The sequence below is a fragment of the Schistocerca americana genome, chromosome 2 (assembly GCF_021461395.2).
Source record: "Schistocerca americana isolate TAMUIC-IGC-003095 chromosome 2, iqSchAmer2.1, whole genome shotgun sequence".
Lineage (NCBI taxonomy): Eukaryota > Metazoa > Arthropoda > Insecta > Orthoptera > Acrididae > Schistocerca > Schistocerca americana.
In genome coordinates, this window is record NC_060120.1 from 840,515,131 (window position 1) to 840,659,309 (window position 144,179).

At 42.3% G+C, this 144,179-nt stretch overlaps 1 protein-coding gene across 1 annotated transcript; it reads right to left on the bottom strand.

The window, feature by feature from the left end:
- Window positions 1-9,599: 9,599 nt before the first annotated feature.
- Window positions 9,600-113,273, bottom strand: LOC124595017. Its single transcript, XM_047133567.1, has 9 exons — window positions 113,208-113,273; window positions 82,948-83,204; window positions 71,557-71,608; window positions 61,022-61,270; window positions 48,388-48,577; window positions 37,149-37,363; window positions 31,522-31,699; window positions 10,672-10,844; window positions 9,600-9,845 (listed from the first exon to the last, which is right to left on the bottom strand). Exons 2-9 carry the CDS (start codon window positions 83,101-83,103, stop codon window positions 9,811-9,813), a joined length of 1,248 nt encoding a protein of 415 aa, XP_046989523.1. The 5' UTR covers window positions 83,104-83,204; window positions 113,208-113,273; the 3' UTR covers window positions 9,600-9,810.
- Window positions 113,274-144,179: the final 30,906 nt, after the last annotated feature.

The following is a 144,179-nucleotide window of genomic DNA, read 5'->3' on the forward strand; positions in this document are numbered from 1 at the left end:
GCGAGCATGATGATTTAAACAAAGCAGATAAAGTGGTGTAGGAAAAGATGAATCTAGACGTATGTGTCTGATTTGTACGCTGGTGTGAAGCGGTTTCTGATGCTGCACTTAACACTGAATTGCGACTTCAGTGTTCGTTAGCATTGCACCAAAACTTTTCGCCTATGTCGGTTGATACTTTCACTGGCTTCTCATTACAATTAAAGAGGAAATTTGAAAGCAGAATACTAATTACCGATGAGTAACAAACTGCGGAGAGCCTAATATTTATACTGGGTATTTGCAGCTAGAGCCATTTACTTTAAAATTATAATATATTTGAATAGCTGACAGTATCCTGATTGCTGCGGTGACATTTGTGAGGTCCTTCTAGCAGTTTATTAAAGTATATATAGAATAGACAACGTCAATAAAGTATGAATAATGAAATATGAACAAACATACAACCTCTCATATAAGCTACTTGATAACATCTGCTGTAAAGTTCGTTAGAGGGCAGATTGCATGGTCACGAGAAAACGATTGTCATTTATTCGGTTAATACTCCAAAATATTCTAAAATAACAGATATGTCAGCCAAGTAATTACGGCTTCAATGAATGTAAGCAACGTTAATGATCAGGTCTTTCGTATGTTTTTACTTTTAATCGGCATAAATAAATCACTCTTATAACACGAGGGTTGTAACTTAAATAGTGGAACTTAAATAGTGGCAACTATTTATTCACAACCGTTACAAAAGATATACATGTTTGCGCTGTCCTTCAAAGTAGTCACCAGCGTTGTGTAGAACCCGTTGCCAGCGATGTGGAAGGAGTAGTATACCGTTAGCAGAGCCTGTTCTGTTGATGCTGCGAATGGAGCGGTCTACTGCCTGTCGAACCTCTGGAACAGTTCTGAAGCGAATGCTACGAAGTGGTTCCTTCATCTTCGGAATGAAATCAAAGACACAAGGACTTTAGTCCGGGGAGTATGGTGGGTGGTACAGTACTTCCCAGTCCCATCGACCGATCAGAGCAGCCACAGCTTGCACTGTATGCGCCCGCGGATTGTCATGCAAAATGATGAGTGAGTTGCGCAGGAAGTTTCGCCGCTTCTTTCGCAAAGATGGTCGCAGGTGATGCTCCAAAAACGAACAGTGATACTGGGCACTGACGGTCTGCGTGGAGGAACGTAATGCATTCAGATAACACCATCACAGTCGTAAACGAGAATCACCATAACTTACGCCATACTGGGGCTCTGACGCACTTTCGACTTTCGCGGTAATCCATAATGACGCCATTCCTTCTATTGGCGTTTCAGTTTTGGCTCGTACGATGTGGCCCATGTCTCATCCAGTGTTACGGTAAGGCATAAGAGAGCCTCTCCTTCGCGCTCATAGCGCTCCGAGTGCGTCTGAGCAGCGTCGTAACGCATCCATTTCTGCATTTTCGTCAAGTCATGGGGAACCCATCGTGATACAATTTTTCGCGTGCCCAGGCGTTCGTTCAGGATGCCAAGCACAGTCGTACGCGCTAACCCGGTCTCGTGGGCGAACTCATGAATCGTATGGCGTCGATCGCTGTCCACTAACGCGGCAACAGCATGCACGTCTTCTTCAGAGACGCTAGAACGATCTGCCCGATGCATGTCTGCCACAGTTTTCCGACCTTCTTCTACGTAGATACATATTCATACTTGTTTGCTTATAAAGAAATTAACTGCAGTGTCATTTTTTAATAAAAATAAATACAAAGTTTGTGCTTATTCAGTCCAGTACCTCCTGATGACAGCATCTAATGAATTTGCCTTTTTTCTTATATCCTCAATTGTACGTTTACGTGCTTCGAGAATTACCGACCAATCACATTTATTTCTAAAAGACATTTGTGCTTCGAATTTCTTGGTTCCCACGGGTACCTACAAAGTATATATTACACTATAACAAATATTACGTTCACACAACGCCACTCCATCTCTCACGCAATTCATCTCTGATCCATAAAAAGAAAGCGTTCAGCGACGACTCATGTTAAAATACATACTCACACAAGACTCGCACCAGCGACTTCCGCTACGATAATCGCTAACGCCACCCTTACATCACAGACGCCTAGCCAGCAATCTACTTGCGACGTCTGGAGAGAAATCTACCCAACCCCTGAGGCGTCCCCCAGCGGTGTTTACTCGTGTTTGTGCGCCCACACGGAGACTTTCACCGCTGTCCATTACATTTATTCGTTAAACAGCTTCATTAGTTTCATCACAAGTCATCCGCAGAATATTTTACCAACGTCCATTTTCACAATAAGTTTTGAAAGTTAATGAAACATTTCTTTCTGTAGTTCTATTTATTTGTTGTTGCAAATATGTTCCACTATGTTAATACGTATTTCAGTTAAACGTTCTAATGTGTTTAATAAATGAAGACCTCAGCGACAATGCCTGATTTCCTGTAGTAAAAGGCCTACATGCATCAAATGAAAACAGATGTAAACCTGAAAACCGAATACTTTGGTCTCGTTTTGGTCAATGGGAACGAACACACAGCTGAGGACTGACAAGTGAGAAATAAAAAGCGAGAGCAGAGAAGTGACAATCAAGGAAGGTGAACTAAGAAATGAGATGGAAGACCTGAAAACCCAGAACTTAAAAGGGAGAACTAAGAAGCAAAACCTGAAAAGTGAGACCCAGAAACTTAGAACTGCGAAGCGTTTCCCGAGAACCAAAAACTTAGAAGCGAGAACTAAGAAGCAAGAACTAAAAAGCTACACCCGAAGACTGTGAACTTAGAAGCGAGGATTAAGAAGCAAGTACTGAGAAGCGAAACCGGAAAACCGGGGACTTAGAAGCGAGAACTAAGAGGTGAGATCCAAAGTGAGAACTAAAAAGCGAGACCTGGAAAACGAGAACATAGAAGCCAGAACTGAGAACCGAGACCCGAAAACCGAGAATTTAGAAGCGACAGCTTAAAAGGGAGAACTGAGCAGTAAGATACAAAAACTGAGAACAGAGAACTAAAAACCGAGGGCCGAGGTCGGTTCCCGAGAACAACGTGAACTCGCTGGAATCAAGAACTTTGTAGTTATCGACTCTCGGTTTGTCCACCATTAGCGGGAGTCGGTCGGAAGAACTTTTGGCGATCGGTCGTAGTGAATGATTGTTAGGTAAGTCGTGAGACTTCGACTTTGAGATGATACGCCCGTCGATGAAAAGAGAGTTGGTCGCGCGAAGTGGTTCAATGTTTACTAAAATTGCTAATCAAGTGGCTCATTTAACAGCAGTAGCATATAGAATACTAAGGAATGACGAGATACACTTGAAGTTCTCTAATGTTGTAGATACAGCACTAAAGAGTGGTCCCGTAGGCAGTACAGTTGAAGAGGAATGGACGTCTCTAGAAAGAGCAATCATAAAAGCTGAAAAGAAAAAACATAGGAACCACAAAAATTTTCAGGAAAATTCAGGAATACAGAAATACAAGTCATTGAGGAATGAAATACGTATGAGGTGCAGGGAAGCTAAGACTAAATGGCTGCATGAAAAATGTGAAGAAATCGAAAACGAAATGGTAGTCGGAAGGACTGACTCAGCATCTCAGCATATACGGAAGTCAAAAGAACCTTTGGTAAAATTAAAAGCAAGGGTGGCAACATTAAGAGTGCAACTGGAATTCCATTGTTAAATACAGAGGACAGAGCGGAAAGGTGGAAAGAGTTCACTGAAGTCCTCTGTGAGAGGAAAGATTTGTCTGATGAGATAAAAGAAGAAATAGGAGTCGATTTAGAAGGGAATGGGGATCCAGTATTAGAATCAGAATTTAAGAGAGCTTCGGCGGACTTAAGATCAAATAATCCAGAAGGGATCGATAACATTACATCCGGATTTCTAAAATCATTAGGAGAAGTGGCAACAAAACGACTATCCACATTGGCGTGTAGAATGTATGACTCTGGCAATATACCGACTGACTTTCGTAAAAATATCATCCACTCAATTCCGAAGACTGCAAGAGCTGACAAGCGCGCTAATTATCGCATAATCAGCGTAACAGCTCATGCATCCAAGATGCTGACAAGAATAATATACAGAAGAATGGAAAAGAAAATTGAGATGTGTTACATGAGGATCAGTTTGTCTTTAGGAAAGGCAAAATCACCAGAGAGGCAATTCTGACGTTGCGATTGATAATGCAAGCAAGACTAAAGAAAAATCAAGACACGTTCATAGGATTTGTCGACCTAGAAAAAGAGTTCGACAATGTAAAATAGTGCAAGATTTTCTAAATTCTGAGAAAAATAGGGGTTAACTATAGGGAGAGACGGGTAACATATAATATGTACAAGAACCAAGGGGGAACAATAACAGCGGACGACCAAGACGAAATACTCGTATTAAAAAGTGTCAAATACAGTGATGTAGTCTTTCGCCCCTACTGTTCATACATCGAAGAAGCAATGATGGAAATAAAAGAAAGGTTCAGAAGTGAAATTAAAATTCAAGGTGAAAGGATATCAATGAAACGATTCGCTGACGACATTGCTGTCCTGAGTGAAAGTGAAGAAGAATTACATGATCTGCTGAATGGTATGGACAATCCAATGAGTACAGAATAGGGATTGAGAGTAAATCGAAGAAAGACAAAAGTAGTGAGAAGTAGCAGAAATGAGAACAGCGAGAAACTTATCTGGATTGATGGTCACGACGTATATGAAGTAGGCAGCAAAACAACCAAGCAAGGCGGACATCAAAAGCAGACTAGTCCTGGCAAAAAGGGCATTCTAGGCCAAGAGAGGTCTACTAGTATCAAACATTGGCCTTAATTTGAGGAAGAGATTTCTGAGAATATACTTCTGGAGCACAACATTGTATGGCAGTGAAACATGGATTGTGAGAAAACCGGAACAGAAGAGAATCGAAGCTTTTGAGATGTGGTACTACAGACGAATGTTGAAAATTAGATGGACTGACAAGGTAAGGAATGAGGAGGTTCTGTGCAGAATCGGAGAGGAAAGGAATATGTGGAAAACACTGACAAGGAGAAGGGACAGGATGATAGGGCATCTGTTAAGATATCAAGGTCTGACTTCAATGGTACTAGAGGAAGCTGTAGAGGGCAGAAACTGCAGAGCAAGACAGAGATTGGAATACATACAGCAAATAATTGAGGTTAGGTTGCAAGCGCTATTCTGAGAGGAAGAGGTTGCCACTGGAGAGAAGTTCGTGGCGGGCCGCATCAAACCAGTCAGAGGACTGATGATTCATACATATATATATATATATATATATATATATATATATATATATATATAATTCAGCGAAGTCTGTTTATAGGGGAAAAATATTATATCAACTATATGACAATCAAATCCCCGATTTGTACCGTACCCCGCTTTAAGCCAAGATCAGATGGTTCAGATGGTTTTGAGCACTATAAGACATCTGAGGTCATCACTCAGTCCCTTAGAACTTAGAATTACTTGAACCTAACTAACCTAAGGACATCACACACATCCATGCCCGAGGCAGGATTCGAACCTGCGACTGTAGCAGTCGCGCAGTTCCGTACTGTAGCGCCTTTAGGCCAAGAGAGAAGCAACAGATCTACGCCACGATAAGCAGTGAAAGTATAATGAAAGGTCCGTTATAAATACCAGACCCCAGACCGACCCAAAAACTGCTCTAATACTGCGACAGTAACTGTTAAAGTATAAATTCAACAGCGTGATACAATTGAGGCATAGACGTATTGCTTCCCAGTGACGTGCTAATATCCACACACAATACAAAATGTATGTATGTTTGTATATATGTATGATATAAAGGTAAAGTTGTAAATGTGGACCCCCTCTTTGGGTTTTACTTAAAGGTACCTTCTTTTATAAAAATTGTGTATTTTATACCTTCATTAACAACTATAAGAAGTTCAAGGAATGATGTGAGGTGAAATAATGATTAGTATCCATTATTTCTATTCGAAAGCAAAGATTTACAAAAAGTTTGTAAAATGGAACTTAAAAAAAGGAGTTGCAAATAAGGACATCCACAGAAAGGTCAAGAAATCTTTTGAAATATTTTAATGAAATGGGTTAAAACAGTACAAAATGGTAGACTAGTCTAAAAAAAAGCAACTTTCATACATTTATGCATGAAATCTGAAATTATTTATAGTAATCGCAAACGTAGGTAGCTCCTTAAGCACCAGCACAATCTAAGTGTGCCCACATTTGGCACATCATACATTTAATCCACACCTCTCCTCTCTTGTCCTGAGAGAACTTTTCATCACAAAAGATGCAACTTGCATGTCTTGAGTCTGGTGTATCCCCATCGTTCACATCAAGGTCATTACCGCTGCCCACAAGGTGAGTCTAATGATGAATCAGATAGTTTTGTGGAACAAATTTTCTTTTTTTGAAGACCTTTGGATTTTGCACTTCTATCCGCAGGACGGCCTCTAACCCCAGGGAAACTCAACGACCTCTTGTTGACAGCACTTTTGTCAAGCGACATTGTCAACTGATCTTTGTATGACGTTCCAGTAATGTGGCAGGCAGTTGCTGCTTTTTGTCCCCGCCTTGCGGTTCTCTTATTAATGTTGGGGACAGGAGATATGTCGAACAATGAAACTGCATTTGTTTAAGTCCCTGGAGAACTTCCTGGTGTTTCAATGGCTTCATCATCTGGCATAGCTAGAGCCTGATGTGACGGTACATCAGGTTAACTCGAGGAAGAATCAGATGATGTTCGATGGTCCATAGATAGCAAGTAGAGGCTCATATGATTCAGAAGCATTAGGCATCTGTTCCACTGTGGGGCAAGTTTTTCTTGCGACCAAGTCAGCAGCTATGAAATCAGCTTCGCTGAAGAAGTAACGGTTAATAGGGTACAACCCAGTTACTTTGAATCCGTTTATTGCTATCTCAGCTGACTGTGGACGAAGGTTGTCTCGGCCAAAACCCTTCATAACCTCGTAGAGTGTGAGAAGACGCCAATTGTGATGCAACCATACTCCCACTGCATCGCTGTAGTACGTTTTCAGAGGTCCCATGAACGCCTTATCTAGAGGCTGCAGTTTGTGAGTGCAATGTGGAGGAAGTGAGATGATAGTCACGTGGTGTTCTTTCGCCAAGTCAGTCACAGGTGGATTTCGAATGTGGCTATAATTACCATCCAAGACGAGGAGAACAGGCCTTTGTTCAGTCGGACATGTTTCTCAATGAAGTGAACGAACCATCGCACCATGGGGGGGACAGCCTCTCATTAGAGCTTGGAATATGTTGGTTCTACGGAAAATTATCATTGGCGGAACATAATGTCCCGAAGTGCTAAGGCAAGCGATAACTGTGATTGTAGCCCCTCTTTCTGCAGACATTAGAGCTGCAATTTGTTTCTTCCCTTTCATCCCTATCACTTTTGGAATTTTGCTTTGGACAATGGACAGGCCTGTCTCGTCCACGTTATACACTCGGTCTGCTGGATAAGAGTGTTTGTTCAAAGCGTCTGCCAATAAATCAAAGAAAACCATCACATTCTCTTTATTGAAGCCTAAGGCTGTGGCATATGAAGTTCCAAAAGGTTTGAGAATTGACAGCTGATCCTTATGTCTCTCAACAAAGAGGCCAACCCAAGCTCGTCCTGCTTTCCCTCCTTTGAAAGGGGTTGTCAAACTATTTACCTGGGCAAGTAAACATGCCATTTGTCTCAAATCCGTGAAAGTGAACCCAAAGAATTTTTGCTCATCTCAAGGAAATAAGAAACCATCTGTTTTTCGACCTCTACATTTAAAATCGGTTTTCTTCCAAGATTTGTCTCTTGAACCGCTTGCTAAGGGATTTTATCAAGTTTTAGGAAATTTATGCAAAGTGATACTAGGCATTCGTAAAGTTATTGCAGCTCCTTTCACAGAAGCCTCCTTTGCTTTCACAGCTGCTATGCCACGTACGATCTGAGATTTATCCCACTGATGCCTCTGGCTCTTACATCCATAGAGCTTCTTCGTTCTCGACATTCTATGAGGACGAACAAAAGCACTAGGGTCTATTATCGCAATTTGAAAATTTTATTTGTTTGTTTGCTGTGTGTGAGTTGTATATATGAACTTTAAACAAAATTAGATTACCCATATCCCCATAAAATTATTTAAATGTTTTACACTGTTTAATAGAAGAGACTGTGTAATTATGAGCTCTCCTTAAATAGGGGCCCACTTTTACACGAAACCACTGGGCCCATTTTTGCACCAACCATTCTTCAGCAACATGGCCACTATCACGTCTAACCTAAAGGCGTGTGTAACGTAAAACTTGCTTCTAAAAGTAGCTTAAGCTTCCGTTATTCCTGACATCACTGAGAAATTGCTTTAAACTAATCAGAAGGATATAAAAAGAAAACGATTTCACATACCTGCCAAACGTTTGCAGTCCCCAACATTCACCAATTCGCACAATAATCGACGCTGTAACTACGCTACTTGAAACAATGCTTCCAACTGTTCACTGCTAACGTCTATCAACAACAGGCACCGTTTCAGTCCTGGTCGCCAGACTGCAGCACTTCCCATACCCTCTTCCTGAAGGATGTCCATTTTTACACCTTTTCCTCTACTACTCATCTTTTTCAGCTACTATAACTATATATGTCGAAGTAATCAGCGACCAGTTTTCTCAGGCACCTAGTGCCCTTCTTCAGAAGGTTTTTACTGTGGTATTATTTGAGAGTGCCTGGTTCTTATTGTTAACACTTGCAAATAATGCTATAGTTATAACGTTCTGAAGAAGGGCAGTAAGTGCCTCAAACCAGTTAAGAAATTAAATTTCCTTTATCCAATTGGTTGCTGATTATTTCAATATATGTTTATGTATGCATGTTCCACATCTCCTCCCGAATTGCTGCAAAGATTTCAACCAAACTTTGTGCAAATATAGCCTATTGTTTGGAAAGGATCGCTATGTGGCTAAGTACCACCTACTTATTTTAAGGGATAGGGGTAGAGATAACGAAGTGCGATCCACGACGCGGGAATGCCCAGACTTTGTTCATCCAACATGAAGGAAAGAGCACTTACTGACTTTTAAATAACTTTACACATAATTTCAAATCTTTGCAAAAGTTTCTCGCTGACAACCACCATAAAACTATGACAGGAAAAAACATTTATCGCTTAGTACATTTTCGCTGTTCGTGTAGTACAACTGCCATATACAATAAAGCATAATTATTAAAATTAAAACCATAAAACCAAAAAAAAATAGAATGATAAGAACTCAAATAAAGAAAAAAAATTAAACAATTAATTTATCTTACCTTGCAACAACATTATCAAAAAAATTAATCAATGAAGAATAAGTATTAAAACAATAATAATAAAACGATTTATATTCTTTTCTCCTGATATATAATTCCCAATGTTCAGAAATCTGTTGCTTAAACCACAGATTTATTCCAATTTTAATTGAAAGAACTTCAGTAAATTTATTTATAAATCTAATTTCAACCACCAAAATTTATCAAATTAGGACTAATAATTAAAAAACCTATAGAAAGAATAAATATTAAAACAATAATAATAAAACGATTTATGTTCTTGAAATGTTAAAATTTATTTGTAGCTCTTTTTATGATACACTGAAAATCATTCTGTGCAAATCAGGATATCTTTACTAGTAACCGTATTCGTGACACTTTCCAGACAGTACTGACATAGACCACTGAATGTGTCTGCAAAATTGTATCACTATATACATTGAGATGTGTCGGAAACTGCTGCATCATGCCTGATGCTTAAATTTATTATTTCGCTGCTACTGAATATATTTACAACATAGTTCACATACCGTATCCACATATGGCGTTGAATGTACCTGCAAAATCATATCACTGTATGACACACAGTTCAGAAGAGACAACGCCATAAAGATGGAGTTGCCTCAAAACAAAAGGGCGGGGGTGTGTACAAATGTGTATGTGCAACATGTTAAATATATGTGAAATTTGTGTGTGTAGGCAAATCATTGCATAAAAACACTTAATCACCTAAATCGATTTGAACTAAACTGAGGCACACTTATTACTCACTTGCTATCTGCAAAAAATACTGTGGGAGGTAACAAGTCCCTCCCGTTTGGGTGGGTGTTATAAAATGCAGAGACAACAGTGGGAGGAAGAGACAGGCAGAGAGAGGGGGGAGGAGGAGATGCATACAGATATGGAGGAAGAGATGACAGATAGAAGAAGGGGGCAGGGAAACGGACAGAGACGGGGACAGATAGAGAGACGAGGACAGGGTGGTGTGGCAGTGTGGTAGGAGGACATGGACAGAGAGAAGCGGGAGGAGAGGATGGACAGAGAGAGGGGGAAGAAGATATGGGCTGAGAGAAGAGTGTGGAGGAGATAGAGGGGGCAGGAGGAGGTGGTCATTGGGGGGAAAAGTAGATGGACAGAGTGGGGTGAAGTGGATGGACAGAGAGATGCAGAAGTAGCAGATGGGCAGAGAGAGGGGCAGGAGGAGATGGCCAAAGAATGGGGACTGGAGCATGTGAACAGAGAGAGGGGGAGGAAGAGTTGGATGGAGAGGTATCAGAGGAGACAGACACAAAGGCGAAGGGGCAGAATAAAACTGGAATAAATCCATACCCAGGTGCACAGCTGGTTGAAGTATATAACGTTTAATAGTCGCTTTTGACTTACTTTGAAAGCAGACTCCTGAAGGAGTAATTGGGTGGCTGGCACAATTAAAATCGGCATCCCTGGACAGTTGTGATGAAAATCTCCTTGTAATGTAGTTGATAAGAAGCCCATCTGATAGTATGCTGCCACTCGTCTGTTTAATTCCATTACCATTCTTGACTTTGCCAGTGATTCTAGAGAGCATAACAAATTCCTCATTCTTTTCGTAAGAAGATGAACAAATGCAGATTTAAAAAAGACATGCTATTATAGGTACTCAGTTAATTTACAGTCAGTTAAGTCAAAAAACAGGAACACTTTTGAAAAAGAAAATGTTAAATGCAGTAGGGTACAACCATTTAAAATAAATAGTTCCATGTCGAGTATGAATTGTTCCTTTGCTGTCTTCTTTTCTACAGAACCTCAGTCTTTATTTGACCCAGGAATAAGTCGATAGTGGTTATATTAAATCTGACTTGCCAGCTGAGTTGGTAGCCTTTCTAACTGCCCCACAGAAGTCCTTGGTGCAATCCCCAGTGATGTCAAGGGTTTACATTGGGGGAGGTGGGGGGGAGTGAAGACAAAGTTATGACCACAGCTGAAGAGAACCTTTAAGGAGAAATAGTCGCTCCAGTTTAGAAAACCGAAATAATGTCTAAGAGAGGTGTATGCCAAATATAAGCGTTGTTAGACGGTAGAACTTAGCCATGACAACAGGGTTAATTTTTTATGGCATTACTGAAGTATTAGTTCCACGATTTGAGTGACTGACGCAAACAATGCTAAACATAAACTGCATTGGGATTACTGCATTCAGATTGGAAGGTAGCTCCTCCAGAACATGGTCAAGTTTATACTTGCACTTTCAGGCTCAAATCCTACTTGAGAGGTGAGCGTAATACGAGATAATTGTGGAATTTGAGTTTCTCTCGGCCTGTTATTCAAACAACAAGTAGAATGCACCAAGGTGACGTCTTCAACAACTGCTAGTATTTCAGCATGTGCACGCCCACAGCCTGCACACAATGTCAAGGCACCGACAGTGAATATTAACTAACAACAGGTCAACAAGCAGCATTAATTCTGTCCCTATGTTTAAGCAGGGACAGAGCCTGATTCCAAGCAAGAGCTAAACATGTGTAACACAATTGGCTTAGAAGCTCTCTGATTGGCCTGTTGCAAATAAAGGGACATACCTTAATGGGGAGAATGGGTATGGCTTAGGAATATGGAGGGGAGTTTGGTGAAGGCAGTAGAGTGGGAGAGATTAGTGGGGACGAGAAGTGGATAGTCTGGTGGAGCGGAAGTGCAGGCAAGGTCATGCTCAAGGTCAAAGGTCAAATTTGGTTCAGAGTGCCACTACTTTTTTACTTCCGCCCAAAAAATGCATTATGAAGAAACTTTCTGGGTGGGAATACACGTTTATCAAATGTCTTTGTCATCTTCCTAAAAGACAAACAGATCGTTTTGTCCTCCCAAAGAATCCAACAAAGGCAACGAATTATTTTCTGCAACTGGTAAGGCGTTTCAGACGAAATGTATAGAATTACTGTTTCATTTTCTATCAGATTTTATACACTGATTACAAGATTTTTGCAAGTAAACAGCGCTTTTATAATTTTTGGTCCTAATTCGTGTTGAGGTTTCTGAAGACAGGTATACAGATACACGCTCATTTTTGTGCCAACAAAAATATAAAGTGGGGTTTCGTGCAGTTAGTTTTATTTTCCCACGGAACATGACTGGGAGCGTTATACACAGCAGTTGCAGAGATAACACGAGCTACGTATTCACGTGAAACTTTAATTTCCCTATAGTTTTACCGCAAAGTGGCGTACACTCTACATGTTTACTTGCAGAAAATTAGTAATTTTACGACTCTCTATTTCATGATTTCTTGAGTCTGCTAAGCCAGCACGAAAAAGCCTGAGAAATCACCAATGTCGATTTCAATTTTGATTTGATGGACCCAGTGTAATAAATCTCCATTAGTGTGGATATGGTTCAAATGGCTCCGAGCACTATGCAACTTAACTTCTGAGTCATCAGTCGCCTAGAAAAAAATGGCTCTGAGCACTATGGGACTTAACAGCTGTGGTCATCAGTCCCCTAGAACTTAGAACTAATTAAACCTAACTAACCTAAGGACATCACACACATCCATGCCCGAGGCAGGATTCGAAGCTGCGACCGTAGCGGTCACGCGGTTCCAGACTGCAGCGCCTAGAACCGCACGGCCACACCGGCCGGCAGTCGCCTAGAATTTAGAACTAATTAAACCTAACTAACCTAAGGACATCACACACATCCATGCCCGAGGCAGTATTCGAACCTGCGACCGTAGCGGTCGCGCGGCTCCAGACTGTAGCGCCTAGAACTGCACGGCCACTCTGGCCGGTCAATGTGGATACATTGCCTCTAACGTACAGTTCTAAATCTTTCGAGTAGTTTTCCTTTCATATTTCTCCGAGTTTCGTTTTTATGGAGACTTGTTTCTACGAGTAGTTATTTACCCTCACTAGTGCACCTCACGTTCAAATTTTACAAATTGGAATCGATTTTGCTACCACTAGCTTTAAGTGTTTATCTCCTCCTTCAAAGCCTCTTCTTTGTCACTGAAAGTCATTGCGTACACAACTTGCTGTCTTTGGGACTCTCAACTGGTACAACTAGTATCGCTTGACTTACGATTCCAGTATCGTTAGAGATGTTTCTTTTAATGTTTCTGCAATTTATATCGGAATGTCAACGTCCTTCGATTATATTTCCAAGAGAACAGCCAAAAAACCACACCTGTTAGTGTGTCTTAAGTATAACTTGTTGCTTTCTGTTGATATCGCATTCTTCATATATTATCTTTGAAATGTTGAGAGTTAACAGCATACCGGATTACTACCCTTCCGGATAACTATGCGTTTAAGACGCCTCTTCCGGGACGGTGTGGTACGCTGGCCTGAGATGGAGTCGCCCCAACGGACTATCGCTGAGGGTCGGTGTACTGGCCAGCCTCGATGTGATTTTTAGGCGGTTTCTCACATCCCACTAGATGAATACTGGGATGGTACTCAAGCCCCACCTCAGTTACACTACTGACAAACACTTAGAAAATGTTCACATGAATAACACTGCACACAGACTGATGGGATGCACACATTCCGTCCCAGCGGGGGAGGAGGGGGTCACGAAGTAGCGGTAGGAAGGTATCTGGCTACCCCTTGCACCGATTTGGGACAAAGGCACAATAAAAAGAAGAGGAAGAAGAAGAAGAAGAAGAAGAAGAAGAAGAATGGCATTACACATTACTGTGAAACTCTGGAATCTGCACATTGATAGATTCTACTAACAGGTATATACAATACCGCAAAAGGGACTGGTAACTATTGTCGTTTGTGAATACCGAAAGAGCTTCAAATTCGACGGAACCGTTAAGTACTGTGTCACAGGAGCTAATAATGCAAATGAATATTACTTTACAAATTACCGTTGGGTTACGTCGTGTCATATGTTTATCGGTGTGCTGTCAGCCAAAGCTGTGCACCAACCACGTTGCTCATGCACATTCAGCTTAACCATAGCAACACCAACACATTTTCTACAATGTGCGTTACCAAGGGGTCACCTTTAAAAAAAACAGATTTGTTAATTGTTATTGGCTTATATCAACAACATACCTTTCAAAAAGGTGCTGATGTGTCATTAGGGTCCATTGACTGAAAATATTTTAGCATACCGCTAGCAGTATCAATGCACATTCAAAAATGCACACTGCCGATGGAGAGATAACTTATGACCATCGAAAAAAGAATTAAAAAATGCAAATTTCGTTAATTATTGTTGACTTTTACGCACAATATATTATTTGAGGAGGTATTGATATGCAAGTAAGGATACTGAATATAATATTTGGAGATGAAAGCAAAATCTAAGACTGAAACTTTTGGGAAAAATTTTAAACTTTTATTGAATTAGATAGAACAATTCATTAAAACCATAGGTATTTTTTAAATTTTAAAATATAGAGTAACTGGCTAGATTACAATATTTTCAAAAGGTGGGCATAAAGTACTCCCGCCCCCCCTCACCACCACCCTTGATATTGCGAGGGATAAAACCCCACTAGGATGAACATTTCTCCAGTTGCATGGTGGGCAATGGTATAGGAAATTCTCAATAATTTTTCAAAAATACTTGCAGTGCATCTTAGCAGATAAAGTTTGATAGAGTATTTGTTTGTGTGTATTATTCTTGAACAAAAAATTTCAGGATTTGTTTCGACATTCCAGATTTGACCATTCTCTCATTAGTGTACCGGTAGGGAGTTGGTAGTATCGACTTCACAATGGAAACAAATTAACAGATGACTTAGAAGACGGTACTACAGAGAGACTTTTACCGCACGTATGTAAGGATGTGGGACAAAAAATTACTAACCTGCACGAGACATCAAGCTAACACGGCGTAATATCGCCTCTGCCTTGATAACGGCCTCATTTCTGTGAGAAAGAAAGGCCTCAAGATTTTTCAGGCATTCCATACACAGCTGAAATTCACTAACGGTTACATCTTGTGTAACTACAGTTTTCAGGACTGTTTATTGCTACGTTTCACATGCTGTTCAAAATAGTCCTTTATATTTGCTGTGGTGTTAAGATGAGATGACTTAGCCGAGGCGAGGGTGTTTGAGTGATCGTCATACCGGGAATTTATGCGTGCATCCACGTGAACAGGGCTGTTGACATCGCTAGAAGATGAGATTTTCACACAATGCTTCTCATGTGGACCTGGACGGAAGGGCAACACTCGGCGACCGAGAATGTTGAAATGTACAACCTCGTTCATGTTAACTGTAACCTCAGTAGGTGAGCCCAGGTCATGGTTCGAAAAACATCCCTAAAACGTCAAAGCATCATGCTGGTCTGAATTACAGTCTCCACCCACTGCAAGTTAAGGGTCTCACTGAGCTGTCATTGCGCTCCATACCACGCATCATTGGAAAAGTGGCCAATCTGTGACTCGTCGTACTACACTACATGCCTCCAGTCAGGTATTGACAAATTTCTGTGTTGATTGGTCCAATGACGATATGCAAATTAATGTGTCGCTGTGAGCAAAGATATATCGCGATCTATCTCACTTCGAATATCTATTACATGTAGTTTCTTTCGCAATATTCTATCGAAAACTGGAACATTTGTACTTGTATTATTCTTGTCTTCGTATACAGGACGGTAGAGTACAATCACTAAAAATGCAAATACATTGAGATGACAAAAGTCATGGGAGAGCGATATATACACTACTGGCCATTAAAATTGCTACACCAAGAAGAAAGATAACCAGATGATAAACGGGTATTCATTCGACAAATATATTATGCTAGAATTGACATGTGATTACATTTTCACGCAATTTGGGTACATAGATCCTGAGAAATCAGTACCCAGAACAACAACCTCTGGCCCTAATAACGGCCTTGATACGCCTCGGCATTGAGTCAAACAGATCTTGGATGGCGTGTACAGGTACAGCTGCCCATACAGCTTCAACACGATACCACAATTCATCTTGAGTAGTGGCTGGCGTATTGTGACGAGCCAGTTGCTCGGCCACCATTGACCAGATGTTTTCAGTTGGTGAGAGGTATGGAGAATGTGCTGGCCTGGGCAGCAGTCGAACAACTTTTGTATCCAGGAAGGCCCGTACAGGACCTGCAACTTGCGGTCGTGCATTATCCTGCTGAAATGTAGGGTTTCAAAAAATGGTTCAAATGGTTCTGAGCACTATGGGACTCAACATCTGTGGTCATAAGTCCCCTAGAACTTAGAACTACTTAAACCTAACTAACCTAAGGACATCACACATATCCATGCCCGAGGGAGGATTCGAACCTGCGACCGTAGCGGTCGTGCCGTTCCAGACTGAAGCGCCTAGAACCGCTCAGCCACACCGGCCGCCTGTAGGATTTCACAGGGATCGACGTGATGACTGGGTGTTGTGTGCTGTCCTTAGGTTAGTTAGGTTTAAGTAGTTCTAAGTTCTAGGAGACTGATGACCATAGATGTTGAGTCCCATAGAGCTCAGAGCCATCTGAACAGGGATCGAATGAAGGGTAGAGCCACGGGTCGTAACACATCTGAAATGTAACGTCCACTGTTCAAAGTGCCGTCAATGCGAACAAGAGGTCACTGAGACGTACAACCAATGGCACCCCTTACCACCACGCCGGATGATACGACAGTATGGCGATGACGAATACACACTTCCAGTGTGAGTTCATGGTGATGTCGCTAAACACGAATTCGACCATCATGATGAACATCTGACATCTGAAAGACTGAACATTTTGAAGAGAGCGATTTCGAAATTTGGGCTACAGAATGTACGGACAAATGACGGCAGGATAATGGTTAAGACCGAAAACGGAAAGAGAACAATTTGCAGTGTTAATGAACTCGAAAGCCTGTGCTTTAGAAGCTGAATCATGTCTAATCTTGCTGCCACTAACCAGTATGTTTGTATTGTTTACACTGTCAACCATAACTTAACAAATGTATTATCAAATTTTTCGTTTCTCCACACAACTATTTTTATCTCTAATTGTTTTCTAATGTAATTTTTTTATTATTTGTATTATCAACTTTTCGTTTCTCCACACAACTATTTTAATCTATAATTGTTTTCTCATGTAATTTTGTTAATTATTACATAAGGTAGTCTCACTTCCATCTTTAATTAGCAACCCCCTGATCAACTACTGCCCTCTATTACAGATATTTTCAACGACTCGTTAATCACAAGTGTTTTCCCTGAGGCCTGGAAACTGGGACAAATTCTGCCACTGCCTAAAAACGACATCGCCACAGCACCCTCTGACTACCGCCCCATCTACCTTCTTCCTGCACTATCAAAGGCCTTAGAATATACAGTCCATGACCAGCTCACCAACTACCTAACTACTAACAACCTACTAGACGAATACCAATCAGTTTTCCGCAAACATCGAAGCACAACATCCGCACTGATAAAGGTGGCAGATGACCTGAAACTTGCCATGGACAGACAAGAAGCGATTATCATTTGCTTCTTAGATTTCAGCAAAGCATTTGATACTGTCGACTTCGACATCTTACTAGCCAAACTTAGCGGTCTAAATTTCTCACCAAGTGCAGTGCAATGGTTTCGCTCATACATGACGTCTCGTCAGCAACGCGTCCTGTCCGGGAATATAAAATCACAATGGCGGCAGGTAGTGTCAGGCGTTCCCCAAGGCTCAGTACTAGGTCCCATACTCTTCTCTCTGTATGTCAATGATGTGTCATCGGTTCTGACTTATTGCAAATATCATATGTATGCTGATGACCTTCAGTTGTATCTAAGTGCGAAACCAAACAATCTTAAGAAAGCTATTGAAAACTTCAATACTGATCTCGATGCACTATCAAAATTGGCACAGGACATAGGACTAAAACTAAACCCATCTAAAACCCAAGCGGTACTTGTTGGTCACTCTAAGCTCATTAGCCCAAAACATCTGGAATCCGTACCATCTCTTATCCTAAATGGAACAAATATTAACTTCTCTCCCTCAGTAAAGAGTTTGGGAGTAATAATAGATGAAAATCTAAATTGGACAGAGCAAGTAAGTGCAGTGTGCAAAAAAGCATCACCATCCCTTCATGTCCTACAAAAATATAAAAAACTCTTCCCTTTCGATCTGAAAAAGAAATTAGTACAAACGCTTATACTCCCAATCATTGATTACAGCGATATTATCCAACAAGGCCTCTCTCAGGAAAACTCTCGACGTCTGGAACTGGTCATGAATGCCTGCGTCCGATATATCTGTGACGTTCGACTTTTTGATCACATTTCACCAGCATATGCAAAATTGTCCTGGCTGCGCACAGACAAACGCAGAGATTTTCATACACTCTGTCTCATCTACTGCCTTATAAATGTACACTGTCCCTCATATCTCTCCTCGTCCTTAACGCTTATGTCTGAACAACATGACAGAAACACACGTTCCCATCATAATAAAATCCTCTCTGTTTCACTGTATCGCTCAGTCACCTTCTCCAAGTCCTTTACAGTAGCGGGAACCCGACTATGGAATAACCTCCCTCGGTATGTTAGAGAAATTAGAAACATGTCCAGCACCAAAAAACAGTTAATGACGTATCTACTTAAGCAACAGTAATGCTTTCCTTTGTACGCGAATGCACTTCACCTCATCACTTCCCTCTTTCCCCCTCCTTAAGTCTCCCTCCCCCAAAACTCGCTATACTAGTAAACATCTACTTTACACACCAAGATATTAATGTAGATCTGCACAAATCTTCATTACTATTGCCCATTTTTCTCATGTTTATCATTATAATTTAATTTTTTTTACTGTTACTATTATTACTTTTATCAGAATTTGTATGTATAGTACTTGTAAAATACTGCCAGTACTTACTTTATTAGGTCTTAGTCATTATTCTTTATTCATATTGTAACTAGAGTAATCTAATTTTCTTATTTAAATTATTGTCATGATGTAACTCTGATGTGTAAAATGCTGAATGTGTGAAACACTGGTCCGATGTAAGAGAGGGCCTGATGGCCCTAATCTGATCAGGTTAAATAAATAAATAAATAAATAAATAAAAATAAACAGAACTTGGATTCATCCGAAAAAATGACTTTTTGCCATTCGTGCACCCAGGTTCGTCGGTGAGTACACCATAGCAGGTGCTTCTGTCTGTGGTGCAGTGTCAAGGGTAACCGCAACCATGGTCTGCGAGCTGATAGTCCATGCTACAGCAAACGTCGTCGAACTGTTCGTGCAGATGGTTGTTGGCTTGCGAACGTCCCCATCTGTTGACTCAGGGATCGAGACGTGGCTGCACGATCCGTTAAAGCCATGCAGATAAGATGCCTGTCATCTCAACTGCTAGTGATACGGGGCCGTTGGGATCCAGCATGGCGTTCCGTATTACCCTCCTGAACCCACCGATTCCATATTGTGCTAATAGTCATTGGATCTCGACCAACGCGAGAAGCAATGTCGCGATACGATAAACCGCAATTGCCATAGGCTACAATCTGACCTTTATCAAAGTCGGAAACGTGATGGTACGCTTTTCTCCTCCTTACACGAGGCATCACAACAACGTTTCACCAGGCAACGCCGGTCAACTGCTGTTTGTGTATGAGAATTAGGCTGGAAACTTTCTACATGTCAGCACGTTGTAGGTGTTGCCACCGGCGCCAACGTTGTGTGAATGCTCTGAAAAGCTAATCATTTGCATATCACAGCATCTTCTTCCTCTCGGTTAAATTTCGTGTTTGTAGCACGTCATCTTCGTGGTGTAGCAACTTTAATGGCCAGTAGTGTACATATACACTTGGTAGTATAGCGTCCCCAAGTGCAGAAGAGTAGTGTATTTATGGAGCTGTCATTCGTACAAAAATGGTTCATGTGAAAAGATTTCCGATGTGTTTATGGCCTTGCGATGGGAATTAACGAATTTTGAACATGGAACATTCCATCTCGGAAATCGCTAGGGAATTCAGTATCCAGAGATCCACAGCGTCAGGATTGTGCAGACAATACTACATTTCAGGCATTACCGCTCACCACGGACAACGCAGTGGCCGACGGATTTCATTTAACGATCGACGGCAGCGGCGGTTGCATACATTTGTCAGTGCTAACAGGCAAGCAACACTGCGAGAAATCAATGTGGGACGTACAATGAACGTATCCGTTAGGACAGTACGCCAAAACCCGGCTTTAGCAGACGACCGACGGTAGTGCCCTCGCTACCAGCACGACAGTGCCTGCAGCGACTCGCTGGGCTCGCGACCATATCGTTTGGACCATAGATGACCGGAAATCTGAGGACTAGTTAGATGAGTGCCAATATCCGTTGCTAAGATCTGATGTTAGGGTTCGAGTGTGGTGCAGACCCCACAAAGCCATGAACTCAAGTTGTCAACAAGGCACTATGCGAGCTGGTAGTGGTTCCATAATGATGTGGGCTGCGTTTACGTGGAATGGACTGGATCCTCTGGTCCAACTGACCTATCACTGACTCGATTTGGTCATGGTCGTCTACTTGGAGACCATTTGTAGCAGTTCATAGACTTCATGTTGCCAAATACCAATGTCATGTTCTGGGCCACAATTGTTCGTGATTGGTTTGAAGAACATTCTCAACAGTTCGAGCGAATGATTTGGCCCCACAGAACGCCCGACGTGACTCTAATGGAATATTTGTGGAAGTTAATGGAGAGCTCAGTTCGTGAACCAGCAACACTTTTGTGATTATCGACGACTGTAGAGCCAGATGGCTCAACATTTCTTCAGGGGACTTCCAACGCGACTTGTTGCGTCTATACCACGTCGAGTTGCTGCTCTACGCTAGGAGGTACGACACGATGTTAGAAGATGTCCCAAGACTTTTGTCACATCTGCTAAGATTAAGTCATCCAGTGTGCAGGCTTCAGGCAACTTCGGGCAGACTGTGAAGTGTTCAGCATCCTGAAGTCCTCCACACTCACAGGTTGCATCTTCAGTACGTAGTCCTACGGTTTCGAATTTTGTTCGCACGTCTTCACTCTTGTTTGGAGTCTTCCATTTTTGGTAGGGTAGCTGGTAACTGACAGCCGGCTGTTTCTTTTGGTATTGCCTGTTACTTCCATTTGCCTTGTTTCGCGGCAGTTCTGTTCTGCGAGCGGAAGGTGATGATGTAACTGCTTCACTTGTTCGAAGAAAGCTCTTTCTTGAGTTTAGCCTAGGATATAACACGTCACTGCCCAACATGGGGTACCTGAAATCATTTCCCCATTTTTTCTCTCAACCTCTGCCTCTGTTCTCTGTCTGATATCCGGGGTGCTATGCGTATAAGACGGTAGAATTCATCAACAGACGTTTGTCGTAGGAAACTAGTTATAATGCGTGATACTCGTCTCTGATCCGTCTTGGATAAGTTCTTTTTGCGAGTGAAGTTCATTACGTTGTGTTATATGGCTGCTAGTGGTATAGCTCATAAAAAAAATAATGTGACACTAGTGCAGAAATGTATTTTTGATGTGTTGGACAGGCCGCTTGATGCAACGATATATCGGGGAACTTAATTCGCAGTGAGGCATGAGAACATCCGAACACGATAGCTCCTTTCTGCCATTCTGTCACGTTTCCACTTCGCCTCATGTTATCTCATTCGAAAGAATTGACTAGCACATAGGCTCCCCTTGACCGCTATAATTTTCGTCAGTAGTGAAGGGTCACATGACTTCCTAGTACAGTGTGGGGCAAATAAACGTGGCCTGGACGAATAGATAAGGTTGGACGTGAACGTGTGCATATAACCACACCCCGTGACGTGTACGCTCGCCAATTGATCCACACTGGTTCATAGCGTAGTGCAGGCTGTATGAATTGAGTGGAACCGTGCAAAGGGGACGATAGTACTCACAGTGGTGCAGGGGGTGTTTTTTGTGGAAAGTTACGTGACAGCAGAGTTGTTGAAACGGCGTGGTCAGTTGTTTGCTGAGAAGTTTGATTGAGTCAAAGTGTCAGCAAAGAGTGTCAAGCAACGCTCAGTCAGAAAATGGCGTCAGGCAGGATTTATTTTGAACAAGTCGGAAATATTCTGAAACGGTCAGTACACCAGAAAATGTGGCTGCAAATCACCAGAAAATGCTTCAGAGTCCTACCAAATTAACCCGACGCTTGTCGCAAGAACGGCATATCACTTCGATCATGCGGACAGTACTCCACCTGGACCTACACATGCATCCCTACGATTATTTGTTGTTCATGCATCAAAACCAACAGAGACTCCTCAGCGCCTCCAGTTTTATGAGTGGCTGTTCACTGAGGTAACAATGAATGGCTTGTACATGGATCTGTTCTTCATGGCTGTCGGAGCCTGGTTTCACCTGTGTGGTTGCGTCAACTCACAGAATCATAGGTTCTGGGCAGCAGAGAGTCCGCATAACTTCCAAGAAACACCACTCCATGATCGGAAGATTGGGGTTTTGGGTGCAGTGTCTGTACGCCGCATTATTGGTCCCATCTTCTTTTATCAGACACTGATTTCGGGGCGTTGCATTGCCAACATTTTTAAACCATTTCTGGCATCGTTAATGGAGGAGGAAAAGATCTACAGCTACGTCCAACAGGACGAAACAACTGCCTATACAACTGCCCTAACCCCGTGCACATTGAACACAATTTTCACGCCAGACAAAGGTGTTAGCAGAGGCCAGTCTGGTAGCGGCCCTATGTGTTCACCCAGGTCACCCTACCTGTCAGTGAGCGATTATTTTGAGTGGGGAAACGTCGAGCCTAAGGCGTATCGCAACAACCCTTATTGACTTCAAAACTGCAGCAGAACATTTCTAATGAGTCTGCAGCAATTCCAGCTTCGATCCGCCTTCAGGAACTACTGACCAGGACCAAATAGTGCCAAAAGACGAATGGTGGTCACTTTAAACATCTGCTGTAGTCAGGTTAGTACTGTAGTCCCTTTCCTGTGGTGTGTTTCTTTGCGTCCTGGAACTCTATTCTCCGAGCCATCTCTATTTGCTTCACCCTGTACTAGGTCTACTCCGTCTACAGAACTCCAAATGGAGCAGTGTGTATTTCCGTATTTTCATAGGGAGCTGTGTACCTTTATTCATTTAGAGGCGAATATCTCTAATTGAGGCATGCCTGCAAAGGCTACGAACGTTAAAACATTCCACGTTAACGGGACTTACAGAGTAGCTCTATTGAAACGTAAGACTACGAAACCTCAGATGACTTTCAACAATAGCGGCGCTATCGGTGTAACTACACCACTTCCTGCATTTTAACCAAAAATTGGGCAATTTCCGAAACGCTCTTTATGTTATGACGTCACAGGCAATAGCAGAGAGTGTTATTGGAAAGGCAGGTACGAATGATATTGAGAGATGATGGGTAATACTGGAAGTCGCTATGGTGCTGATAGGTTGCAGTTCAGAGGTCAGGCTGAGATTTTCGTTTAGCTTTACCAGGATGCATGGTCAATATGAGGTGAACGATGAGAGTAGCTCCATACAAAATAAGACTCCGAGCGCTTCCACATCCACGTCACGACAGGAACAGTAAGTCTCTAGCCTACTATTGAGCATGTAACAGTATTCTGACCGCAAACCTCGCTGAATGATCGTAAACGATTTGATTTGGCAAAAGTTTTATTACACTGTTTTTAGTAATTAAGGGCTGGAGAGTGATAGTGTAATTCAGAATGTTTTACATACATACGTTGCAGGTTCGAATCCTGCCTCGGGCATGGATGTGATTGATGTCCTTAGGTTAGTAAGGTTTAAGTAGTTCTAAGTTCTAGGGGACTGATAACCTCAGATGTTAAGTCCCAAAGTGCTCAGAGCCATTTGAACCATTTGAACATACATATGTGATATATGGTTCAAATGGCTCTGAGCACTATGTGACTTAACATCTGAGGTCATCAGTCCCCTAGAACTTAGAACTACTTAAACCTAACTAACCTAGCGACATCATACACATCCATGCCCGAGGCAGGATTCGAACCTGCGACCGCGACCAGACTGAAGCGCCTAGAACCGCTCGGCCACACCGACCGGCTACGTGATATACTTTTATCTCTATTCGGATACGTTCAGTACCTGCTTCCTCCTCGGAGTCTACAACGTAGACACAACTGAAGTGCAGGCGCTCTTGGAGCGAAAGCACAACTGTAGCTACAGTGTCACTCCGAAGCCAACAATAGACACGGCTGTCAAAAAACAGTAACGTCGTAAGGAACCACGTAAGGCACCAACAAGAAAGCATTTCCGGCGACTGACATATAATCAGACGTGTCCGCTATGTGATATCGCTTGTTAATAGAGAGCGTATTACAGCGAAATTTTCGCTCGGAAGTTTCATCTGCGAAAGCTGTTACTAACATTATTGTATTATCAGCAATCATCGTAATGGATTGAGCGGTAACATTCGATAACATTTGACAGGTTAAGCAGAAACATTAACTCGTAACAAGGGAACGAGCAAACATGCTGCATTCAAAGATAAATGTATCGTTTGGACTGGAACTGTGCAGGGCTATAGAATAATAAGTTCTTTGTAGTTGAAGCTCGCGAATAAGTATCTCTGCGGCGATAATGGTTTTGACCTGACAATCCGTTTTCAATGGCCAGTGGAATGAATGCAGTCTTCAGTCAGCGTTATAATGGAGAATGTCGACCATTACAAAACACGAAATGCTCCTGCCAATAGACGTACGTAATGTTAAGAGAAACCGATTGCAGCATTTCGCTAATGGTACGAGAAAGTATACATCGGTTTATTTCGTAACAACATCCTCATTTGTTATTCAAATGTTCCTGTATATTCCCTTCACGGACCATTACACATAGCCTTTTCTGAATTAGTTAATAGCCAAGAATATGCAGTGCAACAAATAACATTTAGAATGGAGCAGGTTGTTGTTGAATATTACTCGTAGCATGCGTTTTAGACCTCAAACATGTTCAAAAAAACTTTATGATTGTATATGTAGCGTAAAACTGAAATACATGTACAAATTATTAGAACACGTTGTTCGCATCAAGTCATGTTAGAAATATTACAGAAACTTACACCTTTAAATATCTGGTTTACCAGTTAAAGTACAAATGTGAGACACCAATAATGCTATATATCTTACACTGTATGTGAAAAGTATCAACCAATGGTGTTTCATGTCATTTGAGTTGTTTTTGTCGTGGTCTGCAGTCCGAAGACAGGCTTGATGTAGCTCTCTGTGCTACTCTTCCTGTGCAAACCTCTTCATCTCTGAGTAACTACTGCAACTTATATGTTTCTGAATCTCACTTCTGTGTACATCTCTTGGTCACCGTCTACAATTGGTGATTCCTTGACGTCTCAGAATATGTCCTACCAACCGACCACTTCTTCTAGCCAGGTTGTGTGGCAAATTTCTTTGTTCCCTAATTCTATTCAGTACTTCCTCATTAGTTACGTGATCTACCCATCTAATCTTCAACACTGTTCTGTAGCATCACATTTCAAAAGCTTCTATTGTCTCCTTGTTTAAACTAGTAATCTTCCCTGTTTCACTTCCATACATGGCTGAACTCGATACAAATACTTTCAGAAAAGACTTCCTGACACTTAAATCTGTATTCGAAGTTAATAAATTTCTCTTCTTCAGAAACGCTTTTCTTGCCATTGCCAGTCTACATTTCCATTTCGTATCGTATCAGCTTCGGCCATCATCAGTTATTCTGCTGCAAAGATAGCAAAACTTATCTCCCACTTTAAGTGTCCTGATTTTGACTACGTTTAATTATCCTTATTTTCCTTTTGTTGACGTTCATCTTATGTTCTTCTTTCAAAATCCTGTCCATTCTGTTCAACTGCTCTTCCAAGTCTTTTGTTGTCTCTGACAAATTAACAATGTCATCGGAAAACCTCAAAGTTTTTATTTCTTCTACCTGGATTTTAATTCCTACTCCACATTTTTCTTTTGTTTCCTTCATTGCCCGCTCAATGTACAGATTGAGTAACATCGAGAATAGGCTACAACCTTGTCTCACTCCCTTCTCAACCACTGCTTCGCTTTCATGCCCCTCGACTCTTATAACTGCCGTCTGGTTTCTGTACAAGTTGGAAATAGTCTATCGCTCCCTGTATCTTATCCCTGATACGCTCAGGATTTCAGAGAGAGTATTCCAGTCAACATTGCAAAAAGCTTTCTCTAAACCTGCTATAAACTTAGATTTGCCTTACCTTAACCTATCCTCTCTGAGACGTCGTAGGGTCAATATTGCCGCGAGTATTCCTACATTTCTCCGGAATCCAAACTAATATTCGCCGAGATCAGCTCCTACCAGTTTTTCTATTCTTCTGAAAGAGTTCGTGTTAGTATTTTGCAACAATGACTTATTGAACTAATATTTGGTAATATTCACAACTGTCAGCATCTGCTTTCTTTGGAATTAGAATTACTATATTCTTTTTGCAATCTGAGAGTGTTTGCCTGTTTCATAGATCTTGCTCACAAGATGAAAGAATTTTGTCGTGGCCGCCTTTCCCAAGGCTATCAGTAGTTCTAATAGAATGTCATCTACTCCCGGGGCCTCGTTTTGACTGAGGTCTTTCAGTGCTCTGTCAAATTCCTCTCGCAGTATTACATCTCCCATCTCGTCTTCATCTTCGTCCTCTTCCATTTGTATAATACTGCCCTCAAGTACATCTGCCTTTGTATACCCTCTTTGTACTCCTTCCGCCTTTCAGCTTTCCTTTCTTTGCTTGGGACTGGTTTTCTATCTGACCTCTTGACATTCATAAAGGTGCTTCTCTTTACTCCAAAGGCTTCTTTAATTTTCGTGTAAGGTTACCTTTCTCCTAGCGAAATATGCTTGTAAATCCTTACCTTTGTCCTATAGCCATTCCTGCTTAGCCATTTTGCACTTTCTGTCAATCTCCTTTTTAGACGTTTCGGTCACATTTCGCCTGCTTCATTTACTGCATTTTTTTTTTAAATTTCTCCTTATATAAATTAAATTCAATATCTCCAAGGATTTCTACTAGCCCTCGTCTTCTTACCTGCTTGATCCTCTGCTGCCTAGACTGTGTCATCTCTCAGAGCTACCCATTCTTCTTCTACTCTATTTCTTTCCCCTGTTCATCTGAAACGTTCCCAAATACTCCTTCTGAAACTGTCTGCAACATCTAGTTCTTTCGGTTTATCGAGGTCACATCTCCTTCAATTGATACTTTTTTGCAGTTTCATCAGTTTCAATCTACAGTTCATAACCAATAAATTGTGGTCAGAGTCCACATCTGCCCCTGGAAATGTCTTACAGTTTAAAACTTGGTTCCTAAATCTCTGTAAAACAATTACATAATCTGAAACCTTTCATTGTAATCCAGTTACAACATGCGAACACGTACAAAAAAATCTGTTGCGGAACCAAATATTTAAAAATTAACACTGAAAGTTCCGTAACAGAATAATTCAGTAGACAGTACTTTATTTAGTCTTCCACAAATTTTTCGGGTAATAAGCCAGTTGACAGTGATACTTTGAGGAACAAATGAATGGTGCTCTCATCTTCAGTTAAAGAAAAATCTTCGTGTACCACATTATTTTCGCTTATTTTGTGCCTTTCATGATATACTGACGACACGAAATAAATAAAAAAATGAAATCTTATAAATGGTCTAAAGGAGTTTGAAAGTCGCAGTACGTCCAAGAAATGAGTTAACAAACTGGTTAACGAGCAAGTCCTTTTCAATAAGAACGATTTATAATCCTCGTTCACCGATCTTCTCTAAAACTGTCACTCTTCTATTACATATGTAATGTACGATTAGCTATAGTTTGTTTCTTATTATTCATACCTTACATATTGTCTTTGTCACGTAATCCTTAATTTTTATATACGAGTACAATGAACGTATTTCGACAGCAATAGTTGTTACTTTCTTAACATCTTTAATATGTAGCATAGTCTCGTCGTCCAGGAACATGCGGCAGCCCAGCGTAACTGTGGTCAAGTTGCAGCTGACGTCAACCACGTCGACAAGGAATTTCGTTGCCTTGTGCGCAATACGAAAAGTCGTCGGTTATGACGCCATCACTTAGGAAAGCTATGCCACCCAACCAGCGTACATTTTATGCCAGTTGCAAGCAATAGACGCCAACTACATTTACGAGTACTAAGTACATCGCTGGCTTCTTTATCTGCAGCAAGACAATAGGATATAACAGGAATCATTAAGCTGTTTTACCTTTGAAATTGCAACTGATTCCTTGTCAACACCATAAATCGTTCTATGCTTACTTGTATATTGTTTCTTATTTCTTATAGAGCTGTTGATAATGACTACTCAGTACAAAACCTTTTAGCCATTAACGAATTTACGTGACTGTCAGAAATAAACTTTATTGTTCTTAGATCAAAATGACAGTAGGAACGTTTCTTAGTACTAAACGATGGTAACAAGGTGTTATTGCAAAAAGGTAGCACGTAGCAGAGATATGTAAGTGGCGTAGGAGACAGTTGAAATGGGAAAGTATATTTCTGGTTTTAAAACCAATCAATTTCAATAAATAGCACTTTCAATAGATAAGAAACGTATTTATTGTCATAACCGGTTTCGGTCACTGAGCTATTAGTTAAACTGAATACAAAGACATACAACAAATACCTTAAAAAAAGATAGTAGCAGAAACAAACAGTAAACATAAGAACAATGTTGTATAACAGCTCGTCATAATGATGAAGTACAACGTTTCTACACTCAAGCAAATAAAATTTACGCAACAAGAAGTCATACTGCAAATCTATGACTATTTGGGGCACTCCTCTGGAGTAGAGCAATGATCTTCTTCACCAGCTGTGCATCATACGCAGCAAACTGGGCAGTGTTATGTTGTTGCTACAGTATACAGTTTCTTCTTTTCAAGAATCTTACTCATGGCTGTTCTCGGATGTAGCTCCAGGCTCTTAGTATTGTTTCTTCTCTTGTGCCGACGTAGCGGATTTCTGGTGTGACAGGGCTGATCTTTCCTTTGCACACATTTGATTACCACCACATGCAGACAGGGGCCGGGTAGCAGCTACATTGCTGCTCTGCAGTGTTCTTAAAAATAGTGACGTAGTTTATTTGTAGTTAAAACCAGTAAAATAATGGGGTTAAAATAGAACAAAGAGTGTTCCTTCTGTCTTTTTTTATAAAGAAAATTGATAAAGATTGTGTTGAAGATGCTACACCATAGGTGACTATTTCGCTTTTGGTAATTCCACTTAGGAAGGGAGCAGGAGAAGTTGTTGCAGTTATAAGGATCGAGGTGAGCAAAAGAGAGAACAGCAGATTGCACACTGAACAGTTGTGAAAGGCAAATCAAATCTTTGATTCTAAATTTAAGTGAAAAAAACACCACAAGGTTTTATGACCATGTAAGTAAAATAAATTTGTTTTATTCCTTTGCTTAAATTTAAATGCTCCCTAATATTCTATTTTCATTCATCCAAAATATATAATGTTGCGAAATCCGACGAATCTTTTTGTAACATCGCCCTTAACACTGCGTTGTTATAATTCCAGAGACTGAATCAGGAACTTATTGAGTGTCTTCATGTAGCTATCAGTTATGGAGGAGTTGCGACTGCTTGATTCTGTCTAGCTAGTCACCGAGTGGATATAGAGCCATGTTTAAAATATTTTGATAGGTACTTAAATGCAGAATATTGTACTAGGAACTCCAGTAAAATGTTTGTTTTAGTGATGATGTCATTACCACACGACACAGTGAGGTTGCGTGAATCGGTTTCACTGCATCGTATAATCACGACACCGTCTCTGAGGCAAATATTTTATTGGAGTACATCCTTTCGCACCTTCGGGCAAGGAAAAAAGAGTTGTAGTTTTATGTGACTGATGGTGTAAACAGCCAATGGATAGATAATGACATAGCTAACCAAAAGAATGCAGAAAGTTGCACTTAGTTATTCAACCAATATAGTCTGTGAATGCCATAATTCTTACTGAGAAGAAATCACGTATGATGTTTCCCAAGGCTCAACCTTAGATCCACTATTGTTCTTCATATATGTAAACGATCTTCCGTCTAGTAAGCAACAAGCAGAATTAGTTCTTTTTGCAGGTGACACTAGTGCTGTAACCAAACTAAGCATACATACAGAAGCAGAAGAAATAGTAAGCAAAGTTCTTAAAAGAATCATTGATTGGCGTTCTGGAGAAGATCTCACGCTCTGCTTATAAAATACACAACATACTCAGTTCTTCACATCTAGAGGTACTACACCAACGACAACTGCAACACATGACGAGAAAATAATAAATAGGGTGGAAATTTCAAAATTATGTGATGTCTACTTTGATGAGAATTTAAATTGGAAAAAGCACATTCATGTAATGTCATGTTCTGAGATAACTCATCTTTAAGAATAACATTTTTCATTACACAAAAACGCACTGTAAGAATATTATGTGGTGTTCACCATCGATGGTATTGTAGACATCTGTTTAAATAGTTGGGCATTCTGACAACTGCTTCACAGTATATTTATTCCCTCATGAAGTTTGTTGTAAACAATCCACTTCAGTTCAAAAGGAACAATGATGTGCAGAATTACAGTACGACAAGCAAAAAAGACATTCATTATTCCACATTAAGGTGTCTTAGCATAAGAAGGGGTGCACAATGCTGCAACAAAACTTTTTGATCACTTACCCAGTGATATAAAATGTCTGACAGGCAGCAAAGTAAAATTAGGAAACAAACTGGGAAAGTTTCTCCTTGACAACCCTTTGCATTCCACAGAAGAATTTCTATTACTGTAAGTTGTAAAAAATGGTGGCTCGGTCTTACTAACTCACAAAATCTGTACATTTTTTTGTTTTCGAAACAAAATCTCGGAAATGTTCAGAATGCAACCATATGTAAAAATTAATTTGCGATGCGAATATAATGACTCACTCCATGTCTTTACTATCTATCGTGCAAAAGGATCCATGGAACACGTAACCAACTAACCAACAGAGGAATGAGTCAGTAAAATCAGATTTAAAAAATTTTCAGTTAATGACAAGATAGAAGACAACTTAATGAAATGGAAGGATGGTGTCGATAGAATGATAGGAATTAGATTATTAAAAGAAAATAAGTAAATTATCGGCCGAAAGAAAGAGGAAACTGGAGAGACCTCGTAAGGGGTGGATAGATGACAGAGACGGGAGCAGGTGAGTATAGCACCTAATCCCTAGAAGGAGGTGCTGCTGAACTGTAGAGCATCTGCGGTAGCGTATTGCTCCTGGTGGAGGGGAGCGGCTACCTCATTCTGGAGGGCAACGGTCTCTCGCAGAAGAACGGCAGCGCGATGCCGCAGTTGATGTCGTTGAGCAGGCCAGACGCTTTCAGCTCCACACAGTCCTCGCCCCCCAGGAAGTGCAGGAAGTCATTCGGCTCGTCCGGAGCCCAGTTGTCAAACGCCAACTCACCCAACGATTGGCCTGTGAAACGAGAACTGAAATGAGGAGTGCATTCTCAGATACTACAGTTAACACAGCAGTTAAAAAGACTCCCTTACAAGCTAGGCAAAAACCACCCAAGGAATGTCGAAGGGGTTGCTTAAACCCCAACCCCAAGTTGGAATGGTGTCCAAATTTTACAAGCAACATTTGTAACGTGCCTAACAAGGTTGCGTGGGTGGCACCAAGGGTGTTGCAGAACTGGAACCCTTTGCCGTTTTATTCACGCACATGTTAATGTCGCACTACCACGTCATTACGCCACGAGAGGGCGGAAAACGGGACATTTGAAAAATCAGGAGTATCCTTTGCTGCTTCGGATCACATTCAGATTTCGTCGAATGGTTATGAACAGTCCCTAGTGGTTCCAACCTGTACACGAGAGCAAAAACTGCGTTTGCGCTGCCTTCAAAAGGGGTGGGATCGTGATCCGTGGGGATGCAGCCTCACAATGTGTTAGAGCTGGGCTGAAACGTGCCAGGCTGTCATCTACGTGTTGCTCGTGGCACTGCGAGCTGTCGTTTTCAACCGAGATATGTGTGGGAATCAACGCCCCAGGGAGAGGAGTGGTCTCATTGACGCCTCTTTATGCCACCCCCTGACGCCGGTGTGTCTGAGAAGTTTTCCTCGGCCACACATAACAAAACTGTGTGATTTCAATTCTGGGTGTCCCGGTTCTCACCTCCATCAAATGGTTCAAATGGCTCTAAGCACTACGGGACTTAACATCTGAGGTCATCAGTCCCCCAGACTTAGAACTACGTAAACCTAACCAACCTAAGGACATGACACACATCCATGCCCAAGGCAGGATTCGAACCTGCGACCGTAGCAGCAGCGTGGTTCCAGACTGATGCGCCTAGAACCGTTCGGCCACAGCGGCCGGCTGACCTCCAACATGGGGTGACATGTGGGTAAGACGGGCTCATTGTGTGAAACGTCCGCAGTGGTGTTAGGCAGATGTGGTGAGCTTCAGTGTCAATGTAACATCATTAACCCCCATACAGCTTACATGAATCTCTAAGTTGAGGTCTTTTTTTTTTTTTTTTTTTTTTTTTTGTACGTTGTCTGAAACGTTGCCGAGCCCAAGGGCAACGTCGCAGGGCACTACGCTTTTGCGCCATTACAGAGGAAGGCTCTAGACATCTCTGAGCCAAACTTCAAACTTTTCCTTGCAAAGCAGGCAATTACTAAAACTAAACTCCGTCGTACAGGCCTTAGAAGGCCCAACGGTACCGATGGTACCGACCGGACCCCGTGTCATCCTCAGCCCACACGCGTCACTGGAGGCGGATATAGAGGGACATTTGGTCGGCACACCGCTCTCTCGGCCGTATGTCAGTTTACGAGACCGGAGCCGCTACTTCTCAAACAAGTAGCTCCTAATTTTGCCTCGCAAGGGCTGAGTGCACCGCGCTTGCCAACAGAGCTCGGCAGATCGGATGGTCACCCATCCAAGTGCTAGCCCAGCCCGACAGCGTTTAACTTCGGTGATCTGACGGGAACCCGTGTTACCACTGCGGCAAGGGCGTTGGCAAGGAGGCAATTTCAGTTATTCGAAAATGTGACCCATTACTTTTGTTCCGCAGTGTACATCTGCATGACTAGTCCGCAATTCACACTTACGTGCTTGGAAGAGGGTTCATCGAACCACGTTCATTCTAATTCTCTATCGTTCCACTCTCGAATAGTGTGTGAGAAAAACGAATAACTAAATCGCTATAGGTAACATAACCACTGCGTCAGAACAGCAACTGTATTGGTATTGGTGTCCAGTCTCACTTGCACATTTTTAAATTCATGACGTTTCGGTCTCTCTGGAACATCTTCAGATCCAAGTAGTTGAGTTCAGAGGTTCAAAACAGTTCTCATTTATTCCTCAGTCACAATTCCACGTTTTTAATACATGACGCGTTTCGATCTCCCTGGATCATCTTCTGACGCCACTACATAGGTCTGAAGAAGATCAGGAGAGGTTCAAACATGCTGTGAATTAAAAAATGTGCAAATGAGACTGATAAATAAAAGAGGATCGTTTTGAACACCTACATCTGTCAGTGTTTGCTCTGATTTGTCTTCATTTATTAGGATGGTAATTTCTTTCCATGTTCGGAAGGTGAGGGGCGAGGGAAAGTTAACAAAACATTTTTGCCTCCAGAGGAGAAACGCAGTGCTCGAAATTTCTTGAAAACATCTCGCCACAACGAATCCTAGCCTTTATTTTAATAAATTCCTCCCCATCTCTCTTGTTATATCCGTGACATTCTCTTCCTTATTTCGCATTAATACAAAAACCTCTGCCCTTCTTTGAAATTTTTTGATACCTTCCGTCACTCCTATCTAGCAACGATGTGTTATCGCGCAGCACTATTTCAGAAGAGGACGGAAAAGCCTAATTTAGACAGTCTCTTTAGTAGATTTGTTGTAGCTTCTAAATGTTCTGCCAATAAAATGCTGTCTTCGATTCACCAGCTTCACACCGGTTTCTACTTCATGATTCCAGGCATTTATCTGAATCGACAATCTTTAAACTTGTGTATTTTGTTGTGTAACCGAAATGTTGTGTTGGTTCGGTTAAAGTGCTGACATCGAACCGACGACACATTAGATTCTTCTGAAACACCATATTAAGGGTTTAGGCAACGATAAATTGTGCTAACAGTCTGGCTGTAGCGTCAAATCAAATGGACTCTATGTTTCACCATAGCTGAAACGATAATTAAGTTTACATATCAGAGTGCCTGCAGCAGCCAGCCATACCCAAGGTAGAGCGAACTCGAAGTTGCCAGTCGAAGTTTAAACACTGGATGCTCTTTATGGAGGAGTAGGGTTCAAACGTCCGATTAGCCATCAAGATTTGGATACATGTAACTTTCCTTCAATCTGTTCATGCGCATGAATGCTATAATTTTATTCCAACAGACCGCGCTAGTTGTATTTCAGACTTTTTTACAAATCAGTTACTGTTCTGTGTGTAACAAACTGAATACTGACACCATGATACACTTTCAGTCTACCAGTGTACCTCTCATATTTTACATGCCCCAAGCACGTTTTCCTGAATAACAGCAAATAGCTTCATGCAAGGTAAAAATTTCTTCTGGAGAAATTTTTTTGGGCCTGCTGCTAGACAAGAAAAAAAGGAAAGCAGAGGAATGAGAAAAATTGAAACAAAATTTATATCTACGTCTATACTAAGCAAGCCACCGTGAAGTGGCGATTCTTGACCTTTTCCACTTGTATACTGAATGAGTGAAAAATTACCTCGTGCGTGCACTCTAATCTGTCTTGTCTCATGATCTCTATGGGAATATACGATGGTGCCAGCAGACTGTTTACACAATCTTCATTGAATAAAGAGTTCTCTAAATTTACGTGAGAAGATTTAGTACCAAGTACATCGTCGAAAGATTCACATTTAAGTCCCCTGAGCAGTTGTATTACATTTTCATAAGACTATACTGTTGTATGATGGGGTAGATCACATAACACATTTAGAAAAACTCAAGTTTTATGGAACTTATGGCTTTATGCACGACTTCTTTGGATCATGCTTAAGAAACAGAACGCAAAAAGTAGTGCTGAATAATTCACAGAATGTTGGAACGGAAGAAAATGTTAAAGACTGAGGAGAAATCATAAGGAGAGTTCCACAAGGTTCAATTCTGGGTCCGCTCCTTTACCTTATATATGTGAATGACCACCCAATTAAATTACCTTGGGGGAGTATAATTATTTGCAGACTATGCTAGTGTTAAAATAAATCTCATTAGAGACAAAGCAACAAAAGAAATTGCTAACGATGTTTCTAAAAAAAAGAAAATAATTATGTACTGATTCCTTGCAAATGGGCTCTCCTTAAGTTCTGAGAAAACACGCTATACTTAGTTCTGTACAACAAAATGGCATACCAACAATCGATGTATCACACGAAGAGGAATCTGTAAATAGGATAGAATGCCCCAAACTTTTTGGATGTAAATAGTGATGAAAACTTGAACTGGAAGAAGTATGTACTGAGCTTCTCAAACAATAAAGTCCAGCTTCTTTAGCTCTTTGCATTGTTGCTACTCTTGGAAACAAATGAATCAACCTCTGACATATTTTGCATAGTTCTATTCAACAATGTCTTATGAACAATTTTCTGGGGCCATTCATCGCTTATGAAGAAGTACTGACTACACAAAAGCGAGTAGTAAGTGTAATATGTGGTGTTCACCCACAGTCGTCATATAAATATGTCTTCAAGGAGTTTGGCGTTGTAACTGCACCCTCTCTAATGAAGTTCTCCACAAATGGTCCATCATAATTTGAGAAGAACAGTGATGTCCATACCTACAACACTAGGAGCAATGACCTTCAGTACGCATTATTAAAGCTGTCAGTGGATCAGAATGGAGTTCAATATGGAGCAACAAAAATTTTTGATCATTTGGACAATAACATGAAATGCTTGACAGGTAGCAATTCAAGTTTTAAATCAGACCTAAAATCATTTCTCCTGAACAACTCTTTGTATTCCATGGACAAATTCCTATTTCAAAACTGGTAGCCTGTATAAAAAAGCACCTAGTTTTTAAGTGTAGTTTTATGAGTATGAACTAAAAAATTATGTCTTCGACAAGGATAGAAGCTGAAGCAATGAATCACAGTTTGTGCAACAGACAAGACTTGAACCCGGGTCTACTGCTTACTAGACACATGTGCTAAACACTACACCACTATAACATTCGGGCAACCACAGCTGCAGACACTGCCATAGTCTAGTTCCGTCCTGTATCTGTACCAATACAAACTTCAGTTCATGTCTTTAGTCTATCTTCTTCTTCTTAAACCATCAGGCTCTCCGTGCAGCTGTATTTGCCCTAATGGTACAATGGTGTAGTGGTTAGCACATACAGCTAGTAAATAGGTGACCTGGGCTCAAGTTCCAGCAATAACACAAATTTTAATTCATTACTTCAGCTTCTGTCCTTATCGTAGGTAAAGTTGAGACTCATATGTCTCGATAGAAATATAATTCCATCAGATAAAAGATATTTTGTTTAGTGTTAATACTAATAGTGGGTACATATCCTATACACGACTCGTTCCACATAATCTCGATACAAGAATAGTGCAAATGATGTATGGAACACCTAACTAATTCTGATGGAATTACATTTCCCTGGTAGCTAACTATCACGACCATAGAAATGTGTCTCGATTCATTTGATATCTGTTGTCATGTCTAATTGCTAAGGACTACAAACAGAGCAATAACACTCTTGAAGTCGTTCCATTAGCGACTTATATGCAATTTCCTTTACGTGTGTACTGCACTTCTCTATATCTCAGTCCCTACATCTCTGTCTTCCAGTAAAAACGATTTCGATTTTGTTGACACGACAAGAAGTAAAGTATGGGATGTTCAATATTTGGCGACTCGCACCCGTGACGGTGACGAAGCTTCCTTCTCTCTCGATATCACTGATGCCGACGTAGGAGGAGCGGCCGTCACCAGCCGCCAGCTTGAGCAGCTCCTCGGCCTCCTCAAACGTGTCCGGTACTGCGAGGTGCCCGCCGTCCCCTTCGCAGATACGCTTCGCCTCCTCGTATTTCTCTGGTTTCGTGTATCGCTTGTAGAAGCCCAGGCCTGGTATGTACCTGCAAGAGATGAACATATATATGTTTAGAAACTCCACTTGGCGCTCCGCTTTTTCGGAACATCAGGCACTACTTCTTGCTTAGGACGAAATGGGCCTGTTTCTGACATTTGTTCTTTTGTGCACTGTGGTGACATAAGACATGGGATAGTGATATGTAAATGTACAGATGGTGGTAGTATCGCGTGCACAAAGTATAAAAGGGCTGTGCACTGGCAGAGCTTTCATTTGTATTCAGGTGATATGTGTGAAAAAGTTTCCGATGAGATTATGGCCGCACGACGGGAATTAACGGACTTTGAAAGAGAATGATAGTGGGAGCTAGACGCATGGGACACTCCATTTTGGAAATCGTTAGCGAATTCAATATTTCGAGATCAACGGTATGAAGAGTTTGTCAAGAATACCAGATTTCAGGCATTACCTCTCACCACAGAGAACGCGCTGGCCGACGGCGTTCACTTAACGAACGAGAACAGCGGCTGTTTTGAAGATTTGTCAATGCTAAAGACAAGCAGGAATGGTTGAAATGGCTCTAAGCACTATGGGACTTAACATCTGAAGTCATCAGTCCCCTAGACTTAGAACTTAAACCTAACTAACCTAAGGACAACACACACATCCATGCCCGAGGCAGGATTTGAACCTGCGACCGTAGCGGCAGCGCGGCTCCGGACTGAAGCGCCTAGAACCGCTCGGTCACAGCAGTCGGCTTAAAGACAAGCAACACTGCGTGAAATAACCCCAGAAATCAATGTGGAACGTACGACTAACGTATCCGTCAATATAGTGTGGCGAAGTCTGGCGTTAGCAGTGTATGGCAGCAGATGACTCAAGCAAGCATCTTTTCCTAACAGCACATCGCCTGCAGCGAGTCTCCTGGGATCGTAATCATATCGGTTGGTACCTAGGCAGCTGGAATACAGTGGACTCATCAGATGAGTCCTGATTTCAGTTGGTAAGAGCTGATGGTAGGGTTCGACTATGGCGCAGACCCCACTAAGCCATGGACTCAAGTTGTCAACAAGGAATTGTGCAAGCTGCTGGTGGCTCCATAAAGGTGTGGGTTGTGTTTGCATGGAATGGACTGGGTGCTCTGGTCAAACTGAACCGATCGCTGACTGAAAATGTCTATGTTTGCCCACTTGGAGACCATTTGCAGCAGTTCATGAACTGAAAGTGCCCACACAACGATGGAATTTTGATGGATGACAGTGCGTCACGTCACCAGGCCACAATCGTTCGTCACTGGTTTTGAGAACATTCTGGACATTTCGAGAGAAAGATCTGGCCACCCAGATAGTCCGACTTGAATCCCATCGCACATTTATCAACAGGTCAGTTTGTGCATAAAATCCTAACAGGCAACTCTCCAACAATTATTATTAATGGTTATACAGGGAGCACCGCTCAGTATTTCTGCAGGGGACTTCCAACTACTTGTTGAGTCGATGCCACGTTGAGATGCTCCACTACGTCTGGAAAAAGGAGGTGTGGAGGTGTGGCATGATATGAAGAGACATCCCATGACTTTTCTGCCCTCAGTGTACAGTCCCGTGCATGCAAGCTTCGTAGTAATAAAGAGGAAACTTCATGTTGTGTGAACGAAATGGTTCAAATGGCTCTGAGCACTATGGGACGTAATTTCTAAGGTCATCAGTCCCCTAGAACATAGAACTACTTAAACCTAACTAACCTAAGGACATCACACACATCCACGCCCGAGGCAGGATTCGAACCTGCGACCGTAGCGGTGCGCGGTTCCAGACTGTAGCGCCTAGAGCCGCTCGGCCACCCCGGCCGGCTGTTGTGTGAACGGAATTAGTTCCTTATCACTCGCTTTTCGTGCAGCTGGGCTCGCTTTCACGTCTGGAAGCACTCGCCGACGGCGGTCCAACAGGATAACAAAAATGCTTGTTGATTTTTTATTCAAAAATATTGATTAGGCCCTATTCAGAGTATGTGTCTCTGCATATTTCACACATGTGTGTGTCTTACGAGCTATGCATTTGAGAGTGACACGTTTCAACTATGTTCCATGTAAATTTTATATTTTTACAAGCTAAAAACAATTCAAACATCTTCGTCTTCACTCAGTGAAGTCCAATCAGGCTTTGTGGATTTGAGGGCTTGGACATCGAGATTCCAACTCGCAAACTGCCATAATCTCTCGGAATTCCATTACTCTCAATGAGAGTTCGAACAGGCCTTGTAGTCCCAACGGTACCGACCGGCCGCCGTGTCATCCTCAGTCCTTAGGCGTCACTGCACGCGGATCGGAGGGTCATGTGGTCATCATTCTGCTCTCCCGGCTGTTTTCAGTTCTCGTGACCGGAGCCGCTACGTTTAGTGAAGTAGCTCCTCAATTAGTCTCACAAGAACTGAGTGCACCCCGCTTGCCAACAGCACGTGGCAGACCCGAACGGTGACCCATCCAAGCGATAGCCAAGCCCGACAGCGCTTAACGTCGCTGATCTGACGGAAACCTGTGTTACTACTGTGGCAAGGTCGTTGGCTATTCCTAAAGGTAACTCGGACAAAATTATTCTGTGGCATTTTAAAGATTTTCTCAAATTGGTTGAATATGGAGGTAGTAAAAACTTCTTCGCAAACACGAAAGATACCAAGGAGGAGACAAACGTGCTCTCTATTACATACTTAGTAGAATACGTTAGGTTTCATCGCATGGCATTCTGTGGACTCATGTCCGTTTGGTACTGCTTGTAAATCAGTGTGAGAACTGAAACTTCCTGGCAGATTAAAACTGTGTGCCCGACCGAGACTCGAACTCGGGAGCTTTGCCTTTCGCGGGCAAGTGTTCTACCATCTGAGCTACCGAAGCACGACTCACGCCCGGTACTCACAGCTTTACTTCTTCCAGTATCTCGTCTCCTACCTTCCAATCTTTACAGAAGCTCTCCTGCGAACCTTGCAGAACTAGCACTCCTGAAAGAAAGGATACTGCGGAGACGTGGCTTAGCCACAGCCTGTGGAATGTTTCCGGAATGAGATTTTCACTCTGCAGCGGAGTGTGCGCTGATATGAAACTTCCTGGCAGATTAAAACTGCGTGCCCGAGCGAGACTCGAACTCGGGACCTTTGCCTTTCGCGGGCAAGTGCTCTACCGTCTGAGCTACCGAAGCACTACTCACGCCCGGTACTCACAGCTTTACTACTGGCAGTATCTCGTCTCCTACCTTCCAATCTTTACAGAAGCTCTCCTGCGAACCTTGCAGAACTAGCACTCCTGAAAGAAAGGATACTGCGGAGACATGGCTTAGCCACAGCCTGGGGGATGTTTCCAGAATGAGATTTTCACTCTGCAGCGGAGTGTGCGCTGATATGAAACATCCTGGCAGATTAAAACTGTGTGCCCGACCGAGACTCGAACTCGGGACCTTTGCCTTTCGCAGGCAAGTGCTCTACCATCTGAGCTACCGAAGCTGTGAGTACCGGGCGTGAGTCGTGCTTCGGTAGCTCAGATGGTAGAGCACTTGCCCGCGAAAGGCAAAGGTCCCGATTTCGAGTCTCGGTCGAGCACACAGTTTTAATCTGCCAGGAAGTTTCATATCAGCGCACACTCCGCTGCAGAGTGAAAATCTCATTCTGGCAGTGTGAGAACTGCTCGATTCAAGTGCTTTGATTGTACTCTGCGTCAATTTTGTTCCCATGTATTTTTCATATTTTCTCACATTTAAAGGTAGCCTCTGAAATTTTCCCTATGGAAGATGATTAAGGTACATTAATTTCTGCTAAATTTATTGTTCGTAATAGTTGTTAATAACATGTGAACTCATTTGTCTAATTTCCGTTGCGTTTTTAGCATTTGCAAGAAAGAATCTTCTAGTCACTAAGATTACAAAGCCTACTCATCTACATCTACATCTGTACTCTGCAAACCACTACCAAATACTTGGCAATCAGCGGCAAGAAGCAAGACAATTCAAAGCAGAATTACATACTCATTCCGTGAGGGCATGTGATCAGGTTTAATAAGAATTCTGTCAAACGCTGCTAACATGCAGCTCTCCATTAAATTCGAGAAAGCGCGGAAAACGGATGCAAATGAAGTTAACGTAGAATAGGAGCAATATACGGTACCGAGCGAGGTGGCGCAGTGGTTAGACACTGGACTCGCATTCGGGAGGACGACGGTTCAATCCCGCGTCCGGCCATACTGATTTAGGTTTTCCGTGATTTCCCTAAATCACTCCAGGCAAATGCCGGGATGGTTCCTCTGAAAGGGCACGGCCGACTTCCTTCCCAATCCTTCCCTAATCCGATGAGACCGATGACCACGCTGTCTGGTCTCCTTCCGCAAAAACAACCAACCAACAATATACGGTGTATGCCTGAAGACTTACTACAATTATCAATATTTATTTTACAAAAACTGCAGAACTTAAAAATTTGTGGTTTGTGGCAAATGAAAGAATGAATCGTCATGTTTTCGTTATGATGTCAATAAAATTCAACATGCGCACTATTTGTTGTTTGAAGAATGTCTGATCGATATTCGACTTCACGCCGTATGTTTCACGACCCTCAGTGTGTAGCATCAAATCAGAAACAGCATCTGTCATTATCCTTTTTATGTATCCAGATGAGGTACTTGTGTAAAATAAACCTTGTCCTTAAAGTAGCCCCGCAAAAATAGATCTAAAAGCGTTATGTCTACCGATATTGCAAGCCAGTCGGTGGGACCATCACGCCCAATCAACCAGCAAGGAAATGTTTCTTTAAGAAAATTTCTAACCATGCAATCCGCAATGCGGTGGTTGGAAAATCACATCCGACTGCAAGTCCCTCAATTGAGGCTCCGCAAATTATTCTAACACATCCAGGTAAATGTTAGCCGTTACTGACTTTTCGCCAAAAAGAAAAGACCAACGATTCTGTTGTGCGCATTAAACCGCACCACATATTCATGTTAGGGGAATCCGTAACGTGATCTAAGGCAACTTGTGGACTTTCTGGACACCATTTTGTCCCTGTTAACTTTACCTGATTTGTGGAAAAATGCCTCATCAGAAAAACAATTTCGTTGAAGATAATCGTGTTTCGTATCGATTTGTCGTAATCAGAAACACAATGATATGAACCCAGCATCACTTTTGAAAGGAAATCTCTCGAATATGGAATACTTTAAATCACTCAATAATAAAACGGGATGATTAAGGGTGCAATGTTCCAAGTGGCGTGGCAGTGAACCAAGGTTGTCTTACCGCAAATCTGAATGCAACTCTCACCCCCACCTTAAGTGCGATGGGAGCTACAATTTCAGCAAGACCACCAGACACTACAAAGAAACTGTTCGTGTCTACAGCTGGCTGATGTAGTTAGATGCTCACAGTGTACCATGTGGTCTAAATTCTCCAAACTAGCAAGATTAGAAGGTTTTTCACCTGCAAATATAGCCTATAAATGCAGGTAAGAGATCGGTAAGACAATACAATGAAACTTTAATCAGAGAAACGGTTTAAATCACTAAGAACTGTTGTTGTCGTGCTTACAGTTGTTGTTGTTACCTTCCGTCCGAAGACAGGTTTGATACAACTCTCTACATTTGTATGTTCCGTGCAAGTTCCTTCGGTTTTGCAGAACTACTACAACTTGCATTCATTAGAACTTCTATATTCAAGCCTTGGTCTCCTCTACACTTTTTTGCAGCCTCCGTGCGTTATTGCATTACCAATATAAAATTCATTGATGCCTATAGATGTGTCTAAACAATGGATCCCTCTTTTTAATCATATTGTATCATAAATTTATTTTCTCTCCATTTCACTTCAATAGCTCCTCGTTCATTAAACAATCTACCATTCTAATCTTCAGCATTTTTTGTAACACCACCTTTCAAAATCTTGTGTTCTTGTCTGGATTGTTTACCGTCCACATTTCACTTCCGTAAAGAGTTTACTCCAGTCAAATAGACCGAGCGAGGTGGCGCAGTGGTTAGACACTGGACTCGCATTCGGGAGGACGACGGTTCAATCCCGCGTCCGGCCATCCTGATTTAGGTTTTCCGTGATTTCCCTAAATCACTCCAGGCAAATGCCGGGTTGGTTCCTCTGAAAGGGCACGGCCGACTTCCTTCCCCATCCTTCCCCAATCCGATGAGACCGATGACCACGCTGTCTGGTCTCCTTCCCCAAAACAACCAACCAACCAACCAGTCAAATAGCTTCAGAAAAGAATGCTCTGATACATAAATTTAAGTGTGGTATTAAAGAATTTATGTTTTCCAGAATCGTCTTTTTTTGCCACTGCCAGTCTGCATTTTATACACTCCTTACTTCGGCTAACATCAGTTATTTTACTGCCCAAGTGGCAAAACTCATCTACTAGTCTTAATCCCTCATTTCCTAATCTAAATTCCTCAGTACTTTCTAGTTTAATTCGACTATATTCCATTAACCGTGATGTAATTTTGTTGATATTCATCTTGTAACCTCTTTTCGAGATACCATACACCCCGTACATATGATCTTCAAGGGGTTCTTTGCCATCTGTGAATTGAAGCGCCATCTAATATGAAGAAGACAGAACAAATACGTGTTGCATAGAACAGAGTTCATCAGCTAAATTGGCAGGTGGTACGATAGCAAATAACGGGGATAAAATTGTGCATCCAGTCAAATAATCGTTGTTTGGTTCTTTATACTCTAAAAGTAACCATGATTTCAGAAAAAATTATTTTCCATTGTTTTTGCAAAACACTTATTTTTCTTAGCTTTCTTAGCAAAACGTGTGTCTTCATTGGTGAGCCCTTATTTTATTGAAAATCCGACAATATATCTTTTATTACTAGATCTAGGCATTTCATTACATCTGTTGCAATGTTTACCTTATTTACTTGCCAATCAGGTATTGTAGAACACCACTTCAATTTTTTGGCAGTTTGTCGTCTGAAACAATATAATATTTTTACGAAGAAAGTCGGAAAATTACGGAAAACTATTTTCCGCTGTAATTTATTGTACGAAAACCTTTATTTTTTACCGACTTAAAAATTTTTGTTGTTTTGTCATCATTTACGTGGTTTTTTTTCGTGAAGAAGGAGGCATAAAACCTTTCCACTTGTTAATGTTATTAATAGCACTATAGTTTCGTTAAGCATTGGCTTCAGAGCACAACACTTATGATTATACAGCACAAATAGGAATCTGTCCGGATAGCCGTGCGCGTTAGCACGCCGCTACGGGGATTTGGAAATACGAGGCAGTCCCGCATCCAATACACCCACTGAATTAACGCCGACAGCTAGTGTGCCAACCAGTGTATACGTGGTTTTTAGGCGCTTGCCACATCCAGCTAGGTGAATATTGCGCTGGTAGCCACATTCTACCTCAATTACACCGTTCGCTAACACTTAGAACACGTTCTCATACTTTTGAATGGGATAACACTAGACGCAGACAGTTGGGATACACGAAATCCATCTTGAGGTAGAAGGGGTGGCGACAGCAAGGGTATCAGGCCATCCTCTACCACTAACATTGCCATACCCAAATAACTGACATACTGACGCCGTGGAGATACGCAATAAGGTCAGAAGGAGAAGACAGAACACGCATAGGTACAGCCGATGTTCGACTGGATTTTCCTCGCTGTGTCACGTTATTTGAACTACTGCTTTATTACTCTTTAGTGTCTTTGTGTCTGTCTCTCTCTCTCTCTCTCTCTCTCTCTCTCTCTCTGTGTGTGTGTGTGTGTGTGTGTGTGTGTGTGTGTGTGTGTGTATGTGTGTGTGTGCGCCACACACACACACACACACAGAGAGAGAGAGAGAGAGAGAGAGAGAGAGAGTGTGTGTGTGTGTGTGTGTGTGTGTGTCCATCCTCCCTCCTTTCAGTCTATCTGTATGATTCGTTCAATATATTGTACTGTGCTTATTAGCTTACAACAGATTCTTCCCTTCTGCTGTAGCCCTCTGTATATCAGTATATCGTCATAGACTGTGGCTCGATTTAGGCGTTTTTAGGTCACTTTCTATTTTTTGTGTAGTGGTAGTGTTACTAAGTGATCAGGAAATGTTGAATACAATACGTTGCTTTTCGGAACACTCAAACGTTGAGAGCCTCTTGTTTTAAAATTTTCGTATGCCTAACCTTTAAGTATGATATGACCGAATCGTACATTAGTGAGCAAATGTCCCACTTTAATTTTTAAGTGTCAATTTTTAGTTAAGACTGGATAATTTCACTGTCTCCATACATTATGAGGCATCTATGTTTCCTTTTACTTTTATTAGCTGCGCTTATAGATTGTGGAAAGAGAACATCCGAATCAACATCCGACATTAAAATTTGCTCATAAATAACCGAAATATTTGATATGTGCTAATCTTAAGACCAATGAAATGATGTACAGCTGGGCTATAGTTCATAGGTCTTCAAGGTATCACCTCTTGACGTGTAGTCGATATCTTCTCAAGAGACTAACTACATGACAGCCACTGGTGTCCCATACACAAGTGTTTGCAGGACCGTGACTGTATGGATCGCATGGGGGCTATAAGCGTCTTCCTTGGACAGCATATGTTCCACTGATGGCTCTAAAAACTTAATGTATTTCACTTTGTTCCTTTTAGAGAGCACATTTGTCTGCTCCATAGAACCTTTCGTGTTTGTGAAGGGCTTTGCACTACCTCCATACTCAATCGCTGTGAAGTCACTAGAGATTTTTAATATGGTTAATAAACCGAAAGTATCTACAATGAAAATGGTTTAATTCCGAGAGATTATAAAAGTCCGTGAGATGGAATCTCATTGCCTATGACTCCAAATCCACAGAGACTCATTAGAGTTCCTTGATTCAAGACGCAGATGTGTGAACTGCTACAAGTTTTTATTTTATATTACACAAAAACAAATATGGAATCATTTTCCCCAACCAATGTTACAGATGCAAGCAAAAGTTTAGTAGAACACGTGCAATGTATTCACAATGGAATTCAAATAGTGCAGTATACGTAAGGAGCTTCTGTGCTATGTCTTGTCATACGCTTTTTATGTTTTTACGCATGCTAAAGCTTGATTATTTCCACCTGATATGGCCACTAGGTCGAAATTACTTTACTGTGTTTCTAAAATAAATAATCTTACAGCGGAAGGGTGACCACGATGTCGTTCACAAAATTTTGCATGACCATGGAACCCCAGCTACGAGAAGTGAATCTTAGTTTTTGATTTAGATTTATCGAATGTAAAGTACACCAGCGGAAAAACACAATCAGTACCCACACTAAGCGATAGCAATGGTGATGTTACGGATGACGGTGACACTAAAGCAGAGTTACTAAACACAGTGTTCCGACATTCGCCAAAGGAGAAGAAGTAAATATTTTAGAATTCAAGTCTAGATCATAAGTAACGCGGAAGTAGATATCTTCGGTGTAGTAAAGCAGCTGATATCACTTAATGAAGGTAAGACCCCCGATCCAGACTGTATACCACTCTTGTTTCCCACAGTATGTTAGCAGTTATATACAACCGCTGCCTCGTCGAAAGGACTGGAAAGTTGCACAAGTCACTTCAATACATAAGAAAGGATATAGAAGCAATGCGCTGAACTACAGACCCATTTCACTAATCTTGATTTGCAGTAGTATTTTGGAACAAATATTGAGCTCGAACACAATGAATCACCTCGAAGAAAATGATTTATTGACAAATAGCCAACACAGATTGAGAAAATTGTCACGAAGTAATTAGTGGTATCCCCCTGGCGGGGGGGGGGGGGGGGGGGGGGGGGGACTGGGAGATGACAGTTTTCATGAAAATATTTTATTGTGCAACCATTTTCGAAGCTAAATCTATGAAAATTTGTATTTGGCTTCTCCGTTAGAAGTAAAACTTACTTATGTTACTGTTTCCAGAAATTCAACTCTTACGGCAGTTAAATAGGGTTGAAACATTTTATGAAAGTATTTCATAGCGAAAGCACTTTAAAAACTAAATCTTTGAATATTGATGTTTGGCTTCTCGGTTTGAGACGAAAAAATGCGTGTTTCGCCGTTTTTGCAAATTCAACCCCTAAGGGAGTGAAATAGGGTCAGACTGATACTCTAACTCATGATTACCCAGCCCAAGCCGCTAAGGTCAGAAAGTTGAAGTTAGGAGAGGGTGTGCATCTTATACTGTAGGCATCGCTTAAGAAGGGATTATCCGCAATTCCACTCCTAAGGGTGTGAAAGGCTTTTTGGAAGTATCTCACTATCAAGGGAATTTTGAAGCTGGAAGTGGTATCTGGTTTCTCAGTCAGAAGATAAAAAAAACTTGGTTTAGCATTTTTGAAAATTCACCCACAAAGGGGGTCAAATACTGGGTGAAAGTTTTTTGAAAATAAACAGCTACTAAAGAACAACAAAAGGATTTTTAAGGCTACGTCTATGACAGCTGATATTTGATTTCTCGGTAAGAAATTTAAAAAAATACATGTTTCAGAGTTTCTGTAAATTCAACCCCTAAGGGAGAGCAATAGAGGATGAAAATTTTTGAACAAATATTTCGTTACGTTAAAACAATCTTAAAGCTAAAGTTATGTAAATTGGTATTTCACTTTTCGTTTAGATTATAAAGAAATGTTTGTTAGGGGATGGAAGTTGCTATTGAAATATCTCCACAAATCTCCAAAGGCACGCTTAACAAAAACTTTGGACTCTAGCTCCATAATCACTTTTTTTTTTTTTGCCAGAAGTGTACTCGGAAAAGACCATGCTTATATGGCCTTAATTAGCATGAAAAGCTTAGAAGGTGTTGCAAATTGGCGAACGACATAAAAATTACACACTTAAATGGACACCAAAAAATATCTCTGCGGCCCAGACAGTCTACGCGAGGGAAGCAGCGGGCGCTAAGCTAGTATTCGCAGAATACAAAGAAAGAATACTGCTTTTCGCGCCTTGTTTTCCAGCAGTCGAGGTTCACTGGCGTACCACTAGAAGCGCTACTGTCGTTCTTTGTTTGAGTAACGTAACACGGTCCTTCCACTCGCTATGATTTCGTGTGGAGTACTACTCACTGGTAGCCGGCTGGAGGCACGGGGTAGAGCGGCAGCATGCAGACGAAGGGCAGCGGCTGGTCGCACGGCACGTCGTTGAAGAGTGCGCCGCTGCTCAGCGTGACGCAGTCCTCGCGGCGCACCGACAGCCCGCCGTTGTCCGGCTGGCGCGCCTCCCAGCGGCCGCGCAGCGCCGCGTCCAGAGACCCTCCTGTACAGCCAGACACACAGCTTCCTAAATCACGTTCTTCCTGACGGGCCATGCTCCTTAGCCTACACACCTGCACCGCTTTGGCCTTAGCCGAAGTGTTGATGTGAATGCGGCGAACATGGGTCCACCGAACACATAACACTACAATGCGACACACACACTGAGCCATGGAAAAAATTGCTGTTTTGAAGAGAGCGCCGCAGCGCGTTGTGTGAAGCAGTATCCCTCCGTTTCTGGCGGTGGGGCTGCTGTGGCAATCGCAGCTTTGGTGTCTCCCTCTGGTGGGAAAGGGGAAAGGTAGCCTGTTCACTTGCATTTAAGGGGCGCTGTGAGCTCGCTAGTCGTCGAGTCTGGTCAGTTGGTCAGCCGGGTCAGTGTGGGGCAGTCAGTGTCTGTCTGTCGTCCGGAGTGCTAGTATGTGTTAGGCCGCCAGTCTGCTCGAGTTTGTTCAGGCAATGGTCATTGGCGGTTGGATCGATCGTTTGGTCGGTCGCGCACTGGAACACAAGATGACTTGTCCGTCTTGAGCGTCGACGCATGTGAGGTCGCCACGTCAGTCCAGTGGGCCGCGCCGTATAGCGAGCGGTAGGGGCTTCGCGGCCGACACGGGAGCAACAGGAGTCAACCCACGACATCGGTCTGGCCGGCGCGATCTGCGACGCAGTGAGACGGGAGATCGGCGTGACTTCCCGCGTCCGTTGAAGCGGCTGGCAGCGGACGGTTCGGGAGAGCGTTTTGGGGGTGCTGCGCCAGGTCTTCGCCAGGCATCGCAGTTTATTAGAAGTTAAGTGATTCGTGATATGTTGTTTCATTTACTTGTTAAATTCTACTTGTTTTCTTAGTCAATCTCTCGTCCCCAGCTTGCTCGTCTGTCTCTCGTCCGCATTTGTTAGGCAGTTAGTGTCTGTCTGTCTGTCTGTCTGTCTGTCTGCCTGTCGGTCGGTCTGCCGTACGTTAATAGCTGCCTTTGTCATGTTTGACGGATTCGGTGTGAACGAATTTATTGCTTGAAGTGTAACGGCCGAATTCTTGAAATTTGTTTTTATCTTGCCTATCATATTGAGAGGCGGTATATGTGTAATGTAGAGCATGTTTCTATATTTTATGTAAGACTGCATTTAATGGTTTTTTTATTTAAATGGTCATTTTAGTACATAAAGTTGCCACCCTTCCACCATAAGAGTTTTTTTTTTTAAATCAAGTTGCACCTTCGGTGGCAAGTTAATTTTTTTAATGTTAGTGTTTTGTACCATTTCCATCCCTCCTACGGGGTTCATAGTTTATGTGCTTGTGTGACTTGTTAAAATTTTTAGTTTAAAGTAATCTGGTGTGTTGCAGATTAGCACCAGTGTAGTCTTTCAGAGGTTGTTGTGAGCGGTCGTGATTACGGCCATGTCAAAAGGGAACGGCATGGTTCTCAGCCCGAAAGCTCATACTGTCAAAATTTGTTCTTTCTGCCTCTGAATAAATTGTAACTTGATATTCAGAGGGTGCTTTCTGATTATAATTTTAAATCTGGTTCTTTTTTTTTAAGGGCTCTTTAAGAATAAAATCTCCATTTGTTGAAAGAAATTTAATTTGTTTTCATCAGTTACCCACTGGCAACTACTTCCACGCTCACATAGTGTGATTAAATGTGTTAATGTTCTTGATGAATGGCTGGTAAATAAAGCAAATTCTTAAGAAAAAGTTTTGAAACTAAATTCACGGTTCACACACACACACACACACACACACACACACACACACACACACACACACACACACACACACCACATACACATGTGCGCGCGCGCGCTAGGCCGATGACAGAAATCGAAGACATAGGGCAAGCTTTAAGAGGCCCCGATAAATGTACCACGCTTAACCGCAGCAGTAATGAAATATCAACAACGCTATACAAGACTTAAAAGTAGCAACGACCATATATAAGATTACGACCAGACACTTTCCTATGCCGCAACACGATACGTGGGACAACAAAAAATAAAATTATAATGAGTACATGACATTTTCAGCTGTGTTGGAGCCGATTTCAGAATCTAAACAACGTTGCTCTTCTTATTAAAGAAATTTGTTTCCCAAGATCGCATAACAATACTCAATGATTACTAGTTTCTGCGAAATTAAATCGCCATTTTCGGATCATCTGCACAGACAAAATTTTTACAGGACCAATCCATTTCCGCGACAGTTCACATTAGTTGGACACACTTTGCTGTGCGAACAAAGCACAAAACTCACAAATGACATACATGAGACGTATATACAATCTTTTCGTCTAGTGTCCTTGCAGATATCTGATAGGAAACTATCAGATGTGGAGAAGGACACAACATGAAAGGATTTTATACACGTCTAATGTATTTTATTTGTGACTATTGTGCACTGTTCGCACAGCTTTCCTCTTATTGTACGACGAGAGACGGTACTACGGAATATCGTCTCTATAATGTCCTTCTGATTAATGTGAACAATCGACGAAATGGATTGGCCCTGCACGGCGATTCTATTTCACTGCAATTAATAGTCACTGCGTGTTTTTATATGCTCTGGGCAAATAAATTTCTGTAATGAGAACGACGGTGATTAGAAATTCAAATACTGGTAATGGAAACAGATGAACATAGGCCTACAGACACAGATGAATTGGTTCAGTATCGCCACATACAGATATGTGTAGGGTAAAGTAGCAGATCACACAACTGCAGCAATACTCCAAGTAATACAGTGAGTTTCAAAACAAAATGATCTGATTTCAAAACACCGCATTTATTGATAAAAACATACTGAGAACATGGGCCGAACCCAAAAATATTCACAAAGTACTCAAGCTTTAGCTATGCTATTACAATGCGCTCTGTGCCCACCAGCAGCAGCACGAACACCATCTAGACGATAGCTAAATTCATCATAAACTTTACACAATGTATCTGCTTTTACAGAAGTTATGCTGACTGTTCTTCATCTATGTCACGAGGTAAACGGGAAATGAACACACTTTCCTTCCAATATCTCCGCAAGAAAAAATTGCCATGGGGTCATGTCTGGCGATCTTGGAAACCAAGAATTCAGGGCAGTGTCTCGTGGTCCATTGCGCACTATCCAGCGTTGGAGCAGGGTGTCACTGACAAACCGATGTACGTTGTTGCGCCACTGTGATGGATGTCCATCCTGTGGGAAAATGAAGTCATCGGAGTCCTCCAAGTCGTGGAAAAAGATAATTCTGCTGCATTTTAAGTTAACTCATTTTTGCTCCGAAAAAGTAGGGACCGTGCATTTTTTCTCGGGAAATGGCACAAAAGACGTTCACTTTAGGTGAGTCTCTTTCGTGCTCAGTGATGTTTTGCGACTTCTTGGCTCTCCATTAACATCGGTTTACTTTACAGCCAACATGAAATGATGCTTCATCACTGAAAATTAATCGCAGTAAAATGTATTCTCTTCAATGTCTTGTAGCAGAGCATTGCTGAAGTTAAATCGCTTCCTTTTATCACCAAGTCGAAGAGCTTCCCAAACGACATCTTAACACTCGCCAGACAGTCGTAAGAAGCACTGCCAGTTATTTGCTTGCGCAGCGAGTAGACTTCCGTGGATACCAGTCAAACGCTGGCCGAATTCTTTCCACCATGTAATCAGAAGTGTGAGGTCTACCTGGACTCTTAATTTTGCACAAGCATCCCCTCTCCTCAAATTGGCAATACCAACGACTAGCATTTTTGGGTGCAGCCGAATCAGTGCCAAAATGCCGACGAAAAGCACGCTGGACCGAAATCACTAACTGTTTGCAAATTGCAGCATAAAAAACACTTTCTGTTGAGCGGAGCCGCCCGCTGTGGACGAGTGTTTCTAGGCGCTTCAGTCCGGAACCGCGCAGCTGCTGCGGTCGCAGGCTATAATACTGCCTAGGACATGGATGTGTGTGATGTCTTTAGGTTAGTTAGTTGTAAATTGTTCTAAGCTCTAGGGGACTGATGACCTCAGATGTTAAGTCTCATGGTGCTTGGAGCCATTTGAACCATTTTTAATTGAGCGGACGCTATCTTACTTCTAACTGATGAGACATCTAACGGCGATTTTTTGAAACCTTAGGCCACACCCATTCAAACAACACAAATTTCCCTGCCGGCATGTCCCATGTTTTGTAATTATTACCGTTCAGAATGAGGTTATTCTTTTTGGAACAACCTGTACATACGTGGAATTTAGAAATAAGTTTGCAATAAGAAATAAGACAACGAATTTTCTTGTTTGCACAAAGTAGTAATTCTTTAGACTTTGGGATCATTATTTTCTAACATGTAATCGTGTAATATGTAAACTGTATGAGATGCAAACTGAAAAACGTGTGAGCTTTATAATATGGTGCATTAGATTACACATGCAGTATAATAATACCCAACTACAGAAACACGAACGCACAACATAGGTAAAAAGTGCCCTTCAGCGAGACGAGGCGCGAGGTCACCCTCTGCCGGTTATGGTGCGGCCAAGAGGACGTAGTAATTGTAGTAACAGATAGTACTGTCATACATCATACAGAATAATGTACAGCGAATATAGAAAACTTGTTTTCGTTTTCCAGATTCTAGTTTATGTACCACATGTTTTTTAATTAACAATGGAATTATGTAAACGATAAGAAAAATAACAGCACTGAGAGAAACTGTAGAAAAAGACGAACAGTCTGTCTTTGGAGCTTGTTAGTAGTTTATAGTAGCAAACGACCCACCATAGTTACCAAGGCAGTGTGTCAGTCTGTAATAATAATAAACAAATAAATAAATAAATAATAATTAAATCTCACAGCTCCTCTCCACTTACTACAGCCACACCTTTTTCATATCCTAATACCCATATCAACAAAAACTGCAGTACAAGGTGTGTTTCTATAGGACGTATCATTGTTAATGGAGAGAACTTCCACGAGTTAAAATATTCGGCAGAAGAAACAAGTGCGTTCCACCAAAGACAGCCTTGCAATCAGTCGTTCACGCAGTAATTGGGAACGTGCGGTTACACGCCGCCACTAGCTTCAGTACGAAAAATTGTTCTAGTTAACACAAAGGTAAATAAAAAAATAAACTTTTAGATTACGTCCAAATCTAATTAGACTCAACTTTCATCCATAGTCTACGGTAACAATAAATACAATACTCCTCCAGTATGTTACACGTTACAATTTATTACACAACGGTACCTATTAAGGTAGATGTTCGACAAGTCTTCCACACTATCTCCAAATGACTAAAGTACTAGCGTACGGAACAGCACAGCTTCTGTGTTATTCGACTGAAGACCTTCTAGCCAACAGATCACAGCAGGTCATCCTTGTCGAAGAGATATCACCATATATGAAAGTAATTTCTGACGTTCTCTAAGAGAATGTTACAGGACCATTATTTTTCGCAACATCTGTAAACGGCCAAGTGAATTACATCGGTAGTACCGTGATGCTTTTCCCGGCCGAAACATTTGTTTACGGAGAAGTCGCAACGTTACAAAATTGTAGTGAAGTGCAGAAGCTTGACGCTTGGTGCAGGGAACAGCAGTTGACTTTCAACATAAACAAGTGTAACATATTGCTTGTAAATAGACATAAATGCTCCAAATGCCGCTTCTTCTAGGTATCAAATGAAAGTTAACAGATCGAAGACGAGTGACGCAATGCATTTAAATTACTGAAATGAACCAAATGAAATTTATGGCTCTCCCGTTGTTTGCTGGAAAAGCCGGATACAAATTTTGAGTTACACTGAATCTTTGTGTCGGTCCTGGGGATGTGACAGTCTAAGTGGTTAAGGCTTGCGTTCATTTTGTTATTTTGCCGCCGATAAAGACGAATGTTACTATCCAAAATCAGAATATTACTTTTTTTAGCAAGCACTATAGCATCACACAAACTGTTGACAATCTTTAAGTGAGGGCTTTAACATCGATATTGTGGTGTAGAAACGTAAGGGACACTGAAAGAATAGTGTTCACTCAAACAAAATTTATTATTTTGACACTTTCACAATAAGTATCCTAAAACCAACCGTATATGAGATTGCTCCAGTTTCTCTGCTTTCACGATAGTAAATCAATAAATATAAATAAAGAATACAAAGACGTTTAACTGCAAATATTATATACGAGCGATTCCACAGTCACACCGAATGGTATGATTGGAGAATTGGGCGTTTGAGAAGGAAAGTCTGTATTAAATATACGTGAGTGAAAATAGTCGCCACTTCGTCTTCCTGTTTATGTTAGGTAATTAGAATACTGTAACTGCTTTCATTTTCACATTTCAACAATTTCTATAATGTTCATTTCTTGGATAAGCATCCATTAAAAAAGTCTTGGGGTGTCTTCTCAATTACATGTAGCATGATCCAAATGGAGCACCGAACACACCTGTGCCAAGTTATTTACCTGTACCTACTTCACCACAAATACAACATAACCCATTAGGGTCTTTACTACGTGAATGTAGTGATTTTAATATGCCAATAGTTGGTCATCGAAATCATCGCCATCTTCAGAAATGCTGGAAACGTCCGCTATCTCTAGTAACTCTGGTGTTTCCTCCTTAATTATGATTTTCTCTGCTCGTTAAGGACTCCACATACAGTTTTCCCATTCTTGTTTTTCAACTCAGTCTGTTGTTTATGTTTATTGCAAACTTCCATCTTCATTTTAGCTTTACTTTCTCAGGGTTGCAGATCTTGTCTTTCAGCACACAAATACACCATTCTGCGTTACATACCAACAAGATCATATTCTGTTTGTTAAAATGGTATACTTAGAAACCAAATCCGTGCAATGAATCAGGTTTTAATAATACATTCAGCAAATATACCAGTAACAACTGTAATCTCACATTTTTATTTTCCATATTCTGAAAATAACAAAAAAACTGGATTGTTTTATTTGTCTCACACTCACGCGTTCCATTGTTTAAACTGTATCTAGAAGAGGCTAGCGGTAATCGGAAGTCGTTATCTTTGTTGCGTCCTTCAAATACTGAATGCTTACGATTGCCAACTGCGCAGAACTACCGAAATTCTCCTTACTGATCGAAGACGCATGACACCACGTTTTATTTCCACATTTTTCCTGGTTAATATCCGTGCTAAAATTAGAGTAAACATCCACATTTTTCTTATTTAATGTCCATATCACTAAAATTAGAGTAAATATATCAATAGTTTTCTTCCTGTATACTATTAATCGATTACATAGGACAGGGATAAAATGAAGAAGATTAATTCTTTTTGCCCTAAGCCGAGAATTTGTCGCGATTTATTTAATCGTATGGTGATTTTTTGCAATATACAGTTGATATAAAGCAAGTGATTCTATACAATTTACATATGATATAAGACCAGATTAAACCTTAAAGTCCGTGTTTTTCAACCAATTAATTAAGCTAGGTGTGAGAGTGAATAAGTCGTCGGGAGTTACAGGGTATGAATGAAATGGACAGCGTTGGACTAGATGCTCAATTGTCTGCTCTTCTTGTTTACATTCACTCATTGGTGAACTGATCCAGCCCCATTTGTACCTGGATTAGCTACAACAACCATGTCCAGTCCTTAACCTGTTGAGGCGGCACCAAAGGTTCCTCGGTAGGTCAAAAACTTTTGTCTTCTTCGTCGGATCAAGGTGATGGGCTCTTGTTCCCAATGTTTTTGTTGACTATTCATGCTTGCAGCTTTCATTTAGATCTTGCTGTAACACTTGCTAGTCTTCTTGATCGCAATCGTTGCTGTGGTGGCTGACAGAATTCCTGGGGCAGTGGTAGAGAGGGTGACGCAGGGAGTCTCTTGGCCTCCCTCAGTAGAGCTTGTTTTCACCTTAAGTGAGGTGGAGGGATGTGACTCAATACAGGTAACCAGTGGCATGGGGTTTATTTGATGGAACCAGTAATTTAGCGCATTGTGCCGTTCAGTTTTCGTCTACCTTCTTCACATGTACACTTTCCAACCAGACAGGTGCACAGTACTCAGCAGCAGAGTACACAAGACTGATGCCATCTAAACACAGACAGTCAGCAGAGGTTCCCCAGGTGGTACCACTCAGCTTATGTAGTATGTTGTTCCTTGCAACAACTTTATGAGAAAGCTTGGTGATGTGCTCTTTGTAGCCCAGGGTTCTATCTAGAGTGATTCCGAGATATTTTGGGAAAGGATTGTACCTTAACGTTTGTCCATTGAGCTGAACTCTTGGTTTGTAGTTCGCAGCACGATTCGCTAGATGGATGTTGCGATGACTGTACGTGGCAAGTCGAAACTGTGTACCGCCCCGCAAGTCTGAACCAGATCCCTAGTGAATGGGTTGGTCGGGAGAGAGCTCAGTGACGTCGATCGTGGACTAAATCACTGAATGTCACCTAACTAACTTGTTCACCAGGAATGACACAGTTCTTCTAAAGCTGCCCAAATCGACTATTAGTGATCTGACTGTGTAGTGGGGACGCGAAAGAATAACTACAGCCAAACCAAGAACGAACTGACCTCATGCACCATTGGAGAGGGATCGTTGAATATTACAGAAGGTGGTTATAAAAAACAGTATGAAATCAAAGAAACCACTCATGAGTTACACGGTCAGCTACGACAACGGGGTACAACGGTCGAGTAGCTCTTCATAAGACAAACATTTCTGTTGTCAGCACTAAGCGACGCCAGTGGATGACTGGTAACTAGAGATTTGAACTGATGAATCGTGGCAACCTGATGGAAGGGTTTGAGATTGTCAGATGCCTGAAGAACGTTACTGGCCATCATGTGTAGTGCCAGCAGTGAAGTACAGAGGAAATGGTGAAACTTGAATCGACTGGCTCGGGCTTATTCTGGGTGATCACGTCTACAGTTCAACAATGGGTTACACGAACTCAGATGCGCCAAGAGAATGTCATCGATCTGAGAAGATACCATACAACAGGGGCTTGATCTAAATCTCCCAGCATTTGCTAACTATATTAGTTAACTAGCCCTGAAATACGCTCTAAGATAAAAAAGATACAACGTGAGGGAATTAGCAGAATGGAGCAGAAATCAGAAGACGTGATGTACACGTACAGACGAATGATTAGGATTTCAGAAAAGTTTTATAATTTGTTCAAGAGAATGAGCTTCACTAATTGGTTAAGTCTATAACATGTTGGTCCTTCTCTAGCCTTTTTGCAAGCAGTTATTCGGCTTGGCATTGATTGACAGGGCTGTTGGATGTCCTCCTGAATGTTATCGTGCCAAATTCTGTCCAACTGGCGCATTAGCTAGTCAAAATCTCAAGCTGCTTGGAAAGCCCTGCCCATAACGCTCCGAACGTTTTGAGTTGGGGAGAGAACCGGCAGTCTTGATGGCCAAGGTGGGATTTATAAAACATGTGGACAGGCAACAGAAACTGAAGCCGCATGCAGGTAGACATTATCTTGATGAAATGTAAACCCTGGATGGCTTTCCATGAAGGACAAAAAAACGGAGCGTAAAATATTGTCGATGTACTTCTGTGCTGTAAGGATGCCGTGGACGACAATCAAAGGACTCCTGCTATGAAATGAATTGGCACCAAAGACCATCAGTTCTGGTTTCAGGCCGTACAGTGAGCGACAGTCAGGTTGGTATTCTACCGCTGTCTGGGGCGTCTTTGCATGTCATCGGGGCTCACTTCGAAGCGGCATTCATTGCTGACGACTATTATGTTCCAATGAATGAGATTCTAGGCCGAAGTGGTGTCTAGAGAGCCCGTAAAGCAGTGGGATACAAAATTGGCTCCCGGAATACGACCTGACAACCAGGAGCTATGGTGTAGGGTAACATTTCATTTCATAGCAGGACCCCTTTGGTTGTCATCTGTACCCCCACCCCCCGCCCGCTCCACCCCCCTCCCCCACAAACACACAGTGCAGCGGTACGTCGATGATATTCTAAGCCCCGTTTAGTTACCCTTCATTAAGCCACCCTGGGCTTACATTTCAGCAGTATAATGCCCGTCTGCACAAGGTGAGAGTTTCTACCGCCTGTCTTCGTGCTTGCCAAGCCCTGTTTTGGAGTTCAAGGTCGCTGGATCTCTCCCCAATTGAGAACGTTCCGAGCGTTATGGATGGCTCGTGATTATGAAGATCTAAATCGTCAATTGGACAGAATTTGGAACGATATTCCTCAGAAGGTCTTCCAACAAGCCTATTAATTAATGTGAAGCTGAATAACTGCTTACATAAGGGCTAGAGGTGCACCAGCGCGTTATTGATTGCTCAATTTGTGGAGCACCTGCTGTTGAATAAATCATCCATTGTTTTAAAAGTATAGTGATTTGTTTACGTATACATGTACAACACATCTACTGATTTCCGTCTCATTTGGATAATTAATTCGTGGTGCATCGTTTTTCTGTTTTTGTTTTAGAGCATAGTAAAAATAACTCGTAATACGGCAGAATATGAACACATTTTACAGCATTATGAATTGGGTCCAATGGAGGAACAATCAGAAGTGATGGTTGTTTGCATCATCATGTAATTTCAACCTGTGATAAAGCGTTGTCTGGGAGGCAGTAGTGTGTGGACAGTAAGATTCCTAAAGTGGACTGTGTAATGACTTCATTTGAGCCGCTACATGGTTCTATGAATGTTATTATCGTTGTAGCCAATCACTGTGTAGAGTTTCGAATACTGCTACGTTGGGTCAGACAGGCATTAGTGGCCAATGGTAAGCACCCATTGTGAGGTTGGTACAGGTAGAAACCGCTTACGCTCTCTGGGTCCTAGTCGGGATAGACGATCAGGTTACTCTTCCATAGGACGCCGGTGAGTACCGATGCTCTGAGTAGCATCTCTGTTTGCGGAGCTGAAATGTGTGAAAGGTTTGTTTGAGTTCCCGGTAGTCACTCTGGCGCGTGGCATTGATAAAATGCCGCAACCACTAATTCAATCAGGGAACGGTGTTAATTTCAGTAACATTCAGTTTATTAGATGAGATCTTTTGTGCAAATGTAACTTGGCGTGGGCGAGCGGTGACACCACATGTTTTACTGCTTTAGTTAGTTTAGCGTATTGTGTATGAATGTGTTGTTACTTTGTGGAATGCTTGTGGTAAATTTTCTTTGATTTACCGTTCAATTTTAATTCCCACATTTCATAATGCTGTAATGCACCTCTCGTGTTCGAAACTGAAGCCTCACGTTTCATGAAGGAGTAGACGTGTTCTGGTTTAGTAAATTCGTTTACAAAATTACGAAGTTGTACTGTATTTTAGATGTGGACTTTGTTCTCTAAAATTGATCGTTAAAGACAGTCGCGCGATGACCCAGTGGGCTCACATGTGGGTTAGGGAAGTTTTTTTCTAAATTCTCTCTTTCGTTGTGTGAGTGACCAAGGTGAACGTGGTGTCTGTGTGATCTTGATAAATCGTATCCAGTAATTTAGCAGTCTTGCCCAACAAGATGCGTTGTATAATGTGCCATGAGTAGATGCACGCGCTAGCATCTCAAGTAACTGTATTTTAACTTCTGTGTACGTGTGTTACTGTGAATTATTGTTAAATTCTTTACTATTACATCTCACAGTGCTATTCCGCTCCTTAGTCAGGATCCTTAAAATCAGTCAGTTTTCACCTCCACTTAACACTGTTTTAATAAAATTTATCATGAATATTGGACTGGTGTTTTATTAAATCATCAAATGATCTGTGAGGTGGCGCTTTTTTCAGTTTAATTAATTAAAATTTAAATAAATTTGGCCCACTAATCATAAATTTTGTGTCTGGTACTTGTTGCAGGCAAGGAAACGTAGCCTCTAATTGCATAGTCACTCTTGGGAGTTAGGGAGCCAGTAGGAGGAGGAGGAGCTTAGTGTTTACATCCCGTCGACAACGAGGTCATCAGAGACGGTGCGCAAGCTGGGGTTAGGGAAGGACGGGGAAGGAAATCGGCCGTGCCCTTTCAACGGAACCATCCCGGCATTAGCCTGAAAGGATTTAGGCAAATCACGGAAAAGCTAAATCAGGATTGCTGGAGACGGGATTGAACCGTCGTCCTCCCGAATGCGAGTCCAGTATGCTAACCACTGCGCCACCTCGCTCGGTATGGAGCCAGTAAAGAGATATTTTGCGTATCGGATCTTACCAGAACCTTGCCGTAGTAAAAGACGACAGGTATCATCCAAGTGGCCCGCTGAGAATCTGGACCAGAACCCAAAGGAACGTCTCTGGGCTGAGTTAGGATCTTTTCCAGGTGCCAGCGTCAACGTTACTAAGTTCTATGGTTTTGCTGTTGAGGACGATTGGGCTGCCGTTCCTCCACAGACATTCAGACATCCTACTGAAAGTGTCCACAGCGGAGTTCAAGCTTTCGTCAAGGCAAAGGATGGACACACCCCACATTAATGTGAGTTTATAGGTATGTGGATACTTCTGATCAGGTAATGTATGTTGTTCATGAAGCGCCGGTGCGAGTTACCTAGGTTGGACATGAAGTGGCCCTCGTTGTCGCGGTCCGTGATGGCGGTGAGGGCGGCGGCGACGTGCGCGCGCCTCAGCAGCGCCGCCAGCGCGTCCGCCTCCGCCGGGTCTGCGGGCACCGTCAGCTGGCCGCCCTCCAGCCAGCAGCGGGAGGCCGCCGCCCCCTGGTCGGCGGCCGCGCGGTGCACCTTGTACACGCCCACGCCGGCCAGCAGCTCGTAGCCGCGGGGGATGAACGCCGTCTCCTCTGCACCACACACAGACCACGCCAGCTACTCTCATACGTCACTCTATGTACAGAGAGTCCAAATGCACAACATTATATCTTCCACATGAAAGAAGATATAAACTAGCGGTGAATTTTAAAATATGAATAGGACTATGAACTTTACCTCGGCGACAGTTCTAAGTGTCTGGTTCGTAAGGTTTCCAGCAGGAACAACCCTCGTGCAGCTAGCTTGCTGGCTCTATCGTTAGTTACCCATTGTGCTATGGGGATAGCAGAACAACAAAAACCGGTTTCCGTTTTCTCCTGAATAGGTTCAATTCAGCTACAACTTTGCCTTTAAAATTTTCGTGGTGGACACACCACTGAGCCTCGTGCAGTTCAAAGCATTCAGTGACAGCATCAGCAGTTTCAAGGTACCTATTGTTATACAACAGGGTTAAACAACAGCATGGAAAGATAATACACTACTGCCCATTTAAATTGCTACACCACGAAGATGACGTGCTACAGACGCGAAATTTAACCGACAGGAAGAAGATGCTGTATATGCAAATGATTAGCTTTTCAGAGTATTCACACAAGGTTGGCGCCTCTGGCGACACCTACAATGTGCTGACATGAGGAAAGTATCCAACCGATTTCTCATACACAAGCAGCAATTGACCGGCGAAGCCTGGTGAAACGTTGTTGTGATGCCTCGTGTAAGGAGGAGAAATGCGTACTATCACGTTTCCGACTTTGATAAAGGTCGGATTGAAGCCTATCGCGATTGCGGTTTATCGTATCGCGACATTGCGGCTCGCGTTGGTCGAGATCCAATGACTGTTAGCAGAATATGCAATCGGTGCTTTCAGGAGGGTAATACGGAACGCTGTGCTGTATCCCAACGGCCTCGTATCACTAGCAGTCGAGATGACAGGCACCTTATCCGCATGGCTGTAACGGATCGTGCAGCCACGTCTCGATCCCTGAGTCAACAGATGGGGACGTTCGCAAGCCAACAACCATCTGCACGAACAGTTCGACGACGTTTGCTGTAGCATGGACTATCAGCTCGCAGACCATGGCTGCGGTTACCTTTGACGCTGCATCACAGACAGGAGCGCCTGCGATAGTGTACTCGACGACGAACCTGGGTGCACGAATGGCAAAACGTCATTTTTTCGGATGAATCCAGGTTCTGTTTACAGCGTCATGATGGTCGCATCCCTGTTTGGCGACATCTCGGTGAACGCACATTGGACGAGTGTATTCGTCATCACCATACTGGCGTATCAGCCGACGTGGTGGTATGGGGTGCCATTGGTTACACGTGTCGGTCACCTCTTGTTCGCATTGACGGCACTGTGAACAGTGGACGTTACATTTCAGATGTGTTAGGACCCGTTGCTCTACCCTCCATTCGATCTCTGCGAAACCGTACATTTCATCAGGATAATGCACGACGGCATGTTGCAGGTCCTGTACGGGCCATTCGGGATACAGAAAATGTTAGACTTCTGCCCTGGCCAGCACATTCTCCAGATCTCTCACCAATTGAAAACGTCTGGTCAATGGTGACCGAGCAACTTACTCGTCACAATACGCCAGTCACTACTCTTGATGAACTGTGGTATCGCGTTGAAGCTGCATGGGCAGCTGTACCTGTACACGCCATCCAAGCTCTGTTGACTCAATGCTCAGGCGTATCAAGGCCGTTATTACGGCCAGAGGTGGTTGTTCTGGGTACAGATTTCTCAGGATCTATGCACCCAAATTGCGTGAAAATGTAATCACATGTCAGTTCTATTATAATATATTTGTCCAATGAATATCCGTTTATCACCTGCATTTCTTCTTGGTGTAGCAATTTTAATGGCCAGTAGTGTAATTTCCTTTCGTGTTTAATGTGATGAGGCTACCCTCCATTTAAGTGGAAAATTGAACCAACCGCTACAGCCTAAGGTCGTGGGAAACGACATAGCTAAGCTACATAGTCGAGTACGAAATAGAGACTCTGCGAAGCTTCCTGTGTTTCGCACGGCTTCCCGCGAAAACCTTTGCGGCCGTGTGTTTTTTGCAGAAGAGACGGTCGCAGTAGTCGTTTACCTGGATGTAATGTAGATCTGCCTCTTCAAAACTGCCACAACATGCAAAAAATTTCAGTTTTCAACATTAGAAAGCACCTCTGTATTGGCACCTGGGTGTAAGAGCAATTTCTAACAGTAAGCTGCCTCGTTGGTGGTTCGGCCGCAAGGGCGAGCGGATCTCGCATAGCGCCATTGTCTCCATGTTCGCCTATCCCAACGGTATCTTACTTTTTTGGTGAGAGTTAGTAAAACATTCCGTCGTTATTACCCCCCTTCCAACAAGTAACTTTGGGGAGACCACATCGCCATATTGCCACAGTAATGAATGCAGTATCACCAAATATGCTCGCAAAAATAAGGGGCCAGTCTGACTATCGTCTGAATGTTTGTCATGAGTCTAGTGCAGGCTCATCCAAGAACTGCGCCCGGAGGCGCGCCCGCGCCCCGTGGGCGCCAGGCAGTGTAGTTCAGCGCCCCGTCCGCGACCGTGTGTCGCTAGTGTCGGCATAGGAGCGAGAGAGAGAGAGAGAGAGAGAGAGAGAGAGAGAGACCGCACACCACTGCTCTGCGGTGGACTGTCCCGCAGTCAGATCCAATGCAAACAAAATAACAGAGGAAGCGCACCTCTGTAAAAGAGGCCGATGAAATACTACGCAAAGCTTTAGACAACAATATCCAAAACGAGAATCGAAGAACATCTTAGTTGTTTTCTGACCCACAGGCTCTTTCTATTAGTACTGCACATGCACACTCGTCATAGGTGCAATAGGCGTCTTCTGAAAAATATATCAGTTTCTTAAATGAAATAGAGTGATAAATATTCTATTTTAGAAATAACTTTATGTAAGGGATATAGAGTCTCATTCTTACTGTTACCAGTTACAAGTAAATATTTTTTGTTATACTTCGGGCTACATCTTTTTTTTTCAGAGTTTAGAAATCGGATCCTTAGTTTGCTGTTTTGTACGTAATAATTTTAACCGACCAAGTTTGATAACTTATTACAAAATAGAATTAAGGTTATAAATCTCTTTAATTCTTACAGTCAACATTGTTAAAGAAGACAATTAACATTTTACACTTTTTTCTTTTTCGAGGAAACAGTTTTGTCAATGTTTGGCACAATAGTCCCTGAGACTGATAACCTCAAAGAATTACTCAAATTTTTATCGCCAAGTAATGAACGATTCTTAGTTTTAGCAAGCTTTAAAAAAGAGAAAAAGCGCTCACAGATATAAGTGGAACCAAACATTGAGAGAACTTAGGCCGCGTGCTTGTGCAAAAGTGGATATTTCTCTCGTTGAAGACAGCTCTAAAAGTAATCCAAAGTTTTACACATGAGAAAGTGGTCCTTCATGCGGATATGGCACCGCAGGTCAACCAGCTCTAGTTGAAGCACTTGTGAGGCGTCCTATGTCGAGGGGAAAACGGGCGAACAAATATATCTAAGGCCGATTGAAGCTCACGTATCTCCAAAAATCTGTTTTGAAACCGTTCTTGTAATTCGCAAATGATTGCAACATAATCTGAAAAATCCACATCTTCTTTAACGCTGTATAGTGCAGGAAAGTGTCCACAAATCTTCTCGGGCAATTGTTTTTCCCACAAAATAAGTTTTTTTTTTTTTTTAAATGCTTCAATCGTCTGCACTAAATCAACAACATATTGATTTTCGCGTTGGGGTGAAATGTTCAAAGTATTTAAATGACCAGTAAGCTCACTCAAAAAAGCCAAGTTCGCCATCCACTTAAGATCACAAAGTAATTCTTCTGGACGTCCTTTCATTTAAAAAAAGGTATTTATTTCGCCCCTCAAGGAGAAAAACCGATGAAGCACCTTTCCTTTGCTCAGCCATCTTATTTCGGTGTGGTAGGGGATGTCCGGGCATTCTGCTTCGATATCAGCCAGAAATTCTTTAAATTGGTGATGTGTGAATCCATGCGAGAGAAGATAATTACCCATTCGAAGAACTGTGTCCATAACATTTTTTATGTTGACAATCTTCGCACAAAGTGCCTCCTGGTGTATCAGACAATGGACTGTCGTGAATAAGGAACAGCCAATTACAGCCATTTTTGACCTCACGTAACTCAGCAATCCAGTACGTATCCCTCGTAGCGCAGGGGCTCCATCCCTTATTACACTGATCAGGCGTTCCCATTTTAAACCCATTGACTCTAACACGTTTTCCACGGCTAGAAAAATACACTCCTGGAAATTGAAATAAGAACACCGTGAATTCATTGTCCCAGGAAGGGGAAACTTTATTGACACATTCCTGGGGTCAGATACATCACATGATCACACTGACAGAACCACAGGCACATAGACACAGGCAACAGAGCATGCACAATGTCGGCACTAGTACAGCGTATATCCACCTTTCGCAGCAATGCAGGCTGCTATTCTCCCATGGAGACGATTGTAGAGATGCTGGATGTAGCCCTGTGGAACGGCTTGCCATGCCATTTCCACCTGGCGCCTCAGTTGGACCAGCGTTCGTGCTGGACATGCAGACCGCGTGAGACGACGCTTCATCCAGTCCCAAACATGCTCAATGGGGGACAGATCCGGAGATCTTGCTGGCCAGGGTAGTTGACTTACACCTTCTAGAGCACGTTGGGTGGCACGGGATACATGCGGACGTGCATTGTCCTGTTGGAACAGCAAGTTCCCTTGCCGGTCTAGGAATGGTAGAACGATGGGTTCGATGACGGTTTGGATGTACCGTGCACTATTCAGTGTCCCCTCGACGATCACCAGTGGTGTACGGCCAGTGTAGGAGATCGCTCCCCACACCATGATGCCGGGTGTTGGCCCTGTGTGCCTCGGTCGTATGCAGTCCTGATTGTGGCGCCCACCTGCACGGCGCCAAACACGCATACGACCATCATTGGCACCAAGGCAGAAGCGACTCTCATCGCTGAAGACGACACGTCTCCATTCGTCCCTCCATTCACGCCTGTCGCGACACCACTGGAGGAGGGCTGCACGATGTTGGGGCGTGAGCGGAAGACGGCCTAACGGTGTGCGGGACCGTAGCCCAGCTTCATGGAGACGGTTGCGAATGGTCCTCGCCGATACCCCAGGAGCAACAGTGTCCCTAATTTGCTGGGAAGTGGCGGTGCGGTCCCCTACGGCACTGCGTAGGATCCTACGGTCTTGGCGTGCATCCGTGCGTCGCTGCGGTCCGGTCCCAGGTCGACGGGCACGTGCACCTTCCGCCGACCACTGGCGACAACATCGATGTACTGTGGGGACCTCACGCCCCACGTGTTGAGCAATTCGGCGGTACGTCCACCCGGCCTCTCGCATGCCCACTATACGCCCTCGCTCAATGTCCGTCAACTGCACATACGGTTCACGTCCACGCTGTCGCGGCATGCTACCAGTGTTAAAGACTGCGATGGAGCTCCGTATGCCACGGCAAACTGGCTGACACTGACGGCGGCGGTGCACAAATGCTGCGCAGCTAGCGCCATTCGACGGCCAACACCGCGGTTCCTGGTGTGTCCACTGTGCCGTGCGTGTGATCATTGCTTGTACAGCCCTCTCGCAGTGTCCGGAGCAAGTATGGTGGGTCTGACACACCGGTGTCAATATTCAAAGTTTGTATATCTACACTCCTGGAAATGGAAAAATGAACACATTGACACCGGTGTGTCAGACCCACCATACTTGCTCCGGACACTGCGAGAGGGCTGTACAAGCAATGATCACACGCACGGCACAGCGGACACACCAGGAACCGCGGTGTTGGCCGTCGAATGGCGCTAGCTGCGCAGTATTTGTGCACCGCCGCCGTCAGTGTCAGCCAGTTTGCCGTGGCATACGGGGCTCCATCGCAGTCTTTAACACTGGTAGCATGCCGCGACAGCGTGGACGTGAACCGTATGTGCAGTTGACGGACTTTGAGCGAGGGCGTATAGTGGGCATGTGGGAGGCCGGGTGGACGTACCGCCGAATTGCTCAACACGTGGGGCGTGAGGTCTCCACAGTACATCGATGTTGTCGCCAGTGGTCGGCGGAAGGTGCACGTGCCCGTCGACCTGGGACCGGACCGCAGCGACGCACGGATGCACGCCAAGACCGTAGGATCCTACGCAGTGCCGTAGGGGACCGCACCGCCACTTCCCAGCAAATTAGGGACACTGTTGCTCCTGGGGTATCGGCGACGACCATTCGCAACCGTCTCCATGAAGCTGGGCTACGGTCCCGCACACCGTTAGGCCGTCTTCCGCTCACGCCCCAACATCGTGCAGCCCGCCTCCAGTGGTGTCGCGACAGGCGTGAATGGAGGGACGAATGGAGACGTGTCGTCTTCAGCGATGAGAGTCGCTTCTGCCTTGGTGCCAATGATGGTCGTATGCGTGTTTGGCGCCGTGCAGGTGGGCGCCACAATCAGGACTGCATACGACCGAGGCACACAGGGCCAACACCCGGCATCATGGTGTGGGGAGCGATCTCCTACACTGGCCGTACACCACTGGTGATCGTCGAGGGGACACTGAATAGTGCACGGTACATCCAAACCGTCATCGAACCCATCGTTCTACCATTCCTAGACCGGCAAGGGAACTTGCTGTTCCAACAGGACAATGCACGTCCGCATGTATCCCGTGCCACCCAACGTGCTCTAGAAGGTGTAAGTCAACTACCCTGGCCAGCAAGATCTCCGGATCTGTCCCCCATTGAGCATGTTTGGGACTGGATGAAGCATCGTCTCACGCGGTCTGCACGTCCAGCACGAACGCTGGTCCAACTGAGGCACCAGGTGGAAATGGCATGGCAAGCCGTTCCACAGGACTACATCCAGCATCTCTACGATCGTCTCCATGGGAGAATAGCAGCCTGCATTGCTGCGGAAGGTGGATATACACTGTACTAGTGCCGACATTGTGCATGCTCTGTTGCCTGTGTCTATGTGCCTGTGGTTCTGTCAGTGTGATCATGTGATGTATCTGACCCCAGGAATGTGTCAATAAAGTTTCCCCTTCCTAGAACAATGAATTCACGGTGTTCTTATTTCAATTTCCAGGAGTGTATATACATAAAAGATGTAACCTTGTTAAAGTGAATGTTCGCTTTGAAAATGAAATCATTGTGAGTAAAATTCACCCGAAGGTTGTATCTTCATTGATATAGTAGATACAGTTCTTTGAAATAGGATGAATCTTTTCCAGCCACTCTGTATTATCTCTGCACTAGCAGCTCAGCATCCAATTTCGGCTGGATGTCAGCTTCATATTATTGGCTCAGTGGATATTTATAGCTCTACAGAACCATAGGCCCTCACTGTCAAATTCAGCTCGCTCTAGGATTAGAATTTTTTAAAATTATTGATGTGTTTCCGTGTGTTTTTAGGAGTGACTGTTTCGATTTTGTGAACATTATTACCACGATAGGCCTACCCGTCTTCTTTATGTGCTGCGAGTTTTGCAGTAATGTCTGCTCGGTGCCTGAACTCAACTAGACTAACGGGGTAATAGTCTGGTTGGAGTCCAGTGTCTGTTAAACACAGGAGATATATGGCAAGAGTACATTGATGGTTCGTAAGGCAGAGAAGAGCTATGCCAAAGTATGATAGGAGAAGAGAACCTTGATGTGCAAGAAATAGGTCAAATAAGGCCAGAATTACACACAGTGCTTAATGATACGGATTCTGACAAATCTCGTGGTATCGACGACACACATTCGTAATTGCAGAAAACTGCGGGAGATGTAGGAAGCAGTTGGCTATCTGGGTTGGGTAAAGAAAAAAGAAAAAAAATCTATGAACCCATTATAACATCAAATTTCCAGAAAACCATAATCATCACATTACCAAAGAAGGCGAGGACATGGAATAATATGGAATAATAGGAACAATAATTTAAGAGTTAATGTACACATATCTATTGAATTTGAGGTAGGGAAAAGGTGCCAGTGATATGAGTACCAGTATGTAACTTGACACTGCACTTAGAAAGGGAGGCAGATTGAAGAAATATCAGTATTTTCGTAGTATTTGTGGATTTAGAAGAAGCCATTGTCATTGTATGGCGAAATAAGACATTCACAATTCACAGAACATTGTACAGAGACGACCAATAGTATAATCAATTTATAATCTTTGTATGGATGGTAAGTTACCACTATTATTCCACTATCATTGTACAGTTTGTGTATACAAGAAGCAAAAAAGGGGGTAAAAGAAAATTTCGGAAAAAGCATGAATGTGCAAGGGGAGTAGACAGCAATGCCAATGGCTGTAACGAAAACCCAGAAAACCTGTTGAGAGGAATGGACAGCTCACCTTGCACAGAATATGACTGAAGCATAAACAGAGCAAAGAGGAAGGTGCTGAAGAGTAGTAGGAGATTAGCGTCTTGTTGCTGGGAATTACACTCTAGTGGAAGAATTCGCCTATGTAGGAGACAGGCTCATGTAACATCCAGTTTTGAAATACTTTCCATTGCACACAGGTTGCAGACTTCCGTAGCGGTTACGCAATTTTCAAAACGATGTGCCGTTCTCATTCATTTGTTAAGGGCTCCGAACAGATTGTTCCTTTTAGATTTGATAATAGTTTATTTGGTGTTCGTATCACACCAAAATATTAATAATGTATCAATCTGTTTCCACCTTCTTAGCAAATCATATTGAGTTTCTATGTTGATGAGTTACAAAGCAGGTATAAATTCTAAGGTCATAGTATCATTAACATTTTTTGTATGATCTGGACTGCATTCCGTCTGCTAAGCAGCTGTAAAAAAGATTACGTACCGGATGAAAAGTCGTACGAGTGCTGATAATAACGGTAACAAATCTAGAGAAACTTGTGCAACCCATATACAGCAGAATCAGTGGAAAAGAATCACTGACGGCTGGTAGCACTGTTGCCAGCTCTCAACTGCGAAGTGCAGACGGCTGCGGGCGTAACAATACTCTTCTATAGAGCTGCGACAACACTACGGCTTTGATATATGGACGTATGCACATTCGTATTCCGTTATAGAAAATCCATCACAACTTTCGTGTTGATTTAAATATATTTATACAGATGGCCAGCCCATTTCTAATTCATAAGGCAATTTCCAGGACGTTTTCAGTTTGACATAGCGCGTATGACTGACATGTGACTTCTGATTTAGCCTGATAGGGGTATTGTAGGACACATTTATTAACACTGAGGTGTTGTTGTGTGTAGGATGTTAAACAAGGGAACTATGTACACAAGTAACTGTTCGTTTTCTACATCATTTAGCAGTATTTGTAGCTGTTAAATCACTTCTTTGTGAATGTTCGTTTTTTATGCCATTCTGGATGCAAAAACTTCGTGGATGAAGCATTCTCACCTAATATTATCTTTTACTACGTTTGTGATTATTACGGAAACTAGGTGAAAACATAAACGAGGTGCATTAGGTTTTCGCGTTCCGTCGACATGGTGGTCATTAGATACGGAGCAGAAGCTCTTATTACATAAGGGTGAGGAAAGAACGCGGCCACGTCCATTGCAAAGGAAAAATCGTGGCATTTGCCTTATGCAATTTAGAAAAAATAAGAGAAAACTTACGTTGAAATGCCTAGTGGGAATGTTATGAATATGAAGCGAAGAAAATAAGGGATTAATGTCCCATCAAGGACTTTATAGCTGGAGCAGCAGCTCGGATTTCTAAGGCGCTGTAGTCATGGACTGTGCGACTGATCCCGGCGGAGGTTCGAGTCCTCCCTCAGGCATGGGTGTGTGTTTGTCCTTAGGATCATTTAGGTTAATTAGTGTGTAAGCTTAGGGACTGATGACCTTAGCAGTTAAGTCCCATAAGATTTCATACACATTTCACACACAAAGCTCGGATTGAGAAAGGATAGGACAGGAAAGTGGCCGTATCATTGCCTTAAGCGAATAACACAGAATCTAAAAGAGGTTGGCCAGGTGGAGAGTTGAGCTGCCCTCCTCCTGGATGTGAGACCGCTGTTTTATTCATTAGGTCATCTTGCGTTTTGAAAGTCTGTTTAAAGAAAAGTGCATGACATTTTTTGAACCAAGGAAAAGTTGTTTTCGATTCCTTATATCTAGACAGTTGCTTACAACCTCTGATGTAACAGTTTCACCAGAATACCACTTATCCCTCAGTGATAAAATCAGTGTTCCACAGCCGCACTCACATTACAAACCAGTAGTTAGTATCTGCAATTTGTTAAGATGAATAACCATACAAGTTGGTGTCGTAATGTTGAGAATGCATTTACCTTTCCTGCAGGTAATGTTCCTCCCTTCTCTTCCGTGCGAGTAAGCATTTGCCTGAAACACAGAGATACATTGCAGCTTAATGTGATAAAAGACTACAACTAAAATATTAGTGCCTATATAGGACTTAACAAAAAAGAGGCTTGCATGACTAATAAAGTGGTAGCTTTACTGGCCACACTGCTGTATAAGCAATCGTTTTGTCATAAAAGACATGTGGCTCTCCATACTATATTTCTATTATCCAACGATAAAGATTAGAATTCCTCTGTCGACTTTGTATTATTTGCACGCTGAGTTATAATATACGAATAAATATCGATTATCGATTATGGAAGAAAGTTCGATTGGAACGCTAGCCACAGACTCCTTTACCCTAATCCAAATTGCAAATTGTTATCACGTAAATTCTGTTTTCATTCACAAGATATATTTATAACAACAGCACAGCATTGCTGTTTGCTTGATGATTCCGTAAATACCACACAGTCCTTCTAAATTTTGTTTGGGATTGCTGTAAGAATTCCATATTTAGAATGTTCAAGCTCGTTAAATTCATCGGGTTCCGTTTTGCTACCATGAACTAAGCATCTATTACAATTGTAGATCATAATGGGATAATAAGTTTCATGGAAAATCATGTATAAACGATGGAAACTGTGGTACAATATTAAAATTCAGTTAACGACTGCTTTCAAACCTAACGTTTGTTCAACTAATGTTAGAGGGCAAAAGATCAAGTTCTACAAATACATTTCTATAAATACACTCCTGGAAATGGAAAAAAGAACACATTGACACCGGTGTGTCAGACCCACCATACTTGCTGCGGACACTGCGAGAGGGCTGTACAAGCAATGATCACACGCACGGCACAGCGGACACACTAGGAACCACGGTGTTGGCCGTCGAATGGCGCTAGCTGCGCAGCATTTGTGCACCGCCGCCGTCAGTGTCAGCCAGTTTGCCGTGGCATACGGAGCTCCATCGCAGTCTTTAACACTGGTAGCATGCCGCGACAGCGTGGACGTGAACCGTATGTGCAGTTGACGGACTTTGAGCGAGGGCGTATAGTGGGCATGCGGGAGGCCGGGTGGACGTACCGCCGAATTGCTCAACACCTGGGGCGTGAGGTCTCCACAGTACATCGATGTTGTCGCCAGTGGTCGGCGGAAGGTGCACGTGCCCGTCGACCTGGGACCGGACCGCAGCGACGCACGGATGCACGCAAAGACCGTAGGATCCTACGCAGTGCCGTAGGGGACCGCACCGCCACTTCCCAGCAAATTAGGGACACTGTTGCTCCTGGGGCATCGGCAAGGACCATTCGCAACCGTCTCCATGAAGCTGGGCTACGGTCCCGCACACCGTTAGGCCGTCTTCCGCTCACGCCGCAACATCGTGCAGCCCGCCTCCAGTGGTGTCGCGACAGGCGTGAATGGAGGGACGAATGGAGACGTGTCGTCTTCAGCGATGAGAGTCGCTTCTGCCTTGGTGCCAATGATGGTCGTATGCGTGTTTGGCGCCGTGCAGGTGAGCGCCACAATCAGGACTGCATACGACCGAGGCACACAGGGCCAACACCCGGCATCATGGTGTGGGGAGCGATCTCCTACACTGGCCGTACACCACTGGTGATCGTCGAGGGGACACTGAATAGTGCACGGTACATCCAAACCGTCATCGAACCCATCGTTCTACCATTCCTAGACCGGCAAGGGAACTTGCTGTTCCAACAGGACAATGCACGTCCGCATGTATCCCGTGCCACCCAACGTGCTCTAGAAGGTGTAAGTCAACTACCCTGGCCAGCAAGATCTCCGGATCTGTCCCCCATTGAGCATGTTTGGGACTGGATGAAGCGTCGCCTCACGCGGTCTGCACGTCCAGCACGAACGCTGGTCCAACTGAGGCGCCAGGTGGAAATGGCATGGCAAGCCGTTCCACAAGACTACATCCAGCATCTCTACGATCGTCTCCATGGGAGAATAGCAGCCTGCATTGCTGCGAAAGGTGGATATACACTGTACTAGTGCCGACATTGTGCATGCTCTGTTGCCTGTGTCTATGTGCCTGTGGTTCTGTCAGTGTGATCATGTGATGTATCTGACCCCAGGAATGTGTCAATAAAGTTTCCCCTTCCTGGGACAATGAATTCACGGTGTTCTTATTTCAATTTCCAGGAGTGTACATCTGCAACCCAAACACAGCAGCTGCATTATTATTAATAAAATATGAATAATAATATTGAATTCTCCATATCTTCGTGAATATTACACAATTGCAAAAATTTAGACCAGTTTTAGAACCAGCACGAAAATTTCCTTAAGATAGAAATATTTTCACATCATTTCGCAGTCGTTTCAAATTTCGTAAATATGACGTTTATTTAATTTTGCCAAGATGGCAGAACGAGTTTTGGAAAGAACAGTTGTAACTTTAAATCCCAACTAATTCTATATACAAAGGAAAAACTCTTTTGAGTAACAAAAGTATCACTATTCTTCAGCCACCTAAATTCTACAATGCAATTGCTAAAGTACACGGGTACTGCGCTTTGATCTGAAAGACTACAGACGACTGCAGGTTTACACCCTTATAGCAACCTTCCATGCATCTGCTAAATTAAATCTGCCCTGTAACGGCAATCACCATTGCTACCCTGCATTGGAGATTATCACTTTTATCAAAATCTTAAATAAAAATTGAATTCTGAGAAAAATTAATAAAATTATGGCCCTGACATTATTCTATTCAATTAGTGAAGGGTGATTAATATACCATTACGGGTTTAATCTCTTATAAAAATGGCAATATTTACACTCGTGTTTAGAAAAAAATGGAACACCTTGAACAACTAGAGATAGGACATTCATATTCACAGGACATGTACGGTAGCATGTTCTGCAAAAATGATTAGCATTGGAACAATGTCGGACCGCGGGTTCAAGATTAGCTTCGACATCACGACGCAACACCACCTATCGGTAAAAAGTGCCTGCGTCTCTCGCTGTTGCTATAAACCGAAGATAATGGATCCGTGTGAGTTGAACAGACATGCAGTATGCCTCGCAGATGTAGGCACGAACCGTACCGTCAAATCACTGAATTTGAAAGAGGGGGCAATATTGGTATGAGAGAATATGAAGCATCCATCCGGAAAATTGTTACTCATGTGGGGCAAAGTGTGTGCAACGGCTGTGTGCAGAATGGTTCACGGAAGACAGCAAAAGACGACGAGATGGAAGACGTCATACCACCCAGACCAGCCCCCGAGAAGATCGACGTCTCATCCGAACGGCATTGCAGGACAGATCTGCGTCCTCCTCGGCTCTGTCGCAACAACGGAACAGTGTAACACACCGTACATCATCAGGGTTGACAATCCGTAGCCATCTATTATGGCATGGGTTAAGTGCGCGTTGTTCACTTCTCTGCCTAGCTTTGACGAATGGCAATGGTGTATGGAACGACTCACTGGGGATAGTAATGGCATCAGATAGTGTTTTAGGACGGAACCAGTTTCTGTTTGTTTGGGTGCACTTTGGTTCGTTGTACACAGGGGGAGCGGCTTCTCAGTGACTGCATTCGCACAATACATACATCACCAAGTCAAGGGTGCGGTTCTAAGCGCTTCAGTCTGCAACTGCGTGACCGCTATGGTCGCAGGTTCGAATCCTGCCTCGGGCATGGATGTGTATGATGTCCTTAGGTTAGTTAGGTTTAAGTAGTTCTAAGTTCTAGGGGACTGATGACCACAGATGTTAAGTCCCATAGTGCTCAGAGCCATTTGAACCATTTTGAACCAAGTCAAGGCCTTACGGTGTGGGTTGCTATTGGGCACAATCACAAATCACGTTGGTGTGTGCCCAGGGCACTGTGACCGCTGTGACCTACGTTAGTGACATCCTGCGACCCGTAGCCATACCCTCTCTGAACAACACCCCAGACGCCATTTTTCAGCAAAACAATGCACGATCACATGTTGCTGCACGATTATGTGCATTCTTGGTGTAACAGGATGTCACTCTTTTGTCCTGGCCAGCTAAATCACCAGACTTGTCACCAATCGAATATGTGTGGGACATCGTGAAACAATGGGTACTGCACTGCGGGCCAGTGCCAACCACAACAGATGAACTTCGGAACCAGGTGAATGCAGCATGGATGGCTTTACCACATTATGCCATTCGCGCCTTATACACGCCTGGATCATGACGCATGTCTGCTTGGCAATAGGACACATGCTGAACCGATGCGAATGAAGTGCTAATATCTGCTGAACATACTAACGCACATGTCCTGTGAATATGAACGTCCTATCTCTAGAAGTTTTTTTTATTTCTTAACATGAGTGTATTAATCATAAAATAGAACAACCATCACACTTTAAGAGAGATGACAAATTAATCATGAAGAGAAGCAACACATAATTACCATTCCACTGGGTGGCGTCTGGTTGGCAAAGACTAAGGTTTATCTATGTAAGCTATTTACCCTGGCTCAAAACATGGATAACGCAATCTGAGAGTATCTAATGCTGAATAGACTTTGACGGATTTTGTATACACAAAAGTTACTCTACATCGGTGCAGCTGAGGACAAGTGGCGACACGGTGATTCTGTTTGACCTAACAAGTCTGAGCAGCAACTCTATACCCCTCTCTCGATGCATAGCGCTGTCCCGGGGGTGACGGTCGCTGAGTAAGCGGCGGCAGAGCAGCGATGAGCGGCGCCTGTAATTCGTTACCGCGGGAGCGAAATATGCAGAGTTGCAGGCAGTCGACCTGTCAGACGGATCGCAATTACACTCTAACGAGGCCCTGTCATCTTGGCAGATTCTATCGTGTGACATTCCCCTTTGCCGGTCATACCATGGGTCAATCTCACTTCTACGGCAGTACGCACAAGGAAATCCAACGCCGAAGCGGCAATACTGATACAAATGAGGTTGTCCTCGGCACAGCGAGTTGTCAGAGATGATTGAGATTCAAACTGTCGGTACACCGCAGGCTCCCCACTTAACACTTTGCCGTCCGCACGTTCGCTTGGCACCGGCAGCGCTAAGTCGGATTACTTGCCTTGTCGCAGGCCGCTTGTCACCTTTCCGTTGATAACAAGCTTCAGACACATTGACTTTTGCCCGCTTTAATTTTCCGTAAATCCTCTATTTTGCCGTATCGTTCCACAAACTAGAATTTTCTTTTCTAGTAACTTCTCTGCAAGTTCTACACTGTTATAATAATTATCCATGCAGAGGTGATTCCACTTTGCATCAGAAGGAGTCAATAGTTCCGTCACTATTTTTCCTAAAGGCTGTCCAGCGCCGTAATATACCTTGAATGAAGAAATGTATCCCGTACTCGAATCACACAGCATCCGAATGAGTATGCTGTATTTCGTAATTTTCAACAGATTGTAAACTTTAAAATTTAACCGTCCACGCCACGGTATCATTCCTTCATCAATTGAGATGTTTTGACTTGGATTAAACGTTTGTGTAAATTTTTTGGAAAAATAATCAATTACGAATTGTACTTTGACAAGCCGGTCGGCATTATCCGGTTTACTGTTGCTGTCGGAAAATTGTAAAAATTATAATATTTGTCTGAATCGGTTGCGGGTTATCGTTTTGCGAAATATCGGTGTGTCTGTTGACGGATTCGTTGACCTATAATAATCGATCCTTGCTTTTTTTTCTACAGTTCCCATAAGGACAGCAAGCCCAAACCATTTTCTAAGTTCGAGTCCCGTAACGTCGACAAATTTGACATTTTCTTAATTCAGTTTTCTTTTATTGCAATTTTGACTATAGTACTTGTTGGTTTCGTTGCTAATATGTTCAAATAGACCGTTCCCAACATATAATTGTACGATATCCTCGACGTTCTGTGTATCGTTGGGAAATATGTTTGGACCTGGGAATCCTTCAAGTTTATTATTGGTTCTCAGCAAATCAAAGTCTGACCACTGTGCACTGTGTTCTTCGTCTGATTCAACCGAATCAGTTAGCAACCGTAGCGTTCAGCGAATTCTTCTTGGACGTATTTCGCTCTCTTCCTGCGATTCTGCTTCGCTTTCATTATTTTGATATCCAATGTCTTCTTTCCAATCGGTCAAGTCGTCCAGAACGTCAGACAAGACGTCCGCCCATTCATCGTAAATAATCCTATTATCTCTTTCGTCCACCATGATGAAAGGCCACAAGTACTATTAAAACAAAACACTTGTTGACGTGTGTAATTTATTGTTACCTAAACAAAACACCAACAGAATGCAAAACATACTAACGTGCTGTCGCTGGCCACTGAGCGATACTACGCACACGACACCACTGTAGTGTCGCCGACCACTGTGCGATACTATGCACACGACACCACTGCGGTGTCGCCGGCCGTTGACCGCTATTTCGCGCACGACACTGTTGTGGTGTCGCCGGACGGCTTAGTGTTAAGATCAGTGCTAGTGGGAAGTCACGTTCAGGGCGAGTATCCCAGGTGAAATCCACTCATAAACAGAGTCAAGACTAGAATTTCCTGTCCAGACCACAGTCTGAATGATATGAAACTTTTCTCCACACATCACCTTTCCATCAAAACTCGGTAAACTCGGAAAGGGCACCAATGCAACCGCTCCCACACGGCTTTCGTGCCAGTCATACGACTACACCAGCGACACGTCTCCCCTCTAGCTAGTATCCTCAGCCTCCCGACCAATACTAACCAAAGTTAATAACATTCTTTTCCCTGCTAGAGAAGCAGTCAATCCCTGACTCGTAAATGTCGGCGCTGGGAGGAAAAGACTTTATCCTTCCGAATTGTGTTTCCCACGGCCACTTTAGACAGCATGTTTGATAGTTTTCTTTTAGGCCTAAAGTGAACAACACAGAGATCATTATCCTGAAGGGTCGAACGTTACAGAATGTCTGATCAGGAGCCTTGGCTCAACCAAGAGAAGTGCTTTTGTGTCCCGACAGAGATCATTTCAGAGCCACTACAAATGTTACGTTCCATCATAAAATTCTTCCCAAGAACTCGGCAGGCAAAGGGACGATACCACCTAATGGCTCCATCTATAGCGTCCAGTCCAATACAAGCATGGGAACTCGTGGATTTTTATGGACGCCGGCTGTAAACACAATGGGCGTTTAGGACACTGTCGAAACGCCTCCGCCGGGCGACCTACCTTCTCTCCTGCGCTCCTGTCACTGCCGTGGCCAGAAATGCCTAACAGGTAGATCGAGGTAGGCCGTTTTCCGCCTCTTCGGTCAAAAGCATTGCTTCGCAGTTTCTGAAATTTGCTATAGTTCTTCAGACTTTCTTACTGACTAATCCTGTGCAGCTCTTTTCCATTTTCTCTTTGAGAGAAGTTACCCTTTAAAATTTGAGAAAAATAGAGCAGTCCCAGGTAACATAAAACTGAAAAATTGTTGCATTTTCCTGCAGGTAGATTTCATCATGCTGAGGAAAAACAAACTGCACGTAAAGATGGACGTTGTCCCCAAGGATGGATGCATGCTTGTGTTCTTCCACTTTTCCTTCCACAGAGACGAGATCACCCAAAGAATACCACGAAAACATACCCCAGGTCGTAACGCTCCACCGTCCGGCTTGGACCCATCCGATGATTGATGCAGGGTGTCAGCTTTCAGATGTTTCACGCTGTACACAGAGACGGCCATCTGTCTGATGGACCACAAACGTGATTAGTCTGAAAAGGCCGTCTGTCACTACGCAGTAGAAGTCCATTTGCGGTTTTGGCGTGCAAGCAAACTCCAGCCTTCGTCGCCGAAGAACAGGAATCAGCATTGGTGCATGAACTAGTTGCACGCTCCGGATGCCCATTAGCAGTAATATTTGCTGAACGGTCGTTGAGGAGACACTGTTCGTAGCCCCGTGGTTCATCCGGGCGGTCAGCTGCGTAACAGTTGCACGTCTATTCTCTTATCCACACATCCATTGGCGTCGTTCACCCCTGTCATCTACGCCCCTTGGTGCAACACAGTTGCCTCGACACCGGTTTCTGATAGCGCCACTTTGCCATGCACAGTATACTCTAACCGCAGTGGCATGTCAACAGTTTACAGAGTTAGCCGTTTCGTAAATGACTGCGCCGTTGTCCCGAAAGGCAATGATCATGCCCCTTTGAACGTCTTATAAATCGCTCCGTTTCCGCATTACGACGATGGCAGCACTGTGTTCCGCCGCGTCCCCCGACACACTCTCCACTGCTAGTGCCACCACCTTCTGTCTGCGATTGCTAAGGGACGTTGACGACGAACATTAATGTGGGTGGACGTGTAACAGGGCTTTTGGACTATTGAACACAAGGACTGAAATGTCGTACAACTACATCCTGTCTTGACATCAGTCAAATAACTCCTACTTCTGTCTGTCAGTAACCTGCAATGTCTTCTGCACATCTGACTACACCAGGATAGACACATCGATGGTTAAATTGAAATAATCTTGGCGTCCTTTGTAACTTTATGAACAGTGGTTAACAAGAACGAAGGAACCAAATCAATGGAGGCAACTAAACGCACCACAAAAGGACAGCCGTTTCATATGAACAGTATGAGTGACTGAAACTTCCTGAGATATTAAAACTGTGTCCCTAACCGAGACTCGAACTCCGGACCCTTGCCTTTCGCGGCCAAGTGCTCTACCGACCTTTATTTTTTTAAAATATCAGGAACCGCTGCAGGATCAGGACGGCGGATGGCGCAAGGGTCGACACCCGAGACCTGGGCATCCCGCCGCCATGCCCAAGCAACGCGTTCTACGATCGAAGGATCAGAGAGAGGATGTAGCGGGATTGTCTATGTTGTTTCATTTATTTATTTATTTATTCAATTTTTACAATGTTTAAATTTCTTTTTTTAATCTTTATTTATTTTCTATTGTATTTATGGATTTAATTTTGTTTCATAAAAAAAATATCCTACAGCTGCCGTAGCAAATGGTCCGAGTCGTCTTCTCGTCTGTTGGGAGGGGTTCCCCCCTATTCCGTCCGTAGAGGATCAATATGCTCGAGGATCCTTCTTCATTTTCAGCGTCTCATACCCGGAACGCTCAGTGAGCAGGAGGATCCGCAAATAATGAACCCAAATAATTTTCGAAACGGGTTCTATACTTCGGGTGGCGGCTGAAAGCTGCATGTGTCGTCGTCGGTAGGGACCAAAAGTCGAGTGTGCCTTTGTGAGCATTGCAAAATATGTAGTAAAGGGCCATGTCTTTTAGTCAGTTAACGGCGTTCGTCCTGGTCGATGGAAAATATATGCCGTCGGGGCGCAATATGTCATCAGGGGAGATAGACTCCGGCAATCACCGCAATAGTAATGCCAGCATTACGGTGCGTCAGTAGCCAGCATACGCTGGTCGCGGCGCAAGTCAGACGGTATGCATCCGAGTCAACGACTGAGCATGTCGGACACAAGGGCTCGTCAATCAGATGAATGGAATGTAGCCTCTGACGATTAGCGAAGTTCTGATTCACAACCACGTACCACAATGAACGCACCGTCGTAGGTAGAAAAGGCCTCTGTACCGCTCGCCAGACAGTGTTCCAGGCAATTTCAGGATGTCTGTGTGCGACCGTATTGATAGGTTGCTGCTGTTGATAGAGGCGATAATAGTCTTTCCTGCTGGGCACCCGTGTCGTCGGAAGGTCTGACCCTAAGTAGCAGAGGTATTAAAGAAGTGGACGAGTGCCGGTGAATTGTGTCCTACAGAAACCGGGGGATGCAGAGAGTGTGGTGCCACTTCAGTTATCAGGGTGGCCGTCAGAGTGGCGTGGGCGGAGATCCACGTGCGACGCATAGTGTTGAGATAAAGCTATCGCACACGGTTATAGACATGAATGAAACCGATACCTCCCGCCCGCTACGGTAGTGTCAGGGTGGCGTATCGGACTTTAAAAGCAAGGCCGGCGATCACGAAATGTCCATATGCTGCTTGAAATCTGTCGGCCATCATAACCGGCAAGGGAAGGACATGTGCAAAACAGTTCAGTTTGGAGACTTGACATAACGTGTTCTGAGCCATGCGACGCAATTTGGTGTCTCGTATCAGAGCATGTGTCTGGTGCAGGAGCCGGCGGTACGTAGCCGCTGCCGTGCGACGACCATTGCTATAGAACTGCACTGCTGCCGATTGAGCTACCGAAGTACGTCGCACGACCCCTCCTCACAGATTTACCTCAGGCACAAAGTACCTCATGTCCTACCTTCGGAACTTCACAAGCGTTCTCCTGCGAACCTTACAGGCGAACTTCCAGGAGTGATAGTTCTGCGAGGTTTGTAGGAGAACGCTTGTGAAGCTTGGAAGGTAGAAGACGGGGTACTGGTGGAAGTAAAGCTGTGAGGTGAGGTCGTGAGTCGTGCTCAGGTTGCTCAGTCGGCAGAGCACTTGACCAGAAAAGATAAAGGTCGCGAGTTGTAGCCTCGGTCCGGCATATAGTGTTAATCTGGTAGGAAGTTTCTCATCACCATCCACATCGTTGCTGAGTGAAAATTTCAGTCTGAAAAAGCTTGATTATTTTAAAAGAATGAGGTAAAAAGCTCACCATCAAAAGTAAGTAGTATTCCTTCATATTAGATTATCCTTCACTGTTCGGCACCGGCACCTGAGTGGTCAGCGAGACAGAATGTCAATCCTCAGGGCCTGGTTTCGATTCCCGGCTGGGTCGTAGATATTGTTCTCTCAGGTACTGGGTGCTGTGTTGTCCTAATCATCATCATTTCATCCCCATCGCCACGCAAGTCGCCGAAGTGGCGTCAAATCGAAAGACTTGCAACCGGCGAACGGTGTACCCCATGAAAGGCCCTAGTAACACGGCATTTACATTTATTTATTTATCTTTCACTTTGTCCACAGGATGACTATACAACCTGCCAAGATTGTACAGAACAACTTCGCTATTATATGTACACTTCTGTTAAATATTTATGTTCAAATGGTTCAAAATGGTTCAAATGGCTCTGAGCACTATGGGACTTAACATCTTAGGTCATCAGTCCCCTAGAACTTAGAACTACTTAAACCTAACTAACCTAAGGACATCACACACATCCATTCCCGAGGCAGGATTCGAACCTGCGACCGTAGCAGTCGCGTGGTTCCGGACTGCAGCGCCTAGAATCGCACGGCCACCACGGTCGGCTAAATATTTATGTATCGCCATGTAACATGAAGATGTGGTTTGTACCTCGGAACACATTACTTTATTAAAAAATTAAATTAATTGTACAGATAATTTTGTGACTGGCAGCGGCCCCTGAAAAACTTTCCGCATTTCCCAAACAGTCACGATCGATCAACTGTCAATACGGCCTTAAATTTTCATGTAGACGCTTGTCCAGTGAAGCGCCGGACACTTGTGAGACTGCTGACCTTGCTGTAGCCGCAGCCGATGTCTATGTGCACGTGGCCGAAGCCGACCACGCGGCAGCCGCAGCGGATGCGCTGGTCCAGCCCGCCCACGACCGCGGCTACGCAGGTCACGCACAGGGCGGCCACGGCGATGGCAGCAGCGGTGCGGAGCGTCATGGCCGCAGCTGCTCGCCACCAGTCACAAAGAGGCCACCGCCCAGCCTCCTAGCTGACCAGCAGCGCCTCCAAGCCACGTGCACGTCTTTGGCGTGAACTCACTGTACAGCAATACATACTTGGCATAAACAAAAGTCTTGAAGGGTTGTAGGAAATGTAGTGATTATTGTGTAGTCCATCTCGTTTTGGACAACAGGCTCTGTTGATACCATTTCGTAAATACACTCATAGTCATAAGTGTAGCTGTGCCTACGTGGCACCAGTCTAAACTTCTGAAACTTAGCTGGCACATTTGTCACGACTGTTTTGAGGTTTATTACTAAGTTAAGATCATCTGACGTCACTCATATTAAAAGAGCACACCACTCGCTTTGGAGCGCTTAGAAAGTGTACAACCGATAGCAGACCCGCCACCGGTGACGCAAAACACAGCAGTGAAGTATGTGCCAATCGGTTGCGCTAAATCAGCAGAGTAAGATTCGTCGACGTGCAGACGTGTCACAGTAATTGCGGAAATGAGCTGTCGCGTTTGGATACGCTCAATACCACACTGGAAGCTCGATTTGGGGCATCGATCCGGCCGCTGTGGCCGAGCGGTTCTAGGCGCTTCAGTCCGGTACCGCGCTGCTGCTACGGTCGCAGGTTCGAATCCTGCCTCAGGCATGGATGTGTGTGATGTCCTTAGGTTGGTTAGGTTTAGGTAGTTCTAAGTTCTAGAGGACTGATTACTTCAGATGTTAAGTCCCATAGTGCTCAGAGCCGCTTGAATCATTTGGGGCATCGAACCGGACTGTCCAACGCGCCTACAAGGAATGGCCTACCACTTGCTGCCGTGCAATGTAGCATTAGAACAGCGATCGTAAAAAGACCCTGGTTGACAGGAGCCGGAAATGAGTGTCACGCCTCGTCACGATAACTGGTTTTAAACACGTCAGCACCTGCTGCTACCAGTGAATGCAGGCAGCCCCAGTCAGTTTCCGATGGAAAATTGGAAAGGGAACTGCACGCATGGGATTCGGTTTCGGGTACCTCACAGTAGGTATTACTCACTGTGAAACAAAGAGTTACATGTCTTTAGTGGGCCACACAATATAGATACTGGACAATAACTGACTGCGTATTATGCAAGGCATACAGGCAACCGACGGTCCACTGAGACGCTTAACCTGCAGCGTGCTGTAAATCATGTGCTGTTATCACTCAGTAATTGTCGCTTCCTTCCCCTCTCACAGATATGTAAGAGGGGTGTCCAGATCAGTCGTGAAATGGAAACCGCACTGAAAAACCGATGAAGCGCTGCACAGATCTGCTGGCCAGTGTCTCTATTACGCTCATCGATAACGTCACGTTGCATTTTGCAGTTTCGAGTGCACAGTAGGCGCGTAAAGATGTCTAGAAAATAGTGTCTCCCTCCAACTATAGGTGCCCGCCGAGAGATTTCGCGTGGTTTCACGCAACCTCACGTAATGTAACTGTCATACATTTCCTTCTTCATGACAATACTCGGCCACACACTGCAGGGACAATAAAGATGCTCCTGCAGTGTTTTCAATGGGAAGTATTCGATCACCCATCACAAACTCGGACGCGACTCCCTCTAATCACATCAACCACTGTCTATGAGGACAGAATTTTAACAAAGACAACGAGTTGTGAACCAGCTTAGAGAGTTGGCGGAAAACACAGGAGGCTTCCTTCTGTGACCAGAGTACTGGAAAGTTTGTTCAACGGTAAGACAAATGTCTGAATCGGAGCGGCGACTATGCACAGAAATGGCTGGAAGGTGTAGCTAATTGTTGCAGATTAAAAATTTCTGATTTTCATTGTGGTTTCCATTTCTCGTATGATCGGAACTTATTTTCTGAACAACCCTTATAATTTCTTACTTCCAGATGTTTTCTCATGTGCTGTGGCCGTGACAGCGTCGGACGTCTAGTTTTAGTGTCTAAGATAGCTGTTCGAATAGGCCTATATTGTGACAAGTATAACAAATAGTTAGTAGTAGTTTAGCTTGATCTGGTTATATTTTTCAAAATGTAAGGAAATTGAGCCATACTTCCTATGTTGAGGAGAAACTAATCTGTAGTGCCAAATTATTACTGAAAAATTGTTAAGATGGGAAAAAATATCGAGAAGATAGAAAAGTTGACTTAGTCCAGCCGACAGCATGTTATTAAACGTACCGTTAGGACGACCACTAACTAACTGACTACCAAGTACGCCTAAGAAACAAACAAAATCGTCCGAATGTCGAACGAACTCGGGAGAAAGCTATGCTGAGGGAGAATGGAAGTTGTTTCAAGCCTTGAGAGTCCTAGGGATACGTTGCAATTTCAGGCATAGTCAGTAGTGCGTATCAGAGTATCAAAGCACGTAACTGCACGTAGCGCCGACCCCAGGCGTACGTGGTCGACTCTGCCGTCTGTTGATGCCATGTCTCGCGAATCGACGAAATTTACAGGAATTCTCGACTCTACAAGTCAGAATACATTGTACTGGACGACTGAGCATCCAGCTAGTGTAGTGACAGACTTCTGCGCCAATCTACACGTTTACACGAAACGAGTGAATGAATTCCGCGAGTGATCCTAGCGAGAAAGTTGAAAGGGTACAGTACCGCCCGACAATGAAAATAGGTACAACATACTTCATTATTTGTCAGAACAACACATTTTTTTGTAAAATAACTCAATTTCAATTAATACAGCGAAGCCGGATCCCAGTGTGGGAAAGAATGACAATTTATTTGTTTAATTGATCACATGTGCACTCCCACAAAATAAATCCCTACATCCTGTTTGGTGAGATCTGTGAAATGAATGAATGTATGGTCGTCTGCTAACCGCAGATAGTGAATGTGAATATATGATCATCTCTGAGACGATCCTTTGGCCACCTTTGGTGGGACCAAAGAGATGAAATTTACCTGAGCTTTGAGCGCCTGAAATGTGGCTGACCAATATGGTAGCAAGGTGCTCCCCCAATTCAGCAGAGGTGCGAGAGTACCTGAAGAACGGCCATGTTTCGGTACTCTGCCGCTGGATCTTGTGTTGTTAAGACCTGTTTTAGGTGTGCTCCGTAAAGACAAAAGAGTGGAGACATGGTATGCATGTGGAATATTTAAGAGTAGTTTAAAATAATAATTTCTCTATTTCAGGAACTTATGTGGCGAGAATCAAATGTCAAGCAGGTAATATTAATGGGATCGTAGTAATCTTTGGTCGTGTGTACCATAAGTTGAAATATTTAAGAAATGGCGTGTGGACGACTTGAAATTAGAGACGAGTACTTCCACGTGGTGAGTACTGTGTGAGTCTCAATCTGTGTATGAGACAAAGGATAAAGAGAAGTACTCGTCCATGGTATCAGTTGAGGACTCGCGTGTATGATGAATTCGTTCTTAATATTACTTTGCGTGATATGATTCGGTGTGACGCTAGATTCAAACTCTGAGAGAGAAGCAAGGTGAGTCGGCCGTCTATCCAGCAACGCCACTTTGCTTGCATTGCACAGGAAGACGTGCATATATCTCCAGAGTTCATAGTAGGAAAGTAGAATTACAAAGTGGGGCAGTGTCGTGTGAAACTGGGATAAATTCTAATTGAAGTGAGAAAGCTGAAAGTGATAGTGTTGTGACTATTTATTGTATTGTATTCCATGTTGTAGTGTGGTGTATGTCATGTAATTTGGGTATGTGTGGTTTGCATGGGAGAGTAGCATGGTAGTTTCAAAAGATTAGTGGGTTATGCTTGTTCCTTCTGTACCGCTCGATCTGGAGGAAAGTTTAGTGATGATGATTGTGAGAATCGAAGTGTGAGGTATAATAAAAGATCCACCATCCTATCCAGAAAGTGCACTGTAGCATTAAATAATTACGAGACCATAAGGTAGAGAATCACCAATGTAAAGCCATCCCCACTGGGTGGAATTTCTCATGTGTTATTATTGTAGGTTATAGAATTTGTGTGTTTAGGTTATAGAATTTATCAGAATAAATAAGATAGTGAAAAGAAAAAGATTGGTGGTCTTTTCCTTCGAATTGTATGTTGTCATGATGTCCCGAATTTATAAAGTGTGCGCCATTCATATTTAGTGCGGTGGCCACGTGTTCATAAAATCCGTTAAATTAAAGAAAAAAGAAAGTGTGGTATTGCCAGTGCATAGTGAACAGTCAGAGTTCTGTAAATTACTGATAGTCAGATGTGTGTTTCCGTTGCGCATTATTCATACAGGAGGATAATTTGTAACTTTATTGTGAGTACTAGAGTTCAAGTTACTCGACAGATAAGAATGAATCCACTCGCTTGGCAGACCACTCATCTTGCAGGCCTGACTGCTTGATGCCACAGTATGAGCAAGGCATGTGGGTGCCTCTCTTAATTTCGACCCTGCCAGGATATTTTGCTGTTAGGGTTTGCTGTTAAGATTTTTTTATTTTTTTGATGGAATTTATTGTGATAGCGCTAAGAAGTAAAAGTTTTTTTGTTTGCAATTTCTTTCTGGATTGGTGAGGATCTTTTATTTTATTATGTAATCACTTGCTACATCGTCCGAGGCTGGAAGATCGTTGCATAATTTTTTTTGCATAATGTCCGTAGTAACTAGGTCGCAGTCGAAAAGTGTAGTCACCATGGAGAATAGTGATTCTGGGGTGAACGTAGCAGTGTAGCAGGAAGTAGGTGTCGACTTTGGGTTAATGAGCGAGAATGGCAAACAGTCGGTAGGGGCTGAATTGTTCAGCGGACTGCGGCTAGGTGATCCTTTATGCGGCGGGCTTTGTCCACAAACGGGGGCTTTTCCCGACGACGCGGGCGAGCCGGGACTAGGTCAGGTATGCAGTGAAAGTGAAGCTACCCTTGGCGAAGCTATGGTTTCTCAGGCGAACGAGGTGAGCGCACCGAGAGTAGCAAATGACAATGTGCAACTGCAGTTTTTACAGAGGATGGATAGAGATAATAAGGAGAGAGATAGGGAGAATAAGGAAAGATTGGAAGTGATGAATAGGGATAATAAGGAAAGATTGGAAGCGATGGATAAAGATAATAAGGAAAGATTGGTGGCTATGGAAAAAGATAGTAAGGAAAGATTGGAGGCAATGGATAAGGGAAATAAAGAGGCAATGAGGAAGCTACTCTCAGTTATCGATGAGCGTCTGTCCGCAGTTAATAATCGGTTAGACGAGGGGGAGAAGAATCTGGGTGCGTTGAAGCAAGTATGTGACACCGTGAAAGAAAAAGCCAATAATTTGGAGGTACGAATAATTGCAATAGAGAGGGATATCACAGAACGTAGGGACGTGTTGCTAGATGAGCGAATCAAAGAGGTAGTGGAGGACTTACTTGCAGATAAACAAGGGGCATTAGACAGCGTGGAAGCTCAAGTCACCCGGCAGGAAGTGGCGCTAAATAAATACAGGGATGAAGTTGCGGAGGTAGTGGTCAGAATGAATACAATTAGTGCAGATGTAGAAAAGGTCAGTATAAGAGGCAAGACAGGCTCTGACAGTACGCAGCGAGAGGTTTATGCCGACCAGGAGGAGATACAATCACTATTACAGTTTAAAGAGGCACAATTAGAAACAAATAGGAAACATAGGGAAGAACTAGCACAGTTGCAATTAGCGTGCAGAACCGAAGGTGAAACACCACCAGGTAGACCGCAGAGGGAGAGTGAGATAAATTCAAAAAACGAAAATAGGCAGAAAGAGGAAGACGAGCTCAGAGAGTTAGAAGAACGGTTGTGTCAGATAAAACAGGTGGCAAACCCAACTGGGTATAGTCCAAGGTCGGAAAACATAAATGCGGAAGAAGAATGTAGGAGGCACTTCGTGTCGGTACAAACGTACACTTGTTTTCCGGATCCTGATAATTACCAACATCCATGCCTGTGTCTGTCTCAACTTCAAGATTCATTACCTTCATCGTGGGGAGCGCTCCTCAAAATGAAGTTTGTGTGTAACCATTTGAGGGACGAGGCTAGAGCGAAAATGCAGGAAGTTATTAAAGACTGTAGTAGCTACAAGATATTTTGTGACAAGTTTTTAAATGAATTCTGGTCGAAAAGTAAGCAGGACCAGGTTAAGCAAAGCATATTGATGATGCCATATTGTAACGAAGGTGGTATAAGAGATCCAGTGTCGTGCTATCAGGAAATGCTGAGACGAAATAGGTATTTGGATGTGCCATACGAAACTGGGGAGCTCATTAGGATCTGTATATCTGTATAACGAAGTTGCCAGTGAGATTGCCCAGAGATATAGTGATAGCAGGCAGAGGCTTAGACGATTCCGCGTCATTTCAGCACTTGTTACAGGAACTGGGTAATGAGAGCAATATCGTGAACGGAGACACGACTCATAGGTCAGATAGTGTCAGGATAGGAACGGCAGAAACTATCAGAATGATAGGAGAGCATGGAATCCTGGCATTTCTTTCTTGTCGTAATAGATTGATGGATAGGAGAAAATAATCCAACATATCACTCCTTAGCATCTTGCCTTAAAACACATGCCACTGGCACTGAAAACTGACTATGTAGCAGACATACTCTACTGATATGTAGGAATGCAAATACCATACTTCTGATCAGAGAATAAAACACCAGTATTGGCATCTGTTAGGCTGGTCTCTCAGAGCAAAATTTGTAAATTTTTATTTCGAACACTAAAGTAAAAGGACTGTTTCCTCAAAAACCAGTTGCTAAAAATGTTATGTAATAATGCCAATGAGTCCAGTTTAATTAGTGTGATTTTACTATTGCAGGTACTTAACACGTAATGTAAAAGGTCAATATTGTGATCTGTATGGAATAGGGTACGTTTATACTGCTGTTACAGGTAACACCAGTAATGTGATCGAAGTTTTTAAATTAGATGCCATCTGACCTATAGCATGTCATAGTCGTGGTGACAGTTATAATGAGATGCTGCGTATGGTTGTTCGGAATCTGGTGTTAGTGAAAGAGGCCACTAGCACCACAGTTTCTAACACTTGGGCTGTCCCATCTCTCCCAGCTTGTATATTCTCTGCACACATTTAATTTTCATGTGAGCACAGATTCCTAACTAGCAAATTCTTTACTGTGTACAGTGGACCATTCAGAGTGAGGCGGATTGTCCATGAAAATGCTGTACTGATTGAGACTATCAAGGGAAAACGATCTTGCGGACTTCATCACATTTATAACATCAAATTATGGAAAAGTTATGGATAGATCGTAAGTAGGCAATTTATGGTAGATAGTGTATTTATTTGTGGTGTGTAACGTTGTGCAGGGTCAAATCGAACATAAGAATTTTCAGGCGGGATGTCAGGAAGGATGACGGAATAGACTGGTCGAATGAGTCATGAACAGGAGTCGACAGAGTGGTGTATATACGTATTTTTTGTCATATGAATAAGGATCAAGCAGAAACGACGTGATGGTTAATGAGTGGATAAAGATGGTAGATAATGAGAGAAGCGACGTAATAAATAGTAGTTGATAAAGGTGATATTTAAGGAGAGAAGCGACGTGAACCAGTGTGATTAATAAAGAGAGATTCGACGTGATGAAACAGTGGTAAATAAAGGTGAGTAGAATTAATAATGTGGAGATGTCTTAGATGTATGTTATAGAGAGGCCTGTGTATGCTGCAATCGAGATTGATGCGAATGGCGAAGGAAGACCAGGAAATGATGGAGTAATGGACGGATGGAGAGCCAAAATACGAATGAAGAGATGAGGACAACTGCACAACGTGAAGGGACGTAAAGGGAGTATGAGATCCAGATGGTGAACGTTGTGGAATACTGACGTAAGATGTAATATAAGTGAAAATCTAATTCTTACCATAACATTTGCTATATGAAAAAAATAATTTTTGTTGTTGTTGTTGTAGAAGCCTGGTACCAGTATAGCTAATCAAAACGGTACCAAGAATGTGAACAGTTATTTTGCAGGATGAATAATTTGTGTATTTTTTGTTCTTAGATGAAATGTCGCAATCCTAAGTTGATATTTAGCAGGATGAACAATCGGTAAAGTGAATGCAGAGGTAAGTCGATGGAGAGAGGTGCCAGAGTGAAAGGACGAATTCAGAGACTGGAATGCTATCTCCGAAACAACTTCATGTGTTATGTGGTTGAGTATACGGGAGCAAAGGTATGCTATGTTGTCGTGAGTGTGGTGGTGTTAAGGTTAGCTGACTTCTAGACCTATTCTGTTAGTGTATTAATGGATTAAATGAGAAGGAAAATGTGATGTCTGGTGAGTGAGAGTCGTAGAGTAGTGTGATCAATGCGCACACTCCTGTAAAGGGGATGCTACCGATCCATAAATATAACATTATTATGATTTATTGTTTGATTTGGATGAACCTCGATGGCAGGTCAGGATCTGACATCATGTGGATGGTTCATACATGTCCTAGAAATGTTGTTATATATAATAAAAAGGTAAAAATATATAAGAGATACTAATTTCAGTCTGTCACAAGCACAAAGGTGCATTGTATGTTGTAGATTTAGAGTCATCAGTTTCTAAAATGTTTATTGTGTTAAGATGTTAAAGTAGTTTACTATTTAATAACATGTGGTAGGTAATTGTGAGCTGTCTAGATTATTTCTTATTTTTTTTGTTAGAACACTTTCAAGGGGTATTAATTTCAGTCTGTCACAAGCACAAAGGTTCACTGTATATTGTAGTTTTAGAATCAACAGTTTCTAATATTTTCACTGTGATGTTAGAGTAGTCTACTATTTGATATTGTAATTATGAGCTGTATAGATTGCTTCTTATTCCTTTTGTTTTTTTTTTTTTTTTTTTTTTTACACTTTCATGTTTTGTATGAGGGACGACAGGTGCAATCAATAGCACAAGTGTGGGCTGTATATAGAAAAGGGATAAATGTTGATGTTGTACGTGTAGAAAACTAGGGTGTATAATTTTATGTTTTTTTAGAACAAAGATTCTTTTATTACCAATTTAACTAATAGATCATACATGTAATCAATGAGTATTTAAATACTGTAAGAATATCCTTTTGTCTGTAATGTTGTGAGATGCACGGAAGGGTCTAACTGATTGGGTGTCGTAGTGCTGAGAGGCTACACAGAACGTGCCCGTACCACATAAGCCAGGGGAGAGGCGACAGAGCCGCGGCACTCCCCATTCCACTGCCGGTCGGAGTACACTCCACGCGTCTGCTACAGCAGGCCTTGGGCGACACGCACGTACAACTGGCCATTCATAAGTTCCACCACCCTTACGACGGGGGAAAGTACCCCGCAGAGACAACAGCGGGTGGTTTCTTCTGCTCAATGGCTCGCGCAGCAGCACCACGGCAGAATGAACGACGAGCAGCAGAGTCCGGCGGGCATTTTTTACCAGCAACTATTAACTAGTACTGGACTGTGGAGTCGTGAAGAAAGATGACTGCTCGTATGTCTCCATAAGGTTGAAGGTGAAGGACTGGTGTTTCCATGTTGTGAGTGGTGGAAAAGATTTTGTCTTTAGCAGACAGGACGATTGTTTTGTTTTGTCTTGACCACTGAACGGTGGGATCCATAAACTTTTGGCAGTGACTTGTTAAGTGTGCTTTGTGAATTGCATGTGGGACGCTTGGTATACTTAAAGAGGACTAATTATTGTATGAACGCAAGAAACTAAAGTGGGACATTGACATTTGCGTTTGTAGTAGGAGACATTTCTTTAATTGGTGCAGGAATAAGTGCTGTTTATTGGAACTTACAACTTTTAATTGCACCATGAACTGAAAGGACAGAACTGTGGGTAATAGTAGTTGTAGGCCATTTCTGGACGACCAGATTCGTGTGGATGGTACTCTGAGGGTGACTATGACATTTGTATTTAATGTGAGATACAGTTTACTGGTCAGTGCATGTTCAAAATGCCGATTAGAGTGACCTAAAGACTTTCATCCGGGTAACCATGGGAGAGCTTTGACACCGAGACAGTGTTTCTAGGGAACCTGTCAGCAACTTTTTTGACCCCAAGATAATCACAGAATGAAATGATTCCGTGTGACTCGCAAGATAGGGAATAATGTATTTGTACTTGTAATTGTGTAAATTTTTTTTATATGTTTCATTCCTGAAGGGACAGCAAGTGTAATTGTATTTCATTAACATTTGTGTTTAGAATAGTTAGTGTTTTTTTTGTTTGTTCTGGGTTACCAGTTCACGTAGCATGTTTATTAGAATATTTGGTACAATGATGCTTTAATTATTAACCAGTGGCGTAATACTAACGTAGCGGCTTTTGTTGCATTGGACAGGAAGGTTGTCACAGGGGACAAGAGTTTGCATTGCACAACAAATATCGGAATTAACAGATGCATTTTGATGTCGTGGACAGTAATGATCTTGTTTGTTGACTGAAGCCACTTATTTTCATTATCACAGTGGTGATATTTCACATTAAAGTGTAACGAAGGCTAGTCGAAATGCGAGTTAATGTCGTCCAAATGTGTAACAACAGAGAAACGAGCAGTAGAGTAAGATACGAGAGCTACTGGTGGATTCAAGCACTTATTGCTAAACTATTTACTGCGTGTATTGATCAAAGTTGATGGACTGACCGGCTCAGCAGCAGGTATTTGTACTGGTGGACAAGGATAAGGTTAAACTCACAGTCGAGTAGTGGTGGCAATTGCTTATGTGATGATAGTTAACGAGGTATGACATGATGTCTTAGGTTGACTATATGACGTAACCAGTATGTAACTTGTGGTACATTTCATTGTTTTTCTTCTCAGTTTTATTTCTCTGTAGGTTTGATGTATATTTTAGAGTACTGATATGGAGCCTGACTTCTACGTGTAACTAGCGTACGCAATTTTTTTCTTTTGTTGATTTATTTTGTATTTAGACATTGCCGTGTAAAGATTATTACAACGCAATTTATGAATGTCAGATTACTTGTTCTGTGTTTGGACGGTGAGCTATTTAAAATTTTAGTATTTAGTACAATTAGTATTTTTTTATTTGTCATAGAATTAGTGAAGTTTGGATCACTCTTAAAAATAACAAAGATCCCAGTAACTAAGCAAATTTTTATCTCAACATTATTTTTTATTTGTATGATGTATTGTTTTATTTGTCATGTGGATTGTTGTAAATTTGTATGTGTACGTTACTCCAGATTGTGGAGAGTACAATAATGGAACAACTGTGTCAATAACTTAGTAAAGTAACAGCATTTGGTCGTCTATTTGAGGCACCAGGGGCTAAGGTCTCCTCCTGGTTATTTTGATGACTTGCTACGTTTGTTCTAATACAGTTTTTTTTAAAAAAATGTTCGGAACTACCCTCGAATTGCAAGGATAGTACCGTGCCATTTTTTTCTGCATGGGTAGCCGGTGGTGAAAGGGTACAGTACCGCCCGACATTGAAAATAGGTACAACATACTTCATTATTTTTGTCAGAACAACACATTTTTTTGTAAAATAACTCAATTTCAATTAATACAGCGATTCCGGATACCAGTGTGGGAAAGAATGACAATTTATTTATTTAATTGATCACATGTGCACTCCCACAAAATAAATCCCTACATCCTGTTTGGTGAGATCTGTGAAATGAATGAATGTATGGTCGTCTGCTAACCGCAGATAGTGAATGTGAATATATGATCATCTCTGAGACGATCCTTTGGCCACCTTTGGTGGGACCAAAGAGATGAAATTTACCTGAGCTTTGAGTGCCTGAAATGTGGCTGACCAATATGGTAGCAAGGTGCTCCCCCAATTCAGCAGAGGTGCGAGAGGACCTGAAGAACGGCCATGTTTCGGTACTCTGCCGCTGGATCTTGTGTTGTTAAGACCTGTTTTAGGTGTGCTCCGTAAAGACAAAAGAGTGGAGACATGGTATGCATGTGGAATATTTAAGAGTAGTTTGAAATAATAATTTCTCTATTTCAGGAACTTTTGTGGGGAGAATTAAATGTCAAGCAGGTAATATTAATGGGATCGTAGTAATCTTTGGTCATGTGTAGCATAAGTTGAAATATTTAAGAAATAGCGTGTGCACGACTTGAAATTAGAGACGAGTACTTCCACGTGGTGAGTACTGTGTGAGTCTCAATCTGTGTATGAGACAAAGGATAAAGAGAAGTACTCGTACATGGTATCAGTTGAGGACTCGCGTGTGTGATGAATACGTTCTTAATATTACTTTGCGTGATATGATTCCGTGTGACGCTAGATTCAAACTCTGAGAGAGAAGCAAGGTGTGTCGGCCGTCTATCCAGCAACGCCACTTGGCTTGCATTGCACAGGAAGACGTGCATATATCTCCAGAGTTCATAGTAGGAAAGTAGAATTACAAAGTGGGGCAGTGTCATGTGAAACTGGGATAAATACTAATTGAAGTGAGAAAGCTGAAAGTGATAGTGTTGTGACTATTTATTGTATTGTATTCCATGTTGTAGTGTGGTGTATGTCATGTAATTTGGGTATGTGTGGTTTGCATGGGAGAGTAGCATGGTAGTTTCAAAAGATTAGTGGGTTATGCTTGTTCCTTCTGTACCGCTTCTGGAGGAAAGTTTCGTGATGATGATTGTGAGATATATTAAAAGATCCACCATCCTATCCAGAAAGTGCTCTGTAGCGTTAAATAATTACGAGACCATAAGGTAGAGAATCACCAATGTAAAGCCATGCCCACTGGGTGGATTTCCTATGTGTTATTGTTGTAGGTTATAGAATTTATCGGAATAAATAAGATAGTGAAAAGAAAAAGATTGGTGGACTTTTCCTTGGAATTGTATGTTGTCATGATGTCCCGAATTTATAATGTGTGCGCCATTCATATTCAGTGCGGTGGCCACGTGTTCATAAAAGCCGTTAAATGAAAGAAAAAAGGAAGTGTGGTATTGCCAGTGCATAGTGAACAGTCAAAGTTCTGTAAATTACTGATAGTCAGATGTGTGTTTCCGTTGCGCATTATTCATACAGGAGGATAATTTGTAACTTTATTGTGAGTACTATAGTTCATGTTACTTGACAGATAAGAATGAATCCACTCACTTGGCAGACCACTCATCTTGCAGGCCTGACTGCTTGATGCCACAGTATGAGCAAGGCATGTGGGTGCCTCTCAAAGTAAACGAATGCAGTCCCTCCAGAAGTTTCATAACTAGCATGGTGTGCCTCCACGACTAAAAACATAGTTCACATACCAGCTTAACAGGATGGATGCATCCCCTACCCTTGTTACGTTATTAAGGCGGTAGTGAGAACTTTTTTAACTCCAAGGTTCCCCTATTCACGTGGTACCAATGCGAAGGTAAACATCTCCATCTGCGACCGTGTAGCCCGTGCATAAATTTTGTACATAAATGGCTATTCCTAACGGCCACTGTCATACTGGGATTTTAAGTGAAAGTGATTTCCTGATGTAGGAAGATGGGATAGTCCATTTTGTCTTAATGGCTCAATGTGTGAAACAATACATGAAATATTTTTTTTCCTCTTGTAAATCTTCCTTGTGTAAACAACTGGTACTAAAAGTTAACTGTGACAAATTTTGTGAAATTTTAAACTCTTTAGTGTCCTGTAGTAGATCACAGAAAAATTATAAATCTACTTCTGTGTTCTGAATGTAGTCGTATACTTCATATCCAGAGTGTCCCAGAAATGTGGCGACAAACTTCGAGGCGCTCTAGAGGGTGTCTTGAGCAACAAATCGACAATAGGAACTCGTGTCCACAAAAGTCATTCAACGACGCTACAGTGCGTCGAAGTTAACGGCTCCAGCGCCTGGCAGTAGGCCAGCCCTTCTGCAGCAAACCTGTCTCTGTATGCTAGTAGATTGGGACAGAATGTCTCACAGTGTTGTTTGTTATTTAGTGATTGTGCAACAGAGAATCATATTCGTAGAACACAGGACCTCTCTACCCAGCAGCTAGCTCCATAGGTGATCGTGGCAACCAGTCATGACCACTGAATAACAAACAACATTGCGAGACGTTCAGCCTATGGATCTTCAAAGAGTCAAGTTTGCTGTCGAAGGGGTAGCCTAGCGGCAGGCGCCAGTACCTATAGTTTCGACGCTATGTTGCGTTGTTGGAAGAAGTTTCTGGACACTGATTCCATTCATAGATTTGTTCCTCAAGACACCTTCTACAAACCCCCAAAAGCTTGTTGCAAATATGACAGTAAATCATGTACAGTCTAAGCATTGTTTTAATCTAGAAGTAGACTGCACAACAAAATTAGAGGATCACTTCTTTCGAAACCCAATAATCGTCTCCCAATGTGGCGTAGAAGTTTAAAATTTGGCTCAAAGTTGTGAACAACTTTTCTCTGTAATGCTGAACAAGCGGGGGATCCCAAGACGTCACCCTCGAGCTCAGCGACGCTTCACTTTCCAACAACTTGCAAAGTAAAGGCCAGAAATCGCTAGTTTATGCGGGGTGTAACATGGGTTAGTTATATCACATTGGCACCAGATTTCACCACGATTCCGCCCATCGGCACTGTGGAAGTATCACACGATGGAAAGGTCGTCTCACACCTTTCTTATCCACATTTCACCCATTCTTTTCACTCCTCTACGATGGAGATCAAAACCCCCAGCGTTAAACTCATTCGACTTTCTTACGGGTGGCCAAGGAAAACGTTACAGACACACCGGCGCTCAGTAGTGACACGAGAGGGCCTCAGTGGGTGGAATAAATTGTGTCAGTGAAACCATGTCTTCCCTTGGGGAGTTGATTGCCACGCATTTTGCGGTCAAAACAACAGTTCTCAATGCAGTGACCAACAGGACGACGTACTCAACAACATTTGTCTCTCCTGACATCACCCAGACGATTTAACCCTTCTCTATGGACATCGTTGGGCTGCAATCCCACTGAACGTGATCGCACACCTCTGGAGTGTGGCGCGACCACCATTTTTGCTCTGGTATACAGGATGGAACCGCAAGGGTTCGACGAAATTTGAACGTGGTTCGAAGCAGCAAAATGTGTTTATGCCTTTTCAGCCATCATTTTCCAGCCATACTATGACGTGATCACGGGGGAGGGGAGCGAGAAGGGTGCGACATTAAGACACCCGTGAATTAGAGTCGGCAGCAACCTCGCTTCCATCCGTGCACTTTTTTAGAACAGTTTAAAAATCTACCTGAACAGAGACCGCTAGTCACTGATTACTAGACACCAGTGGGACGGACAACAGTTTCGATACCGCTGAGCTGCGAAATCTAAGGAGTGAATAAAAACAATTCCTGTCACGCTGCTGCCTAGTAATCTCTCTACAGCTACATTTTTAAAGTGCTCAATACAGATGTGCACGTGGAACCAAGGCATTTGCCGAACTGGGCGGTCTCGGGGTATCCTTTTCAGTTTTATTCACCCATGTATGAATGTCGGGCTTCCCTGTGATTGCACCACAGGCGAGTGTAAAACAGGAGGGCTGAAGAAACATATACACCTTTTGCCGCTTTCGACAACTTTTCGAATTTCGTAGAGTGGTTTTGAAATGAGCCTAGTGGTTCCACCCTGCACACCAGAGCAAAATCTGCTGTCACGCTTCACTTAAAAGGGGTGCGTTGACGTTCAATATGGTTGCAGTCCCAAGATGTCCTTACAAAAGGGCTGAATCGACCGAGGGGTGTCAGCAATGCCAAAGGTTGTGTAGGACGAAATTCTTCTGTGTGAACTCTCGTTTTCGACTGTGAAATGTGTGAGAATCAACGCCTCGCGGGAAGGGATATTTCCATAGACGCCTTGAGGTCTTTTCGTGAAGATTCTGAGGGGCGCTGTGTTTGAAGTGTTTTTGTTGACCACCAAGAAGAAGATCGCGTGATTTCAAAGCTGGGTGTCGCTATACTGACCTCTATCGCAGGGGTGTCAAACGAAGACCTGAAATTTTGGTAAGAAGATTTGTGACGACCAACCATCGTTTGACGCTTCCACAGTGGCATTGGGCAGAACCGTGATGAAGTTTGCTGTCAATGTGACATCATGAACGCACGTTACACCTCACATGAACTTCTGAGCTCTGATTTTTCCTCTTACTTGTTGACACCTAGCTGTCTGAAGCGTCGCCCAGCTCGAGGGTGACGTTGCAGGGCGCCGCGCTTTTGCACCATTACAGAAGAAGGCTACAGGCACCTTTGAGCCAAATTTTACACTTCTGCGTCGCAATGCGAGACAAATACGGGGTTTCGGAAAAGTACCATTTAACTGTGTTGCCCATTGTAGCAAAGAAGAAATGATACGACAATTGCTAGCACCAAAGTTCCTTCGTCCAGCCTCTTGCAATGATGTAGCCGGTGATGTGTCAGAAAATTCTGTTTCTAGTAGAATTTTTCTCCTTCCTCCCGACTTTATGTTCTACGAGGGTAATCCCAAAAGTAAGGTCTATTTTTTATAAGCACATAGACCTGTTTGTTTCTACAATGGTTTACATCAGTTTACAGCTTGAACATTTAGCTATTTTTCGACATAATCATCATTTCTGTCGATGCATTTTTGTAGACGCTGTAGCAGTTTTTGTATGCCCGTGTCATGCCAGCTCGCTGCCATGCTGTTCAGAAAGTTATGAACCTCTTCTTTCATTTCGTAGTCGGAGCTGAATCGCTGGGACCACAATTAACGCTGACAGGTACTGCGAGACTCTGAAAAATCTCAAACGGGCAATTCAGAACCGGAGAAGAGGAATGTTGAGCAAGGGCGTACACATTCTCCATGACAACGGTCGCCCACACATCGCTCGGCAAACCGTTGCTCTCTTGCAGCAGTTTCAGTGGAACATAATCACCCACCCTCCCTATAGTCCTGACTTGGCGCCCAGTGACTATGACTTGCTCCCTAGGTTAAAAGAACATTTGGCCGGAAAGCGATTCAGCTCCGACGACGAGGTGAAAGAAGAGGTTCATAACTTTCTGAACAGCATGCCGGCGAGCTGGTATGACATGGGCACACAAAAACTGCCATAGCGTCTAAAAAATACATCGACATAAATGGTGATTATGTCGTAGAATAGCTAAATGTTGAAGCAGTAAACTGATGTAAACCATTGTAGAAATAAACAGGTCTATGTACTTTTAAACATAGGAGACCTTACTTTTAGGATTACCCTCGTAGGATGTTTTTCTGCCTCAGTAAAAATGTCACCATATTCGACAAGCCATAGACCACAGGAACGATTTGCTAAAATATCCAAAATATAAATACGAGAAATTTGTTCAAATTATGATAAGATTCAAGATTGAAGTATAAGGGAAAAGCTTGACGTACGATAAACACAACACTGCCGTTATAATCTGTAGGCTATAATATTCATTTCAACACACAACACTTTGAGAATCGATGGAATTACGGGAATTGTTTCTGTTGCTCAGAACATCGCAGTCTAGTATGCGTTCTTGTAGTTCAATACGCCCTGTCGTTACATTAAATCCATTTCTTTCGTTTCAAAAGCAAAACGATGACATATTCGATATAACCCTATTAAACATCGTGGTCCAAGGCTATACAAAGTGAAAATTAGTACAAACTGGTATTTTTCCACCGCTAGTATCTCTCAACATCCCTCTCACATCTCTGTACAGTTGCGAGTACGTCTCTCGGCATGTATTCTACGAATAATATTCTTAATATACACTTTAAAATTTACTTTGCTCTTAATTACGGTGGGACATCCAATATTAGCAAATAAATTATAATTTAGTAACACGTGTCAAAATAAAACACACCGGGTAGAAAATTAGCAACCCTCAGAAGACATCACACTAATACAGCATACCACCACCTATAATCGTCATGGTAGTCTCATTTCCACGTGGTGATTCCATACGTTTCTGCATGTATGTCAGGTCAATCTGAAGCCAGTCACTGCTAATTAGTTTACGCAGAGTAGTCGAGCAGATGTTGATTGCTACACTTCACTCGCTGTTCCATATAGTTCCAGACATTATCTATAGGATTCCATCGGATCGTTTAGCTGGCTAGCCGAGGTCGGATAGGGTGCTTGAGTGTTCGTCAAACCAAGAACGACTGTTGTCACCTTGGAAGATGGGAGTAACCACAGAGTACTCAACATGAAGACATAGAGGAATGGAAGACATATATTCTCGGCAACCTGAGTGAGTGCGCCCACTTCGTGAAACGAAACACACTCCAAAAGCTTCGCAGGGATAACTCTGATCGGAACTGCAGACCATAGACTTCCCCTGGAAGCCTCACGCTCTCTTTAGCAAGATCAAGCCAATCATCACATCCAATCCATACTAAGAAAGGACCTTTTATAAATTCAGTTAAATTCAGATCACAGATTCTCATGAATTTACAAATCGATTAATGGTATTCACTGGTCGATTACATATTAATCTGTCATTATAGAATTATTCCAAAATTGGGAAAAATGAGATCTCTCTATAATCGGTTATGTTAGATAATTGCGCATTTATTTATAGAAACGCCTTCTTAATGAACACAGTGGCCTCATTTATAATCACATTCCTAATGTTCGTTTGTTTAACTACAGCTTGTCAAAATTGATGGAGTGTCTACTACAAGCAGCTCTGAGTTTTCAGGTGTAAGGGAAAGGAAAGAAGGACAGAGGAATAGTAATGAGTATAAGTCTAATGTTATAAAACATGCACAGTAAAGGTATTGGAATACACAATGTGTTCTAGAAAAGATGTAAGCATCAGGAAACTCTGAGAGTCTTGCAGGTTCGTATTGTACCATAATTTCTGTTAATTAAGAAAGTGTGGATTTATTATTTATATGATCACACTAAAGTTTGTTCTTATTTTGCCTTAGGTTCCGTGAACACTGCTTTAAAAGAATATTGGAGGAGGAATCAATTAATATGTTCTTAAAATTGTACAATTGCAACACAAAAAATGAACAAAACATCTTTTAGAAGAGTCTTATTAAACATAAAAGTGTAGTTCGACGACGAATACCAGGAGGCGATGAGCCTCTTCCTAGAAGATGTTTAGGTTGTGTGCCCCTCTAGGGAAACAGGGATATTGCAGAATGTGAAACTTCTTTCCTATCTCCTTCTCTTTTAAAGTTTGTGACAGATTTTGCTCTGATAAAACTTGCAGTAACAGAACTGTGAAGGAATATTGTGAACTAATAGCGCACGCTGCAAAAAGCTGTCACTTTACTGTGAACTTGGTGAATATGATGGTAACTATGATTTTTCGAAATGATGGCCAAAATACTATGTGAAAGGATGGCTGTCTCTTGCGGGACGTGGCAGAGGTGATCCGCACAATATAAAATATAGTTTTAGCCAACAGCTTTAAGGTATTTTGAGCACTTATCTCCAAGTCATCAGATTACACTATCTCCTTACATTGGAGGACCTGTAAGGCATACTTTTGATATGCGACTCCCTGCAACTCAAGGTCATTTCTCGTTAAAGAGGGCATATCATGGCCAAGTCCCTATCAATGTGTTGCAAATTAATGATGTAGGTGACCTAAACAGATACATCCGTGAAGAATATAAATCCTTCTGTGATGTAATAATCCGTTGGCTAGTGTGTGAGAAAGGAATTTTTTTTCAAATGACCAATTTTACGTAGAAGATACGTATGGGCTAAGGTTAATGTATTCTCTGACATCTGCCTTAGTCTCATATTTGGTACTACAAAAACTGTTCAAGTTATTACACGTACAACACACATATTTTTGACTTCTGCAAAACGATGATTTAGGAATAAGCTCCCATCTAAAATGACTGATTCATAAGCATTAAGCAAGTACATAAATTTAATTTGCAAATCTCTTCCATGAAACCAGTTATGTGCCAAGTTTCGAAGCTGCCAACGTACTGTGGAAGGACTGAATTATCATACAGTGATGTCGGAACCACTATGTGATTATCACAAATTACTTTATTTTGATTCCCAAATGACGGTGGGCGTTAGGACACGCCATTTATGTTCAAAATTTGTGCGTGGTCCACACGGTCGCACACAAAGATGTTTATCTCCATATCTTCACATAGGCTCCACGTGAAGAAAAAACTGAATGCAACTAAATCAAGAACTGATCTTCGTCGGATCAATGACGGCACCATAATGAATTGGACAATGAAGCTTCTGGGACTATTCTTGTTAAGGATGGCCATCCTCTTCAACTGATCGATCTATGTGGTATTCATTATAGCGACATCGACGGCCTCAGAGAACTTCAAACGCACGTAATTAGTCTCCAGTACTTCAATATTCCACATCTTTGGACGCTGATTGTTCTTGTTGATTCTCTTAAACTTCAACGTTACTGAACTGTGATTTGAGTCTATATCTGTCCTGAGCAAGCTTTACAACACATTATCTGATTTCTGGACCTGTGTCTCAGCGTGCTGTAATCCAGCTGGTATCTTCAAACGTGTTCAGCCCTCTGCAAGTATACCTCCGTCTCTTGCGATGTTTGAGCAGCGTGCCTGATATTACTAGATGAAATTTACTGCAACCGTGCCACGAATGATACTGTTTAGCGATTAACGGTGTCCTACATGAAGCCTTTGCCAGATTGAAATTGTTATCAAACTTCTCTGGCATTCGGTAGGACGACTGTTCAAATCCGCATCCAGCCATGCAGATTTAGGTTTCCGCGATTTCCCTAACTCGCCTAGGCAAATCCGGGATGATTCCTTTGAAAGGGTATGGCTGCTTTCCTACCATATCCTCGACACAATACGAGCTCTAATGACCTCGATGTCGACGGGAAGTTAAACCCAATCTTCCTTTTTTTCCGACCGAGCGGTGCTCGGAAGCTGTGGCCAAAAACAAAGCTACGGTTGCTCGTGGTCGCAACTACTCGGAGAGCGACTCGCTGGGCCAGAACCCAGTTACAAAACGGAGATGTCTCATACAGCCATGGGTATAATTTAGAATCTTACACTTGCAGATCTAGCATGCGTAAAGGAGTAGTTGCCATTTATAGAAAACAAGGTTATAAGTACAAAACTGTAGAAGTAAGCAAATTTTGTGTCGATCAGCACTTTGAAGTTTGTGCATGTGAACTACAGCTAGATAATGTAGTTTTGATATTAGCAACAGTGTACAGGTCCCCATTAGGAGATTGAGAGCTATTCATAAAAAAGTTTGACTCCCTATTATGGTGTCTGTCAGACGAAAAGAAGTCATTAATCTGTGGTGATTTCAATGTAAACTTTCTAAGCAATTTTGATTGGAAAAGTGAACCAGAAGTGTTATTAAAGACATATAACTTAGAATCAGTGACCAATTACCCTACACGTATAGCTCAAGAGTGTCGCACTGTAATAATAACGTATTTGTGCTGCAAGAGGATGTAAAACTAACACATGCTTTCCCTGTGATAAATGGATTATCAGATCATAACGCACAACTGATTAGCTTACAAAACTTAGCAGGATGTACAGTTCAGTACCACTGAGTAAAAGTGTAAGGCTGGTCAACCTGGTATCTACAGAATACTTCACTGAAAGTTTAAGAAACGTTAATTGAGGAGATGTATATAATGAGCCAATTGCCAATGATAAATGTAACATATTCCTTGATCTAAGAATATCCCTTTCTGAACACTGTTGCCCCCCAAAAAATTACTAAATGTAACACCAAACAGCTTTCAAGGAAACTTTAGATCACTGCAGGGAAAATGTATTTAACAACCATTGCTTGTTGTTGTTGTGCTCTTCAGTCCTGAGACTCGTTTGATGCAACTCTCCATGCTGATCTATACTGTGCCAGGTTCCTCATCTCCCAGTACCTACTGCAGCCTACATCCTTCTGAATCTGCTTAGTGTATTCATCTCTAGGTCTCCCTCTACGATTTTTACCCTCCACGCAGCCCTCTAATATTAAATTGGTGATCCCTTCATGCCTCAGAACATGTCCTACCAACCGATCCCTTCTTCTAGTCAAGTTTTGCCACAATTCTTCTCCCCAATTCTATTCAATACCTCCTCATTAGTTATGTGATCTACCCATCTAATCTTCAACATTCTTCTGTAGCACCACATTTCGCAACCTTCTATTCTCTTCTTGTCCAAACTATTTATCGTCCATGTTTCACTTCCATACACTCCATACACTCCACACAAATCTTTCAGAAACGACTTCCTGACACTTAAATCTATACTCGATGTTAACAAATTTCTCTTCTTCAGAAACACTTTCCTTGCCTTTGTCAGTATACACTTTATATCCTCACTACTTGGACCATCATCAGTTATTTTGCTCCCCAACTAGCAAAACTCCTTTACTACTTTAAGTGTCTCATTTCCTAATCTAATTCCCTCAGCATCACCCGATTTAATTCGACTACATTCCGTTATCCTCGTTTTGCTTTTGTTGATGTTCATCATAAACCCTTCTTTCAAGACACTGTCCATTCCGTTCAACTGCTCTTCCAGGTCCTTTGCTGTCTCTGACACAATTACAATGTCATCGGCAAACCTCAAATTTTTTATTTCTTCTCCATGGATCTTAATAAATACTCCGAATTTTTCTTTTGTTTCCTTTACTGCTTGCTCAATATACAGATTGAATGACATTGGGGAGAGGCTACAACCCTGCCTCACTCCATTCCCAACCACAGCTTCCCTTTCTTGCTCCTCGACTCTTATAACTGCAATATGGTTTCCGTACAAATTGTAAACTAGTCTTTCGCTCCCTGTATTCTATCCCTGCCACCTTCAGAATTTGAAAGAGACTATTCCAGTCACCAGATGGTAGAGTTTTGTCAGGACTGGCTCTCCCAAGGCTATGAGTAGGTCTAATGGAATGTTGTCTACTCCCGGCGCCTTGTTTCGACTTAGGTCTTTCAGTGCTCTGTCAAACTCTTCACGCAGTATCATATCTCCATCTTCATCTACATCCTCTTCCATTTCCATAATATTGCCCTCAATTACATTGCTCCGACCATCTTTCTGCTTTCCCTTCTTTGCTTAGCACTGGGTTTCCATCTGAGCTCTTAATATTCATACAAGTGGTTCTCTTTTCTCCAAAGGTCTCTTTAATTTTCCTGTAGGCAGTATCTATCTTATCCCTAGTGAGATAAGCCTCTACATCCTTACATTTGTCCTCTAGCCATGCATGCTTAACCATTTTGCACTTCCTGCCGATCTCATTTTTGAGACGTTTGTATTCATTTTTGCCTGCTTCACTTACTGCATTTTTATATTTTCTTCTTTCATCAGTTAAATTCAATATTTCTTCTGTCACCCAAGGATTTCTACTAGCCCTCGTCTTTTTACTTACTTGATCCTCTGTTGCCTTCACTACTTCATCCCTCAAAGCTACCCATTCTTCTTCTACTGTATTTCTTTCCCCCGTTCCTGTCAATTGTTCCCTTATGCTCTCTCTGAAACTCTGTACAGCCTCTGGTTTAGACAGTTTATCCAGGTCCCATCTCCTTAAATTCCCACCTTTTTGCAGTTTCTTCAATATTAATCTACAGTTCATAACCAATAGATTGTGGTCAGGGTCCACATCTGCCCCTGGAAATGTCTTACATTTATAACCTGGTTCCTAAATCTCTTTCTTACCATTATATAATATATCTAAAACCTGTCAGTATCTCCAGGCTGATTCTATGTATACAATCTTCTTTTATGATTCTTGAACCAAGTGTTATCTATGATTAAGTTATGCTCTGTGCAAAATTCTACCAGGCGGGTTCCCCTTTCATTCCTTACTTCCATTCCATATTCAACTACTACGTTTCCTTCTCTTCCTTTTCCTACCATTGAATTCCAGTCACCCTTGACTATTAAATTTTCATCTCCCTTCACTATCTGAATAATTTCTTTTATGTCAGCATACATTTCTTAAATTTCTTCGTCATCTGCAGAGCTGGTTGGCATATAAACTTGTACTACTGTAGTAGGCGTGGGATTCATGTCTATCTTGGCCACAATAATGCGTTCACTATGCTGTTTGTAGTAACTTACCCGCACTCCTATTTTTTTATTCATTATTAAACCTACTCCTGCATTACCCCTATTTGATTTTGTATTTATAACCCTGTATCCACCTGACCAAAAGTCTTGTTCCTCTTGCCACCGAACTTCGCTAATTCCCACTATATCTATCTTTAACCTATCCATTTCCCTTTTTAAATATTCTAACCTACCTGCCCAATTAAGGGATCTGACATTCCACGCTCCGATTCATAGAACGCCAGTTTTCTTTCTCCTGCTAACGACGTCGTCCTGTGTAGTCCCCCCCCCCCCCCCCCGGAGATCCGAATGGGGGACTATTTTACCTCAGGAATATTTTATCCAAGAGGACGCCATCATCATTTAACCATACAGTAAAGCTGCATGCCCTCGGGAAAAATTACGGCTGTAGTTTCCCCTTGTTTTCAGCCATTTGCAGTACCAGCACAGCAAGGCCGTTTTGGTTAGTGTTACAAGGCCAGATTAGTCAATCATCCACACTGTTGCCCCTGCAACTACTGAAAAGGCTGCTGCCCCTCTTCAGGAATCACACGTTTGTCTGGCCTCACAACAGACACCCCTCCGTTGTGGTTGCACCTACGGTACGGCTATCTCTATCGCTGAGGCACGCAAGCCTCCCCACCAACGATGAGGTCTATGGTTCAGTGGAGGTTAAAAATTGATAAGAATAGTTCAAAATAAAAAGCTAAGCAGTAAATGGAAAGGTCAGTTTTCAGAAACCCTAGTCAGATTAACTTTCATCTAACAACCTCTTGTGAAGTAAGGAAAATCATTAAATCTTCAAAAAAATAAATGTTCTGTTGGAGTAGATGACATCTCTAATAAGATATTAAAACAATGTGGACCTGTTATAGCTGATGTTCTGAGTCACATCTGTTATACCACTAACTCAAGGTATTTTCCCAGGCAGGTTAAAATATGCCATTGTAAAGCCTCTCTACAAAAAAGGGGACACCACATATGTCAATAATTACCGGCCAGTATCTTTGCTCACAGCATTTTAAAACATTGTCGAGAAAGTAATGTACTCAAGAGTGGTTAGCCATCTCAACAGTAATGGGATACTTTGTAAATCACAGTTTGGATTTCAAAAACACTGTTCCACTTAGACAGCGATATACAAATTTACTTGCCACGTAATAGAGTCTTTAAATAGTAAAAAGTCACTAATAGAATTTTCTATGTCTTATCCAAAGCGTTTGATTGTGTGAACCATGTTATTATGTTACAGAAATTACAATTCTATTGCATGAATGGAACACAATATGAGTGGTTGAAGTAGTACCTACAGAACAGGAAGCAAAAAGTTTCTTTGTATGGTTTAAGAGATTTAAGGAAGTTTCAGACTTCGCCTAAGTGGGGTGAAATTACATGAGGTGTTCCACAGGGTTCGAGCATGCGTCCCCTTCTGTTCTTGATATATGTGAATGAGCTCCCTTCTCATCTGAAGCAAGAAGCTAAACTGACACACTTTGCTGATGATACAGGCATCATTATTAATCCAGTAAAAGAAACTCCAATAGAAGATTATACAAATAATGTCTTTGGAAATGTTATTGATTGGTTTTCTGTGAATGGGCTTGCTATGAACTTTGAAAAAACGTAGTACATCCAATTTTCTACTGCAAGGAGCACAGTTCCTTCAACAAATACAAATCAACAGAAGTCAGTAGCCAGGGTAGAGCATATTAAGTTTTTGGATGTACATATTGATGAGAATCTTAATTGGAAGATTCATATTTTGGATCTCCTAAAGTGAATAGATTCAGCGACTTTGGCAATCAGAATAATTGCTGAAACTTCCTGGCAGATTAAAACTGGGTGCCCGACCGAGACTCGAACTCGGGACCTTTGCCTTTCGCGGGCAGGTGCTCTACCATCTGAGCTACCGAAGCACGATTCACGCCCGGGACTCACAGCTTTACTTCTGCCAGTACCTCGTCTCCTACCTTCCAAACTTTACAGAAGCTCTCCTGGAGAGCTTCTGTAAAGTTTGGAAGGTAGGAGACGAGGTACTAGCAGAAGTAAAGCTGTGAGTACTGGGAGTGAGTCGTGCTCTCCTGGAGAGCTTCTGTAAAGTTTGGAAGGTAGGAGACGAGGTACTGGCAGAAGTAAAGCTGTGAGTACCGGCCGTGAGTCGTGCTTCGGTAGCTCAGATGGTAGAGCACCTGCCCGCGAAAGGCGAAGGTCCCGAGTTCGAGTCTCGGTCGGACACACAGTTTTAATCTGCCAGGAAGTTTCACATCAGCGCACACTCCGCTGCAGAGTGAAAATCTCATTCTAGAATAATTGCTAATTTTTAGGATATAGAAATTAGCAAGCTAACATATTTTACATACTTTCACTCTCTGATGTCATACAGAATAATACTCATAGTTTGAGGTAACTCAACACTCAGGCAAAAGGTATTCACTGCTCAAAAGGAAGTTGTTAGAATAATGTGTGGGGCTCATAGTCGTACATCTTGTAGGCATATCTTTAAAAGGTTAGGAATAACATGGACCGGTTTAAAAGCAACTGTGACATTCATGATTATAATACCAGATGAAAGAAAGACTTACACTATCCTCTACTTAACCTATCTTTGGCAAAGAAAGGGGTGAAATATGCTGCTGTGAAGCTTAACAAATGAAATAAAATGTCTGACAGACAGCTGTAACAGTTTAAAAAATAAACTGAAATCATATTTCCTTGACAGCTCCTTCTATACCACAGATGAATTCTTGAATAGAAATAAATAAATCTATAGGTATAATACATGCATTTTGTGCCATTTAGGGGAATGGAGTAGGTAATAAAAATTTTAAGCTTTAAAAAAACCTTCATACATGCGTGCATTTCTTATGAACTCGACACGTTCCACATCATAACGTTTACCGTGGAATTGATCAATGAAACACGTAACTAACTAACTAACTTACCTCTGGAATTGCGAGATTAGGAGAAAAAGTACTGTTAATATCCTATGTTACGATCACTCTCTAAAAACAGCATGTTTATTACCGTTTTGTAAGCCTTGTGAACACAGGAAAAAGAATTTAGTTTTGCTGAAACACGTGTAAAAATCTTTGATGAACTATGAAATAAACTTGGAGTCATCATTACGACTTTGCCTAGTAAACGAAGAGAAAATAAAATTTACTTTAAGGTTAGTTCTGTTGAAGCGAAGTCTCATTAACAACGCCATTATTAACGTCACATTATATAACATTTGTAAGTGCATTCATAGGAACACGTATTGTTGCAGTAACTTTATTGACAATATTTCCATTATCAGTTTCTACTGGTGGGAAAGAGCCAATATACTACTTTCCCAAAAACGAAACTAGCTATGTGGGGCAGCCTCGGCGGTAGTATACTGTACGAGTTGGAGGTAACGGATCGACTTGAGAATGCTGTAGTGTTGAATATCGGCGCAGTTATCGGATGACTGAAATTTGTGTGTGTAATATCAGCAGAAAGTAGAAGTGTTGCGGAAATTCTGATGCAATTCTTTAACAACATTTAGAAAGACTTAGTATGTGGTGTCGCGTCGTTTTCTTGGAATCGTTGACTAAAAATAAAAAATTAAAATTTTCTACCCTGTGAGCACTGTCGCACTTACTTGCTCCCTGCATTGAGCGGATACTTCAAACACAGCTTCTAGTTGTTGACCTACATTGACGGAAAGTTTTGTACCATGAAGAACTAGTTAGACAGTTATAAAACGCTGTAGAGACATTCATCACATATTAAATGATTGAAGATTTTTCCATTCCAAAGGATGCCCATAAACAACATCAGTATGAGATATAACCCACTCCGATGGATACGAAAAAGTTATTGTATTCACCAAATTACGCAATAAGTAACTGAGAACCGTCAGAGTTGCAATATTAGTTTCCTTTGTTACTTGATGCATAGTTTCGAGCCTAAGCGTATTATCGAATCGTATAATAAACTCTGCAATTACATACATTACGACAGCAATATGAATGTCCACTGCACTTAAACACATCTTTAGTATAGGGCTGACCTACATACACCTCAGCAACTGTGTCATTCATGATTTAAACAGAAAACCACTCCAACAGTTTTTATGATTATGAGAATTTATTCTCATTGTCAAATGCGAATAACTACATAAGTACATTTTGCGAAATTTGCATGTGTATTCTTCTGTTTCTCTTACATAACAGCCGTCGTTTTGAGGTTATACTGTAATCGTAAAATAGGACCTAATGAATGTTGAGATTTTTTCCATGCTAATTCTAATATTTTTGTCTGTCTATTTACAGGTACTGTGTCTCCTCCATTACGCAGAAACCCACAAAACCCAGACATACAGAATTTGAGAAATTGTCATTGACAAACTAAATAGCGAATAAGTTAATTTTTTCAATTGTTTCTCCTGTATGTAACAACTACAGCAAATTCCGTAGATTTGTTCACTTTTTCATATACTGTACTCAGTATTTGCAACGAAATACAGGACAAAGCAAAATTTATAATTTAAAAGCCAGTGATAGGCGGTAACAGTTAGAAAAAATTAATAAATGACAACTTTACGTAAATATTGTAATTCACAGAAAATTTAATATCTCTGCCTGCATCCGAACTCTCTGCGAAGCCATCTTTGTAGCATATTTCTGATTTCAATAACAACTATGGTAAGTGATGGTTTGAGCGTGGATTTCTGAGTAATGGAGCGGGACAGAACCTGTAAGTGGACTTGCGAGAATATTATTTCTAACGTTTGCACGTAAGAAATATCTCAAGATATATGTTGTCCGATTTTCCGATTGCAGTGTAACCTGGAAAGGAATTCAGTCCAAAGAGGCAGAACATCATACACGTAAACATCACAAAGAATGCTTTCGTACAAAAACATTAGCTTTTGAAAATGAGAATAAACTCTCGAAACGCGTTGCAATAAGCATAAAAAAATACCTACCTGTTACACTACGAGCTTTTATAACTCAAATCATAAAAAAGAGAGAGTTTCATTTGGAAAGACGTATGGATTGTATAGATTAAAGGAAATGGTTTCAACAAGGTCATCCGATCTATTTTATGGAGTATTTTAGAAAGACGAGGGTATCAAAGCGCTCAATGCAAGTTATTAAAAGCTTACGTCAAGAAAAATAAATCATAATATATAAGGGCAGAGGAATGACTGGAACAGTAGCAATAACTTATCGCCCACACTTTATAATATCTATATTGACGATAGTGCTAGTCACGGAAAATCGCGATGTTCAAAAACCAAACATTTTTATAATAGAGTGAGGACGATATTCAAAAGGTAATACGTTGCCTAGATCAGATATGCAAGGGCTACAGTTTTAATATTTCGCACAGAAAGCCAGATACTTAGGGATTTTATGGGAAAAAGCTGTATATTCTAAAATAGTGCTAAATGATCATGTTTTGGAACAAGTTTCCCATTTTAGCTTCTAAGTTTGAGACGTAAGCTTCCAACTTGAAAATGAATTAAATTAAATAAGTATGTATATATGTGGTGCAATATAAACACCTCTAACCAACAAGGGGCGGACAGAAAAAAAAAATAAAGAAATGGCTACATCGGTCTTCACATATTGCTCAGAGTTATGGACAATAACAAAGAAATATTAAATGTTTATACACACTACTGAAATGTACATAGGACACACGAAAGGTTTCAGTCTGAGGGATCGGATAAGAAATGAAGACATCAGAGTTGAACCAAGAATTTATTTAATTCACGTATAAATAAAACAAAAAACCAGTAAAATGGCTAGAACATACCGATAGAATACATCAAAGAGAACACCAAAACAAATATTTAACTGCAAACCGCAAGGAAAACATCCTGGAAGAGCAAAGAAAAGGTAGTTAAACTGAGATCTGAACAGGGCGACAGTTATAATCCTTGATATGAAGAAGTGGAAGAAATGACAACAATGGTTTCCCTAAAATGAATCATAGAATAACTTGATGGAATTGCTAATTTGCTGTAGTTAGGATAAAGTAGTCAGCGCTTCGAGATCACTGAAATATTAAGGCAACTATTTTAAAAACAAATGAAAAGGTTGAGCTTTCTCGAGGTTTCATGTGAGCAATACAAAGGATAGTTTCATATACTTCGTCGAAAAGTATAACGATAATCCTAACAGTTCTTCCGTGGTGTCCGGGAAATTTCGTTATGGAAATACGTACGTACCTTCTGAATAGCCGTTCAGACCTGTCCGTGCCGCACAGCGCCGCAGGCGAGCAGCGACTATAGGCACCGCTCGTATACACTCGCTCCGCGTACAGCGTCTCCTCACTTCAGGCACTCTGCTCCACCTGCGGTCAAGGTTCCACGAATTCACCAGCGCAAACACTTCGTGCCTTAATACGCTTGCCATTTACCTGTGTCACGAAGCACATAATGGTCGTCACCTTCGTCTCGCACGTCGCTGACTTGCGTCATGGAGTTAACCGAAATTGAGCTTAGACTTAACGCGTCTGGACACTGCCACAATCGAAATTACAACAGGCAGCTCTCTCGCGTGTCAATGCAAGTACGTCATGATTTCTTCAGAGATTTTGGGGTAATGGTATTCAGTGTCGATACGACTTCCCTGTGTTCATAAAGCCTATCTGTCCGTTTTCATGCTCGTTATTAGCTCAGGACTATTTGTTGCTAAGAGGTCAAGTGTATTTTCACAACCGATTACTGTTCGAGTGGGCTCATGAACTAACTGCTCGAAATAATTTTCAGAGAATGTTCTTAGCACAATTTAGCATGGTATTCTATGAGCACCTTCGGATTTAAACAAGTATTCTCACCAACGTAGGTTAAGGGCAAATTAAAGTCACCACCAACTATCATTGTATGAGTCGGGTATGTGTTTGAAATTAAGGGTTTCTTTGAACCTTCAGCAGTTGCATTTTCTGAGTTGGGAGATCGGTAAAAGGACCCAATTATTATTTTATTCCGTTTGCCAAGAATGATCTCTACCCATACTAACTTACAGAAAGTATCTGCTTCAATTTCGCTACAGGATAAACTACTTCTAATAGCAACAAACATGGCACCGCCAACTGTATTTAGTCTATTCTCTCTGAATACGGTCAGGTCCTTCGAGATGACTTCGGTTGAACATATCTCCGGCTTTATCCAGCTCTCAACACCTGTAATGATTTGAGCACCGGTGCTTTCTATTAGCGCTTGGAGCTCTGGTACTTCCCTAACACAGCTCCGACAATTTACAAGTGTTATACCGGTGGTTCCTATATCGACGATCTTACTGTGCTCGACCTGCACCCTTTGAGAATGAAGCCTCTTTCGCAATTCCCCATGTTTCTCTAACCTAAAAAACTGTCCAGTCCACGCCACACAGGCCTCGCTACGCGTGTGGCCGCCTCCTGCGTGTAATGGGCTTTTGATCTATTTAGCGGCAGCCGAGGAATCTGCAGCCAGCACGGTTGCAGAACCGTGTGAGCCTCTGACTCAGACCTTCCACTCGACTCTGCACCAGATGTCAGCAGTTGGTCATGTCGACCATGATGCGAATGGTGAGCTCTACTTTCATCTCGCGAGCAAGACGTGCAGCCTTTACCAGTTCAGACAGTCTTCCATTCCAAAGCGACACACATCACTGGTACCGACGTGGACCACTACCTGTAGTTGGCTACATCCTGTGCCCTTCATGGCACCCACAAGGGCCTGTTCCACGTCTGGAATGACTCCCACCGGTATGCACAATGGCTTTCCTCCCCTCCTTGGCAGCCATGTGCCTAAGGGGCCCCATAATGCACCTAACATTGGAGCTCCCGACTATCAATACTTCTACCCTCTGTAACTCCCCGGAACTTGCAGGCTGAGAGGTTTGACCTGAAACTGCATCCCGCACCACAAGACAAATAGCTTCGTTTCGAATAGTGACGTGACAGAGTAACATGGATTGCTGGTGTATGGACTCGCGTTGTGTTCAGTAATAAATAGCGATTCCGCACATCCCCGGATGGCTGTCAGCTGCTTGTATTGCGGTAACCTGTGGACATGTCCCATTCTTGCAACGTTTTGGAGAGACAGTGGCGTTACTCATGTTGTTATGGTATGGATGTCATCAGCTGCAGGTGGTGGCTCACGTTGGTATCAATGGTGTATGTCGCTTTGGATCGGAAGAAATTCTCTCTGGTTTCGAGCGGCTAACAGAAGTGGTAAAGGCTGCCAGTCTTACTTACGAGATGAAAGCAGAGTTCACCATCTGCAGCGTAATCGACAGGACAGATTGCGGACCTCTGGTACAGAGCCGAGTGGAGGGTCTGGATCAGAGGCTCAGACGGTTCTGAGACCGTGTAGCTGCGGATTCCTCGACCTGAGCCGTAGAGTGGTTGGGTTTCGGGTTCTGCTAATAGGTCAGGAGACCACTACACACAGGAGGCGGCTACAGTGGCATGGACTGTGCGCGTTTTTAGGTTAGAGGGTCTCGGGAAAACACAAAAAGGACTTTATTCTGAAAGGGTGCATGCTGAACGTAGATACAAGTATCATCTGTATAATAGTTGTAAATTGTCATAGCTGTGCTGGGAAAATACGAGAGCTCCAAGCTCTAGTAGAAAGCACTGATGCTCAAATTGTTACAGGCGCTGAGCCGGAGATAAGCTGAACCGAAATTTTTGAGAAAAATCTGACAGTGTTCCGAAAGGATAGGCTAAACTCAGTTGGTGGTGGAGTATTTGTTGCTGTTAGAAGCAGTTACCTTGTCGCGAAATTGAAGTGGATACTTCCTGTGAGTTAGTATGGCCACAGTTTCTTCTTGGGAACCGGAACAAAATAATAATTGGATCCTTTTATTGATCTCCCAATTCAGATGATACAATTGCCGGAAGGTTCCAAGAAAACTTGAGTTTAATTTCTAACACGTACTCTACTCTGGCTATTATAGTTAGTGGTAACCTTAATGTACCCTCGATATGTTGGCGAAAATATGTGTTTAAATCAGGAGGTATGCATAAAACTACACCCGGAATCGTGCTGAACACATTATCTGAAAATTATTTCGAGCAGTTAGTTTGTGAGCCCACGCGAGTAGTAAACGGTTGTGAAAACGCACATGACCTCTTAGCAGGAAATAATCCTGAGCTAATAACAAGCATCAAAACGGATACAGGGATTAGTGAATACAGGGTTGTCGTAGGGAGGTTGAATATTGTAACCCCAACATCGTCCAAAAAATAAACGAAAAGCATACATATACAAAAAAGCAGATAAAAATTCACTTGACGCCCGCCTGAGGGACAATCTGCACTTCTTCCAAATTAACAACATAAGCGTTGATCCTTCTTGGTTCAGAACACTGTTGGAGAAACAACGAAAAAAACTTGCTAAATTCAAACGGACGCAAAATCTCCAAGATTGGTGATATTTTACAGAAGCTCGAAATTCAGCGCGTACTTTAATGCGAGGTGCTCATAATAGTTTCCACAACGAAACTTTGTCTGGAAACCTGGCAGAAAATCCAGATATATTCTGGTCGTATGTGGGGTGTGCTAGCGGCAAGACAAAATCAATTCCTTCTCGGCGCGATAGCAACTGATATAGTACACACGACAGTGCTGCAAAAGCGGCCACTAAACACAGCCTTCCGATATTCTTTCACCAAAGAAGACGAAGTACATATTCCACAATTCGAATCAAGAACAGCTGCCAAAATTAGTAAAGTAGAACTAGATATCCTGAGTGGTGAAGCAACTTAAATCACTTTACAAAAGCAAGTCTTTCGGTCCAAACAATATACAAGTTAGGTTCCTTTCAGAGTATGCTGATACAGCAGCTCCATACTTAACAATCGTACACAACCGTTCACTCGACGAACGATCCGTACAGAAAGACTGGAAAGTTGCGTACGCCACACCAACATTCAAGAAAGGTGGTAGGAGTAATCCACTTAATTACATGCCCATATCATTAACGTCGATACGCAGCAGGATTTTGGAATATGTATCGTGTTCGAACATTATGAATTACCTCGAAAAGAACGGTCTATTAACATACAGTTAACATGGATTTAGAAAACATCGTTGTGAGTCACAACTAGCTCTTCTCTCACATGAAGTGTTGAGTGCTATTGACAAGGAGATTTCGAATTTATTCCGTCTTTCTAGATTTCCAGAAGGCTTTTGACACTGTGCCACACATGCGGCTTGTAGTTAAATTGCGTGCTTATGGAATATCTTCTCAGTTACTTGACTGGATTTGTGATTTCCTGTCAGAGAAGTCACAGTTCGTAGTAGTTGACGGAAAGTCATCAATTAAAACAGATGTGATTTCTGGCGTTCCCCAAGATAGTGTCATAGACTCTTTGCTGCTCCTAAACTATATAAATTATCTAGGAGACAATCTGAGCAGCCGTCTTAGGTTGTTCGCAGATGATGCTGTCGTTTATCGACTAGTAAAGTAATCAGAAGATCAAAATAAATTGCGAAACGATTTAGAAAAGATATCTGACGGTGCAAAAATTGGCGACTGACCCTAAATAACGAAAAGTCTGAGGTTATCCACATGAGAGCTGAAACGAATCCGTTAAACTTCGGTTACACGATAAATCAGTCAAATCTAAAGACCGTAAATTCAACTAAATACCTAATAATTGCAATTACGAACAACTTAAATTTGAAGGAACACATAGGAACCGTTGTGGGGAAGACTAAACAAAGACTGCGTTTTATTGGCAGAACACTTAGAGGATGCAATAGATCTACTGAAGAGACTGCCTACACTACTCTTGTCCGTCCTCTTTTTAGAATACTGCTGCTCGGTGTGTGATCCTTGCCAGATAGGATTGAAGGAGTACATCGAGAAAGTTCAATGAAGGGCAGCACGTTTTGTATTCTCGCAAAATAGGGGAGAGAGTGTCACTGAAATGACAAAGGATTTGGGGTGGACGTTATTAAAAGGCTTCTTTCGTTGTGGCAAAATCTTATCACGAAATTCCAATCACCAACTTTCTCCTCCTAATGCGAAAATATTTTGTTGACGTCGACCTACATGCGGAGAAACGATCATCATAATAAAATATGGGCAATCAGAGCTCGCACGGAAAGATTTAAGTGTTCGTTTTTTCCGCACGCTGTACCTGATTGGAATAATAGATAATTATTGTGAAGGTGGTTCGATAAACCCTGTGCCAGGAACTTAAACGTGATTTGCAGAGTATCCATGTAGATGTAAATGTAGGGGTATGACTTCAGGTCACGGCTGGTAATGATTGAGGGAACTCTTGACGGTACAACGGTAGGTGACGGACGTGTTTCGTCCTCATGTGTTACCTCACATGCAAAAGCATCGTGGTGAAATTTTTTCACAGGACAAGGATCGTCCTCACATGGCACGTGTCTATGAACTTTCTGCATGATGTTGGTGTAGCAGTGCTAGGGTCCAGGACATGAACGACCAGTTATAACAGTTGTGGAACATCTCGCCTAAGGAGAGGACACAATGGCTTTGCGACATCCCTGCTACCCCAATCAGAGGATGCATACGGGCCAGAAGGGGTGCAGTGCCATACTGATAAGTGGGCTAATACTGCCAAGTTATTTGTAATACTCGATTTCTTAATCACTGCAATAACATTGCATAGCCTGCCAACCTTTCACTTTTTTTGTTAGACTGTGTATATCAATGGTCTAGTGGATAACGTTGTAGGCTCTGTGATGCTGTTAGTGGACGATGCTGTTGTCTATAAGAAGGTTGCAACACCAGAAGATTGTAACGTAAAGCAGGGAGACCTGCAGAGGGTTGTCCATTGGAGCAGAGATTGGCAGTCCGCCCTGAACGTAAACAAGTGTAACGTATCGTGCATTAATAGGCAAAGAGATCCATTACTGTTCGATTAAACTATAGGCGAAAAATCCCTGCAAACAGTATCTACCATAAAATACGAAGGAGTAACGATCCAAAGCGACCTAAAGTAGATTGGTAGGACAAGCTGATCCTTTGTTGAGATTCATTGGGAGAAACCTAATTCATTCAAGAAAGAAGTGGGTTACAAAATACACGTTTCGCCGATTCTTGAGTACTGTTTATCAGGCTGAAAGCCTTATCGAGTAGGGTTAATAGAAGACGTACAGAAGATCGGACGAAGAGAGGCACGTTTCGTTACGGGATAGTTTAAACGACTGTAGACGCTCCAACAAAAGGATCCAGCATCAAGGATATGTTTACTGTTGAAATTCCGAGAGCTTACATTTCGAGATGAGTCTGACGACATGTTAATTGTTCCCACATACATCTCACGAAACGATCGCGACAAGAAAATTAAAGACATGTGATGATATACGGAGCTTTACCGAAACTCGTTTTGGCCAGGCGCCATTCGTGAATGGGACAGGAATGGGGGGATCGGATAGTTGTACCAAAATACGATTCTCTACACGCCGTATGGTGGCTTGTGGAGTATAGCTGTATATTGCAAGCGGGAATAAATATTTCAAGTGGTATGAGAGCTCGAAAGAGCAATACTTGTAAGGCGCGGTGATTGTAAACTAGGGATTTTTCATAAAATATAGCTGCCTGCCGCAAAAATGTTAGTGAGGAAATCTTGCTAAACAATGCACAACTGTGTGTGATGGATCCACTGTCGAGTTTACGACTGTTAACAGTCCGTGACTGGATGCCGAAGTTTCAGTGTTAATCTATGTAGATACTTGCAGACATGGAAGTGATGCCGCTGGATATAGTTCCTGGAAAGTCATTGAGGGTACAGAGAAAATTTTCGCACCAGTCATCATCCTAATTGGAAGAAATTTACCTATGTAGGCAGAAAACTACATGAAACTAGTAGTTTAAGTCACAGGGAGCAAGTCAAGGCTGTAAACAAAGAATCGAATATACTCTCAGATGTTGTTGGATCGTGTGAAGAAGATAGGCAACCGTCAACTTATCAGTGACATCAAATGGTTGGTTCAACTGGCTCTGAGCACTATAAGACTTAACATCTGAGATCATCAGTCCCCTAGAACTTAGAACTATTTAAATCTAACTAACCTAAGGACATCACACACATCCATGCCCGAGGCAGGATTCGAACATGCGACCGTAGCGGTCACGCGGTTCCAGACTGAAGCGACTAGAACCGCTCGGCCACATCGACCGGCTCAATGACATCCACAGTGTAAAGAATACAGTGTGGAGCGTGCTCCTGAACCGGAAGTTATACTCTTGCCATAAATAACGTGTGAAACAGAGGACTGCATCCGCGTGGGCAAGCCGCTTGAGCGCCTTTCCTTCTCCGTCGCTTGCTTTACACGCGGTGCAGAAGCATGTGGCCGGCAGTTTTGTCATCCTCTAATTTACTCCTAATGCTATTCATTAAGAGAAAATTACTGTGGAAAAGATTATGACTGGTTGGGATTTCATATCTGTAAATATGCATATATGTATTCTCTTCCTACAGTTAGGTATATAGTACATCCTGTGGAGGCCAAATAAAGAAAGGAAGTGTTTCCTCACTCACCATCATGCAGGCGCGCACGCTATCAACGCGGTGCAACAGGCGAGCGGTTATGCCACGTGACCAAGGAAACATAAACTCGACCGAGGCCCGCGAGAGGAAACAAAACAGAAAAATGAGCCAATGGCTTCCTTTTTCATCACGACAATGCGCCGTCCCACACTTCGCAAGTTTTTGGCCGGAAAAAGCGTTCGTACCTGTCCAAATCCGCCTTACTTACAAGATTTAGCAACATGCGATACCAAGCTCTTCCCAAAAATTAAAACCGTGCTTAAAGGGAAACAATTTGACACCATCCGTGACACTGAGAGGGCCACGGCAGAGCAACTGAACGACCTAACAAAAGAAGCCTTCCAGAAATGCTTCTAGTCATGGATTCAACGTTGGGATAAGTGCATTACTTAGGACATTACTTTCAAGGAGATTAAATCAAATTCCATGTAATCTCATTACTTTGTTTCCAATCAAATTATTCAACGTATTTTTTTTTATCATACTTCGTATAATGAATGACATTCTCTGGTGTTCTATCATCTTTGGCTGTCTCGACCTGGTAAACGGTCACGGAAAACGGAGATTCTCTAGATTCATACCTCTCTAAGCTTTGAGATCGTGGAGTAGAGAGCTACTGCGTATGATAACAGGACTGATTTTGTAGTTGTTGGAGGCTGAACGCTTGCGCGTTTGTGGCAAGAATGGTAGCCCTATTGTCATACCCTTCATGAACAGAGTGCCAAATGATAAATTCCAACGAGATAGCGCAATATCCAGGTTGCAGTTCATACCATAATCGCTTGAGGCATATAGAGGTCTTGGTGGCTTACCCAGTCCCTTGATTTGTCTTCCACTGATCATGGACGCATTGTCTATGGGTAGCGTTTTTAACTACACGTCTTAGGCCTCGGCTTCGAACCCAGCCACTGCATAAATTTGGTATAAAAATCCTCATAAATGATTGTCTAAGATTATCGGTGTAACGAGACATCCTCGTTCTGCCAGAGGCCGTATCAAAGATAGCAGGGAGCCGACAGACGTTCGCGGCATACTTGCCCTTGGGATGGGAGACTGCCCCTAAAAGGCGGAAGAATCGGCCACGATCAACAGCATGAGGGTGCAGAAGCCATTTTTACCACTGCACTAAATATACACAAATAATACCCATAGGATAAGTGGACTGTTACTGAAAAAGTGTCATGATGATTATTCCAGTGGCAAAAGATTCTAGACTAGTCCCCTGTTCGTATCTCTGGCAAGGGACTACCAATGGGGAGGTAACTACGAGAAAAAGATTGAACTACCCATGAAAGGGTAACGTAATAGTGTCGAAGCGTGAAGGATAAGAAGTTTTAACGTGAGAGGAAATCTAGAAAATCTGAAAAGGGAAATACAAAGGCTCAGATGAGATACGGTGGAGATCAATGAAGTGAAATGCAAAGTATATAAGGATTTCTGATCAGATGAATAAGGGTAATATCAACAGCAGTAGAAAATGTTACTATCAGCACTCCTCATGAATAAGAAAGTGAGTTACTGCGAGTAGTTCAGTGGTAGAGTTATTTTCGTGAGAATTAACAGCAAATCAATGACAGCAACGATAGTTCAGTAATAGATGCTGACGTTAGAAGCAGAAACTGGAGAGATAAAGTGTTGTTGGCTCTGAGCACTATGGGACTTAACAGCTATGGTCATCAGTCCCCTAGAACTTAGAACTACTTAAACCTAACTAACCTAAGGACATCACACAACACCCAGCCATCACGAGGCAGAGAAAATCCCTGACCCCGCCGGGAATCGAACCCGGGAACCCGGGCGTGGGAAGCGAGAACGCTACCGCACGACCACGAGATGCGGGCGGAGATAAAGTGTATAAGGCTACTGAATGGATAATTTTGTATGCAAATGAAGATGAAAATCTAATAATTATGGGAAACTGGAATGAATTAGAAGGGTAGGAATGAAACAAAGTATTACAGAAGAGTATAGGCTTGTTAATAGGAATGAGAGAGGAGAACGACTAATTGAGATATCCAACAAATTTCGTCTAGTAAAGGAGGCATACTTGGAAAAGTCCTGGAGATACAGGAAGATTCCAGTTTGATTACATTGTGGCCAGATAGAGATTCCTAAATCAAATGTTGCGTAGTAAGGCGCAGGTATCGACCGGAACACGATAACGAAGAGTAGACTGAAGTCTAAGAAACTCGTCCAGAAGAATTAAAACCTAACGAAGTGCGACAAATCGACATCTACATTTAAATCTGTATCCACAGCTACACTCTGCAAACCACTGATAAGTGCATGGCAGAGGGCACGTCCCGTTGCACCAATTATTAGGGCTTTTTCTCGTTCCACTCACGTACAGGCGCGATAAAAATGATTGTTTAAATGCCTTTGTGCTTCTGAAATACTTACAAAATAGTAGATGTGTTTGAATTTCTTAGAAGCTATACTGCGATAGTAGCAGTCAGTTCAGATAAAAAGGAATGGATATCTCTTAAAGGGGCGATCACGGAAGTTGGACCGACAAAAATAGGTACAAGGAAGATAACTGTGAATGAAACCTTGAGTAACAGCAGAAATACCTCAGTTGACTGACGAAAGAAGAACGCACAAAAATTTTCTGGGAAATTCAATAACATAGAAATACAAGTCACTTAGGAATGAAATAAATAGTAAGTGCAGGAAAGCTGAGGCGAAATGGCTGCATGAAAAATATTAAGAAATCGAAAAAGAAATGATCGTCCGAAGAACTGATTCAGCATATGTAAAACTCAAAACAACCTTCGGCGAAATTAAATGGCAGGGTGGTAACGTCAAGAGTTCAAAGGGAAATCTAGTGTTAAAAACAGAGGTGGCAACGGATCGGTGGGAAGAATGTATTAAAGCCTGTACGAGGGGAAATACTTATCTGATGAGGTGATTGAGGAAGAAGTGGGAGTAGATACAGAAAACAAGGGAGATCCAATATTAGTCAGAATTTAACAGAGCTTTGGAAGACTTGCGATCATATTAGGCAGAAGGAATAGATGACATTCCTTCGGAATTTTCAAGATTAATGGGGGTAGTGACATCACGCTGCTACTCAAGTTGGCGCGTAGCGTCTATGAGACTCGAGACATACCATCAATCTTTCGGAAAAATATCATCCATACAGTGCCGAAGACAATAAGTGCAGATAGCTGCGAGGATTATAGCACAATCACCATCACGGCTCATGTACCCAAGTTTCTGACACTACACAAAAGAATTGGAAATAAAAATGAGAATCTAATAGATGACGATCAGTTTGACTTTGGGGAAGGCAAAGGCACTAGAGAGGCAGTTCATAGTTTCCGCTTTGGATCGTAAACAAGACTGAAGAAACATTAGGACACTCTCATTGGATATGTCGATCTACAAAAAGCGTTAGACAATGTAAAAGGGTGCAAGATTTGTGAAATTCTCAGAAATAATAGGAATATACTATAGGGAAGGCCAAGAACGAAGTTGTCGGATTAAAAACGGAGTCTATCGCCCCTATTGTTCAAACTAGATATCGAATAAGCAATACTAAAAGTGAAAGATAAGATTCTGGTGTGGGAATAAAATTTCGGGTGAATGAATATCGATCACAAGACTCGCTGATGAGATTGCAATTCTCAGTGAAACCGAACAAGTAAAGCAGAACATACTGAATGAAATGGTCAGTCTTCTGAGCACAGGATGTGGATTGAGAGTAAACCGAGGAAAGAAAAAAGTGATTAGGATAGCAGAAATGGGAACCGCGAGAAACTTATCAAAATTGAGTACCTCAAAGTAGTCAAAGTTCTGCTACATTGGAAGAATAATAAGACATGACAGACGAAGCAAGAAGGACGAGAAAAGTAGATTAGCACAGGCAAAGAGGGCATTTCGGTCAAGAGAAATGTACTAGTATCAAAGATCGATCATAATCTAATGGAGAAAATCCCTGAGAATGTACGTTGGAGCACAGTGATGTATGGTAATGAATCATGGACAGCACCGGAAAAGAAGAGAATCGAGGCATTTAGAATGTGGTGCCGTAGAAGGATGTTGAATATTGGTGGACTAATGAGATAAGGAATGAGGAGGTTCTCCACAGACTCGGCGAAGGAAGGTACATATAGAAAACAACTGACAAGAAGAAGGGTCAGGCTAACAGGACATGTGTTAACGCATCAGGGAATAACTTCCATGTAGTTAAAGGGAACTGCATAGGTAAATATATGAAAGGAGAGGCAGAGATTGGAATACATACAGCAAGCAATTGAGGACGTAGGTTGCAAGTGGTAAGCTAGGTTGAAGAGGTTGGGACAAAAGAGGAATTTCTGGTAGCACGCATCAAACCAGTCAGAAGACTGATGACAAAAAAATCGGCCAGATGCGAGTAGGATTCCCGCACTTAGGGTTCCGTACAAACTTAATTTATGTATACAGACAGTTCATCAATTCCGGGAATCTAGAATCTGGACCATTTCTGCCTGTTATTGGCGTTTGTACTGGTAAAATAACGGTACCATGGATTTCTAGATTTCTAGAATGTTTAATTTCAATAATATGAATGTGAAAGAAAGTTATTCAGGATGCAGGTGACCTCTATTACAACAATCAGCATTATTCTCCATTCAGGCTGCGTGGATCGCAATGGTAAAACTCAAACATCAGACGAGAAATTACATTATTGCTCAAATGACACGTTTCGGAATTTATCCATCATCAGATATCCAGGAGCGATTCCTGCAGGTAAATATGGAATTTCAAGTATGTGAAACAAACATTCGCAGACTAGTCCGAAACGCGTCGTAGGAGCGATAAAGTCATTCCTTGCCTAATATTTGAACCTCGGGGTCCCTTTCAGCCTGACTGTGGAACTACTGACTGTTTTAACTGCAAGTTTTACGACTAATAAAAAATGACAGAAGAAATATTTTTCTCATGTTATGTAGTTATAAACTAACAATTTTCGAATTTTTCCCTTTATTTGTACTGAGAAAATTTCATCATTATGGATCAACGGGAAGTACCCTAAAGGTGTTGATGAGTGATATAAATAACCGTACCTTTTGATTGCGTTCACTTTGTAGCTAACGTTTCTTATACGGCCAAGGACATCAGTACGTGACACAAATGCCAACTTGACACGTCTACCCGTTCTGAGAAAAAGAGTTATCATCAGTCAGACGGACACACAGATAGAGGGTCTACAAAGCGATACCATATGTTCCGTTTTCACCGACTGAGACATAAAACCCTAAAAATAATGAAATAAAAATAAACGTGGCTGGGATGCAATGGGAAGGCGTATACTTTCTTACAACTTTCAGACAGCAATCTTCAAGAACTGAGTCAGCATGTGTTACAAGCGAGGCAAGTTGACATTCGAAGGGGGAGAGCGTCACGAAAATGCTGACAGACAGTTGAAGGCTGATGTCAGTAGTCCTGCCAAATCCTACTAACAAAGGGATCGACGGTCTTTGTAGTCTGGTCGCTTCAACCCCTACAAACCAACCATCCTACTAAAAAAGTTTAAGGAATTACAGCCACGTATCGCTCTCGAAGGGACCTTGTTCACAAGTCTGGACTAATTACATACAAACAGCAAATTAAACAATTATTAAAATTTTGTGTTTGTCAGGATTCACAGTCTCCAAATTTTTAATAAACGTAAATATGGTCCGTATGACGCTCTTATGTGATTTTTGTTTAATCTTGCGATTGGCTGATTTTGATTACTTTTCATTTTGAAGCACCAGTAAACCCAACACGGAAAAGCACTACATTGTCTGCATACATCGCCATGTATAAATAACACTTTACACACCTGGCTTTAACATGAAACATTACTATTTTATCTTAATGTGAAGTGCGTAGAGTGTTATTTACACATGGCTGTTTTACCTTAATGTGAGATGTGTAAAGCTTTATTTATTACGGCAATATGTGCAGATAGTGTATTGTTTCTCCTTGTTGGTTTTGCAGGTGGTTGACAATGACAAGTAGTCAAAACTAGCTGATCACACGATTAAACAAAAATCACATTACAGCATACTACGAACCATGTTTACATTAATTAAACAATCATTCATTCTGCGCTCTATAAGAAACCCTAATATTTGGTAAAGTGAGAAGTACCCTTTGTCATGCATTCTCAGTGGTTTTCAATGGATTTAGATATGGACTGCAGTATTTTGCTGCTACAGTAATTCTACCAATAGGATACAACGCATTTACAGCCATACCTTTACAGTAGCACCGCTCAGATAATCACACAAAAATGACGTAGCTAACTGGTGCTCGTGACGTGGTTTCAAAGTTTCAGACTTGTCGTCACACTCTATCTCTGCGTCCAAACGAATATCTAGAAACTAGCACCAAAAATGTTCCATAATGTTTACCTTTTTCACCGTTTGATATCCGACTAGTAGGTAATGCTATATCAGACTGAAAGACCGCTGCTTCATTGAAGGCAGGGGGAAACGTAATGTCACGTGCGCTCATCGCAAACTACCACTGGACAACGCGAGGTAGCGTGTGGTCACGTGTGGAAGCAATCTGCGGTCTGCGGTCGCCTCTTCCTGTTTTCCAGCTGATGCCCTACTAGGTGGGCTCTCTGCAATCACCGCCTCTGCATGGACTCTGAACTAAACTCGTCTTTGCACGGGCTTTGGACTAATCCACCTCATAGGAAGTTCACCTTTTACTGTGAAAGCACATCTCCTGCAAACATAGCTCTGATTTTATTATTTCGCTGGATGTGACAGTGGAATTTACTTATTTATTTAGCTATAGCACTATACATGATATACAGTCAAGAATACACCAAAAAAAAAAATTACACGAAGCCAGCCGGAGTGGCCGTGCGGTTCTAGGCAGTACAGTCTGGAGCCGAGCGACCGCTACGGTCGCAGATTCTAATCCTGCCTCGGGCTTGGATGTGTGTGATGTCCTTAGGTTAGTTAGGTTTAATTAGTTCTAAGTTCTAGGCGACTGATGACCTCAGAAGTTAAGTCACATAGTGCTCAGAGCCATTTGAACCAAAATACACGAACAGATAATACATTAAAAAAACGGTTGTTATATGTTGATGTCCAATATTCTGATCCAGCCAAGGCTAGATGGTGTAGCAGTGTAAAAGTCGTTTGGACCACTCAGGCAGTCTCCCGATTTACACTCCTCGGTGCTGTGCCAGGTGGTCTGATTCGGTGCTTCAACAACAGAGCTTGGGATGGGTTGCTTACCCCACTTGTGCAGATTGTGTGCACACACACCATGTCCTGTTCGGCTGCGATTTATATTCTTTCGCTCATTCTGGGCGAGTTCAAAGCTCTTGGGCCTCTGTAGAGAGTCAATAAGTTGTTACACGTCACGTGGAGCACTCGCAGTCCAGGTTTCACGCCATTTGCTGTCAATGGTGAAGTTGGCAAAAGCAAGCTGTTTGGCCAATCGCAGGGGTGTATTTCTGGAACGAAGTCGGATTGTTTTCAACTTGGGAATCTCTTCATGGATGAGAAGCTGAAAGTTATTCATTATTTTGGAATATTGTTTCAACAGGGCTTCTTGTCTTCTTAACAGAGGAAGGGCTAAGTGGCTGAGTGTTGGAAATCAAGCATAGTGGAGTAGTAGTTCTTATGCACCCAGAGATGAGTCACGTTGTTGTTTTGAGCCGACTGTCTGTCTTATTTACGGGATGTTTAACAAGACCGGAGCCCACAATAATCAGCCGTAGAAAACTCTAAACTGAGCGCAGACGTTCGAGACGTACCTGGTGATACTCTCTTGTGCTTAGACAACAAGAAGTTTTTTCGAGGTGCTTCCTGAAAGACAGTGTCCTTTTAAGAGTCATGCCCAGATAATTTGGATGACTCTAGTAGCATTGTGTCTTCATACATATTTATAGTTTACTGTCTACTGCACTTTTGTACAACTGGTGATTGCTAGTTATGGTTTTAGAAAGATAGGGTATGAGTCTCCACACGATGAAATATTTATGTAGTTCTATAATATTCAATGCGATAGGTTCCGCAGCTGTGATGAATTTATTGAATGATTTCTTGAAGCCTTCAGCTGCCATTTTCTTTATTTCCTGTGCGATTGTACAATTTCGGCCTTAGGCCAAGTATTTTATGGATGATTTTTTGGTAACAGATTATGTCATATACGTAGTTGCTCCTGTGACATTATGTTATTCTCATAAATTAGTTCGATGTGCTGACGCTATTTTAGGGGCACGTTCATATCATCGGTTAGAGGGTTTTCAGCAGTTTTTTCCTTCTTGTGTTGAACCAGAAGTGCTAGAATGTGAGCATATCCAAACTTCTTTGCGCCTCTTTCAAGTATGTTAAAGATTGAAAAGTATAGTACATATGTTGACCCCTGAGGTAGTCTACCGTCTAATTTCAGTTCTTTGCTTGTGAGAAGACCCTCGACTACTCGTCAGTGCCTGCTGAAAGCCTATGTTTTTAATCAGTCTCGATGTGATTTGGCAAGGGATGACTCTTGATAAACTTGTCTAAGACCCTCCATTCCATACAATATCTCAAACAGCAGTAAAGTCGACAAAGACTACTGATATTTTCAGTTCTTACTCAAGCGCGACTTTGATATGTGTAGTTAGGCTTACAACCTGATCTGTGCGTCTCCTGTTCGATCTGCAAACTTTTTGTGTTACAGGGATGTTTTCCAAGATTATTGTGCCTGTCCTAGAGGTAACTGTATTACCACATCCGAAATGAGGGAGGATCAGCAGAGAAAGGTCTCTTTTCCGACAGCAAGCTGGACGGCAAAAAATTTGTTGCACTACATTTTTCGCAAATGGAGAAAACTACACTGACTGAAATGGGAATTCTAGGCTAAACGTCACCAAACTAACGCTCTAGTATTTCTATGGGTGTGTGAAGTGTCGATTAAATCATGTCCTTGTGAGAGCTTACTCACAATACAGAAAAAGCCTTTCCTGCAAATGAAGTACCGTGTTAGTACATGATAATTATTGGGTGCGGATCACGTTACCGAAAGTTTTCAGTCTCAACACAGCATGCCCAGAGAACGCACACGTGCAGCATTTCGTCATCTTTCGGAGTTTGAGAAACGCTGGTCACTGGCATGAGGTACACTGACGGAAAAAAAAGAATCACAACACCAAGAAGGGGCTGTGCGACACCAACGAAAGTTGGTGGACGTGTTTCTACATCTGAAAGATATGTCTGTTCAGATTTCATGCCAGTCGCATAAGAGTGACGCTAATAGCGCCACCATGAGAATGTAAATCAGGTTTGTTTTAAATACACATTTTAACGGTCATGAGGTACCCAGAACCTTTGATATTGGACTGGTGAGCTGATTTTGGTCAAGAGCGCTTTTAAAGTGACAAAGGCGCCAATGTCGACACCTCATTCAATTTGACCGAGATCGTATAATATGGCTAAAAGAAGCTGAATGCTCTTTCCCTGATACTGCAAAAAGACTTGGAAGGAATGTAGACACTGTACATGGTTGCCGGCAGCGTTGGTCTCGGAAATGTATGTTGGCAAGAAACCGGTCTCCAGAGAGCCACGTGGAACTGTCAAGAGGGAAGACCATCGTGTGTGACGTATGGCTCTGGCGCATCGTACTGCACATGTACCAGCAATCTGAGCAGCAGTTGTCACCACAGTGGCACAACGAACTGTTACAAAATGGTTACTTCAAGGAGGGCACAGAGCCAGACTTCCTGTAACGTGTATTCCACCGACCACTAATCACAGCCATTTGCTACTTGAGTGGTGTCAAGCGAGGGTTCATTGGAGGGCAGGGAGGAGGTCTATTGTTTTCTGATGAAAGGTGGATCGGCGTTGGTATCAGTAATGGCCATGTGTTAGTTAGAAGGATGCCAATTGAGAGCCTGCAACAACCTATCTGCATGCTAGGCACACTGCACCTACACCTGGATTTATGCCGTGGGGCGCCATTTCGTGCGACAGCAGGACCACCCTCATGGTTATTCCATGCATCCTTACTGCAAAACTGTATGTCAATTTGGTATTCGACCTGTTGTGCTGCCATTCTCAATGGTTTTCAATGGATTTAGATGTAGACTGCGGTTTTGGCTGGTACAGTTAATTCTGCGGACACGATACAACGCATTTGGAGCCACAACGTTTCAGTAGCACCGCTCAGGTAATCACACAAGGATAACATAGCTAACTGGTTAGCGCCCACATACCCATTCTGTAACCCAACGTGCTCTACAGAGTATCAAGATGTTGCCTTGGCCTACTCGATCACCAGATCTGTCTCCAATCGAGCACATATTGGACATCATTGGACGAGAACTCCAGCATCATTCACAAACAGGACCAACTGCCCCCTGCATTGACCAAACAATTACAACCAGCATGGAAATCCATACTGCAAACTGACATCCGGCACCCACACAACACAACGCATGCCCGTTTCTATGTTTGCATTCAACATCCTGGCGGTTACACCGCCTGTTAATCTTCCTGTGATCTTGCAATGTTAACCACATAAATATGTATTTCAGAATTTTCATCGCCCTACTTTAATTATTTTTCGGTGATGCGATGTGTACGTGGAAGAATCGCACAGCCAGATGGCACAAACAGGCGACTGTAGCAAAGACAGCAGAATGAGTAGTGATGAGATGGATCCAGGGCAAAACCGTAGGATGAAGAGAAACAACAGACAGCTGGGAAGACGTCACTGAAAACTGGGTTGAGTCGTGAAGCTGCGATGTGCCGTTTTCATCTGACACAGTAGCATAGAGAACAGATATTTGTATGGTGTACAGCCAGAGTGAACTGAAACACTGAGCGGCGTTCTGAGATTTTCGGCAATTGTCTCGTTTCTGATTATGGTGGTCAGATCTACGCCAACGTGTCCACAGATGACCTGTAAAACATCAGAAGAACCTACTTCTCAAGCTCGTTTGCTCATTAAAAAAATTTTCGGTAGCGTTGCTCCACAGTCATGCAACACTTTTTAAAAGAGTAAACCACCATTTGACTATGTATTATTATATTTATGTTTTGCATTATCCAGATTTCGGCTGTTATCCCATCATCAAGCACAATGCCAACAGTTGTTAGACCATTATTAAGTCATATTTGTTAATGTAGTTCAGAGCATATAAACAAAGTTAACACGTCTGTAAGACCTTAAAGACGTGTGGGGAAATACTGCACATGAAAACATGACTGATTTTGTAACTTTTTAAGGAAGTTTCAATGCTCACCATTACGTAGCAAGAATGGTGAACTCCCCTGTCGTATACTCTTTACAACCAGAGTGCCAAATGGCATATTCCGTCAGTGTACAGTGACCAATTTCCGTCTGGAGTGCTGCGCGAGTTCATTTGTTTCTTCAGAAGGGAAGACCGACGTTGTTCGCCCGTTTTTGGCTTGATGGAAACGCACTGCGATGACAAAATCGCGCAATCTTTCTCAAACGTTTTTTACACAAACTATTCCTTAAAAAAAGCTTTATATTCACGTCAGCTTGAAGATGACGTGCCCATTTTCGTTAATGTTCACAGTAATTGTGATATTTGCATTTAAGTAAGACACTGTGCAAAATTCTAAACAGTTTGCAATGAAAATTAGTGGTCGCTATAATTTTGCGTTTGGTGCGTATTACATAAAATGTTGCTGCATATGAAATTTAGCTAACATATTGTTTTTTCTTTAGACTTGGTAAGAGGTCTCTGTCGATCACCAGTCTCGAGAAAACTGGTCTTACCTGACGCATTTAATTTCAATCATGCACGCTAGTGCAAAAGCTGTAATGAAATATCCTTAATATTACCCATACCACATAAACTGTTTGAGATATCGGAACGAGATAGTGGCAAATGATAGCACGCAAAGAGGAGAGAATTTTGCCATATCGTTACTATGTGAAAATTCATTATCTACTTTGTTATTTCATTAATTACAGACGTTGTCGATGCCATCTTTAAGAGCCATTGATAGCTGTTGGAATGACAAATCGTGTGGATTTGGTACAACATAAGTGAAGGCATTACAAGTTCTTTTCTTTTACTGAAGATGTGCTGTTTCCTAAGCTATTGGCCTTACTTGATTTCAGGCCTCACTTAGTAGACCACTGTTCCGGAATAATTCTCACGTAACTGCATCTGCACAACATTTTAGTGAGATGACAGTGTGTAAACTCCACTGTATTTTGACAAAAGAAGGAAAATTTGTCATGACAACAAGAGAAATGTAGGCTTTACTCAGAATTTGCCACTCATGACAGCTCCCTGAAAGTCACAAAGGGCTAACAAGTCAGGCGAAAACAAATCGCTACTTTTATTGTCTTTTCAGCGGAATTCTTTTTAGGTGCTAACCAAAGCAGAGGTGACAGTAGGTTTGTTTGGATGATCACCATGCAAATGTAGAGGTGGAGGGGTTCCACTTAATATTTACAAAATATGAGAGCATAGGCTTCAGTTTAGAACGGCACCCACTCTCCAGCGCTCAACTGTTCACCTGCACCGCGCTGACGGCTTCCCGGGACCACATTCTCCCCATGCTTGACCTCCCTACTGCACATCTACCCAACAATTTATTCTGCACATACTTTACTAAAAACAGCCTGAGCTATCTGTAATTCCTGGACTGAACCTATTTGTTGCCCCTAGAGCACGTCTCGGTTGCGATGGGAAGGCGTATACTTTCAGTCCAGCCGACAATCTTCATGAACAGACAAAGCATGTGTTTCAGGCATGGCAATATGATACTCAGAGGCTGTTTGCTTCCGCGTCCCAAGGAATACGTTCGTGCCTCAGGAGGCAGCACCTCAAACAGATTTTGTTAAACAAAGATATAGTTTAATATCTGTTATGTGATGAACATCTCCGTAAAGTTTGATAAATATGGTGTAACAGTCAATGATTAAAGCTATATAGATATCCTGTATAAGCGTAATAAAGTTGGGTAAGAACATGAGGAATTTGACCAGGGAACAGAGCAGCAATCAGTCTGTGGTGTGACCTTTTCACTTCGAGTAAGCTTTACGGGAGGTAAAACGGATATTATTACTTAATTACCTGCGGTTGTTAAATGCTGATTCGTTTTACACAGATATAAATTTTTTATGAACATACGTGAGAGAGCTGAAAAATAATGCCACCTAATTTTTTATGCAAATACTCTTCGCGCTTTTGAAATAAACCAAACGTAATTAACATTCTATATCTTCATTCTTCATGTTTGTTACTCAATAAAGAACCCTGGCGATGGACACATTTTGCCCACTTTGAGACCAGTTTGTTGATACCGTCACTGTAGAATGTCTGACTTTGTTGACAGAGTCACAACCTGACCTCTGCATGTAACGCTTCATCATTATCAAAGGAAAATCGCAAAGGAGTTCTTTAAGTTTTGGGATCAGATAAAAATCGCATGGGGTCGAGTCGGAGCTGCAAGGAGGATGATTGATGGCAGAGAAGCCGATGCGTTACATTGTTGACGATGTCGCAGCACTCGTGTGTGGTCTGGCATTGTCATCGTCAAGGAGAAGATGGTTCATGTGCGCAAACTCTTCGAATTCGAAGTTCGATTATAGCACTCTCATTCTCACACACTGACTTAGCTATGTAACACAGCACCAAGAATTATTCTACAATTCGAAGTCAACTAGCCTCAGAGGGACGTAGACACGTAGAATAAAGACGTAAAATGATAATAACGTATGTTTTACTCAAAAAATTTTAAGAGTTATCACATCAAAAACTCGGAGGAATTATTTTCCAGCGCGCCCTCGAATGTGTATTTTATGTAAAAATTTCACTTAAAAATTATTGTCAGTTGCCTCATATGCTATGTCCAGTTAGGAACAAATATAGCAAGTGTTTTTTAAGCGAAGGTAGGGGGCGTTGACAGTTGACAGCAGAGAATAGGTTGGACTTGAAATACGTTTGTGTGCGTGTTTTTACGAAAATCGGTAAAGAGAAAGCGTAGTGGGGTTATAATTTGGACTTTGACTTGTAAAACAGGGTTTCATAATGATACGGGGGATCGTTGTGCAATGGCGATGCCTTAGAACTCTTTGATGAACCTTCTACTGAGCTACCATTTATCTGAGGTAGACCAGGAGCGCGCAGATGTAGAAGGAAGCATGAAAGTGGGCTAGGTAGTAAAAGCGAGGACAGAAGTACCTACTGGGACAGATTTTAGGAAAGAGAAGATAAGAGCTAAAGAGATTTAGAAAACGTTCATAGCGGATAGCATCTACAAATGGATCAAATGGCTCTGAGCACTAAGGGACTTAACTTCTGAGGTCGTCAGTCCCCTAGAACTTAGAAGTACTCAAACCTAACTAACCTAAGGACATCACACACATCCATGCCCGAGGCAGGATTCGAACCTGCGACAGTAGCAGTCCCGCGGTTCCGGACTGAGCGCCTAGAACCGCTCGGCCACCCCGGCCGGCTAGCATCTACATTTAGTACGAGTGAATGAACAGTGTTTTCGGCATGAGCAGAATATAACACGGATATCTGAAGTTTGACGGATAAATTGGAACTACTGACAGTTGTAAGACCATACCATGAAGTTATTTGCAACGTGTAAATATGTAATAAAAGTGCATACAACAGAAAAAGTAGGGTGTGCACTACACTAACAGAAAAAAATCATAACATCAAAACATAATTAATGTAGAATAAGGAAATTTTGGGAATATATTTATTTAGGTAATACATTTAAGTGATTAGCGTTGCAAGATCACAGGTCACTGCAAATGTAAGATGGTGGTACATTACTAACCGGTGTAGCCGCTAAAACGTTGAATGCAAGCATGCAATGTGAATGCATGTTGTATTTTTGGCGGATCTCAGTTTGTGAGCTGGAGCTTCGTGTCAGTTGCAACTGGTCGGTCAATACAGGGGCGGTTAATGCTGTTTGCCGATGACTGTTGAGTTGTCGTCCGATGAAGTCCCACATGTGCTCGACTGGTGATCGAGCAGGCCAAGGCAACTTATCGACACATTGTTGGGTTACAACAGCAGTATGTCGGCCAGAGTCATCCAGTTGTAAAACGCCCCATGGAATGCTGTTCATGAACGGCAGAACAGCAGGACGAATCACTAGACTGAGTTCAAATTTGTAGTGAGGGTGCGTCGAATAACCGCGAGGTGTTCTCGCTGTCACACGAAATCGAGCCCCCAGACCATAACTCCAAGTGTAGGTCCAGTGTGTCTAGCATGCAGACAGCTTGGCTGCACGCCCTCAACTGGCCTCCTTCTAAGCAACACACGGCCGTCACTGGCAGCTTTCGTCTGAGGACACAACAGACCTCCACCCTACCTTCCAATGAGCACTCACTTGACACCATTAGAGTCGCAAATGGCCACGGTTTGGAGGCAGTGGAATGCATGCTACAGGGCGTCCCTGAAGTAACCGATTTGGAACAGTTCGTTGTGTCACTGTGCTGCCAACTTCTGTAGATGCAGTACGATGCGGCAGAGTCACACGCCGAACACGATGGTTTTCCCCCTCGGTAGGATCACACGGCCTTCTTGTTACGACGACACATTCTAGTGTCTACGGCTGCCGGCAATCGTGTAGTGTGTCAACATTACTGCTAAGTCTTTCTACATTATCGCACAAGAAACATCCAGCATCTCCTAGCCCTATTACACGACTTCGTTCAGACTCACTGGTGTGTTGATAATGGCGTCTTCGTCGCCTCAATAGCACTCTTGACTGATGTCAACTCAATATGTCCAGTCTCAAAGGTAACTGACTCTCACGACAGGTGCAGCGTTTATTTAAAGCAAACCTGATTTGCATCCTCATAGTGGCGCTACTAGTGCTAATCTTAGGCGACTAGAGCGAAAATAGAACAGATATGATCTTACAACAGATGTAGAAACACACCTAACTACTTTAGTTATGTTGTGTACCTCCTTCTTGGTGTTGTAATTCATTTTCCGTCAATGTATAGTATGTAACTTCCATGTCTGGAATCGTTATTTTTCTTTTTTTTTTTTCTGTGTGCTTACACATTTACTGACGTTTTCTTATAATGTTTCTCCGTTCATAAAACTGTATGATAATGTAAAATTGTAATTAATATAATTTTTGGGAGAGAGACTAGTTTTGAAAGGTAATGGATAAGTCGCTATATGAAGCTGTATCAAACGAGTCTGGAGAGAAGTGGAGAGACTGATTATTTGTCGTACTGAAGCGTGGGAATCGCTCGTTTATGACAGGAGCTATTTCCTATGCATAGAGTGGACCATGAATTTAACGGAATTTGAATCAAAGTGAATTCTACTTACAAACTACGCTACCACTAGAAGAGGGCAATTTCCTCTGAGAAAAAGAAGTTTAATGTGTATGATAGAGATGCTAGCTTGAAACTGAGAATGATGTAGCAGAGGAGCTGAACAATGTGCATGTTCTTGGAATCATACCATAGTCTGAAGGTTTTTTGGTGTGGGGTATCTTTTGTTCTAAATAATTAGGACAAAAGTATGTATTGCTACAGAAAGTGGTATGGAATACTGTAGAATCACTGTAAAGGAAATAATGAAAATAGCCAGAACCATTCACTGATACAAACCTTGGGCCATTTATTTCTCAAGAAGAAAGTGCGAGTTGCCACGGATCAAGGGTTGCACAGTAATGTCGAAGTGATCTGGGTTTCCATAGACTGTGATGGCTAGCAAACTCTCCTGAAACAAACGCTATTCAGAACACCTGATCGGTAATGTAAAAAATATTATGTTTGACTTCATACACAACGGTAACGAGAGCCGGGCTACGCTGAACAGGAGCGCAAATGATTAACCAATAAGTTAACACAACAAACGAAGAGTCACCACAAATAATGCAGCAAGAAGTGGAGTCCAGCTATCACAATATCAACCAGGATGAGGCTCCCTAAAGTAAGCATGAATAATGGAGATGTTGCGATGAGGCTCCAAGTGCAAATGGAATGAGCAGCTGCCGCTGGACATGTTATATTACGGTGTGAGAGGAAGTTCATAGTACAGAGCTTCTGGACGAGTGACTCAGCAGAAGCACACCTCTGGGTCCGCCAGATACAGCACAACAGCTATCGGAATCAGACAGAAACCAGCCATTCCGTTACCATACTTGAAACACCATGGGGTGGCATCGATATAAGACACCACATAAACAATTCTCTCATAATACTCGTATAAAAATGTATTTAAAGCTACCATATCAGAAGAATGAAGAGACATTTGAAATGGCTGCTTTCATTGTATGGTGTATATTGTGAAAAAAAAATTCACTTCTTGTCATGTGCTGATATTTCACAAAGTAATTCGAAATCTACGATGTTTCAATAATGGGGAAATTTGATCACTAAGTGGACTGTTTTTGGCGCTGACCACATGCTGTCAAGTAGAAATGTAAAAGTGTATCACGTTTGGTCGACATTGCTGACTACAGACACTTCATTTACTGAGAAGACTAAGTACTTCACTTGGTACTGCATCGCCACACAAGTGGTAATTTGCAAGAGAACAGTTACAGCGGAAATTCTCAATAAGGATCACACTTCTGATCCATGGGCCAAGGTGGGATGACGACATGACATTTCCCACTGCTATGTGTTTAACGATTGTACATTAGGAATGTTAGCAAGTTCCTGAAAATTTGTTTCTAAAACACATAATTTGTTATAGTATGAATGGGAGCATACGCAATACTGGTGTAATATTCTATAATACTGTGTGTCTTCATTCATAATGTATAAAATAATTTGCCAAGAACAACAGAATGGTCAATCAGTGCACATAGTTTTTTGTTGAAGTTATATAATTCTTATTGTTGCTCCCTACCTGAAGCCTCTTAATTTCCAGGCATTTTAAATAATAAAACATCTTTAGGAATGTAAGTAGGCTTAACTGAAAGTGGTTTGTTTGATAAAAGTTTGTTCATAGCAGGATACTACATATTCACGAATACTTTCTCTTTTGACATTTCTTTCATTCTTATACTATGTGTGTGTGTGTGTGTGTGTGTGTGTGTGTGTGTTCTTCATCTTTTACTACATATAAAAGTGTTATTGTGGTGTTTGTGGGGGATACTCCTAACTTGTTCATATTTATCCAAAGTGCACGGCGAATTGTGTGCTGCTTTATGCAATGTGCATATAAAATACACAAGTCTTGTAGTGTTCATCATTAAGCCAATTGTCTAAGACCGATCAGGAAAGAGAAGACAAATTTTCATTGGCGAAGCATTTATACCGTGTGAAAACTTTCAATGTGACAAATATGTAATGGTCAGCGTTTGTTACATCTCTGAACTTGTCATACCATAGTATTCTTTAGCCATTGTGCCACCTTGTTTACTTCTCTTGGTAAATCTTAGTAATTGTTCCAGCCTGAGTGTGTGCTATATTCGGTGAATTCAAGCATCATTCGAAATATAGAAACATATCAGGTTTCTTCCTCTTTTAACATATTTCATCAAACTGTCTTCAACCTTAAACATCAGTTATTCTTATTATTAAATTTTTATTGATCACTCTCATTCCTAGTAGCAGTAATACTAGGACGGTCCTGTTTTGTTACATACATTTTAATTGTGGTTATATCAGTGCTGAGAGAAGGTGGCAAATGTCCTTGGTTCTACAAAAGGCAGGTGAGTTCCTTGAGCTAACAATTGGTGCCTATCGTCGAAAATCGTCGTACATGGTAACTCTTCCATAGCATAAAATTGTCCCAAGGCCCATTTTGTGACTCCTAACAGTGTTGATGGTTCAAAAATGGTTCAAATGGCTCTGAGAACTATGCGACTTAACTTCTGAGGTCATCAGTCCCCTAAAACTTAGAACTAATTAAACCTAACTAACCTAAGGACATCGCAAACATCCATGCCCGAGGCAGGATTCGAACCTGCGACCGTAGCGGTCGCTCGACTCCAGACTGTAGCGCCTAGAACCGCACGGCCACTCCGGCCGGCAGTGTTGATGGAATATGTATGGTAAAGGGATATGTATGGTAAAGGGAAAATGGGAGAGGTCATCAGCGCACTGCACTTCGTATCTCAACATGATACTGGGACCATGGAGAGATGGCTATAATACAAACCACTGGCATCACGATGTGACTTCTGTCTTATCCTACTGTTGTCCTTCTTCAATGCCACCCAGTAAATTTATCTTCTTATAGGATAGTTTATCCAGATTATAGCTGTTTTGTCTGTTTCAGGATTTAAAAAAAAATTTCCCTGACTAATAGGCTGAATCTGTGTTGTGAACGATCAATCGTGAAGTCAAAGTGCCTCACAAGGGGTAGTCATTAACAAATGCTTCCAAAATGTGCATGGAATTAGTTGAAGGTTTGTGAGGGACGCAACAGGCTGAACATATATCTTGCAAGAGATTTCTGTTTTTCTCTTTAGATGTTGGAATTGCTACACATACTCAATGTAAGTGAAAGGATGCACTGTAAAAAGCATGGTGGAATGCAGGTCTGGAAACAACGATATAATTGAAGTAGACGAATAATAACAGACATTGCTACAGACACTGAGTCGTGTCAAGCACTAAGGGAAACGATGGCTAGATCCTAAACCTACTATACTGAGCTGAAGGTAGAAGTAGTAGCAGCAATTTTTTCCCATCTGTGTTGGAACGGTACTATTATTGCTCTTCCTAACACAAGCAAACCTGTTGTGTCTTTGTGCAGTTACTCTTACTTCAGGTACTGGGACTATGCACAGCTCTGGTTAAAAAGAACAGCTTGATGTAGTTCTAGGGTCAAGCTGCGCCCATCTGCTTTCGCGCCCCACCGCTAATTCACTGCAAATAATAACCTGTAGCTGTGATCCTGCTGTCAAATAGTCTATGTGGTGACTATAATTGCGAATTAATAAAATATACAGAAATATAAAATAAAAGATAAATGAATATTTTAATAACAATGGTTCTACTGTAACGCCTCCAATTAATGCAGGCGACAGAGAATAACAATGAATGATGTTGATTCAATAGAGGACATCTCAAATACAATATTCAGTTAAAATATAGACAATAAATACCCTTATCAAATGCACTAAATCTACATTGAGAGTGTTACGAGAATGATACAAAAATTCCCCAACGTAATTGTCAACAAAGCTATGTGAAAACTAAGCACATTTCATGAACAAAAAAACATGAGGTATTCATTAGCTCAAAACAGTTCAGAGTTTGACCTGATGATTTAAAATTATCACATGTGATACATAGAATAGTTTCTCATACTCGTCTATCCTAAGCTCTGTGATACAAGCGGAATAACTTAGTCCTATTACGGAGCACATTCAGACCTCTCAGAATATGAATCCCCTTCAGAAGTTCAGGTATGGTAGCAGCCATCCACTGCCCAGAATAAAACACCTATATGACCGAATCATGCATGTTACCTCAGGCTAAAAAACTCAACCTGAGTTGACTCAACTCTCTCCCTCTTTACTCGAAATGTCTCAGTCTCCACTTGTTTCTTGTGGTGTTGTGGTACTTCCTGGTTCTCCACTGGCTGAAGGCCATCCACGCCAAAAATACAATGTTCTTACATGCTAGAGACATGATATGATTCATTTTGTCAACTACCCAGACTAAACTAATACTATGGAGGTTTCTCGGGTCTCCAGCCGGGTGGTAGCGTTGATACATTGCGAAATATCAACGCTATATCAACGCTGGAGGCCGGAGAAACCTTCATCAGCAGTATACACCGGAAAAGCCTACAGTCACATAAAGTAATATGTTACAAAAATATTTAAATAAATGTCATAAGTATTAGATCAGACTAAGATCATTCACAATAACTATAAATGAAAGGTGTTCAGAAATAAATAAGCCAGTGTTTTTGCGCAAATGCGCTCATTCTAAATGACAACGAACTGTCGTGAAACATTATTTAAACAGTCAGATTATGCCTTCTTGACATAAACGTCTTTTGGTTTTTCCTTAGTGTTGTCTGCTTACACATATCACTGGCCATTATTAAATTAGTACAGTTTCTTTAATAGCACTTGCAATCTACCTTTAAATAAAGTTATTGGCAAAATAGTAAACGTTTATTATATAACAACACAAGTATGACAATATGTGAGGTACTGACGTTCTGTTCATTTGCTGTGTAAATGTGAAGAATACGACGTTCTGACAAACATTTGCATAATAAAAAAGATATAAAAGCCGTCGTAAAACGGTAAGTGAAATAGATACAGGTAAGTAGCTCTAAGGGATGATAGCTATAGTGCAATGATATCCCCTAAGTTATCTTTTGTTGAAATCAGATGAAGGGATTAAAACTGTCAAATCAGAAGTCCATTGTGTAATATTCACTGTAAAATATTACACACGTCAAAAAAGGTTGTGCATCACCCCGTTTCCCAGAACTACTGAAGATAGACGTTGACTGTGGATATTGTATCATAGACACAGTCCCTCTAACTGTTCAGACATACACAGTCCCTCTGACTGTTCAGACATATCACTAAACCCGCCCAAAGATGTTAACAACCATGCATAAGAGCACCTATTAGACGAAGGGGGCCCGACAGCCGATCGGTTCCAGTCATCCCACCAGGAAGGAGGTACACGGTTCGTGTTTTCTGTAGTTCAACAATGCCTAGAAGCTCAATACCGCGGGTCGATCGCATCCGCAATGTTACTTTGTGGCAGGAAGGGCTCTCAACAAGGGAAGTGTCCAGGCGTCTCGGACTGAACCAAAGGGATGTTGTTCGGACATGGAGGATATACAGAGAAACAGGAACTGTCGATGACATGCCACGCTCAGGCCGCCCAAGGGCTACTACTGCAGTGGATGACCGCTATCTACGGATTATGGCTCGGAAGAACCCTGACAGCAACGCCACCATGTTGAATAATTCTTTTCGTGCAGCCACAGGACGTCGTGTTACGACTCAAACTGTGCACAATGGGCTGCATGACGAGCAACTTCACTCCCGACGTCCATGGCGAGGTCCATCTTTGCAACGACGACACCATGCAGCGCGGTACAGATGGGCCCAACAACACGCCGGATGGACCGCTATGGTTGGCATCACGTTCTCTTCACCGATGAGTGTCGCATATGCCTTCAACCAGACGATCGCCGGAGACGTTTTTGGAGGCAACCAGGTCAGGCTGAACGCCTTAGACACACTGTCCATCCAGTGCAGCAAGGCGGAGGTTCCCTGCTGTTTTGGGGTGGCATTATGTGGTATCGACGTACGCCAATGGTGGTCGTGGAAGGTGCCATAAGGGCTGTACGATACGTGAATGTCATCCTCCGACCGATAGTGCAACCGTATCGGCAGCATATTGGGGAGGCATTCGTCTTCATGGACGACAATTCACGCCCCCAATGTGCACATCTTGTGAATGACTTCCGTCAGGATAACGACATCGCTCGACTAGAGTGGCCACCATGTTCTCCAGACATGAACCCTATCGCACATGCCTGGTATAGATTGAAAAGGGCTGTTTATGGACGACGTGACCCACCAAACACTCGAGAGATCTACACCGAATCGCCGTTGAGGAGTGGGACAATCTGGATCAACAGTGCCTTGATGAAGTTGTGTATAGTACCCCACGACGAATACAGACATGCGTCATTGCAACAGGACGTGCTACTTGTTACTAAAGGTACCGGTGTGTGCAGCAATCTGGACCATCAGCTCTGGAGGTCTCGCTGTGTGTGTTTTTCACGTCACTAAAAACGGCGGAAATGATGCCCCAGAGCCATACGACGAACAGGCGGTCTTCCCTCTCGGTGGTGCGAAGTGGCCATCTGGAGCCCTATCTTCTTGCGACTGTTTACTCTCGTGCCTACCGTTGATAGCAATCGTGTACAGTGGCTAAATTCCTGTCCAGTGTTTCTGCAATATCGCAGAAGGAACATTAAGCTGCTCGCTGCCATATTACAAGACTTCCTTGGGTCCATTTGTCAAGACCTCAGTAGGGCGTTGATAATGGCATCTTTGTCACCTTAAATGTACTCTTGACTAACATCAACACACCACATCCAATCTTGAACTAACGTTCACGGCAGTTACAGCGTGTATTTAAAGTAGACATGATTTGCATCCTCACAGTTACACTACTAGCGCCACTCTTACGCGACTGGCTTGAAATCTTAATAGACAACATTTTACAAAAAAAAAAATGGTTCAAATAGCTCTGAGCACTATGGGACTTAATTTCTGAGTTCATCAGGCCCCTAGAACTTAGAACTACTTAAACCTAACTAACCTAAGGACATCAGACACATCCATGCCCGAGGCAGGATTCGAACCTGCGACTGTAGCGGTCGCGCGGTTCCAGACTGTAGCACCTAGAACCGCTCGGCCACCTCGGCCGGCAACATTTTACAGATGTAGAAACATGCCTAACATCTTTCATTTATGTAGCACAACTCAGCGGTGCTGCGATTTTTCTCCGCTAGTGTATTTCATGTAGAGACACTGTGCAGGTAACTGCACATACAGATCGTTGCCTGTGGTCCGGCCTTTTGCAGCTTACCACAAGAGACGTGTCTTTCTGACTGATTTTGTGACTGCTCATTTAGGCTTTAGTCTGCAGCGATGGGTAAGCTCCATAACCTCACGCTTTACTTACAGGGACAACTTGGGAAACCTGCTACCTATACTGCAAGGAGGATATTTCCCTAGATAGCGGACTCTGATGTAAGATTGAGAACGCTCCGT

Bases quoted from the DNA above. Each gene is read 5' to 3' on its own strand.
- LOC124595017 (XM_047133567.1), bottom strand. From the start codon at position 83,103: ATGACGCTCCGCACCGCTGCTGCCATCGCCGTGGCCGCCCTGTGCGTG. The intron at 37,364-48,387 runs GTGAGTAGTACT...CATCTCTTGCAG, and splicing joins GTGCCTCCAGCCGGCTACCA to GTACATACCAGGCCTGGGCT. The intron at 9,846-10,671 runs GTAAGTCAAAAG...ATGATTTTGCAG, and splicing joins TTCAGGAGTCTGCTTTCAAA to GTACATTCAACGCCATATGT.